Here is a 142960-nt window from a genome sequence, read left to right as displayed (position 1 = left end):
GACTGTTATTTGATCAGTAAGTGCAGTTGCAACTGGTCTTTCTCATGCCTTTTTTTGCTTGCTCTGACTAAACAATTAAAAGGCAAAAAGTTTACAGATATATGTTGCCCTTGGGTAAAAGTTTGCAGACATATATTGTCTTTAGACAAAATATGTTCATTTATGACACAAGCACACAAACAAGAAACATACATCAAGAATATATTATTGAGTAACTATAATACCTAGGCACTCCGTTCATGTCCTGTAACTTGCAAAGAAATAGCCAACAGACTTCCACTTCTCTGGAGAAGAAAATCCCCCCATCGTGACTGGTCATTCAAAACTCATATTGATAACAAGTTGATAGAGAACAGAAGTAAATGTATGTAATGAAATTGTCTGACAATCCTGATTATAATATCACTTCACTGACTTCACTGTTTTCATTACACCCAGGGAGCTGTGATGCCTGTTCAATACCCTGCATAGGCAATATTTGAAGATGGTCTTGTAATGCTTGTTGACAGGTATGTTAAAACAGTTAATATTCTCCTGAGGCAGTTTTAATGGATGTGATCGTTCCTTGGCTTTTTGTCAATTGACTTGGTCTTTCTCGAGAAGTGGAGACGAGGTTCCTGCATGCGCTGTGCCCCGATGGACTGTGCTGCCGTAGTGCACACGCTGCACCCTTTCATCCGCTTTCCTGTGTGGTATCGCTCACGGAAATCCCGGTCTGGGCCTGCAGGAGGAATCCGGAAAGTCCACCCAAACTTCACCGCAGTCCATATACCATGATTACAGGCAGTCATAAAGACCGAATACTGCTCTTAAATGAGTTCCTCGCAATAAAAGCAGGGTATAAAACCATATTCTAGTCAGACATGAGTTTTACACCTGTGTTTTGTGCTTTAACCGGCTATTTGCATAGACCTTTCTCCCGCCTGCGCCTCGCCTGGCTGTGGGTCAAGACGTTCACCACAGGCTAGATGCTGCAGCGGCGGGGGGGGGGGGGTCAGAGCCGGGCTGTACCCGCACCCCAAGCCAAGAAGGGCACAAAGCCTCGGTTCCAGCGCTGTGTGACAGTGCCTACGGAGCCCTCACGACGCGGCCAGGCCAGGCGAGGCGAGGCGAGGCCCGGTCCGCTGCCCGCCCGCCCGCCCCCTCAGGGAAAGCCGCGGCACTACAACTCCCAGCAGGCCGTGCGCACCGGAGACTAAAACTCCCAGCAGGCTCCGCGCTGGGCTCCCAGCAGGCTTCGCGGGGCGGCCCGGCCTCCCCGCCGGCGGGAAGACTACATCTCCCAGCAGGCCGCGCGGCTACCGGACTCTCCATTTCCGGGAGCGGCGCCGCGTCCCCTCGCTTGGCAGAGGCGGCGGCTGAGCCGGAGCGGGCCTGGCTCGGCGGCGCGGCGGCGGCTGCCCGGAGCGCGGCGAGCGGGGCCTCCTGGGGCCGGCGGCGGAGGAGGACGGCAGCGAGGCCGGGGAGGTCTCCAGGCGGTCGGCGCCATGCTCAATATGTGGAAAGTGCGGGAGCTGGTGGACAAGGCGTGAGTACGGCGCGGCGCGGGCGGGCGGGGCGGGGGGCCGGGGGCGGCTCGGTCGTGGCCCCTCGGCCGGGCCCGGGCTCCCCTCGCCCCCCTCACAACATGGCCGCTGCCCCTCCCCTGCTGAGGTGGCTGCCTCACACCCACTCCACGCCCAGCTGACCCCTTCCCGCTCCCCCTCCCCGCCTCCGTCCCGGCTCCCCGGGACTGCCCGCTGCGGCCCCCTGCCCCTCCTCCCGGCGCCGCTGTGGCCCCTCCGACGGGCAGGGGCTGCTTTCCAGGTAGTCCGTGGCCTTTCCATGATGGCTGGCCGCTTTCCCGCCCCTCTTGGGCTCATCTGGGCCCTTCCAGCCCGTGGCGAGCTGCGCTGCTTCTTTGGGTACCCCCCTCTCTGCCGGGGTCCCGGGGCTGCGTGCCCGTTTTGGTCCATGAGCCCTTAAAATCTGTCTCTGGTGGACTGGCTCCTGCCATGGCCCCTAGGCCCCTTAGGCAGAAACGGACAAGTCACTCAAAGAAGGAGGGGAGCGAAGAACCACCTGTACAGCAGTAAATTTTCAGAGTGCTTCCAAAGTCACCGCATGCTCTCTAAGTGTTCTCCTCCCTACGGACAGGTCCCTACTGCCATTGCCATTGACTCGCCACTCCTGGGCCTTTCCGGGCGGAGCGTGGTAGAGGAGTGAAGCGCTTTATCTCACCCCTTAACCGTTTGAATAGCTCAGATATTTGCAAGTTTATTTCCTTGACTGGAACCTCCTCCCGCTGCAAACTTGGCAGTGGTCTTGGGTATCGTGATCACCGTGTTGCAGCTTGAGAACGTGACGTTATTGTTAGTTTCTCAGCCACTCCTTTATTTTTGGCATGAGAAAAATTTGATAAGGTAGAGAATTTTACAAAGGTTATGTTTTGCCTCCTTAAATAACAAATCTTTAGGGGCGAACTTGGAGTGCTTTTCCATGAATTGTGGACTACTTAGAGGAATAACTGGCTGAAGGTCTGTAGATTAGTATATACCAAATGAGATTACATGAACTACTAGTTGTGTCTAAACTTAGAAGTCAAAGGGTGAGTCTTTCAAAACTGGGGTTCCATTTTGAACATTTTTTACTTTTGTTTATCCAAACAGTTCTTAAACTGGCCGGCTTTACATATAGGCTTAAAGGGAGCAAGCTGAAGAGAAATGGCAGCTTATTCATGATAATGAAGTGTTTTGCTTATGGTGCTGTATACCAGACTGAGACTTTTCTAGGCCAAGAAACAGATGAGATTTAAAAACCACTGTGAATAAGAGTTCTCCTGAGGAGTTTGTTTACTTTTTACAGCTCCTTGCGTGCAAAGTCAGCCCTTGCTAAAGTAGTTTTAATAATGTGATGAATGAGGTATATAGTAGGACAATCCAAATAGGCCTGTGTTGAGTTCCAGGACCTTAAAGGACACTTTCAGGGAAATCAAGTTTTTCTAAGTTTTCCTTCTGTACTTTTATTTGTGTAGGATTAATGATCGCTATAGCATTGTAACACTGTCACTGTTTTTAAAATGTTTACTTTTAAGGATATTTCCTAAGTTATTAAGCCAAACAGTACATCAAAATTTGGTTTGGAAAAGACATTCGATTTCCAAACCAGGTGCAAGAAGTGGACATTTCAAATAATCAGAAATGTTTTTTGAGTAAACTTCAGTTTCTGGGAATAATGTTATCCAAATAAAGCAGATTGTGTATTTAAAAAAAAAAAAAAGAGAGACATCAAAAATCAATAGTCTCATTGTGTGTCGTGCAGATTTGTCATAATGTCTTCTGTCTTAATGCCATGACTTACAAAATTCTCTGCAGAAGAGGCTAAGCGATATCATCTGCCTCATAAATAACCGCTGATGCTGTGGCAGGAACATACTGAACTTTAACAAGAAAGTCTCTTTCTTCCTTTAAAAGAGGAATATGGTTATATGGGGACTTTGAAAATGCGCAAATAGCTTGAAATTTTGCTGGTTCAAACTTTGATAGTTTTGTAGTGGTTAACTCTACATCTTGGTTCTATATTCAGCTGATATTTATCATCTTAGAATTTCAACTTGCTTATCTGTTTTTTTATCCTTATTTGGGCTTCAGGTGGCTGAGAGTTTGGTTACATCAGAGATATTTCAAGGTGGAGGACTTGTGTTAAACAATTTTCAGATTTTTTCAGTGTGTGAAAGTTCAGAAAGCGATGATACATAGTTAAGCTACTATTAATTATTTTTTTTCAATGTCTGCAGGCTACTTTAACAACAGAAAACCTAAGTAAAAACAGTAACCTATTAAAATTCTTCAAAGTTTTAGAACCAAAAAATAAGTTAACAACTGCAAAATAGACAGTAAAAATTCAAGTCTGTATTTAGTATTATTGAAGTATTTGGTATTTATGTTTTCTTCAGTGTGATACAAATTGAGCAATCCAGTTCATTAGGTGAATTTTGCTTTGTAGTTTTCTTCACACTAGAATTACCTATATTATTTGTATTGTAGCATTTTCTAGAAACTCAAAAGTATGGATCTGCATCCTTTTGTGTGTAAGACAGTTATTTTTGACACTGAATGGTGGTACTATTATATATGAAATTTAGGAAGACTGTGATAGAGTGTTAGATTTAGACCCTTCTAAGATGTGACAATATACTTTGTGTCTTGTTCTCCTTTTTGTTAACCTCATTGTTCTTAGTTGCTAATAAAACTGCCCCCTCTTAAATTTTAAGTGCCTTGATTAGTTATGATTGAACAGTAATACCTTGTTTCTAACTGGGCATTGTGAAAAAGTTTGGGGCTTAAACCAAACAACTAATAAAGCCTGCCTGTGCCTAGTAAAATTTGCTTGTCCTAAGCTTTGTTCTTGCAGTTTCTAAATAAATGTCAAACTTCTTTCACCCTCCAGTTTCTTCCCAGGTACTGCAATGTGTGTGTGAGTTCTTCAGATGTGTGGAATTACATTGAGTTTCTGTTGAGTTTCTGGTTAGCTTGCAGTTTAGAAGGGGTAGGTCTAAATTTTCTTATTTCTTCCGGAATAAATTCTATTTCACATTATTTTATTATGTGAATAAATTAACTTCAGAAGGCAGCTTTTCACTTTTTTTAGATGTTCACTTGTATGGGTTCTTTTACCCCAGTAGGTCAGAACTGAATTGGAAAGTAAACCATATAAACGCAGCCCTCTGTGCTCAATTTGTTTGCTCTATAACAGTAAACTCAGTTTAAATGGCAGAGGTTTCTGATGGCTCAAGTCCAGGGTGGTGCCTGATGCTAAGTTAAGTGAGTCAGGTGGCATTTCCGAGTCACTCCTTAAGTAACGTGGTAGACTTGATTCTATTTTGTCACAGACTTAGGTAAGGTCTGTGGTAGAAGTATGTAGCCTACACATTATGTGCAAGAGGTGGGCAATTTTTCTGACCTAACGAGCTGCGTACCAACATCTTAACGTGACCGACTGCAGAGGCACGCATCGTGTACTTTAGATAGCTGGTGGGAGTGTGAGCTCTAAGGACGTTTGGCAGGTGGGAAGTATGCTGGTCACCAGCCATCCCACTGCTCTGCCACGTGGTGGGTTTTGCGGCTTTGTCTCTGGATGACCTGGTGACAGCAGTCCCAGGTGTTCTGTGGCTCCCATAGCAGGGGCTTCAGGTTGCCCCGTGCCTGCTCCGAAACAGCCCTGTAGTTGTGATGAAACTTGAGGGTAAGCGTTGCCTTTGAACTGCTTGTGAGCTGCGTGAGACGAAGGATCTGCAGGCTGGCCAGTACTGTGTAGAAGCAGCTTATTTGAGAAATGTCGTATTTTTATTGGTGTAGGTGCATCTGTACATTGATAATCAAACCATCAAAGGCCCCAACCAAGTATCTCCCCACTGTGTGATAACAGAACTGGCAAAAGGTATTGTAGTCCCTGAGATACAGTTCTGGAGTCCTAGCTATGGAAATTTAGAGTATTATGCAACTTGGTAACTAACTTCCTTTTTTACTCTCATTGGACAAGTATATGTTGTGCTTTGTCTTTCCTGTGAAATTTCTGGGGGAGTTCTACAAAGAAAACCCCATGGCTTTTTCAAAAGAAAACAAGAAATATTAAGAAATCCCGTTAAAACAATTTTTAGCTTGGCAGAAGCAGGAAGGTATTAGCTTGGCCTTGTGGCCAAGTTCAAAAGCCAGGCCATCACATCTCTCTCTCTAGTTTTGTTGACTTCTCTTTTCTTGAAGCAGAATCTGCTGATTCTTATTTTCCTGAAATGTTACTCTACATTCTTAACCTAGCACAAGGTTCTTCTGCTTAAAGCAGAAGACAGCATTTATGCATATATATTTAGCAAGGCTAGTTAGGCTCCTCATGGCAATAATTCATCTCTTAATATAAGATGTCATTGTAACTTAACATTTTTGCTAACTAGTTTCTGTCACGGACATGCAGTAAGCAGGTTGGAAGACCTTTGGACCCATTGAGATTAGATTGCTGCCTGTGGCACAATGTGATGAGACTTTACAGCCACTTTCTTCAAAATTTCATTACCATTCTTAGCTTTTGTGATCTTCTACGTGCATGACCAGAATGTGAGAGAGCTCATTTTAAGCACCTTTCATACATCAAAGGGTGAGAAACAGTCTAATTAAAAATTTGGTGAAGGTGACAGATCTGCGTGTAGTAAGGACGGTATAATCCAGATGTTCATTTGAATTAGTTAAGGTGGGCGAGATAGTTGTCACTGAGTCTTTGAGCTTCTTGGATGTATACTTAAAAAGAAGAGGAGAAAGCCTGTGGATTTCTTGCCAGTATTAGGAATATGACAGCCGCCATCCTCCTGTTTTTACCATCCCCTTTCCAGTTCAGTTGTTTGTGCACCTAGCTGAGTCCTAACTGCTTTGCTAGTACTGCTCTTACCACACCTTTCTAGTGACCCAGCAGGAATGTATTTGCACCTCCTCATGTTGGAGAGTGGGATTTGAAGCATTGCAGAGCTATCCTTTCATATGCTTTGCAAGCTTGAGGAATTGTCCAAGTATGTAATATTTTAAGCTGTTTTTAAACGGACAGCAAATTGTCTTGTTTCAAACTGATTGTAGTGCTTGTACGGATGCTAAATGTTGGAAGCATTTATAACACTTGAGAATTTATTTGTAGAGTTGGGCGCTGGGGTCCTCTATTATTTCTTCTGATGTTACATCTATGCAAGGAGGAAGGATTTTTAGTGTTAGTGGAACAGGAAGGATTAAAGGAGCTGCTGTCATCAGCTCCAATGCAACTAGGTAGGGGAGAAGTTCTTTTAGTTAATAAACAGCATGTTTTCTTTAGTACTTCTAATTATATAAGCTGTAAAGAGAAGGGTAAATTATTGGTAGAGTGAATTACTGTTTCGATTGTCATTGCAGTTCCTAGCTGTTGTAGCCTAAAGCATGGCATGTAAATTAGACCTTGCACTTCAGCTGAGGAGTAGAGGTTTCTGGATTACCCCCACTTCACAGATGAGGAAAACTAAAAAGATAGTTGTGTCAAGTAAACCAAGTCACAATGAGTTGATAACAGTTAAAACTCTGGATTTGCTGACTTCTAGTCTCGTGTTGTTGTCTGCTAGCTCATGCTATGTCTGCATTATACTTTATTAATATGGTAAATGCATACCAGTAATTTGCTCTACAATTACATGGCTTACCATTAACTTTCAGTTGCTTATTGCCTGTAGTATGCTCACGTTTGACCAACATATAAGCAGGATCTTACGTATACTCAGCTGGGGGTTTTAAATCCTCTTGCCTAACTACTTTCTTTTTTTTTTAATGTGCCTGTAATTGTTCTTGTTTACAGGCAATTTTCGTATGGTTCGTGGATTTGTCCACCCAGACTATTGAGGGCTTCTGTAATGAAGTGCTGTTTGCTGGTTTAGTAATAGCAGGTATTACGGTAAATGATCCATCATATGATACATCCAGTGAAAGGGTAAATAACTGTCTAATACTAGTCCATTGCTATCTGACCTTCCCGTAAACCCCCTTGCTCCAGTTCCAGGATCATTTAGTTTTCTTTATATTTAAGATTTATTTTAGTTTGGATAAGCAAGATCTTCAGAGCAGTGAACACTTCCATCGTTTTATGTAAGGGACAGTTAACCCTCACTGCATGAGTTATCCTCCTATTGCTGCTTAAGAGATGTCCTGCTGATAACTGCTTTAAAAACAGCATTTTGTATCATTATTACAAGCAAGGTGATGATTATTATCTCCAGCCGTATAAGGACTTGTCCTCTGCCTGGTTACCAGAGTGTGAGAGTCTTGGGAATGCAAAGGAAGACTGTACTTGAAAGTATCATTTGGCTCTGCAGCTGTGTGTGGCTGTGTCTGCCAAGCACTTGTCACAGCACTTGTTTCCTAGGGCTTTCCTTTAAAAACTTCCAAAGAGTTGCTGTTTTTAATAAGGAATAGAAATGGTCATAGTCTTTGGGCCATGTAATTTAGTTTTGGCGATAAGCATCTTGGAAAGTAGTACGCTCTGTTATCTTATGTACATAGATATGTCATTCTCCTGTTTGAATATTCAACTAGCGGAGTAATGAAAAGTAGGCAAATATCACAAGCTGAAGTATATATTTAAAGTTAGCGTAAGGTGGTTGTGACCAAACACACAAGTTTCATCAGCACACACCTCCAAGCGGTGCTTTTGTTAGTGCTCTTTCAAATGTATTGTTGCCATTTTACACCCTATGGAAGCTAACAAGAGTTTGTATTATGCTGCATAAGGCTAGCTAATGTGTTGGCCTTATGTATTTTCAGGGAATCTAAATGATGTGTGTATGTATGACAACTTCTGGGTCCTTGAAGTATTTTTAAAAACATGGCTTTGCATCGCCTTGCCAGAAATAAGAGTAGGCTTCTGCTTGGGAAGTAAATGAAGCTGGTCAAAGATAAGAGCCTTACCTACATCAGTGTGTGCAACTGTGGTCAAAAGGATCAAGGTGCTTAACTCAGTTCTGTACTAATTCCTCTTGGTTGTGTTGCCAGCTAGTGTCTTATAAAATATTAGCTGGTTTGAGTAATTATTTCATATACAAGGTATAATTAATTCCAAAGCATTGTGCGAATGTGGGACACACTACTGCTTTCCCTCCTCAGGCTTGCCTATTTCAAGGTGCAACTCTATAAACATTGCAATGGTCCTAAAATGCAATCTTGAAAGTCTGATCTGATTCTTGTATCTCCTATCTGCCTCCATTCGTTTCAAGTTTTAAAAGAATTTCTGTATTTATGTGAAAATGATAAGCTTTTGTGAAAACAGAAAGATGAGACGGAGAATGAGCGAAGCATTATCTCGTAGGATGATAGATTCAGAACACAAAAATGTGTTGATCTTAAGAGTTGTATGCTTTGTCTTGGAGCTTTTGGAATTTCTCTCATTGGTTTATTCCGAAGTTTGGGATACAGCTTGTCCTCGAGTCATAACACAAGAAGTTCCATTTGAAGCTGAGAAACTCATTTCTGACATGCAGAACACGACCTATTGCTTCAAGTACGTTTCAAATACTTTGCCATGTGCTTGATGTGAAACTTCAACTTCCAAATTCCCCCTGTGTGTTCCGAACTAATATTAAGACAGTATTTTAGAAAGGGGGGGGAAATTGAGACTCCTTGGTTTTGGAAAAAGTAGGAGAGCTACTCCCTTTAATTGCTATTTTACTAAACCAAAGATGTACAATAGCATAAATTTCTGTTTAAAGTTGACTGTTTTACAGACTGCTTAAATGCTTATCTCAAATTTTTTTTAATCATAAGGTAAAACTAATATAGGGCAAGAAAACGAAAAACTAAATTAGTCGCAAATGTACCAAACGAATAAAGTATTCAGTTTTGCGATTGGTCTTTTTCCAGCTCCTTACAGTGTGCTGGATCTTATTGGCATGGGACAAATACGGGCCCGGTTCTAGATAAGGATTGACAGCTGCTCTCATCTTTCACTTTGGAGCATGAGCTTTATTTACCTGTTCCATTTGGAATAAACAGCTGTAGTATAGCTAAAACTTTTTTAAGGATGTTTGGTAGTCTCTTTAGAAAGAGCACTTGTGTAGGAGAGCGTAACTCTCTCATGACAGAAGAGTCCCACTCGTCTGCCTCTCTGAAAAATAAGATCTGATTCTAACCGGGGTGCACTTTATTTTTTGAGGTGCAAGTGTCTGTTAAGGTCATGTGAAATTGCTACAAGTAGTTCACATCTTTACAGAAAGCTGTGTAGGCTGTGGTTCTCTGAGTATTTTTTTTCAATAACAGCGTTAGAAAAAGTATTCATTACTTATTTATTCCCGTGTTGTGTGCTGTGTAAGTATGGTGGTTTGGGTTGCGGTGCAGTGAACTGGATAGAGGAACAGACCCAACTGGAAGCTTTCTCTCTTCCTTTGTCTCTCTCCCAAAAGGACTTTGTAGGTTATTTGGTTTTAAGTGAGGTTAGTTCCCTAGACTCGTTTGCCATACAACTGCACAAGCGTTTGTGTCACATCTCTGAGGCCGCAGTGTTGAGAGGGGACGGGAGGGAAGGGGAGAGGAGAGAGACAGTTAAAGCTAGCGTAAGCGGAGGACACGGGAACACATGGCTGGGTCTCCCCTTGTAGTCGCCCTGGTTTCATATGAAAACATAACCTAAGCCATGAAATCTTGGGTTGTAGTTTCACAGTCAGCGTAAGCGTAGGCTGATGGTAAAAGAGGTTTCACAGCCTTCCGTCTGCTACAGGCTGCAGACTTCTCTCTCCCTTTTGCTGGCACTAGCATACTTTCTGCTTGATGAGAGAATCTCTCTCTCAGACTGGTTGTTTTTGCCAATGTAATTCTCCACTGGATCAGTTCCCTGGTATAGTTAACTCCATGGTCACACAAATATTTGTACTGGCATAAAGAAAGGAATGGTATGTGGGGAAGAATAAGTGGCTGGGGGCAAAGGAGGGCAAGGTACGGGTTTAGTGCTTGAAGTACACCCTTCCCATGTGGTTTCACAAACAGGTTGCGGAGCTCTAAAATTATTCTTCCACTAAAAGAGAATGTCTCACTTTTATACCTGGCCATTCACTGCCTTTGCCTTCCTTATGCTGCTGCTGTGTAGTTCAGTATTTGCTTGTGCTATCTTGCTGATATAGCTAAAAAAACCCCAAACCCCCAGCTTTGAGGGTTCATAACTGTTTGGCGGCGTGCTGCATAAGCAGCTGCTTATGGCACCACAAGCACTTGAGTTGATAGGTGAAAGGACAGGAAGATGGCTGGGACCCTTTTTTGATGATGATACATTTTTGCTTAACTTTATTATTTGAAACTGCGCTGTTAGTGGCTTGTTAGCTGCAAAACTGCTCTAAAAGATCACAAATTTAAGTTCTAAGTTTAAATTTCTTAAGGTTGCTCTTCTATTTTGTATATCACTACTTCAAGCTCCTGAGCTAACCTTTCTGTGTTTGTATCACTGTTGTGTTGGGGGATATGCATTAATATTTCTGGTTCCACTTTCAGGTCCAAATTTGGGAGAAAGGATATAGATTGAAATAGATAGTTGTGTCTCTCGTATGGTGCTGCTTTGAATGATTCAGGCTGGAAGTGATCTCAGGATCCAACAGATCTTCATGAGAGATGCTTTCAATTCAATTTAAAAGTGAAGATAATTATATGAAAAAATACTGGTGGTATATATTTCAGTTATTATAGAGCGGTGAGTGTGGTATTCTCTGTAGACTGTTATTTTAAATAGATTAAATCTTTTTGGATGTGTTTGGTTTGCCACTAAAAATGAAACTAATATGACAAAATCAGCATTGTTGGTGTGTATTTGGGTGTTTTAAAGAAACTACCTCAAAGCTGTTTTACTCTTCCCTCCCCTCATCCAAATTGTGTGTCCTATCCTAACCAGTTAAATATTAACTGCATGCTTAATAGGTATGAACTGGTTCATTTGGGATACAGTTAGAACTATTAGTGTATATTCAGCTTGTTTAATGAGAGTGACCTGTGGGTTTTTTTAACCTGTTGTAATAATAATGAGACCTGTTGGGAGTCAGGGAGTATGGGGTTTTTTGTTTGCTCCATTCTGAGTCATAACACTAAATGTTTTTCTTGTTGGTTGCTCTCCCCATCCTGTCAAGCTGTTTGGAAGCATCCTAATGTACCTCACAGACTGGTCAGTGTTCCCTCGCAAGACATGACTTTATATTTAGTAAACATCCCTATGTGATTCTTGGGAGGTGTCTGTTTTGTGTTGTATGAGACTGCTCAGTGGAAGGTTTCTCTAACTCTATTTTGAATATAAAGAGAAGAAAAAGGCTTTTGATAAGCTTAGGTAATTATATTGGAGTTGCAGTGCGTGGATGCATCTTCTGAAAAATAAATTACCCTCCTGGTAACTTACTTCTGCGAATAGAGCTGATACTTTAATGATTGCTGTCACTTTTAATTATTTCTTGATTTGATGATTATTTAATTATTTTAACCATTCTTCCATATGATCATGCAAAGAGAGGTGGGGGGAAAAAACCCCCCTCTGTTCAAAGGTGTTTATTGTCTAAATGAGTTAACTTCTATTACAATGGTTTATCTCTCCTTGCTACCAAACAGTTGATTTCATTTCTTGAGACAGCTTGAAAACTTAGTGCTAATAGATGTCTAATTGGAAAGTGGAGTCTCTTAGCCTTTAAACTGCCAGTGTCGGGTTTTTGTTAATGATAAGGTAACTGTAACTTTCTTCTGTAGCTGCAGACATAACATCATAAAAATCCAGTAATCTTACCATGAGTGAGTAAATAAATAAATAGTTCCTGTATTGAACCATAGTGAAATTGCTTTGTTGTAAATACACGGTGTAACTTGAAATTATCATCTGTGTGTGGACAGGAACTAGAAACTGGGGCTCCGAGGCAAATGAAACAGCTCTTGTTACCTTTTTAGGACATAAGAGATACTTGATCTCCTGCAGGAACTGGTTTAACAAATGATACCTATGAAAGGAGAGGAAACATCATTATCCTCCACAAATAAACATGGCTTGGCATTTTGAAAGTTAATTTGTATGTAATTTGCCAGACTCGTTCCACAAAAGAACGCTTGCTTTGAGTAAAAACGCTTGTTTGTGAACTTGTGGGGTTTTTAGTTTGCCAAGCTACCCTTTTTATTTAATGTGAGATACCAATCTGAAAATCTTAATGAAATAATGAACGTTAATATCATAACACTGATATCCTAATGCTTATTCTGAATGGTGTGTTCTTACTGCTTGTGCCCATTTTTGGATACTCTGCTGTGAATAGCTGTAGAAGGACACTCTGCCTTTAGCTATTAGCCAAAGTTACTTTGTCCAACTGCTTAATACGGCAGTAGAAGGATTTCTAGGTTGTGACCTACCTTCATAGAAAATTGAATGACAAAAGAAAATAGGTATTAAGCTAATTTAGTCTATTTAGGATTATGGTGACTGCTTTTTATTCTTAGATACACTTGTAGCAGGGTAGAAATATAGTAATTCAGGGTTATTAAAGGATGAACAATCCGAAGTAGGAAAAGATTAGATTTTTTTTTAAAAAACAATTTTTTTTGGTTAATTTACTGGCTGCAGTATAATAAGCTGAAAATTAAGTAATTGTGCCGTTCCTGGGAGCTGCATTTGAGTTGATTTAAATTCTGTGCAAGTATTTTTTCCCAGTGTGTACTTGGAACAGTGATGTTTGCTTTCCTCATGCCCTTTTTTTCCTTTTCCTTGTAGTAATTATTCTGGCATGGTTTAGTGAGAAACTTCAGTTTTGTCTTTCTAAATAACCACCTGAAATCAAAGACTTGTTTATGGCAAGCAAGACTAAAACATCATATCCCAGTAATAGTTCTAGAAGATGCAGTAAATAGTAATAAAACTTGACAGGGCAAGAGGCACTGGGCACAAATTAAAACACATCAAATTGCATCTGGACAGAAGAAAACACTTTTTTACCGTGAGGGTGGTCAAACACTGGAGCAGGTTGGCCAGAAGCGCTGTGGGGGCTCCGTCCTTGGTGATCTTCAGAACCTGTCTGGACATGGACCTGGGCAACCTGCTCCTGCCGAGCCTGCTGGAGCCGGGTGGGTGGGCTAGGGGATCACAGGAGCTGCCTCCCAGCCTCCGCCGTTCCCTGGTTCTGACTCGGCTCTCTGCAACCGTAAGAGCTCTTTACAGAATACTAAAATAAAGATCAGCCAGAATACATCAAGTGGAAGTGGACTGAGAAGGTACAACAGCCCTTATATTTCCTAACACGCAGTTTTGGGGTGAAAAAGCTTTGCTCTTTCTGCCAGTGGAAGTACCATGAGTGACACAAAGTGCATTGTGCAGCACTTGTGTAGTATTTCATTATTGTTTCATGTGCCCTGAGCCTCATCCGTAATTCTTGTATCAGCTGAAATATTTTGATGTGCTTTTCATTATATATGGTGTACCTATCCCATGTAATAAGATGTGATAGAAGAAATAGCGGGGAAACATCTGATTGTCAGAACCAGTTGTCAGCATAACTTTATTATGATTGTAATAAATTAATTTGATCAGGAGATACCGACTAATTTAATGGGAGGAAGGCCTCCAGGTGGTGAAGGGAGAATAGTTCTTAAAGGTCTAATGTACGAGATGTACATCTGTTCCAAAGCATATCTGTCTCTGCTTCAGACCGATTTTTAGAAGACTGAAGAATAAGGTGGAACCTGGAATATTTTTCTTCCATAAAAGTTTGGATAAATCTGTTCTGTCAGTGTCCCATTTTAAAACAGTGTGGTTAGCAGGACTCCATTATAGGCCAAGCACAAAATAACACAGGCACGGCTGAACGGATGAGCAACACGCTGAAGAAAGCTTTTCCAGACCAGATTAACAAGAAATTGTGTCAATCAGTCAGTCCCAATGAACTGAAAATTCAGGACTGAAGGCACGAGGGCAGAGCGAGAACAGGAAGAGGACTGTATTGCTTGGTGTCCTCCCACCCCGCGTGGATGGCGGAGAGGCGATGTGGGCAGGAAACGTGATAGCGATGGGTGACTTCATGTATCCTATGTGGGTTAGATAGACATTGCGTCAGCATCTCGCACCGAGAACAGCACACGCTGAGATGATCCGTGAGTGGTTCACCGAAGAGCTAGTGGAAAAGGCAGAAGTGGGAAGCCTTGACTTGATCCTGAGCTGCGCATGGATTCTGGTTCAGGATATTACTTTCGGAGCCATTCTGTAATAGTGAACATAAAGCACTTGGATTAAAAGTCTTTGTGAGCAATAGAAGCATAAAGAAAAAAACGGGTGCATTTTTCAAAAAGGTTGCTTACATAAAAACTAGGATTTTTTTAAAAAAAATAGCTTTCAAGGGCAAGAATGGAATCCTTGGAGGTGATGTGGAGGTAATGAAAATGCTATATTGGTGGCACATAACAAAACTGTTACCACTTCTCAAAGACAGTGATGAAAAAGAAACATCATTGGTGAAGAGGAGGGTTAAGGCAATAATTCAAAGCAAAAATGTGTTTCAGAAAGCTGAAATGTCCATTTGAAGAAAATGCAGAGTTTAGAGTTGCTAGTCATTCTCATGTAAAAGCAAACAGACGAGAGCACGTTTGAAGAACAACTTGTGAAAGGCACACAACCTAGTTCAAAACAGGTTGGAAGCAAGAAGTCAGAGCGCACCTTTAGGGCCACTGGATACTGAAGGAGCGCTGGCAAAAGGTGAAGGCATAGCAGGAAATCCGCCTGAATTCTTTGCCTCTAGCCCTAAACTGCTGGATGCTCACAGCTTATTTTGCAGAATTATCACTGCATACTTGCCCTTACTTTTTTTTATATAATAGGCATCTTTTGACACAGTCAGAGATTGATACTGAACAAGTTTCCCCTTGCACAGCCCTGCTTATGCTAAAGAAGTACGAAGTACTCACTGGGAGACTGCAGAGTCTTAATTGCACTTTATAAGGTGTTGAATTTCTTATTCTTACTTGTTAGCAAGGTGAGGTGCAGGGAAAGGCTTAATTTTTGAATAGCTTCCTCCCTAGGAGAAGGGAGATGCTCTTGGAGACACCGAAACAAAAGTTTAAAGGGCCTTGATTGTGTTCCTCTTATGGCTGTGTATAGTGGAGTCAAGAAAGAAGGTTCTTGCATCCAGACATACTCCATGTAGTCTTACTTAAAGACAGCATTTTCCTTAAATTGTCTGACAGATGTAATGGTCTTTTCTGGATTTGATTTCAGTATTGGACATGAAAGGAAACGCTGCAGGCGTGTTAGAGCTATTGAGTGTAGCAGGTATTGTAGCGCTGCATAGGACAGTGGAATAGTTCTTGCTTTCAGCTTCAAATAGTAAGGAGGCAGGCTGTAAGGAATCAATTTTGAGAAGATTTCCCCTTGCATAGCCCTGCTTATGTTAAAGAAGTACAAAGTATTCACTGGGAGACTGCAGAGTCTTAATTGCACTTTGATTTATAAGATGTTGAATTTCTTGTTCTTACTTGTTAGCAGGTGAGGAGAAGCTGATCAGCTTCTCTGTAGTGACATCAGTATTCATTTTCTGATCTTATTTTAATTATTTTCAGGAAATAAAAGGCCTGAAATCTGATGTTGAGGTGGTAGGGTTTTTGCAAACAGCAGCAACTATAGAATTAATTCCAGTGTGTTTAGAAATAAGATCAGTTAATGGTAATGCGGTTCACTTCAGAAAAACAAAGATGAAGACAGTGGTCTCAAGTGCGTGTCTCTCCTATTGAGTACCTCCCGCATAGCCATGCCACTGAAAGACACTTGAATAAATGAAGGAAAACTGGTTATGAGCCTGCAATTTGCTAACTTTGCATGAACTGTTGCTTCCTCTTCCTTTCTCCTGCTCTGGGAAGCGCAGTGCAGCTTCTGCCTCAGTCTTAAGACATTTTCCAGGACACAAGGCTGGATTAAAACAGCAGTTGAAGGTTTTCTTGTTTAGTTGCTTCACCTGCTACTTGGACCATACTTCTAGATTCTGTTGTTGATGAGATACACGTCTTGGCCTTTCTTAGGTAACATGGTGTTAATACTTTGCTACGTCACAGCTGAAAGGTGAAGCTGTACAGAGTCATAGCTCTGTAGTTGAAGGTAGAAGGAAGCTGCGAGCCCTTCAAAGCTGGTCTGGTGTTAGGGAGAGAGTGCAGCTTGTGTTGTAAAAGTTGGGTGTTTGGCATGTACGGTTTACGTGCAGTTGGGATGCTGTTGCCTGACTCCTGGTGCCTTGAGCCTGAAGGGGCAGGGAGAGGAGCTGGCAAGAATTAGAGCCCTCGGACAGGCTGGAGGGAACAAGGGCAGACAGATCTGGTAACCTCGCCTGTGGATCTGGTCAGAGAAGAGCTTCTACCAGGTGCTTACTGTTGGCTTAGAGGAGTTCTTGTACTCAGGTTTATTCCTCTCAAAAGGACTGCAGAAGGTGACTGATATTGCGAAGGACAGGGCTGCATGGGATGTCACAGTGCCAGAGTGATGATATAGTAGCAGGGAATGATCAGTTTGTGTCTTAAAAGCTTCAGCGCCTGCATTGTTTAAACTTTAATCAGCCCTCCCTAGTGGAAGAGCTAGCATGTGTTTAGAGTAATGCTTAATTTGTAATAAATTTGGAATTAGAGCAATGTTTTAATGGTACTCAGCTTGCAATGAAGGGATAGCTGAAACTACAAGGATCATTAAACGTGGTCCGTTAATGTTGCGCGGGTGGGTTTGGGCAATATTAAACTCCATATTATTGCATGTGCATTCTTCTGTCCACACCAAATACTCTGTCAGTTGACAAATATTTGAAACCGTTCTTTGAGTAAGGAAGGTTTGGATTATTTAGAATTCAGTGTGATTAGTAACACTGAATAGATCTGCGCCATTCATAGGTGTAGTAACTACCGGGCAGTGTCCCTGCTTTTCAGAGTAAAATCTCTTACCTGTAACTATTCAGCTAATATACTTCAAGTATATATAGCATCAAGAGGTTTCCTTGATCAGTTGTTGCATTACTGTGAACTTAGAACTGTTACGTGCTCTTCATGTTGTCAGAAAGCCCTAGTACGAAGTTTTTTGGTGAATGCATTTCACGTGAATAGTGAGGGAGCAGAATTGCAGAGCTTTAGAGGTGAGGGGGGCTTATGAAAGGAGTGGTATCTTTTGGGGATCGCGTTGAAGCGCTAACGGCACGGCTCTTTTGACACTCTGAAAACTTGAGGTTTGTTCTGGGAGTAGGAGATGCGTTGTCTTAGGTAGAGAGGTGTGGTGGTTTAGCCCCCGTCGGTCGGCAGCCAGGCACCACACAGCCACTGGCTCACCACCCCCCTGCCCCCCCGGTGGGATGGGGGGGAGAATCAGAAGGGCAAAAGTAAGAAAACTCGTGGGTTGAGACAGTTTAATAATTGAAATATAATAATAATAAATTGTAATGAAAAGGAAAACAACGCACGCGAGAGAGGAACAAAACTCAGGAAAAACAAGTGATGCAACCACTTGCCACCTGCCAGCTGACGCCCTGCCCGTCCCAGAGCAGCGATCACTGTCCCCTGGCCAACTCCTCCCAGTTTATATACTGGGCATGACGCCATACGGTATGGAATAGCCCTTGGGCCAGTCTGGGCCAGCTGTCCTGGCTGTGCCCCCTCCCAGCTCCTTGTGCACCGGGCAGAGCATGGGAAGCTGAAAAAGCCCTTGACTGGTGTAAGCACGACTTAGCAACAACTGAAACATCTGTGTATTTTCAACATTATTCTCATGCTAAATCCAAAACACAGCACTATACCAGCTACTAGGAGGAAAATTAACTCTGTCCCAGCCGAAACCTGGACAAGAGGTCATTACGCAACTTTCTAGAGGGTTTGGAGTGCCATAGCAACCGACAGAGGATTCTTTTTACTGTGAGGTTGGTTTTTTTGGTGTGTCCCCCCCCCCCCCCCCCCCCCCCCCCCCCAATCTTCCTCCTCCATCCAAGGTCATTCTCAACATTTTTGTATGGTCAAAAATAGGAAATCTGAGGTACGCAGGTGGGTTGAAGTTACACAGCTTCAGAGCTTACTGTTGCCTCATGTTGAGTGTAACTACAACTTGCTTGTCCTCTGAAAACTTTTATCCCTTTTATTTCTTGTTTTGAAAGAAGGGTAAGACCTCATTCTTCTTGTAATTACTTCTCTTGCAAGATTAAAGTATTATGTCCCCATCCTGAAAGCTGACTGGGAGTACTTGTGAGTCTCTGCCTGTTGAAGGTTTCTGTACACACTTAAAATACGTGAGCTGTGGGCTTGAATATGGTATCTTAATACCCTGTGCATGCAAAGAAGTAAGTAGCACCAGATACCTTACTCAGAAGGCGGTTTATGCAACACATCATGAACATATGAAATGAGCTTTTTGTTTTCAGGGAAAGTTACTCTTGAAGTTATATGAATGCAACAAAGCACAGAGAAACGCAGTTGATTCGAGGGTGTGAGCTGTGGTGCAGAGTGTTTCAGTCTCTCTCTCTCAAAATAATGTATTTAAATTTTAGTTTTGTGTTATAATTGTCTAGCAGTGTTTATGGGGATTGACCTTTTTGTGCTGGTATTTTATTCATATCAGAAGCACTCTACAGAAAGTGTGTTCTTAATTAGATCTCTTGCTCTTTGTCCTACTTCTTTAAACATTTGTTTTCAGAATAAGTCATATTACCTGACTGGATCACAAATATGGAAAAATTAAAGATGCAGCCCTTGACGGAAAATATGTAGAGGCTCTTGCTGAGTCTTGAAGGAGGAAGTGCAATCTGAATGAATTCTGTAAAGACATGTAGTTAACTCTAAAAAAATATTTTTAAAATTGTTGCAGCTTTTTTGTTACGGAAGGAAAAAATCTGAGGTGTAAGGAGCAGAGTAGCAAAGTAAGTCTGAGGACTGAGCAAAAATAACTCTAGTCATGTGATTACACCATACATATGGAAATCTCTTTAGTTCTGCAGTTACAAAAGGTTATCCAAGTTTTGCAATTCCACTTCTTTTTTGACTGTATGGCTGCTGCTGTTTAAACATGGTGTGTTGAGCTTTGAAAGCAACTAAATGCACGGGAGTAGGAGCTACGAAGCAGTGCCTTCCATCTGATAAGCCAGATGTGTGCTCACATGAGTGCAAGGAGACTGCAAACTTGCAAAGGGCAGTAACAGCATCGCCTTTTTGTCTGCATCAAAAGCGGAGCTGCTCTGCTAGCATGTCACTAGCCCACCAAAGTGCCACATGTTGCCTGAAAGGCAGCTTTTTTCCACTTGTTTGTAAAATCGGTTTTCATGCTTAAGATTAATCGGATTTGTCACAAGAATGGTTTAGGTGTAATAACTCTTAATTTCAGCTAAAATTTGAACTAAAAAATGTGACCTAAAAACTAATACTGAAAAGCAATGGTAATACTATTGTGGTGTTCTTACAATGTAAGTTAAAAGGAAGTATTTTGATTCATTCTACTTGCCTGGAGTATAACATTGATTTTGGTAAGTCACCTTTTAAAGAAGGTTTTTTGAATGAAGTATAATAAGCAAAATGACAACACTTACTAAGCCTTTAAAAATGGAACTGTGGAAATGTGTATTTGAAGTGAAGATAGTCTAATCATTGAAGATTAGAGGATTCTAACTGAGGAACGTTAGGGTGGATGTTTGGAACCAAAAGATCCCATAAAGAATGGGGAAATAAAGAAATGGGCCTGGGCTTTAGAGGAAGAAATGCTTTCTCGAAAGGTGGTACAAAGCCACAATCGATAGTATTAACATGGCCAATCCTCAGTGAGTTTGAGAAGTTATTTACCACCACATATTGCCACTCTACAATTGCTCACAATTAAGATACTTAAAGCAGCCATGTATCTGTTGGTGTAAACCACAAGGGATGGTTTTATATCAGAATATGAAAGTATTAATACTGCAGGGAGTCTGCAGTAGGAGAGATGAAATCAATCTTGAAAGCAACTTGGGGGGGGACCGTTCGTTCCTTGTACAAATATGCTTTAAAACTACCATGTAATGAGTCGCCTCATGTTCCCAACATCTGTAAAAACCACTTCAGCTGCAGCATAGCAATTACAACAACGTTAAGAATACAGCAAGCTGCAATTGGGTAACTTTTGAGAGGGGGGAAACTTTGAAAGAGAAGACTTCAGCAATGTGCAGTGGTGGTTTCTATAAGTGAGAGATCTTCTGAGTTCTCTAACAGGCTTCAATGTAATTCTTGAAGTCACTCTTCTTTTTGAAAGTGTGTGTGGTGGATTTTGGGGTTATCTTGTTTATTTGGTAGTCTTTTGTGATTAGAAGTTGTAAGGCAGAGGAAATAGCTTTATAGTTCCTTCCTCCCACAAGTCGTAATTAATTTGTGACCATCAGGATGTTTTTCTTGGCTTATCTCTTTCTGTGCAGTTTGCCTTGCACATCTGCCACATAAATTATGAAACTGTTAACTTGAAAAGCTGAAAATGTATTTCAGATCCTACTGTACCGTAATGAAATGGTATCGTTGGTCGGAAAGAGCATAATTGCAACTTGCATAGAGGGTCTGCAATAATACCTGGTGTTCATGTACTAAATTGACTGGGGTCCTATTTGTAATGCTTCTGAGGAGTGACTTAAAAATAAGTAACTTCAAACGGTCAAGTGTCAGCTAATGTTGCGCTGTTACCTCTGTGTAACCTGAGGTATTTCACCAGGCATTTTGGCAGATGGGTACCCATCTGTTTCTTCGTTGACTGTGGACTGCTGGCTTCATATTTGGTATCCATATGTTTCATCTGTAAGGCTCTAAATCTAAGCGGCGTGTTTTATAACAAAAGTGACATTACTGACAGGAGCAAAATGAAAATGCATTAAGTTTGTTACATGTTTTTTAGTTAGTTTGTCTTCACCAAGCAAGGAGAGAGATGCTGGCTGAGATTGAATATACGAGTTCACTGAGGGGAAGAGCAGCACCATCTTTAGTTTGAAGGCGATTAATATATTTATCTCTGAAAAACTGTTAGTAACATTAGGTACATAAATTCCTCAGTGTCCATTTATATTGTCTGGGAAAACAGGTGGATAAATGGTGTCTTATCTTTCTTCCTTTGCCTGTGAACCAGTCTGCATGTTGAGCTTTCTGAGGTAGTGACAGACTGTCACGGGGCAGTGAAATCTGGTGCTGAAATGCATCCTTCAGTTTGACTTTGTCTTAAGTCCTTTCAGTTTCTTGAAACCCAGGTTTGGACCAGTGATCAGCTTTAATCCCTCAGAGCTTGAAGGAAGCGATGCTAACAGAAATAAGTGGAGTTAATGTATGATGCTCCTTTTCGCGAGGTGCTTCTCGCACGCTGCGCTGGCCCCAAGTGGTTTGGGAGGTGGTGCTGTGCGGATCGGGATCGTTTCTTTTTTAGCTCACCAATTCAAATGCTCTGTTGAAAGTATTTCATGCCCAGATGGATAAGTATTAAATGATTTTTTTAATTGGAAAAAATGTTTCTGGAAACTAATTAAAAATTTAATAGATGCCAAGATTCCCACACCTGGGAGTGGGGGAGACGTATCCTGTACTCAGTCGAGTTGCGTAGCTCTTTTATTTGCTGTGTACTCTCAGTAGTTGAAACTAACTTCTGCACACAGTTTAAAAATGGATCATTTAATATTAAAATAACTTTTTAGCATTCTCAGAAAGCTTTCCATCTATTTCCACTCCTGCTTTACAGGAGCCTTTTAATCTAGATACTAAAAATAGTTTAGATGTGTGGCTCATTGAAGATGAATGGTGGGGATAAGGTGGTGGGTTCCCTCCGCCCCAAAGGCTTCATCTTAAATGCATGTGTATCTGTGGGTGGGGGTCTTCTGGGTAACTGTATTGTGAAAATGTTACTGGGCTCCGCCTTGTCTCTTCTCCAGATGTTGAATGTTCACTTTGCTTATATTATTTTATAGTGCATTTGTTCATTCTTTTTTTAAAAAGCAAATATGGATGCAGTCTCAAATGTCTAAAAGCAAGCTACATGATAAATTTTTTTTTTTTTTTGCATTAAGTTGTCAACTCCTGTACTGTTTTCTGGGAAATTTGAAAATAAATCACTGCTGTTGTGTTTGGATAGTATTCCTAAAACACGCACCATGGATCAGATGAACAATAGCTAGTGGGTCCCTGTCTTGTCTTACAGTGGAAGGCTGCTAGCTTCTCAGCTGAAAGGGAGCAGACACCCCAACTGTTGGGAGGAATTAAGCTGCTGGAAGACAAAGCCAGCACTTCAGCTATAGGAGCAGAGCATTAGCTCAGCCTCCAGATGTAAGTTACTGCTGCCTTTGTTCAGAGGTTTACGTTGAAGCTACCACCATGCTGGTAACAAACCATCCGTATGAGAAAGCACTCCTGTCCTTATCCGTGTGCCTTTCCATAAAAATCATAGCGATGTTTAGATGGAGATATGCAAGATGAATAAATGAACCAGCTGGGTATGTTCTTCCTTATTCAGTTGGAGTTAAAGCAAACTTTCCTTATGCTGCAATTTAATGGTTTCTTAACTATTTATTTTTCAGATACCATTTATGGTCCTTTCTGGTTGGGCAATGCAATCTATTCGTTTTTAAATCCAAGCAGCACAGTACAGCGCTGTGCAAGTGTATTCTTACTGGGTTTTGTCCATGTGGACTTTAGAGACTGTTACTGTAAAGATCTCCTTTGCTATGTCACCAGCGAGGCGATGAGATTTTAGTCTGTGTCAGTAACATCTGTTCTGTCGTGGACCAAATTTAAAGTTTGCTTTGCTTTTATTTGCTGTGAAAGTCATAGGAAACATGGAGAAGACTTTCTGAAAATAAAGCAGCTGCTAACAAAATTACAGAAAGAACGAGATTAAAGTATTAGTATATGAGACTGCCTGTTGAAAGGATAATGCTAAACACATAATTATTTAAAAGATGAAATTATGTTGTGTCTGTTTTGGCACCTTAAATAACAAAAGGTTAAAATTTTTGTTTCTTTCTAGACTCCGGTAGCACACTACATAGTGCTGTACAGTAACAGAGCTTCTCTTGTCCTCTGTTCATCCAGATCCCTCCCCCTCTAAGAGACTAATTTTTTTCTTTAAAAAGTAGAAATTCTTTAGTGTTGCTGTTTGAATAGCATTAATGTTCAAACTAGATGTATGACAGACATACATGTGTGTAACGCTTGAATTTTTTTTTTCTTCTGCACTTAGTCTTTGAACAGATATTTGCAGAATGGTCTCTCATTGGAAACTGTTAATGGTGGTAAAATGTAGAAAGTTTCTCATCTCAGCTTTTAGTATTTTAGTGTTCCCAGTTGTAAAATTAAAAAAAGGAAAACAGAAGGTGCATAATCCAGTGATGTCCTTGGAGTAATAGTTAAAGGCATAATATTATGCACATAGGAGTCCCATGTATACATGATATTGTAATTGGTTTGAAATATACATTGAAAAAAAAAATTTAACTGTGTAACCAGGTTTCTCGTTCCTGCTGCTCAGTCCCTCCGCACAGTGGGCAGCTTCCCAGAGGTTTGCGAAGTGTTTCTAATTAGGCTTACCCTGTCCGATCCAATACCTTTATCATCGCTATAAAGAAACTGTTGTAATGTACCCTCTCTGTGACTTCTGTTTGGTTTAGTTTTCACAAGATTAGACGTGGCATTTCACAAATCTTCTGTGGATCTAATGTCCAGAATTGTACTCGTGTCCTCAGTGACACCACCCACATCAAGAGCAGCTCTAATCCTAATGGTGCTTTTAATGTAGTGGTCTGACTCTTGCCCCAGGGCGTATTCAAGGCTTTTAAGTTTGTGCAGAAACACTGACTAAGATCTGTTAGGCTTTCTGATTCCTTAATACGTTTTAAAGTAAGTTCCATTCTGGATGGATGGATGGATAGGTAGTTATTATTCTTTCATTACCTTTAATGGATGAATACCTTCTTTTCTCATGCCACTTGTTTTCTCTATTGCAGGTTTCCCGTGCACGTGCTATTTAAAGGTTTCTGCATGTTTAAGACTGCTGCTATTTGAGAATTAATATGAAATGCTAAGTTTACATGTCATTTGAAGATCTGAAACTTTGTGAGATATAGCTCTCTACTCCTTTCCTGATGAACACTTATCTTAGGACTACGTCCTTCAAAAGCACATTGCTCCCGAAATCTAGCAGTGAACTGTAGCTCCCTGTGAGTTGTGGTTTCACGCGCTTGAATGTCTTGTCAGGGTGATGAGGGCACAGGGCACCATTGATGGTGGAAAAGGTCTGGAAGTTACAAGAGATGCTGAGGAGCACGAAGTAGAAATATCTAACTGCATGGCGTTCTTTTGGGAAGACCGTGGGCATTGAACTGTTTGCTCTTACTCGTGCTATATGCTGCATCCAAGGTTCGAACCGAAGTGTCGATTCAAGTGAACAAAGTGTTGCACCTTTTTCTTTAGCAGGTTTGCTGGTAGTGTACGTAAATCATTGTTACGAAATGTTATTTGAGGGTTAACCTTAGGGTTTGGTGTTTAGAGTAGAGATTAGCTGAGAAGATAGACTCCTTCCATTTCTGTTGCAGACTATGTTCAGTCTCTTGTTTCTGCATCCATGTTTCCCAAGTGTTCTGGTTCAAGGGATACAATACAGAGATTTAGGGTTGGGTTTAGTTTTTTTTCAGCGTGGAACCAGCAGTGATTGAGGTAGGATAATTAGTTCAGGCACAACAAAACTGGTTGTGATGTTACCAATTGGAAGCTATTACTAGAAGCAGTATAGTTAAAGTTCTGTAATATTTTATAAGTGATGATAATCTCCTAACAGCTAATTGAGCTGACTTCGGTTACAGCCTATGAATCAGTGGGGAACACCTTGTGGTCCTGAAAAATGAAACATCTTCACTCTGAAACAAACATTTCAATTAACGATGTTGTGATTATTGAATTTTTTAATAGGATGTTGGGTGGAACTACAATGATTTTACTTTCCTGGCTTAAAAGTGATTTTTTTTTTTTTTTAATTTTTTTTTCTTAGTCTGAAAGAGGAAAGCTTTCTTTTTCAGTATTTGTTTTGTGGCTATTTTATGGAAAAAACACTGAAGAAGTGCTGATGCGTTAGTGAGAGCAGAGTACACCTCATCCTCGCTGACATTGTCCTTCTGGGCATTAGTAGCTTGATTCGTGTATTGCTATGTAAGGTCAGAAGCCCGAGCAGAGTAGCCAAAATGCATCTGTCAGAGCCTTGTAGTGGAGCATGTTGAAATCAAACACAAATACAAGTTTTGTGCAGACGTATTTGTTGCTCAGTAGCGTTTGTGTGTATTGATGTCCGCGTTGTGGGTTCCATTCAGTATCCACTGGTACGGGGGGAGGACGGGACCCCTCGCAGAGCGTGCCTTCAGGTGTGCAGTCCTGTGAAGGCTTCCTTCAGTCTGTAAGGCTTTATTTTCAAGCAGGCCATCCACAAGCTATCTTTCATTTCCCTGTTTCAAAGAATAGCGCTCAGAGGACGATCTCAGACCTGTACGATTTTTATCCTCTTATGCCTGAAAGCTAAAGAGCTTTGTAGACTCTTGCAACTGTGAAGGTTGAAGTGGCAGATACTTGGTAAACTTTTTGGCTGGACCTTGGTAGCTTCTCTGATCCCCTTAGCTTTGTATGGGTAGGTAGAGAACTTCTTGTCCCCTCTTGCTTGTCTGCTTGCTCTCCCGAACACCAACTAAACATGATTTTTACCTCAAATTATACATTTGAGGTATGTGCAATACTTCCTCTCACCCCTCTCCTCTCCCCCTCTTACTTATTTTCTGGGGCTTTAGCACACTATAGGATACAGCACCTGAATCCAGATGACAGCTTTATCTCAATTTACAAATCTCAAAATGTAAATTAGAACAAAATTTGAAGCTATTTACAATTAGTTGAATCCTTTGTAAGATTTTTCTTTGAAAAATGCAGCCACAATTGTGGACAAAGTAGTTTTTTGTGGGTATTTCGTCTATGGTACATCTATTCAGTTTCAAAATATGTTAAAATATAGTTTATGAAATGCATGTTAAAGTTTTAACTATATATATATATATATATATATTTTAAGAGGAAGTGTATCTCATTGGCTGCTGCATTCGGAGGTGATTAGATATTTATAGCTATTACCCGCTGGCTTTTCACTAGCAATGTCCATTTATTCACGTGGAGGAATTTAGTCTCAGACTTGAGCTGCGCATTCAGTGTTGCTATAAATTGTAGATGCAAACATTTAACGTTGAGCGTTCTCTTGCAAGAAATTAAAAGCTAGCGTTTTGCTCACCGTCACTGTGCTTATTGTTTCATAGAGATGTGACAGTGCCCTCTCTTGGCTTTTCTGAACAGTTGTGTTTTTTTTTTTTTTTTTTGAAAGAAACAACACTGAAATAATTTTTAAGGGGTACAATACAGAGTAAAAATCATCTGTTGACACTAGTCTATGATTTAATAGACTGAAAAGAAATGCAAGACAAACAGAAAAGAATGCAACAGTTTGTAATGTTAATGTCAACCCATTTTTGTATTTATTTGCTGTGCCTTTATTTTGAATGTAACTTTCAAAATGTGCTTTGGGTGTTTAATGTCTTTGTCCATGTCAGAAGTTTCTGTAAATGGGCTTGTCGCAAGATTCCAGTTGTGCAGGGTTTCAGTTAATGATTTGGGCTAAATCCAAATGCAGTCTCGCAGATAATAGGGTGTTTTAAACACTGACTGCGAAGATACTTTCTGTCAGTCTTGACTGTTGTATGTCCGTTTGTTTGCCAAGCAGGCTGCGTCCGTGCGATCCAGCACAATTCCCTGGAAGCTGCCCAGTATAAACTAATCAGAGAGCCCCCCCTGGTGTCTGAAAGTGTCCTCGGATATTAAATTTATATCAATCCCAGGAAGTCTTGGCAATCAAGCTAGTCACTTTTTCCCTTCACATCTGGACGTAAATTATTTTTTTTGTTGCAAAGGTCACAGGAATCATGGGTAGGGCATGGAATGAGGGCCATAGAAAACATGGGAAAGGAAGAATAAAACTGTATTTCCACCTTTTTAGAAATGGTTATTTTTAAGTGACCTGGAATGATGCCAAACTATACAACAGTTGTTGGTTTTTGTTTTTTTTTTTTTTTTTTCCTTGAAGTTTACATTTGTTGCTGAATTAAATGTGGCTTAAAGATACTTTGTTTTGGAATGCTTTGTGCCTATTAGATTTCATCTTGGCATTTATAAAAGAGCTTTCTCCTAGTTGCTGAGAACAATAACTTTACTGCAGGAGGGTTTTAGAAATAGAGCGTGTTTCTGTACCCAGAGGGGTTTAACTGCACCTTCTTCTTTCTTTTGGCGTTACTTAATTTCCCTTGTTTTCCTTCCATTTCCCCCTTCCAACCCCGATGCCGCTTTAGCCGTGCACTTTGAGTTCTCCCATAGGTAATGCTGGCATTTTTTTTTTTTACAGTCAGTTTGCATCTTTTCATGCATTTTTCCAATCTGAAATTCTTTGCTCTAAGAAATGAAGGAAATGCTTCATTTTATGCTTCCCCCCCAGCTCCCCATCAAGTCTCTCAAACCAGCGCTTGAGGAGGGGTTATAAAAACAAACAGAACCTTTCCATTCCGCTCCCTGCCTTTCCGTGCTCCGGACAAGGGCACCAGTGTGTGCCGAAAGCCGCAAAGTGCTGAAGCCTGTAGCTGTGGGCTTGGGGCTTGGGGTTTTTTTTAATGTCCCATGCGTATGGGACATAAAGATGGTATCAGTTTACGTTTGTATGGTAAAGAAAATGTCAGAAACAGACGCTTGAGGTGCATTTGGCATAAACAAATTTGTAAAAACCTTAATTGCTGTTGTTCCCAGCTACTGCTGTGTTCCTCCATGCTTTTTTTATATAGATAGGTTCTGTTAGCTTGCCTATTATTTATTCAGTCATGTAGCTTACGCTCTCCTTAGACACAAAGTTGAATAAAATCATACATCAGAATCTGACAGCAGGAATTCTCATGCTGAGAATCCAAGATTAAGTCCAGGAATTTTATTCTGTTTTAACAATTACCTTCTGTGTCCCCTTTCAGACTTTAGATCTCATTCTTGTTTCTGCTGTTTATAACTCCCAGTTTCGAGATCTTTGCTATTCTTATGCCAAATAAAATTGAACAGGCGTTGCTTGAACGCTGCTTTGTGCCAACTCCTGCGTGGCCAGAGGGATGACTATTAAGCATCTTGATTTTTCTTCTAGTCCTTTCGGGTTGAGAGGAGGTTTTTAAGCAGCAAACACCTTCTCTGCATTGTACTGTAAGATCGTTAGGTCTCTCCTACAGTTTAATCGATTTGGCTTTATGGCATGGTTTGTATGTTGAATGCAGTCATCTTACAGGGGTTGTTTTGGTTTCTGGAACCAGTTGTATGAGGTACTTTTAACAGTTAAGTAAATTTTCAAACTTCTGATACAATAGGTGTAAACATGTAATTTTTAAGTTGTTTCAAATACATCGCAAAGTATGTAGGGAAGGCTGAGGCCCCCAGGTTTCCATTTGCTGATGTTTCATTACTGTTGTGTGCTATATTGCTCCATAACGAGGGAGCTGCTTTCAAACATACTCTGTATGAATGATGATTTGGGCCTGCTCGCTCACCTTAAAATATAAGGAAAATCATTGTGTTATCAAATGTATCTGGATGCTTTTAGGGGCACAGAGGAGGTTGCTGGGCTTATAGTTGAACATTACCAGTTTGAGAGATTCATTTAAAAAAATAATCACATATTGACTACTTTAATATAACTGATATGGAAAAATTGCTTCCTTTTTCTCAGTTATGTTTTTCTGTGAACTCTCGTAGAGACAGCCTGAGCTCCTTACAGTATTTGCATTGCTTTAACTGTAATACAGAGTGCTCTGCAGCTTTTCTTCTTTTACTGTTTTCCCTTAATTAAATAAATTCAAGCTAGGAAACAGCCTTCCTAGTGAATCTTATCTCCCTTACTTCAGTCTTCTGTGTGATTTTTTTTTTTAAACTAAAACCTGTTTGATACAGATATTCTTGAGTTTCTCTTGTAGCACTCATCATCCAAAAAAAAAAAAAAAATCTGCTTCTGATTGAGTTATAAAGCTTCTTGCAAATAACTGCACACCGTACAAACCTGTAAGCAAACCATGTCTAGTTGGGGAAGCTATCAGCTTTGACCTTAGTGGTTTGGTTTGGATTTTAATTTGACCAAAAGCCATTTTTACTGGGCTGAATCCAGCTATAATGTAATCCCTAGTTTCTCGTCTGTATTCTTGAAGACTAATAGAATAGTAAAACCTTCTTAAAGATAACTTAAATGTGTTGTATAGTGTCCTCAGGGTAACTTCTGCACTAAAGATGTTTTCTTTCCCACCCTGTAGAGGTATCTCATTAAGTGAGATACGCAGTAGTGTCATTATTAAGTTTTCATGTGTTTCTCAGTTTTGATGCTAATCTTCATGTGTGTTAATTTTTTTTTTTTCCTTTGCAGCACCAATGTGGTTATGAATTATTCAGAAATAGAGTCTAAGGTTCGAGAAGCAACCAATGATGATCCATGGGGACCTTCGGGGCAACTCATGGGAGAGATTGCCAAGTAAGTGATAATTTGGCTCAGTGATGAAGAAAAGAAAGGTGCGTTTTATATGGGAATGTGAAATTTGCTGCTAAATCAACTCTGTGGTATGCTGACTGATGATGCTGAAAAGTTGCTGTAAATCAAGTCTTATTTTTTTAATGCATAATCTTATAACGTATTGAAAACTGTCAAAAAATGAAGTCAAGGTATTTTTGAAATTCTTGATTTTTATTTATGTAGCCTCGTAATTCTTTCAATATATCTGACTTTTTTTGAGTGTTCACTTTCAAGCTGCTTTGTTGTGACTTTTCCAAATAGAGCAAAACGTCAAATTCTTCTTTGAACTTTGTTAAAATGAGTTTGGAAGTTGCATGTTTGACTAGTGGCAGTGGTTATTAGGGTATTCATGTTACACATTATCTTCTTTATAAATTAGTGAAGGTTCTTTTACTGCCTCAGATTTTTAGAATTACTTTTTTTCTTTTGTAGTACTGGTATGTAAATGACTTCTAGATGAGGAAGGAACAGGGATAGCTTTTTCCCTTGTAATGTTATCAAATGTGAATGGGCTTAGATCAATCCTGCCATCTACTGTCAGCCCTCAGTCTTAACAAGCTACTGTGGCAAACCACAGAGAATAAAACTTCTTTACTCCTTTTGTCTAATTCTTTAGGGCTACATTTATGTATGAACAGTTTCCAGAACTTATGAACATGCTTTGGACTCGAATGCTGAAAGACAATAAAAAGAACTGGAGGAGAGTTTATAAGGTGTGTATGTACATGAACTGGAAGGATTCCAGACTCTGCGTTCGTCTACGAAGGACTTAATGCTTGTTGCTAGTGTGGTGTTCTGATGTAGTGTCTTGTTTAGATACTGCTATATCGCTTATTCCACTAGCAAACTATAATTTCTTTCCTAACTATAGTCTTTATAATTCTGTTGCTGAAGTCAAAGATGTCTTTCAAATGCTGTATATGAAAAAAAACAAAATTTCTGGTTTTAGAAGTGTGTCGAAGATGCTACTTAACGAACATAACAGAGCAATTACATTTTGCTGATTTTTTTCAAGTATTGGAGTAGCATTCACATTTTGAATCTACCCAAAGGAGCTGTTACAGTGCTCCATGAGAAGTAGATCGTAAGTTATTGTGCTATCAAGAAAATGTTTTTGAAGGAATTCAAGAACACCTGAAGTAAAATGGGAACTAATCTTAATTTTCTGCCAATTCATAATTCTCTAAAAATTTTAGTTTAGCTTTGAGAGGACCAAATTTTCTTGCAGATCTTATCATATGAGGCTTTTATGTCCTACTTGCGTTTTGGAAAAAGAACTGAATCATTTGCATTTTTCTTGTCTCTGGCTAATTAGCATGGTACAGAAACTTTTTGCTTAAGATTATATCATGCTGCACTTAAAGTGGTGTTCAATGTTCACTGAATTATGCAAATATAACCTCATTTTTTAGAATTGATGAATTAGACTAGCTTATATTTTGTTTTTCTTGATGCCAGGGTTGTAACAAGACAGAATTAATTCTAAGGCATGGTTTGTGCTTTTCACAGGTGCTTGATGTTTTGTATTCATAGTAATTGTTTTCCCTGAAGTACAATATAAATTAATATTTAATGCTATCACACATAACTACTTAATGTTATAAAGACTGCTTGGAATTGCTTATCAGGTTTGGATAGGTTGAAATAGAATGATAGTTTTAGCTGACAAAGGCACTACTTTGGAGAAAGTGCATTAATTTTTTTTTTCTAGATAGAAATCATCAAGATAAAAAATTGCAATAAAAGTACTATTTAAACTTCATTTGTTTTGTTGCTTACTTAAAATTGTCTTGAAATGCAGTTTTGTATATCCATTGCATCCTGCGGAAGGCGGCTTAAATTTCTGTAGGAGTTGCTTTTCAGTGAAAACCATTGGAAAATTGTGAACAAAAGAGGCAAAAGAAAATGCTTCATTTAGCAGAGTTAACTTTTTCTCTTAAATTGCTAGTGCTATCATTAAAATAAACAGTAGCTGATGAAGGTAACTACTTGTGATGTAGTAATAATAAATTAGAGTTTCACAAATACAGTTTTGATATTCTAAAGACTAAAAGGTGCATGTGGGGAAAACGTGCTTTTTCTATGTGAACCCATATACTAAGCATTTATTTAAAAGGGGAAAGTCTTACTACTTACTAATTTGGGGAGGGGGATAGGTTTGGTTTTCTATTGCCTTCTTTAAAAAAAAGAAAAAAAAAAAAGATAGAGCTTTTGTTCATGCAATCATAAGGTGCTTTGTATTTTTATAGTCTTTGCTGCTCCTAGCTTACCTCATAAGGAATGGATCAGAGCGTGTTGTTACAAGTGCCAGAGAACACATTTATGATTTGCGATCCCTGGAAAATTACCACTTTGTAGGTGAGCAATAGAAAAATCTTATAAGCAAATTAAAACAGTAGTTGGAGTTGTCAGTCACCTGAACCAGCTTAGAAGCTTCCCCAGTCTAATTAGAATGTGACTGTTGCCAGTTGTGTGAAGAGTGCAGAATCCAAGACGTGGGACCCTAGAGTATTAATTAGTGAAGACAAGAACTTGCAGAAAAGACTGGCTAATAACAACAGAACCAACACAACATGAGTGTTCGGGTTTATATTAAAATATGCACTAGAGACTGGTCCCCTGTGGTGTCCGTAAAGGAATAGCTTTAATCATATGGGAAGAAAAGGTTAGAGCTCCAAAACACACACATCTGTTTGAAGCTGAGGTTTTTTCCTCCCACCAAATAATATTTACAGTGCAAAGGCAGCAAGGCCAGTGTGTGTTTTGAATGTGAAAAAGGCTGGGAAAGGAGCACATTTAGCTTGTAGTACATCCCAACTGAAAGCAATTTTTCAAAATTTCAGTTTTGCAATAAGACTGAGTTATTGCAATTAAACTTGCAAAAACTATACTAAAAAGACTGAGGAAGAGGGGTTCTATTTTGAAGGGTTAAAGTTGTCCAAATGGAGAACATAATAATGTCTGTCTCAGTCTTTGTTAATCTTTTCAATGTTTCAGCAGCAGTTAGATGTTTCTAAATACACCATTCAGTGAAAACTGTCATTTTCCTAAGGATGAAGATTTATGTTGAAACAAAATATCTGGTCCCTTTTAAACAAATGCAGTGGACCTTAGTAGTCATAATATCTTTCTCTGACTGCTGTGTTCATAATTCAAATTTTCTTATCAGTTTGATGTTCAGTATTGCTGCCTTTGATTTATTTTTTTTCTTCCCTTTTTCCCCTTCTTCCATCCATCGTCTCTATCCTGCATTACTTGTACAGATGAAAATGGCAAAGACCAAGGTATAAACATACGCCAGAAGGTAAAAGAAATGGTTGAATTTGCTCAAGATGATGATCGGCTTCGGGAAGAGAGGAAGAAAGCAAAGAAGAACAAAGACAAATACATTGGGGTTTCTTCGGACAGTGTTGGAGGGTTCAGATACAGTGAGTACTAGGCTTTCTTGGTCAAGGATTGACAATCTCGACTTTTAACTTGGCTTAGATAACACAGATAATTTAAGGAATTTCTAAGATGCTCCTTTAGATGCTTTTTCTTTGTATTTCTTTAACTACCAGTGTTACTAATTTAAAAGAAATCTTGCACATTTTCCCCCACATACAAACTTAAATTACTTACTTCAAGAATCTTTAAGTTAATCTTTTTTTAGCTAGTAAACTAACTAGAAACTTATACGAATGACATTAATGCATTGGCTTAGCCAAAACTTACCTGTCTTGTTTTTATCCATGGGCAGAGTCTCATTGTGAAATGAATGCTGCTGTAGCAGAAGTAGATAAATAAATACCCTTGAAAGTCAGAATTTCTTAGCCTTTAATAAAAAAAAAAAAGTGATGATACTTTCCACCCACCACAGCACAAGAATTGCTTCACCTACTCCTGCCAACCTCCGTTAGAACCAGTGGTTAATTTGGGTTAGGGCTTTTAGGGCAGTAATACTGTTTGGGTGAAACCATGTAGATATTACATGCCATTAAACTTCTTTGTTTCCCGAGTAATATCGTTTGGACACTTGAAAGATATCCCTGGATTATCTGTATGGATTCTGATGTCTGTCAGATCTGACTTTGAATGTACGCACTAAGTACCTTGTAAGTGATGGAGTTTGTATGTCAGGAGCTTACCAATACAGTTGTTACTGCCTCAGTTTGTGTGTGTTTTAAAATCTTGTTTGATTAGTACTCTAGGTCCCGTGTGCCTTTTGAAGGAGGGCTCCCAGGGGTCATACCAGATTTACTTTGTGTAGACATGCTAAGCTTGCAGCTGGATGTTGGTTGCATGGCACAGCAGACCCATATGCAGGCTGGAAATTTGGTGTACCAGTGCTCGTCCCTAAATCCTAGGGAATTGCAGTTGCCAGTGAAGATGTCATAGTTAACACCAGAAAGGAAATTCTAAGCTTATCTTTAAAAAAAAAAAAATATAGAGAGTATTTAAAATGTGTATATATTTTAAAAAGATGTGTGTGAAAGTTCACTTAGTCATCTACTCCCTCATAAAAAAATCAGAAAACCTGCCATCACATTTTCAAAAATGAAAATTCTGAAAATTAAAGCATCCAGCCATCACAAATCTCAGCCATCATTGCACAAGCTGCCAGTCCTATATCCACCTTGGTCTGGTACTTGCACTAGGACCTTCATTACTAAGGTCCTTTATTTAAAAACATATACACACAAAACAAATAAACAAAAAAACACAGTAAAAAACTCGTCTGAATGCTGTTGCCAGGTAGTCTGATGGACCCTTGCTTCTGGAAAAAAATTCACCCGTTTTGCTGAGGTGACCGATGTTCTTCATGTGTGCAATGAGTTCTGTCGGACTATTTGCATCTTCAGCACAGTGTGTAAGATCTTGGCCTTAGAGGATGTCATGCCATCGGCTTGTCTTTGTTGAGGGAGGACGCAGTTTTCTCTGACAGCCTTGGTTAGAGAAAGGCACACACCCAGTAGGATGTTTTCCTTCCTCCTTGCTCCCCAGTCCCTGCCATAATGTGTAGCAGGGATCTGAGGTATCCCAGCGTGCCGGCCATGATCCAGCTGTCAGTCTCGAGATGTTTATCTGTGTTTTCTTTGGCCTGAGTAAATCCTTGGCTGCTTTTATTAGGGGATGAGTCCCCAGGTCACAGTGGCACAAGGCTCTGGTTTGCTGGAGTCAGTGACTTCTTTGAGAGAAGGTTTGGTGTAAGATCTGAGTAGTAACTGTGCAGGACTTAAACTTCACCTGTCCCTCTCTGGTGCTATGTATGTGTTTTATGCTTCACTGTGAGCCTTAAACTTAGATTTGCTCTCTTTTGGTTTTGACACGTTACTCCTCTGTGTTCCTCTGTTCTCCCTTTCCCTCATATGCAGTGTAGTTGAAAAATCTCTATCTCCATGGCAGGATAGGTCTTGGTTTATTATATTCTTTTAGGCTTTTGCTACCTGCTTGGAATTCTGGTGATTCTCTACTTAGGAAATACTTATGAGTCACTGCATTTGTGCCTTAAGTACCTGTCCCTCGGTTCTTTCACCGAGCTTATCTTTTGACTTGCTCTGTACAGAGTCGTGATCTATCCCTGTATGCTGGGTAGAAGTCTTTCTCCATATGCTCTTCAGTTATCATTCAAGTTTTTTAATTTAAAGGACTATTTCCTTTGTCTTCTGTTTAATTTTTAAGGTGCAGAATTTTTAGTTATCCCTTCATTTGCTGAGTAAAGTTAAAAAAAAAAAAAAAAAAAAAAATCTTTCTAGCAGCACCAAACAAACTTTATCCCAGGTCAGACTCCTAGCCTAAAAGATTCTAGTTATTTAAATATAAAATGCATTTTCAGAGTTTTCCTTAGTTCTTTTTGTCCTGAAAATACCAAGCTCCTGGGGGGGTGGGGTGGGGTGTTATTTATTTTAAAATTCCTGTTGCACAAGGAAACCTTCTAATGGAATCGACGTTAACATGCTTGAGAGTCTGACATAAACTGAAATAAGGCCATTTCATTCTCCTGCAAAATTTAACAGTAGGATGTTTCTTAGCAATTTCTCCTTTTTCGGTGATAAAGATCTCACTATCTTGCTGATTTATGACAGGTTCTCTATTTTGAAAAACTTTGTCTATCCTTTATGGATCTAAACAAGTATCATTGGAGACTTGCACTTATCTCTTCAATAAGAAAACACATCCTCTGGTATATGATATTATTGGACAGATATAACTCAAATTTTGCACCTTGTAGTGCTGGAATCCCTCGTTTTCTTTTTATTAAAAATGGCTTAATTGAATACATCTTGAACATTACCTGAGCTACAGTATAATTTGTATGTAACTGGAAGTAATGAATTTTTCACCATTCTTCCTTTCTGCTACTCAATTTTGCTCTGCTTAAGTAAAAAAAATTAACTAGTGTTTCACATTTTTCAACAGTAGCAAAAAATGCCATGTTTCATGTGTGTGATGTCCCAAAATATGAAATGTTTGTGTAAAAGTGTTGTCTAGAAACTGAGCTATATTAGGTTGTTTTATATACCTATATTTTCAGCAGAAGGTCTGATACAAGATCACAAGTTAGTAAGGTGTGCTGTGCTTCTGACAGTTAAGTCTTTATTAAAATGTAAGTGTCGTTTTTTCTTTTAAATTAAACTCATGTTGGCTGGGTGTGTATAAATAAACCCAGACTTAAGTTTTTTAAACTTTCTTAATGAGACTGTACAGCAAACGTACTTACTTCAAGTAAAACTGTCAGCTGTTTGTAAGCTAAGATACCAGTATGGAGGTCTTGAGTACTTGACTGGGGGGGGGGGGAGTTTTGATTTCTTGATAATAGTAGTTAGTAAAGATGTTCAGGTATCAGTGGCTGCTGAAAAGGTGAGTTGCTTTACTGCCTCTTCTTTTTTCATCTCTTTAAAAGGTTTTTTAATCACTGAGTGTGGAAAAGAAGGAACAGAAAGTTATCATGCATTGCACCCTTGTGTCTTTCAGTATTTTGGTACTACACTTTTATGTGTTCATGAACGTCAATGTATAAAAAAAAAACATTGATTTACCTCTGAGCACACAGCTTGGCCAAGGATGGAATATCATGCTGGAGCGCGGCCAGAGAAGGGCAACGAAGTTGGTGAAGGGTCTGGAGCACAAGTCTTAGGAGGAGCAGCTGAGGGAGCTGGGGTTGTTTAGTCTGGAGAAGAGGAGGCTGAGGGGAGACCTTATTGCTCTCTACAACTACCTGAAAGGAGGTTGTAGCGGGGTGGGGGTCGGTCTCTTCTCCCTAGTAACGAGTGATAGGATGAGAGGAAACGGCCTCAAGCTGCGCCAGGGGAGGTTTAGGTTAGATATTAGGAAAAACTTCTTCACCGAAAGGGTGGTCAGGCATTGGAACAGGCTGCCCAGGGAAGTGGTTGAGTCTCCATCCCTGGAGGTATTTAAGAGACGGGTAGATGTGGTGCTCGAGGACATGGTATAGATGGACTTGGCAGTGATTAACGGTTGGACTCTATGATCTTAAGGGTCTCTTCTTTTTGACAATTCTATGATTTTATGATTCTAAGTGACTTACAAAACTGGCACATCCCGTTTCTGATAAGCTGCTTATGCAGCCAGGACTGATTGTGCCTCTTGCATTTCTCCAGCGGAGTCCAGCAGTGTCCTGATGTGCTGTGCTGTGCAGCGCATTAAGATTTTGTCGTTGTCATAAACAAAAGTCTTTGAATCTGCAGTCCTGCCACTTAATGATTGGCATTACGTGCTGTGCCTTGCTGTAATAGTGTTGATTCAGCACTGTGGGAGCTTTCAGTTTGCTTTGAAAACTTCTAAGGTTTATGTATGCAGGGCAGGGGGGCTTGAGAGTGACTCCAAAAAGACCACAGGCATTTTTTTTTTTTCTGTTATCTTTAGTATTTCTTATCTTAATGCCTTACACAGGTGAAAGATACGATCCTGAGCCCAAGTCAAAATGGGATGAAGAATGGGATAAAAAACCAGCTTTTCCATTCAGCGATAAGTTAGGTGAGCTAAGCGACAAAATTGGAAGCACGATTGATGATACCATCAGCAAGTTCCGAAGGAAAGATAGAGAAGACTCTCCAGAAAGGTGCAGGTACTAAAGTTATTGTAACACAAATTTATTCTGTGAAATTGCTATTATAAAGCTCTTTGACATTGCTGATTATTAGTTACGATACTCTGCCATTTTTTTGTCTGTATGGAGGCACGTTTGGGTTCAATACCTGCTTGCTGGACTTCTTACACAGCTCTTACTGGCCTTGGGGAATAATCTAGCTCTGTCAATGGTTAACTGCTCTTGGCTGCCTTCCGTTGCTTCCCCTAGCTTAGATAGCTGCTAGCAAAGCAGGGAATTTGGCTGAGGTTTCCTAAGCTTTTCCTTGTCTCAGCAATTCAGTTGGTCTTCCTTGCGCCGGTGTACTGGAGGCTGCCGTTTAATGCTAGTTACTCTGAATGCTGAAGTACCAAAGAAGAGGGAGATGTAAAATTGCTTAGACCTGCCTTGACGCAGTGCTTCTTCCTTGAGCTGATGTCAGGAAGAACAGACTGCGGGTGACTTATTTCACTATTTTTAAAAAAACAAACAAACAAACAAAATCTATTTCAGTTGAACCTTCTCAAGAAACTTGTTGTATTTTACATCTGGCCATTAAATTTTTCCAATAAGAAAAAAAATCCTACCCTGCTTCTTGCCTGCAGAAAGAACTTTAAATACATCACGCTTTAACAGGGGCATTGAATTTTATTATCTGGAGATCAAATTCGTACTTAACAGAATCTGAAATTGCTGTGGAGAAAGTGCTCAAGTATATTGAATTAATTCCCTATTGGGAAACAACTTAAAATTCAAATTTGCACTGAGATTTGATTAATATTTTTACAGGAATATCTTCAGATACATTCACGCACATTTTTAATACGTGTGTATAAAAATACACATGCACACGCACACACTTGTATATAGTACAAAATTCAAGCAATTTTGCACAGAAACAAATAATTATAATGGTAGCATTTCTGAGAAAAAGGCAGTATGGTCCTCTTGCTAAGGCATTAATAAATCATAAAACTGGTATTCTTTGCACACATCAAGGTTCCCTCTTAGACCTTACTATCAATAGACTACAAAGAGAAGGGATCACAAGAAAAGTAAACAATTTCAAATTTAGCAATGGTATATTGCTGTCTGCTTTTCTGTACTTACCTTTCAAAAGCAACTTGTCACATGATGTCTGTAAAGCTCGCTATCCACATTTAACGTAGAGGATGTACACTAAACTTCTTTTTTAAATCTTATTTTCTCTGCTTTATTTCTGAATGGCCCCTGGTCTCTTGCTTGCGTTGATACAAAGTCTTGCACCTTCCAGTGTTTTAGACAGTCCTTTCTGCAGTCTAATCTTTATAAGAAGCAGCTTATTTTGAGGACTTTTCCACTGTACATCTCTACCCCAAGTTACACTGATCTTTTTCTCGGGCTAGTACTGCATTTTTCATTTTTGTTTTGGTCTTGTAACCCTTGTCCCTGTCTTATTTTTCTTCCATTTTTTGGTAAATATCAGGTGTGGTATTTGTCTTGAAATTTATGAAAGTAATAAACTTGGGACTCAAAATAAAAGGAGGATTTTTGGGGGGGTGATGTACATGAGCAAAACCAATTTGGTAGTTGCTGGTTATCCTGCCATAAGAAGGAATCCGGGTTGCAGCAGTATGGCTTCTAGAACATTGCTTCGGCTCCCAGCCTGAAATTTCCTTTCGGAAGGTATTTTATCAGAGTGTTGATATGAAGGTATTTTTTTCTACAGAAGGCATCAAAGGGTCTAAGAAGATTGAACTCAAGGTTGTAGAATGTCTGTCTATTTATACTTAAAGATACTGTAAATACAAACCTTATGTTATATTAACAGAATGGTATATTCTGCAGGAAGTTAAATACTGAAACTCAATAGAAACATGAATTTTAATTATCATGTGACTTGAGCTCACAACAACATAACATTCTTTTGTAAATGCTGCATGAAATCCATGCATTGCTGTGTTTTCACACTTCAGCAAATGTTTTTCTAAAACCAAAAAAGAAGCCTCCAAAAATTCGCTAGCTTATTTGTAGCCTCCTGCTATATAACAACATTGAATTAAATTGCCATTTCCCTTGGAAAAGTGACTAAATGGTGATACTCGCTCAGCTGGCAAATCTGCTGTTGTATGTTCTATTGTTTCTATCTTAATAGCTTTATAAATCATTATTACTTCAGTACTGTAAAGCCAATAAAGGTCTTAAAGCACAAAGAATACACGACTTACACGTCTTCAGTGGTTAATGGAATTTGGATGACACGATCTTTACTGCCAATATACGCACCAGAAGAACTTGGCCACACTTCTGGCTTTCTGACTCTACTTGCAAAGCTTGTAGTTTGCACAGAAGAAAAAAAAAAAATGCTTGAAGTAACTAAGAACTTAAGCTGTGACATAGCTGGCTTGAGTTTACAGTGGATTTTGGCGAAACTGCAGTTCACACAGCGAACTCGGGAGAAGCCTAGTCTGCTTTTTTTTCTTTAGAAGAAAAATGTTAGTACTGCTGTGGGGGAATTGGATTCTTTTTTCCAGTAATATATCCCCTTGGAAGTAGAGAAGACCAGAAACAATACCCCATGGGGTGGGAAAACCTCTGGTTTTCTTTCAAAGTGCTTGTTAGTTCTTAAGGGAATAAACCAGTTGCTGCCCTGAGGCTAGCGTTGTATGCTGAAGTTTGATTTTCTAAATTACCTGCTGAAATACAGATGATCTTCTGAAGTATGACACTTCTTCCATAAGAATTCTTAAACTCTGTCAATCCTTGTTTCTCCAGTATTCAGAAAGGTCGATGCAGGTAACAGTGCAAGGAAGCAAAACTTTGAGTACTCCTATAAAAGGATGCAACCGTCACGTTTAAAGGCAACTTCCATGTAAAGGATTAGTTTTGTAGTAGGGTATCATTCAGATAGTCTCAAACTATCAGTAAACTTTTATTGTGTTAAAGAATGTTGTTCAAAAAACCCCATACCACAAAGACCTCAAGGCAAAGAAAAAGAGTGCGTATCCATAGTTTGGTTTCTGGAAGTTGCAACCATGTCCTTCCTTTGCAGAAGCTGTTTTGTTTTTTTTTTTAATTATTTCGTACAATGCTAGCTACAGTTTTTATTTTTAAGTTCATTCTGAATTCTCAGATGAAGCACTGCAATTTTACTATTCTGAGCACAGTAAACACACTTAAAGGGAACATTAATCTGTAATGTTTTTTTCTTTTTTTTTTTTTTGTTAATGTGGCCATTAAAGAAAGATAAAAAACAAATCTCCTGAGACAGTTTGGAAGCAGTACAGGTTGTCATAGAAAATTGAGTATTGTAATATTTGTCCTGCTTTCTGGCATATATGTTTAATTTATTTTCTCAAAAGCTTTTAGACATTTCTTTTGCTGTAGATCACCAAAGACTCACTTTTTTTCATTCTTAAATCAGTGAGATTAATCTCTACCAGTTCTGTAGCAATAGCTCCATTGACCAGACTTTGATGGTTGTCAGTCACTTGCTCAGCCCACAGAACGTGCACGTGGACTAGGCGGACCCTGTCGTGATGACAAGAAGCACCCTGCAGCAGGTTTTAAGAGACTGAGCCTTAGTTGTGATCGTCCTGGTCTGAAATACTTTCAACATGCCTCTAAAAGGCAACATCACCCACGCTCCTCCAAGGCTTTTCGGATGGATGTACCACGTGCACCATGCTAATGTGCAGATCGGCCTTCTCTGGGGGCTTGTATTAAAGTCCTGAGGTCACAAATGAAAATGTGGTCAGTGGTCCCCTCTGACGTGTTTGCGCATGTAGGCAGGCTGGCTGCAGCAATCCGGAACGGGAGCAGCAGGCCTGCCGTTGCAGGGCAGGGCGGCAGTGCCTCGGAAGGATACGGTTAGGTGATGCAATTTGAGCTCTTGTCTGTGTACGGCCGGCTCAAGCAAATGCCGGTAGCCGCTAGGTTGGCCAGCAGCTATAATATTTTTGTTTTAAAAATAAAAAAATTAAAAAAAAGGGACGTGAGCATTTATAGTCACTGATGTTAACGAATCGAGCCATCCCCAGTGGTGAGCAGGTAATACGCAGCGAGGAAATGACATGTGCAATGTATTCCAAAAAGCCCACTATTGTTAACAGAAAACAAAGGCTACCCTCCAGAGTATAGTGCAGTTACTGTCATGTTCCCACTGACAAAGGGGCAGCCTTTCTTAAATTTTGCAGTTTTAGTATTCTAACACATTATTAAAATACGAAAACCTTCCACTTTCAACTATGTTGACAAGGGAATTATTATTTCAAAATATGTTTCAATATATTTAAGCTTTCTCTATGGCAGTTTTCACTGTTATGTACAAATCGTACCTCGATGATAACAGGCAACGTGACCGTTGGCGGGGGGCAATTGATTTGTTTGTGAGAGACTTAAAATATAAAAATAGAAAATGTTAACAGATGAAACAAATATTAGGCAGTGACATCTAAACTTTTTGCCTAAAATGGTGACACCTTTGTTATTTTACATTTTAAGAATAAATGTGTGTTCTCTGATAGAAAACAAATAGTATCGTTGCATTGCATATTTCTGTAAACATTCTTTTTCCACACACATTTTCAGGAATATAAAAGCCTGTTTCTCTGGAAAGGGAAATGAGTTGAAATAGGAATGGAATTCTTGAAATCTGAAAGATAGTACCTGTATTTGGTTCACTGCTTTCTGTCTCTTGGTGTAAGTACTGAGCAGACCTGCCAGCTTAACTTTTTGTTGCTTGAAGTGTTACATAATGTGTGGGGGAGTTCCTGTCAGAAGGTAATTAAATGTACTGGATTTAAATGCTGATTTCCTATTATCCTCTGCCGTGGACTTGCAGTTAACGTTTAACAAAATAACTTGCTTTTCTTCATCACTTTTGTACAATAGGTGCAATGCTGTGTTGCATTATGTAAGGGTAAAACATTTCCTTTCTCAAATCTGGGAAGAAGTGGTGTTTTGGTTACGAACCATCACTACAAGGAACTACAGTAACCCAAACTCTTGTGGCTGAAGCCAAATGTCCACTTAAGTAACCGAGAAGTCCGTCACGAATGGTATTTTATTGCTTTTGTGTTTCTAGTGACAGTGATGAGGAAAAATCAAGAAGAGGTAAATCTCCCAAAGCTGAATTTAAAGATGAAGAGGAGACTGTGACAATGAAACACATTCATATTACAGAAGCTACAGCAACTACCACCACCAGACACAAACGCACAGCAAATCCTTCAAAAACCATTGACTTGGGAGCAGCAGCACATTATACAGGGGAGAAAGCAAGTCCAGAACAGAGTGTTGCTGCTCATAGTGCACAGCCAACAGCAAAGGTGAGACAGCAGAACACGATAATACGTGACTTTGGAAACAGTTTTCTTCTAACCTCTGAGACAATTTCTAGCTTAGGGTAGAATTTTTGTTATGCAGCCTTCAAGGGAACTACTTTATCAAAAATGTTTAACAGGGGTTTTCAAAGGCAATGGAAGAGTTTGATTACAGACTGCCTTTTTGAGTAATTGCTTTAAGATGTAGAATTGTTTTAAATGTAGTCGTTACCATGTTTTACTCTCTTCAGGAAACCAAAGATAAAATCTTGGCCTGAAGTGTGAAGGATTCTCTGAAACTGCACACTTATTGACAAGTTATCAAGTTCTTCAGTTATCAGAAAAAAAACCTGAGCCACTAGCTGTTCACTATTTGATTTGAAATTTAGCCAGGTTCCAGTGATTGGTGGCTTCAAAGACAAATCTACCATCTCTCCAAAACAAAACAAAGCACCCAGAAAACCCAGAGAACTTCTCAGTGTCATTTAAGATGAGTGATGACATCATGAGATGAGATCTATTGTGTGATTTCTTCTTCAGGCTTCTGTACCCTCTGGCAGCAAGTCGTCTAATGACCTGGTTGATCTGTTGTTTGATGGAGCTAGCCAGCCAGTCTCAACAGGTAGGCACGTTTTGGTTTTATTAATGCATATTTTGAACCGTATCTGAAGATGAGCTTGTTTGTTGTTATATAGATAGAGTAGTAGATAAATTGAAAAATGAATACTCAAAAAATTTAGAGCTGCTTAGAACCTTTTGCAGCAAGGTACTGTGTGTGCTATTGCATGGGACTAATAAATGTTAGCAGCGCAAACATTAACTGCCAGATCAGTCTGTCAGAAACTGTGTTTGTAATGCGGTTATTTATAATTAACTCTAAAAGCAAGTGCAATCCATTCACATTCAAGCATTTCTCATAGTGCAATTCAAAGGCTAGGCAGCTGGAGATGGATGATCTTCATTTAAGCTTTCATCTAAAGTATATGGCAAACTTGTTTCTTATTTTGTCTTGGCACTTGGTTGATCCCGACCCTAACACCAAAAAGAAATGGCTGCCTAAAAGTAAAATTATTCATTGTAAAACACGTCCCTTCAGTCTCTAAATGTGCAGTTGAATTTTAACTCCATTAACCTTCATATGGACTTACCCTTCCGCTCTCAAAACGCAGCTTCTTTTTAGGAGTGTGTAAATTTCAGGATTGATAGAGGAGCTCAGGGGTTTGGTAGTTTGCTTTTCAAAATCTAAAACTTTAAAGACTTGTTATGGTGCCTACAGATTCTTAATATCAACAGTTTTGATTATGGCTAGCATGGAATAGAAAAAGGATTTCCATGCATTTGTGGTCTAATGGCAGAATTGGGAGAGTTAACTGTGGGCAGAATTTTTGTTTAAAGATCACTTTGAATAGCAAATAAAATATGAGCGTGTGCCTTTTCGTAGATAGAAACCTTTCATGTAACTAATCTCCATTACAGATAAGCATCTTCCCTTATTATATATGGGATCATATTGACGTTGTTTGTAGAAGTGTATGTGTGTATCCCGGGGATGACAGATACGCAGCTCCAGTCTGTTTTAAAGACAGTGTAAAATCACATGAAACTACCCAAAAATGGCAGCCCAGAGTGGCTGGAGGCCCACGCGTGGGACAAGGTGGCTGCATTCCTGCACGTGCGACGACTGCTCTTACTCACGTCTATCTGAAGTTAGGCTGCTTCTGGGCGTATCGTAGCGGGAACCCCTGTAATATGGCACGCTAGGTATTTCTATTATAATATATGAGCAAAGCCAGTATTATGAACACTCTGTGTGGCACAGTTCCTTTCATCACTGGGCTACCAAAATACCAAAATGCTACCTCTGTAAGTATTTAATAGAATATAAAATACATCAAAACTCTATTGGAGGAGAGGGAAATTGTCATGGTTATTTAGTATCAGAGATCTGTCTCAATCTTTTCTTATTTCTGGTAGGTCTTTGAAACTTTGCGCACTTTTATTTTTGGGAAAGTAGATGATAAAGTTTATATGTATGTTCTGAAATGTGTTAATTCCCAATGGTTAAGAAATAAAATTCATTTCATGCATCTGGTCCTTTATGCACAAATGCCCCCAAATTTAAGGAACAACTTATTTTGTGTTATTTTCTGGTTTATCAACTTCATATACAAAGGTGTTCATTGTGCATTGGAGTCACCACAGTTCCATGGAGTTTTAAGATCCTGGATCAGAATGAATACCCCAAATCAATACTGAAACTTCTCCTATTCAGTTCTTATGGGAAAAGAGACTAGAGCCTTTTTTGGTTTAATTTATGTACATATGTGTATGTTTTTATTTTTATGTATAAACGTAAAATCACATTGAGACTAGATGTTTGCACTTCTAATTGAGCCTTCCCGTATTGCAAACAGAACTATGGCAGCTTCCATATTAAGGTGTGTTTGAATCTTTCATCAGTTCGGTTCTTTGCTGTAGTAAGCCTTTTTCCTTTTTGCCTTTTTTCTTCTTTTTCCAAAGCAGCATTTAGAAACGGTGTTGAGAAGAGGCGTATTACCAGCTGGTCCTGCTAAATAACCTCTTTGCTGACCTGGGAAGGCAGATGGAAAAGGTTCATTTGTAGTGACAGATCTCACATGGGAATCTTTGAGGATAGCTCATGTTGAGAAGATTAGCACTGTCCTTCACGTGCAGGTCACTTGTTATGACCACTGTTCCTTGCAGCACAGGGTGTGGGAACATTCCCAGTGTCAGGCAAGACACAGGGAAAGGGTCAAATGCAGCCTTTGATCTGTCCTGTGAAGGAACTGGCAGGGAAGTCATGTGAATTCAGGGAACTCGGCATTTGCTTATCTATGTATTTTCAGGTGCAGAGATGTGGAAGAAGGTTGGTGAGGCTTGGGGGGTTACGCATTGCTAAAGCAACACAATTTGTATGTGAGGAGGGTGGTTGGTTGCCATAAAGGAGCAATGTGTTTGAGAAGACGTAGAATCTGTGGTTAGACCTGCTGGAAGTAATTTTTTGGTGTTACTGGAGATGAGGTTCTTTAATCTTAGCTGGTGGTACCTTTCTTTAGAGAGTTACTGCATTCAGCTTAAGCTCTGCCACCTCCCTGGAACTGTTTCATTTGAAAACAGGCAATAGAGGTGGAGAAAAAGTTGACTGAAAATGTTAAGGGGTTATTTTGGGTTTGAACCTAGTTCTGTTGTTACAATTAAATTAATCCCTAGGTGTGTTGTCAAACAGCCCAGGGATAATAGGTGTAGCATGAGAGCATTGATTTTTTTTGAGGAGGTGGTCAAGAGTACGTCATCTGTGTTGCTCATACTGATATAAACCCTCAAACCATTAACCTGTTCTGAACTCTGTAAGGACACGTGATGAAAACAATGATTTGAAAACGTTCATTGCAGTAGGCAGAGTAAACATGCTCGGAACAGGTTTTTGGCTTGATATTTCACTGGGTCATCTTACCCTTTTTCGTTCTCAGGTTGCAGTCAGTATACAACTTGTACATAAACATATGCAAGATGCTTATTAGATCACTTCAGAATTTGCGTTGAAGAAATTTCTTCACTGTATGTAAAATCTTCTCCCTCTTGAAAAGGTGGCAAAAGGATTTCAGTAGTGCTGTATTTCTGAAAATTCAGAGAGGCCATCCTTGCATTCCCTTCTCGTGCTTTGTATCATATGCTACACACTTGGCAAGAAAAGACATTTCCCCCTGGAAGAACAGTCGCCTTCCTGGCAATGTCTACAGTAAAATAACATTAAAAAGAAATACAAGTACACATGTATTAGAAAGTGAATGGTTCCTTTTATTACTGCTAGCCATTTATTAAAAAGGAGATGGTTCTAGTTTAATTAACCCAGTTGAGAGCAGCAGATGGGGCAGAATGTCTTGCAGCGATAAGACAATTCAGAAATGGCACCAGATGTTGGAAGCTGTCCCTGGTGGTGTTTGAGTGCAGCACAGATGTTCCAGTCCCACCTGGCTACTTTCTAAGCACTGCAGGCTAAGCAGCTGTGATGTAACCTATATAATGTACGCATAACACTAAAAGCAAAATAATGGAACCGCTGCAGCTTCTTCTAAGGGTGGGACTGCTTGGAGGTGAAATCTTTGAGGACAAACAAATAAGGTCAACTTCTTAGCTTTCTCAGGTCAGTGGAATACCTACTTAAAAGCAATAGCAAGGATAATTTGATGATTTTTTTTATAAACTGTTTTTTTTGTTTATTAAAAAAAAAGGCAGCTTTCCAGTATGGTCTTAAATCTTCTGGTTTTATATCTTGGCTATATTTTTTTTTTTTTTAGTGAAAAATTGTTACTGTGCTGTATTCAGAAGTTAATAATTTATGTGCTGTATACAAATGTCTGGTTGGGAAACTTAATGTTCCTGCGGTAGAAAGGAAGCAAACTTATAAAAAAATGAACACAAATGCAAGCTCTGTCCTTGAAACCCCAATTCAAGATCATTGCAGAATCATTCAGGCTTTAAGTAACACAAAAACTAAATATAAGGCAACGTGTAATTTTTCATAGTAAGAATAATAAATTAACTTTTTTACAATAAGAATGTTTGGCTTTTACATATTATACTTCCAAAGTTTTAACTGTACAAACCGCCAAACTAGTAGCATCCCTCACTAGTTAAAACCTTGTTAACCTTTTAAATCTCTCTAAATTTATTTTTAGAGATAGTGAAAACTTGTGTCTTTTAGGTCTTCCCTAGGAAAACAAAACTGCAAGCTCTGCAAGGCAGTTGGAAATAATCCAGTTTATTGTTGCTCAGGCTTGTATAAATATAGTATGGTGATGAACAGCAAAACCGGTGCCAACTTAGGGAGCAGAATCAATAAATCCATCTTGCCACATACAGAACAGCTTTTCTTCATAAATCCTGCGTGCAGTTGTTGCAATGGATCTTTGCACAATCCTGTAACGGCAGTTGGCTTCCTTCTGTTTCTAGGTGGATCAACCGACCCGTTCGGAGGATTTGCTGATTTTAGTTCAGCTGCTGCTTCAGCAAGTTTCCCATCATCGCAAGGTAGGATTAATTTACAGATTAAAATGCTGTTTAAGGGCAGAAAGAGGGGAAGAGGGGCCACATGGCATTACTGAAAGTCACTTGCCTTTCCAGGGCAAACTGTTTATTTAACTGGACCACGAGTGCTATACTGAGTGAGGAAGAAGATAGCGACTGCTGGCACAGCACGTGTCTCATTGGACCTGAAACTTTTCATGAACTTTATTTCAGAAAAATGGTAGTAGGAGTTACAAATATATCCCTGTTCATCTAATAATAGAATATAAGCATATAGTAAGACTTAAAACATAGCTCTAATTTTGAAATGCACTGAAATAAGATGTGACTTCTGGAGTGGAAAAGTAAAACCTGAAATAACCAAGTGTTGGGTCTGAATGCTGGCTGAAGAGTGCTCACTTAACAATTTTTTAAAAAAGAGCCCAGCACATCCCACTTCTGCAGTTGTGAGCAAGGAGCTATTTTAATTGGAGTTCTACAATGATGAATGCTTCAAGATGACGGGGTTTGTTTCCAAAATCATTGGAAGATTGGCTGTAGTGATAGGACCATTCAGACTATTGATCATCATGGTCTTCCCAGTGGCTTATGTAAGGTTATTCAACTATTTTCTTTGCAATAAAAAGCAGTCATTTTTCTAACATTTCAACTAACAGTTTGCAAGTTTTTCAGATACAGGTAGGTATTAATTATAATAAAAAAAAAAAACAAAACCCTTAGCTGCTCTGGTAGGATAAAAAGACTTGCATGACGTGCTCGAGAGTCTAGTTTGCTTGCTTGTGATAATGCTGTGAACTGAAAAGTTGTTAGAAGGGTTTTAGGCTGCTCTTTATAGTTTCCGGACATGTGCAGAGGGTTCAGATCGGTCTTAAGAACTTTAATAATATGGGCAGAACAGTAAATTAAATGGGTAAGTTGAACAAAACCAAAAGATTGGACCATGCTCAATGGAAAATAGCAGCCCACTTGTGCTAGAAAAATGAGTCCCTAAAGATGTCCTCAGCTCTCACCTGTCTCCTAAGATTTTTTTTTTTTTTTTTTGGGGGGGGGGGGGGGGGGGGGGGGGAAGTTTGTAATTGTTTAGAGAGACACAATTATGTTGGCCTTGTCAGATGGCGTAACGAGGGGAGCCTGAGACAGGCTATTTCCAAAGCTTCCAGTGATGTCTGGGTTACTATTGGGAGGCCTTGTACGTTGGAGGGGAATTTAGTCAAGTTATGTCTTCCATACAGAGTTACAACCTCGCTGATGGCTTTTGAAGTTGCATATATGCATTTGTGGGATGAAGCTGACCAACGCTTTATTTTAGCTTGGCTAAATAACAATTTGTTACAGTCTTTTTCCCTTTTAGGAGAAGCCTATTAAATAAAAGATATCCAGATCTTACTGAAGTCAGGCCTGAACAAGTCCCTGCCAATCACAGGAGCAAGATTTGAGTAATGCTTGTTGGGACAGCGCTCGGTTTTGCCGCTGCCTGGTTGCGTGGCATGCCATTAGCGCTGCTGTGTGCCCATAGGGTTGGCCCAGTGCACGTGCGGTCATTTTGCATGCAAACGTACTAGCTATTCCGTAGGCACGGCCACTGCCTGAAAAATGTTTCCCTTAAAATTGGACTGGAAAAAAAAAATATGCTGGGAAGCCACCTAAAGCAATCAAATTCCTTCTGGTAGAGTGCTTTTGGGAGCCTGCAGTGGTACCCAGACAGGACAGTGCTGCAAACAAACATGGAGTGGAGGGAGCTGGCTGGCCATCTCTTGCCAATTAATTAGCAGTTAATTTGGGCAGTAGCGGTGTTTGTGACGAGGGGTTCTCACAAGGGTCTAGGATTAAGTCCCGAATGAGAAAACAATAGCAAAGAGGTTGATCAGCAAACCAACCTGCGAGCCAGCTTTTAGTCAGCGTGTTTTTATCTCTTCCTTTATTTTGCTGTGTTGGGAAAACTGTGCCGGGCATGGATTAGTTAATACACCTTTAATTTGCTTGGCAGGAAAGAACTGCTCTAATTTTTTTACAGGCTTTCTTAGTCAAAACCAAGTTGTTTTGCAAACACAAAGCCGCCTACTATGCAAATAATTTGTGTGTTAATACAGTCTAAATTGATACAATCCTTTATCTGCATTAACATGATTAATCTATTCCAATCACCATTATGCAAGGGACAAGGAGTCCTGTGAAATGATTAATCATTCCTGAACAGCGTAAGCCCCTCTAGAAATCTTTTCCTTCTTGATTAATCATCTTTGAAGTTCTACTGAAGGAGCAAAACCTTATCCCTTTTACCCCCACTTCCATTATTGGTGCTCAGTGCACAGGTCTGAACATAGAAGCAGCACACTCAGCATTTACTTATCTATCAGGAATATTTAAAGTAGGTTTTAATTTTTAATATGTAATGCTAATTGAAACATTCTAATATAGCCCCTCTTTGTGAGGGAGATCAAAGCAAGTGTTCTAGTAAGGCCCTAAGCTAATGAATATTTGTCCACTTTGTGCACTGAAGTTGTTGGCAATACTTGGATTTTGCGAACAGATTTACTCTCCTACTATTCTTCAATTCTAATGTATTGGTGAAGATGAGGATGACCAAAGGCTGAAGGTGCATGTTGGTAAATATTTACACGGAGTGTTAAAGACTACTGCAGTTACCTTTTGAGAACTAGCCATGGTAAAAGTTAGCAATTGGAAACTGGCACTAGATTCATCTTCCCCAGCTTTACATGTTTGAGTCTTCATTTGCTCATCTTAAGAAATTTAAGGGATGATTTAACTGTTCATGAGAACTGAAAGTTCATTTCATATGGCAATGACGTTGCTTGGGACTTAGCTGAAGTACTGAAAGTACATCAGTGCCGTAACCAAAAAGCTGACCTGGACGGTGGCCCAGACTTGGACCAAGAGTCGCTCTGTAACAGTGAGAGCTGTTTAAATGGCGTTGCTTTATTTTTAGCGTCTCCTGTAGATGTTTTTGTAAGCTTTTCTTCCCCTATCACTCCTGTGAAGTAACCCTTTTCTTGTTAATAGAAAAACATGTGTTTTTAAGGGAGATAACATCTCCCATTTGACTCAAAGGTTATGACATGTTCTCAGTTCACTGGTTTGTGTCCCTGGACATCTGTGCTCCCGAAATAGGTACCCTTGCAGTTGGCTACAAACAGCTTATACTGTTAGGCTCTTCACGGTAAGATACAGAGCGAGCTGTAAGTTGCTGTGTTTTGATTTAAAGGCTTGTCTACAAAAACCCTGGTATATTGAAATGAAAGAAAGTTTAAGTGATGAACTAAGAGTTCAGCAAAGCTTCTGCTGAGCGAATTGTTAGATCCAAGATTGAATTTCTGCTTCAAGCCAAGGCATTTAGTTCAGGAATCAAATTTAGAAAACTTAATGTGTTTTATGTGAGCACTTCATGGAATGGGAAGAAATTATTCCTTATCACCTCAAATAAGAATTCCTTGGCAACCTGCTTTCAGAGTTCTGGTTTTTATTCTCCTCAGCATTGTTTTATACAAAGAGCTACTAATTGTATATAAATGACTTTTTAAGTAGTTGTCTTTGTTTATCATGATGGAATTTGCTTTGTCAAGTGGCTCATTCTTGACAACTGTTGTCTCAGCAAATACCAGAGCACTGAGATATAAAGTTGATAAATGTTATCAAAGTTCGAGGTGTTGTTTTGACTAGAGCCTCCAATCTACTCCTAAGTTATCTTTCGGTCATATTTCAACTAAAGAAAACCTGTCCCTACTTGTCTCACATCCACAGGTGACATTCTCAAACATCCTTCTTTCTGTGCACGGGTGTTTCATATTTCCTTTGCTACCTTGTTAAAATTGTTGGAATATTCATGAGAGGGAATGATGTCCAGATGGAGGTTCTACCTGCAGATGTTAATCTGGACGGACACAGATCAGCTCTCATTTGTTTCAGTTCATGGAATATGGCATTTGCTCAGTGCCTTTCTCCAAGTCTTCTGCCTTTCTTGTCTCTGTCTTCCTTCCTCACGCACTGTTGCCTTTCCTTCAGGTACCGCAACAAGTGGAAATGGAGACTTTGGTGACTGGAGTGCCTTCAACCAAGCTTCTCCTCCTTGTCCCAGCGCTTCACCTGGAGACCTCTTCAGCAGCACGGCACAGCAGCCAGCTATAGAGCTCTTCAGTAGCTCACAGCCAGCTTCTGGCCAGCCTCCAACTGCTTCAAATTCTACTGATCTTTTTGATTTGATGGGCCCTTCTCAGGCAACCATGACCTCTTCACAAAGTATGAATTTCTCTATGATGAGCTCCAATGCCGTGGGCATCAGTTTACCCATGTCAAGGTCACAGGTATGCTGCTATTTGTACAGTTTGCTAATGACCTTCCTCAATTAATCTTTTGCCTTCTCCTTAATCGCAACTTTGAAAATTAATCCATTCCACTCCTGGAGCCCATAGCTAGTCACTCTGATGCTGCGTTCAGCATTTTGTGGGAAAGTTTTGTACAAAAATGTTTTGCGTAGCCTCCTAAAAAGAAAAGGTGTCAAATTTTCTTGAAAAGCCTCCTTTTATAAGCTAGTCTTCTCTGAGATGATCTCCATTGCTCTATGAAGTGTTGCTGCTTTGTTGGGGAAGACGAGGTTGATGATATTTTAAACCTTAAAGCCATCCTCCACAGAATTTTATAGGTTTCCAGCCTCAAGTAGATAGAGGGTGAGGACTGGTCTGTTCTCCAAAACACAGAAGTGCCTGCTTCAGTGGAGAGTGTTTTTGGAAACCTTAACAGGTTAACTTGGAGTTAGGAGGAAAAAATCGGTATTTTTAAGTTCAAAACTTGACTGCAGATGATCACTGTCATTCCACATATTGATATGGGAGCTTGATGCTAGCTTACAAAATACTCTTTTAACCCATAATGGCGCATGGCAATGCTGCTTTGGAAGTGCACGGCTAAAAATCTCATTGCCTTTTCGTTGCATTCTGTCGAAAAATTAACACTTCTTGTTTACTCTTGGTAAATTGTTTCAAGTGAATCCCAACAAACTTTTCTTTTTTAGCCTCTGCAAAGCTTGAACACTATGATGCCGAAGCCTAACCCTCTTTATAATGCAAGCACAGAGATGGCCCAGAAGAGCGCAAGCAAAACTCTACCCTCAACTTGGTCAGATCCCAGTGTAAATATCAGTTTGGACAATTTAGTACCTGGGATGCAGCCTTCCAAACCCCAGCAGCCATCACTTAATACTATGATGCAGCAACAAAGTAAGTGATTATTGCGCTGTTTTGCACGCACGCGGAGCCCTGTGCATGTTTGTAGGTTGTCCTTGAGATGGAGTATTCTGCCAGTTACTGTTTTCCTACGTTTAGTCGTAATTGTCTCTTGAACTACTGCAATGTTTCTGCCACAAGTGGTAGAAGGCTGGTATCTGTGCATGGTTTTACTGTAGAGTTTGCACCATTGCTGTGTCTTGATTTCAGGCTTCCTGATCTCTAGAACGTCTCTAGAATGTGCATAGTAGCATGTATTGGTATAAAATGCTATTTAAAACTTACACAAGTTTTTGAGGCTTCACATAGAAAATAGGAAAACGAGCGAAATAGTTGGTTTTGGCCATCATCTCTTTGTTCACAGCAGTTACCACATAAGTTTCTTAAAATACATGAGCACCTTCAGCATCAGATTCTGATTAATGATTTTTGCATCCTGGTCTCTTTTTTGCAGATATGCAACAACCTATGAATGTCATGACTCAAAACTTTGCAGCCGTGAACCTCAATCCTCAGCCGAACATGATGCCTGTTCGACCCCAGACAAGCCCGCTGATGGGAGGGCCCATTCCTGTGGGGATGGGAATGCCCAGTGTGATGTCAGGTACGATGGGAATGACCTCCATGGGACCCACGCCTATGATGAACCAGGGAATGATGGGAATGAACATGAACATGGGAGTGCCAGCTACAGGAATGGGTTTGACGGGCACAATAGGAATGGGGGTACCCAATATCGCTATGACCTCTCTGACTCCTGGGACTGTACAACCCAAGCAAGATGCCTTTGCAAATTTTGCCAATTTTAGCAAATAAAGATTGTAAAATAAATAAATAAAAAGAAATAAAAATTAAATAAATGGGCAGACTGAATGAAGGATTTTTAGCTGCACAAATATAGCTGGGGAAGGGATGGAAAACACTGATCAATACTTTTTTTTTTTTTTTTCTTTATCAGTTAAAGTGTCTACATAAAGAACCAAAAGCTATTTTCTAAATGTTGAAATAACTAGTGTTCAAATTCTGGAGAGGTGAAAGGTTCTTCTAAGGAATGCGTTAGATGATTTTGCAAAATAATTTGTATTGAGACCATCAAAAAACCTTTCCTACGTAGAAGAATCAATTTTAACTTTGAGACTTGATGGAAGACTGGAATGGGGGTTGGGTAAAAATGTTTGAATCTAATTTTATACTTTTCTTTTTTTCTTGAAGAGCTTGACTTTCTTTTCCCCCCTCTCCCTGATCGCTTTGTCATAATTGGATCATTCCTTTTACTACCACTGAGTCCACAATTGAAGTCACTCAAGTACTATGATCAGTTTTTTATAAGAATATATATTTTTGTCCAAAAATGGCTTACATATGTGATTATGGCTAATTCAAAGGGACCTGGAATGTATATATACTTTTGCTAATGTTCCAGCCACGCTGCTATATTGCTCAAATTTTTATGGTAAAAATCCTCTCTCAGCAATTTGGTGATCAACAGATTTTTGGGGTCTTTCCATGCTTCTGTTGTTACAACCGATAGCCAGTGCAAGTCTGGGAGAAGCTTTATCCAAGACTGCTGGAAGGTTTCCTTTCAGAAAACTCCAGAAAATGCACTTTCCTGCAGTTCTTTTACAGTGGCAGTTAGCGTCCTTTGTACCACCAGGATCCCTACGGAGCCACTGGTTTATGGCATCGGCAGCAGTCAAAAGGCAAAAATACTTATTTTTTGCATCTTTACAAAAAATAACAAGGTGGATTACACTTAAATTATGTAAATCTATAACTCTGCCTAATCCAACAGCATTGGATCTTAGCTTTTATACAACATTTGGTGATTCTTTTGTGTAAATATGGCATTAGCAGCTGTGGAATCCAATAGAGGAGTAAAAAATATATATATATTAATAAAGGAAACCTGTAGCAGTCAAAGATTTTACTGATTTACTGAAAACAAAAGAACAAATTAAGGTTTTGGGGTTTTTTTTGTTTTTCCTTCTGTAATTCTGCATTTAAGTTCACATGAATCATGATTCTAGAATCTGGAATACAAAGACATTGTTCTATTCACAAGCTGGGAATATTGTTAAGAATAAGCACTATACTATAGGTATGAAATTTATTGCCTCCCTTTTCTTATGTTGGATTTCTTTTTTATTATTAAATTGATAAAACTTTGTTTCCATTGTATTCATAATGTTCTGTTATACATAACATTAAACTGTTCATTAAAATCAATGTTGGGCTGCTTTTCCTTTCATTCCATTTGACGTTTATGAGAGCATTTGGGAAAAAAAATAATTATAATTTGGGCAAAGTAATTTTTATAAATAATTTAAAATTGTTTAATGACTTCTTATCTGAAGCCTTTCCTATCTGGCTCTACTGTTAGGAATTAAAAATGAAGCAGGCAAGATATCCTGACCCGCTCCAGCCTTGCTAATGCTCCATCTACAACATTTCTAATTAGGCAGAAATTCATGTACTTCAGCTAAGTGGTAATGAAAAGTGATTCATTTGCTGAATAAGAGATGAGAGTGAGTGTAATTAGCTGACTGCGGTTTTTAATCTTTCAACAATTCAATGTGTTTAAATTAGTTTCAAAGAATAGGAGCTTTCAAGTGTTGTTACATCAAAGTAATCAAGGCAGGCTTTAACGGCTGAGTAGGAGAGAGCGCTCTGGTTCCCGTTCTGAAAGCTTTAAACTTATTTGGAGTAATCAGCTCCAAAAGCTCTAGTTCTAACAGATGGGAGGATTCAAACTGGCTCAATAGATGCAAAACGGTGGTGGGAAGAAAGCTGGTTCCTGGGGCGGTAGATGGGTGGCGAGGAAAACTAAACCTGGAGTCAGTGCTGCTATCTTAGTCGTGCCGAAGGGGCGCAGAGCTGCTCGCTAGTCCTCAAAGGTTTTCGGGTGAGCAGGATGAGTCTATTTGTAATGCTGTCCTTGGAAGGAGTTTAGCTGGTTGAATAGTTGGCTTGGAGTTGAAAGATCATGTCCTTGTTCAGGTTGCTCGCATCTCTTCAGAGGACCCATTCATTTAGCTTCTCGTCAAGAGATTAATTGTAATGAAGCACGTGTCAGGGGTTAGAATAACTCCAGCGGAAAACATCTGGTCAGCCTAGAGTGGATCTTTGCGTCCGTTATGTCTTAGTCAAGGGTACGCGGGCTTACGGAGCAGTTGTAGTACTGAACCGATTCACTGCCCCCACCATGCGTTGGTCATCTTCTGGATCAGTATCCTGATCATGAAGAAGGTTGTATGGAGCGGGAAAAGAAGTTTTTTCAGCTGGCCAGATTGTCTGCAGGTGGATGAGAAGGAAGTCCTCTGAACCAAAGTAAAGATCAGACAAGAACCCAGCCCGATTCCTTCAGAGCGTGGGCCAGGTGCGTCCCCAGGCAGCTGCAGGCGGCGGGGCTGAGCGCCTGGCGCAGGGAGGTTGCAGCCCCTTCTCTCCCCGAGTTCGGAGGCGGATCAGCGCAGCGGTGCTTAGCAGAACAGGGTTTACATCTTCAGATAAAGACTGACTATAAAATGGGTTGTGTTTGCTTAAAACAGTATTGAACTTGTTGAAGATGGATATCATAAAATGTTTCCGTCTCTGATATTTCAGGTACGAGCAAAATAATGTATTAAAAATAGAAATTATCTTTCCAGGTGAAAATACAAATGAGCGACTGTGAGAATGATGACGGATCTGCCATTTGTCAGCTGCTGCCTAATATACCCCAAGTCATGCTCCTAGTTAGTCTGACTCCTCTCTTCACGTTTAAAGCCAGGTCCAGCGGTAACTGCGGACTGTCCAGCAGCCCGGGTTTGGCTGGCTGTGTCCTGCCTGCCGTGCTGCCATACTGGTGTCTGTTGGCGTCCTTGCTCTTACTCTACATCCCTTAAAAAAAACCAAAACTGTGCTTACGTTATCATGGTAGCACCCAAAGCGCGGAGGCTGGCAGCCCCAGGCCGTGGCCTTGTCGCCGCTGCCAGCGCAGCCCCGTGCTCTGCTCGCACCAAGCTGAAAAGCAGCAGCTGGTGGGAGTTTGGAGCCTGCAGGGAGCAAACGGAGGGAATAACGGTTTGTCTGGTCGTAAGAGGTAAACTTCTACCACCACTGGATTCTGTGGCTTCTAAACGTCTTCAGAGTTCCGTTAAAATTGGCGAAATCCTTTGGAAAGGATGCCTGGACGTACGAGGAGACGGGGCATCAGAAGCCATCCCTGTGCCTGTACTGGGGGAAGCGCTCAGCGTGTGCGTCTCTGCGCGCAGCGGTGCCGAATGCCAGCGCAGGTGCGAGCTCAGCGGTGACTACAGCATCCACCGTCTTCTGCGGAAGAAATGATATTCAAAACCGCTAAACAAGGGTATTTATAGCAGCATCTGTTTCAGCTGTATCTGTCAGCTAGGAGCGGTCTGGCACCGCTCGGGGGGGTCATCAGCGCCGTGTTTACATAATGCAGGCAGGCGGTGGGTACCCAAGGTGATGGCAAGGGAGAGGGTAACAAATATCTAAAGACACTTTTTATTCTCAGAGGCCTTTGCTCCAGGAGTCACTCTACAAAATTGCCTCCGTGTTCCTCTGGGCACGACTGTAAACGCTTTTATAGCGTATGACACTTCATAGTACCGTCACTTCGTTCTGATGAAAGCTTTTAATGAAGATGTGATTTTTTTTTTTTTTTTTTAATTTTCTTTTCTTCCCCCCAATTTTTATTCCAAGCCATCACTGACTAAAATTCAGCTTTGTTTCAAGCAAAGCCACTGGGTTTGCACACGCATTGAAACTCTTCGTTTTAAGCTAAATACTTAGTTTGACTGCAAAGGAAACTTTTTTTTGGTTAGCACTCAGAACTGCCAGCGCAGTAAGAAATCACTTACCGTACAGCTCCAGGTACTTGCGGACAGCTTAGACTGGCAAAAACTAAAAGTATGAATGAGAGAATTGGAAACTAGATACTGAACACCTAAATACTGAATAAATACCTAAATACTGACTAAATACCTAAATACTGAATAAATATTCTGCCCACAGCACAGGACCAGTGGTTGCCCTCTTCTCCCCATACCGGTGACTGAAGCGCGGCTCCATCGTGGGGAGGCCGGGTCCTGCCCGCTCCTCCCAGGCTGCTGCGGGGGGATGAGATGGAGCCAACGGCCACGTTCCCATCGGCCGGAGGCGAAGAACCAGCCTGAGCCTTCTTCCCCAAACCACCTGGATTTGGAGCTGTCTTAATTTCAACCACCCCGGTGGCTCCCTGGGGGCGGCTGTGCTAGCCGAGGCCTGCCCTGCGGCAGCCGCTCTTAGCGCTTTGAGGAGAGAAGAAAGGCAAAACCAGTAATTTGCAAAGACAACGAGGTGAGCCTGGTTAATGTTGCGAGAGCGGGCAGGCTGGCCTGTGGAACGGGTAAGTCAAGCTGTACAGCGTGTTCAGCGATCTGGTTACAGTTTTATCTGGCTGGGGTGCTGTGGAAGTTCGCTTCTCCATGTGAAATGTCCTTTAAAAACTGAGATGTGGCTCGTTTTCATTTTTTTATGTGCTTCTGCATCCGCTATTCAGCTAAGGAAAGATGAGAGGTAAGAGAAATTCTACCGAACGTGGAAAATGAAGGAAGGTGCCGCTGCAAACTTCGTGTTTCCCTGGAGGGCTGCAGCTGGGGGTTCTTCACGCGGCGAAATCCAGGTCTCCGCACCGATGCAAGGGCTGCGTGCGGCCAGCGCGGCCAAGGCTCGGCTCCGCTTTCAACAATGTCTTTACTCCTCCCAAATTTGACTTTTTTTTTTTTTTTTTTTAATCATGCCATAAGGTACTGGTTCAGTAATTAACGGGTTCTTTAATAGAGCTACAATTACTTTGTTTCATGATAAGGGGAAAAAAAAGAACGCATTCCAAGACACAGAGCTACTTTCGACATCTGGGAACCTCCTAACAGCTGGCTATCTAATGAATATGCATCTGCTTAAGAGGCTGTAGGCCATTAATAAACCATAGATATAAACCAGAAACAATCTTTGTCAGCGTCAAACGAGATGGGGTGCAATGTGCTGTGAAGTGTCACCGTCACATTGAATCGCGGCGGGGAGGTTAACTCGCCGTCGCTCCGTACCAGCGGCTCCGTGCCGGAGCTGGGCCGGGCTGGCCAAGCTTTGCGGGTGCTTTCTGCCGCATTTTGCCTCCTTATTTCTCCTGGTACCAGTTGTGTTTGAGGCACTGGTGACCTTTTATTTGCAGCTCCAGCTAGTCTGGCTTTTTTGGCTTGACAGAGGAGGGCGCGGTTTTCCCCGCAGAAATGATCGGAGCGACACCGGACTCGATCGCGTGAATAAATGATGGGGAGAAGGCACAGGGATGCGATAAAACCGCACCTATTTGACTGAGACCTGGGGCTTTGCAAGGAGACGGAGCAGCCCCTGAGCCGTGTAGTACAGCAGGATTGTTGTAGGGTGAAATAAAAACTCTTAAACCCAGTGACTCTCACCTCATTTGACTGCACAAACCTCTCTGACCCGCGAAGAGCCGCACCTGCCCGTGGTCCGAGGCGCGCAGCATCCTGCAGCGAGGTTTGGCACCTTCGGTTCCTCTCAGGGGTTCCTTTCCTCTTGAAGCGCTGCTCAGTATTTTGATGAGAAACGTTAACTAGGGGGAATTGTCCAAAGAGAATAACTAGGATTGCAGCTGAAGTGATGGTACAAGTTGTATCAGCTGCTGAAGAAGGGGGCTGCAGGCTCCCCCGGGACAGAGGCAGGGGCAGCTTTTAGTTTTGGTTCGGAGCAGCGGCCCTGTACCGCGCCTGGGCTCTGCTTTAGGGCCAGACTTAAACCAGGTATCTATTTTAGTTCCCAGGAAACTCTCTGTAGATTGAGGTTTGGAATTGTTTCCTTTGCAACTCAGCTGTAAAGGGCGGCCTTACGTTTAGCAGAAAGATCGCTGTGGCATGAAGCTTTTTGCCCCCTGATTTACAGGTTTTAGTTACGAGAAAATGGAAGCAAGAGAAGTTAAAAAGGGAAGATGAGTGCTCTGTAATCACTGCAGATCTTTTCTAGCAACTTCTCAAGAGAGAAAACTATTGCACTCTGTATCATCACATTGATATGATTTAAGCCAAAATCCGTTAAAAAGATTGACTTAATTCCTAGAATAGTATTTTTCTTACCCTTAATTACTAAGTCTTAAAACAGAAGATTGTTCAAAGTCTGTTGCAGCCACACTGGTGACAAAGTTCACGTCTCAGCCTTCAGGTTTTACATCCAGGCTCGGTGTACACCCGAGGTGTAACCCCCGCCCTGCGGACGAGCACCTCCGTGGGTTTTGCAGGGCTACGCTTTGCCATCCTTGCTCCAGGCGCGAGTGCTGCTGCTCTGCCAGCGCCGCCGCCTCGGCCGGGGCCAGCGCTCCCCCGGCCACCGAGCAGCACCTTCCCTGCATCCCGCGCTCTGCCGCTCGCCCCAGCGTTAGCAGGGCTCCGACGTCACCGTTTTATCTTTTTTGAGACAGACAAAAGAGCAAGCTGTAAAGGAGGGCTGTCCTTTTAAATACTTTAACTTATCAAGGTCGTTTGTGGAGCTTTTCTCAATCGGAAAGCTAAATTCATACAAAAAGCATCTATAATGAACCAAGCGTATCTTGAACCTTATCCCTTCCGCTGAATACGAATTATCTCGGAAGGTGCTTCAGCGGCCGCGCTCGCCGACTTCAGCATCCCCGGGAACATCTATGAAGGGAGCAGAGGGGCCGCTCCTATTGTGCTTTGGCATCTATCAATTTCTTGTCTTTTTCCTGTAATTGATTTATTAATTATAACGTCTTAATGATCTATTTAAAATAAATAAACCATTTACACCATTCCAAAGGTATTTTGTGATGTTCAGCTGATATTAAAATAGCACCAGCCTTATGTGCTTTTTCAGCAAGTGACCTAATTAGTTAATAAAGTAATTGAATATTAAAAAGGATGTTGCAAGTGATTAAAATTTAAGAGCCTTCAGAACATTATTAAAGCTATAAATCATACATCACTGTTTTAATTTGCATAGCTACAGAATTACTAATGGTCCCACATGCACAAGCTACTTGGCAATTAGTCTTTTAACAAACTGTTGGTGATACTATGAGGTTACCAAAATCTTTCCCCATTTTTGATTTGCAAACAAAAAGCCAGGATGAGAGAACACCAAGGGTTAAATTCCTAAAAGCCAGGAAATTCGGTTCTTCCAGGTGTCTCTGCCCTCGCCTCTGCTCGCCCCTTCTCCTCGCCGTCGGGCCAGGGCACCGCATCCACCCGGGTGTAAAAAGGAGAGGAGGCAGCGTCTGCCGCCACCTTGAGCTTCCTAAACCTGGCCTCCAGAGGGTTTTCCAGCCCAGTTCGATGTGCACGAACCTCCCTACCTGGTGCTGGGACGTTCTCCGTGTTTGTCTCCCACGTACAACGGTCACCGCGCCGCTTCCCGTCCCCGCCGCCTGGACTCCAGGCCCGGAACAGCGCTGGGGGACGGAGCGAAGAGCGGGCCGCTGACGGTAGGCGGTCGTACTTGATCTCCATCCCATGGACGTTGTCTTCAGGCTGAGGGAAGGAACCAAACCAGGCGCCTTCCACTCCCTACGCTGGGGATTGCAGCTCAGGGGAAACCTTAAGTATCTGCAAACAAAAAAAAGGTTGGAAAAACGTCCCGGATGGGAGCTGCCCGCTCTGCCCGCGCCTCTGGGTACGGCCCCACGGCCGGCGCAGCTGCGGCAGCGAGGGTCGGCGCCCCACGGCCTGCGAGAGAGGAGGATGGTTTTCAACTTAATTAGAGACAAACGGCTTTGGCCAGATTTGCTGCCCCGGTCTTTGCTCTCGCCAGCAGCCAGTGGCTCTGGAGCGATGCTTCCCGGCCTCGGGAATGCCGCCCAGCGCACAGGCAGAGGGTGGGTCTGTCACCGACTTGCAGCCTGACAAGAGAAGCAACGGTGCTGCGGGAAAGCGAATGACCTGGCGTGCGACGGAGCGCGGCCGCGACACCGGCAGCTGAACGGCTGGCGCAGCCGAAAGCTGGCGAGGGGGGAAGCGGCCAAAGCTGCGGCCGAGCGACCAGCGCGACCCCGCGCGGGCTCGGCAGCCTCTTCCCACGCCACACATCGCATCGCATCGCATCGCATCGCATCGCATCGCATCGCTGCCTCCCCCTGTGCTGCACGGCCCCTGGCCTCCCTCGGCCCCCCGACGTGTCTGTCCGCTCGCACTCCGCGGCCAGACAGACTCACAGCAAAGCAGGGTGCCTGAGCAGCTGCTGCTTTCCCCACCTTTTTCTTTCAGAGAGGCAGGGAATTCTCATCGCAGCAACGCCGGACCGGCACCTGCGCGGCTCTTGCTCCCCAGCTCCTCCTGCCCTCGCGCCCTGCCCAGCTCGGTCGCCGCGAGTGGGCTGCCTGCGTAAGCTGGTACCTTCATCTTGTAAGCCTCAAGTCCTTTTTTTTAATGGAGCAAAAAAAAAAGACATTACAGAACAGCATTTATACACAAAACAAAGATGTCATTTCCACCCAGTCAGCAGAAGCCTTGACGTAGTTTTAGCTATTAAAGTGCGCTGGCTGCTACGTTACCAGGAGAATTTATTTTTTGTGCTGCAAAAAACTTCTCAGAAGCTTCCTTTGAAGCCTTTATTGAGGTCAGGGGCTGCAGCCCCTTGCAATCCCTCCACGTCAGCCCGCAGCACTGTTGGAGAGCCCTTACCCTGGATGCGGTGACAAACGCCGGCTCCTTGTTCATTAGTTTACACTTGGTAACAGACGCGAGGCCAGGCAGAGGATGGCTCTCGGCAAGCGATTCACACTCTGCTGCACTAACGTTTGCCGTGTCTTGAATAGTGGGAGACAGTACGATCCTCTTTTAAGGGTCTGTGTTTTTAATTAAAGCAGCAAGCTGAGGAATGGGGGACTTCAGAGCATTTTGACCCAACAAGGAATGACAAGCACATGGCTGCTTTTAAAATAAATTAACGAATACCCACGATCTTACCGGTATAAAACTGTCAGCACGTGAGGAGGGTGGGCAAACCCCGTCGCAAGGCAGTTTTGTAAACCAGGCTACGTACACGCAAAGGTGACCGCGATAGGAGCAACACCCCGAGTGCCAAAGGCGAGCTGGAGGAGACCGGAGCGGACGCCAGTTCACAGCATTGGGCTGACTTTAGGGCAGGTTACATCAGCGACCTGCTGCAGCACCTCGACGCCACCACCCCGCTTCACTTCAACGTTGCAGCAGCCCCCGCCGGTGCTCGCAGCGTCGGCGGGAGCAGGGGCCGGGAGCCCGCGCCGGGTGACACGCAGCTCGGTGACACGCAGCTTGGTGACGCGCAGCTCGGTGACGCGCAGCTCGGTGGCGCCTGCAGGCGCACGTTTGCACAAGCATCTTCTAGAAATTAAATATCTGTAATTGTGCAAAGATCTGGTTTACAAAACACTGCAAACACACGCAATTTGAGAAGCAAACAGCTGGTGCTTCTCACCAAATAGCCCTTTCCCGACCCGCGGTCGGTAATTGCCTCATTTACCACATGCAACCCTAGCAGCTTGTTATGAAAAGACCCTGTTCCGTACGGGACCCCTTCCCTGTGAGACACCCCTCCAAGAGCACCAATAAAAGACATTTCCTTGCTCGCAGATGTAAACACTCCCATTTTTATGGTGGTCGTAGAGGGCACGTTGAGGACTCGTCCCACACACCTACTTCTGCAGCAACAGCCAACGGGGGTGAAAACCCGCAGGAGCAGCCGGGCTGCGAGGGCTGCCCGCCTGGCCTTCAAATTCGCTAGGAGGTTTTACACCATGAAGCTCAAACCCCTGACCGAGATCTAACTGCAGGCCAGGAAGCATTGTCATCTCGCACACAAACAGGTTCTCAAGGCTGCCCAAACACTGGTTCACCCCAGAGACAACTACAAGTGAGGCTGGAGGAGTTACTGTCGGAGCATCTTCCTACTCCGTGGCCTGCACCAAAACCTTAACTTCCAAAGAACGGCAAGCCAGCCACGCTCCCAGGGTGTCGGAGCAGCGAGCAGGAGGGGTGCACACCGAGATGGTGGGGAGCCCCCCCAGGGCAGCCCCCCCCAGGGCCCCTGCCGCCGGGCGGGCTCCCAGGGCGGCGTTTGCTCGCTCGCCCCGCCGCTCGCCCCGGGGTTTCCCTTCAACCTACTGCCACCTGGTGGGGAGCAGAGCAGCGAGCAAGGGGGATGGCGGCCCGGCGGCGGCAGCCTGGCGAGCTCCCCCCCCCCCCCCCGGCCCCGTTAGGGACAGGGAAGGGGCGAGCCCGCAGGTTATTTGGCAACTGCAATCGTGCCCGGTCCCCCAGCCCCCCCAGCCGCACAGCTGAAGTCGCCCCCAGTTCACTTTAATCGCCCCATCGGCAGATTTTCTGCTCGTCAGCGCGGTCACGGGGCTGGGCAGGGCCCGCCACCGCCATCGCTGCGCCGCCCCAGTTTGGAGGGCCAAGAGGCTCCCAGGTGAAGGAAGAGCAGCCCGAAGGGCTCTAACACCTGGGGGATGCCTTGAACAATCTTTCTGGAGCATTTAGTGCCCATGGAAGAGAGAAATCCGCGTCCCTGAGAATCCCTGCGGTGCTTTCCCAGCCAACGGCCCCTGCGCGGAGCAGGAGCGCGGCCGGAGGCCGGCGGTGCGGGTGCCCTCCACCCCCTCCGCGGGGTGGGTGTCCCCAGAGGGGCCCGGGGCTGGGTCCTCCCTCTGCTTTGGCCCATTCAGAGCGGCAGTGGCAGGACCAGGGGCGGTGGGTTTGGAGCTACGTCCCAGCGGAGTCCAGACCACCAAAATAAAACAGATTACGCCATAAAAGCCTCTGGGCAATCGGTACAGATCACTCTTTACACCTACAGTCTGGATTTAAAATATAAGCAGGATCTGAACTATTCGCCCTCCCACACTACCCTTTAAAAAGGATCTGCGTAAGTAGCAGTGTCCCAGAGCAATTCCTTCACAGCTAAAGCTGCGCGCTTCTTGCGGGGCTGTTGCGGGAGCCGGACCCGGGCCCAGCCTTACCTCCGCATCCACGTCGCCCCGGCGAGAGGCAGCGAGGCCGCGGAGCTGCGCGGAGCGGGGACCCGGCGGGCAGAGCAGCCGCAGCTCGCACGGGCACAACCGGCAGCTGGAGGGGAAGCAACAGCAGAGCTGGGTAACAGCGAAACCGAGGCGAGCAAATTAAACGTGATCCCCACCTCAAACGTTGCAGCCGATCGGAGAGCAGCGGAGATGACTGGCACACTCGAGAGATTTGAGGGTGATGCGGGTGGCTAGAACAAAAACACCTGGTTTAAAATTTGTCAAATACTGCAAAATGTGAAAGGAGAAGCGAGGAGGCGAAGTGCTGAGGTGCTAGCAGGGGCAGGTGGGGCAAGATCCTCAAAGCAGCCATCAGGACCCAAATAATTACCTTCTCCTGGGGAAAGCTGCACCCACGGCCCGGAGGCAGCAAAGAAAACGAACCTTGCGAGATGCAGTTATCTTGCCAGAGCTTCACAAAAACCGCGCCTCCGTTCAGCAGAACGGAGGCAGGCTGCCGTTAGCGGACCATCCGCCCCAGCGGGCGCTGTTACCTACGCTTCAGTTTATACCCACTGTCCATTAACTGAGAAACCGAACGATACCTGTTTTAAATCTTCAAATACTTGCTGGGATTTCAAGCAGGCTATGAGCATCACCAGACTGACCCGTAACCTGAACACCTGAATCCGCAATGTACTCGTCTGTATGATTAAAACTTCATTTTTGACATACCCTTCGTCACTCAGATCATTTAAGGAGTTGAGGACTGCAAGGAAACCAAATAATCAAACCTAAGAAATTGTCCGTGTTATGAAAGATGACTGGACAGACTCATAAATGCCAAGATGAGAGAGATCTCCAAGGCTTATAAGAAACTGTGGGGAATAAGCTAGTTGTTCGGGATAATAAATCATTCACAGCAAGAAGATACAGCTTGAAGTTGAGAAGAACTGTTCAGAGAAATCAGGTAGCATTTGATCAGGAGAAAAAATGCCTCAGTATTGCCAGAGAAGAGCTAACTTCTCGGAGCTAGCAGGGATGTCTCCTTCCCCCAATTTTTCCTTTTAAAAATGTCAACTCTCTTCTCAAAACAGGAACAAAGCAACACGAGAAAAAGGAGGTAAATGCTTTATAGGACTCCAGGAGAGCAGCTAAAATCAGAGCTGGAATTTGTGACTCTTCCTTACCCCTCCAGCTATCATTTTTCCTTAATTTGAGCAACACTCCATTGCATATGAGAACGTCTGCTTAAATACTCTCAGACGTAGGTCACCTGCATGCAACCCCCCCCCCCCAAGAATAGCACGAAGCTAAGAGGTGTTTGCTTTACCAGCAGCTGGAGCAAGGTCAGACACCATTGCACAGGAACATCAGGAGCGGGTGGAGGGGCTGGGTGAGCTCCTGGGGCCCGCCGGCAGCGAACCTGGCCCTCAGCACCGCCAGGGCTCAGGCGCTCCATCTGCCGCGCCAGCATGGGAATCTGAAGTTTCTAGTTGAGGTGGTGCTGTGCTCCAACAGGCCTTCCCACACTAGAAAAGTTACAAAGTGTATTATTTTTTAATATTTATGAGCAATAAAACACCACGAGAAAAGCTCAGGTAAGGTTTTTTGTGGCAGTGCAGAACTTGTTTCCCCTTCTTGGGAGTCCAGCTGCTGCAGCTTCCTCAGCTGTTCTGACTCCAGTTTAGGAAGGTATCTGAGCACAGGCTTACCCCAAAGTGACCGCATGAATATCAACGAACAACTCATGGCCTTTGCACTTGAAAATTAAATGGCCAGAACTGCAATCTAAAAGAGCAAGAGCCTGCTGTCACATTGACTGTAAATCATCCTGGAAGACCCCAGGGAGACATCAGACACGGGGAAGACGGGGCAGACGCCCAGTGTAAAGCAACACTTCAAAATGCAAATCAAAGTCCATGGGTCGCAGACCTCTTCTGTGAATTCCCTCTCTGATCCCTCTCATTACATGCATCCCCATCTTGCCACTCCTGGCTTTAAACTGCAGATTTTGTTCTCTTTAGACAGTTCCCAGGCTGCAATGGGAATTACGCCTTTTAGCAAATATCTGAATTCCAGAGCACAGGAACGTTACCATCTCCAGCAAGCTGCATCCATATAGTCAGCATCTCTGATCCAAATACATCAGCATCATTTGCCATGGCAATAAACAGGTTCTAATTTTGTAGATTAATACACTTTTGAACACAGGGGTGACTGGTTTGCCCCCACATCCCGTGACGAGAGCATTCAAAGCCTGCTGGTCTCCACATCCAGGCGTCTGTCCTAACCGCTGCCGGAGCGGCTCCATCACTGACACAAGCATATCGACAGGGCACAAAAGACCATGCTTTCAAGCAAACTGTTATAGGGATATATTTATTGCATTGCAGTCGTAGCACTTTTAAATATAAACATTTATATCTGGAAAGCAGAATATTGCAAATTCAGTATTATTCAATATGTTCATAGCAGCATCAGCTTCCTAAGAAACAAAATATTTAGGAAGACAGAGAAAGAATTACAAAGGAGTTACACTCTCATTTATCACCGTTTGACCAAAACATGGTATTGCAGCTGTGAAACGGATATTGAAGTCACCAAATCTGACCTTGAAGACGTGATTTCAAGACTGAAGTGTGTCATTGTACCTGATATCCCGCACATTTTTAGTGCGCCGAGACATAAGGCTAACAGTCAAGTGCCTGAAGAGGGCAGATGATCTACGTATCTGCGTTACCTGACATATTATGGTTGTAGTAACGATACTTAGCACTTGTGTAGCGCTCACCGCTTCCCCAAATCCTTGCGAGACGGGCAAGGATTGCTCTCAGATGTATTACAGCTGTGGAGTGTAGGGGGGAGGGAGGGAAGTGACTTGCCAAGGCCATTCAGTGAGCAAGTGGCAGTAGAGAGATCAGAATGTGTCAGCACCCGGCTTCCAACCCCACGTCAGTCTGGTAGGTCACGCTGCTCCTCTGCGGTTCGTTAAGGAAGTTTTATAGATGACTAATTGGTTAACAAGTCCCAATCCACGCGACTACTCTGGATGCACGCACCGTTTGAGAAGAGGTCAACCCAACTGCTCCCCTCGTAATGCCCATTTTAGTTTTAAAGAAACCGAACGCTTCTCTCATTTTCTCATCTCAGAATGATCTGTCACACCGAAGACACAATGACACAGCCGCACTTTGCTCTGAAGCAGTGGAAATCAGAAGCAATTGCTATAGGAGCAGGGGAAGCTTTCATTTCTTTCCTGAGGGAGAATGCTGATCTTTTGAGAGGAAAAAAGGATGGATATGTTTTTACACAACCTGATCAAACTACTTTTCATTCTAAACGAATACAAGACTGACTGAAAGTCTCAGGTGTACTAATTTTCTTCAGCTAAGTCATCCAAGTGTACGCTACGAAGCTAGCAGCTAATAAAATAGTTATCCAGGAACATCAGAAGGCATTTTCCTTCCCTGACAGGCCTTCACTTCCACCAGCGAAGAGCAAGAGCACTTACAGTGACATCTAAAAGGACTGGCACACTGAGACAAGCCATCTCTGATGTTCCTCCACTAAAGTAGTCCTTTCTCCCGCACCCCCAGGAAGCTAACAAGGATAATCAAGCCTCCTACCATCCCTGCCTCAAACGGGGAAATTTGCTTACTTGTTTTTTCTTCCGCTGGTTTTCCTCTGCAACATTTTAGAGGCAGGATCAAATGGGTCAGTTATTAGGGCTGGCGGCTGGCAGAGGCTCCTGGGGCACAGCCCACGCGCCGTGAAATGCTCACAACGCAAGGGAGGCTGCACTCGAGGACTGTCTCTGCGTCCTCCCCCCTTCACCTACACAGCACAACTGCCCAGGGCTGGCCAAATCACGCCAAAGCATACAGGCTAGAAAGCGAGCCCCCATTTTGAGGAGCTATCACCAAGTAACTCCTCTCTCCTCCTTTTTCTAGGCTTCCTTTCCCACTTTCAGCATGCCATGAAAGCCTACAGTCGGGAAAATGTACAGAGGGGTACATGTTATACTTACAGTAGATTACACACACTTTTTTTTCCATCAAGAAAAGTCTTCACCGAGCGCATTCATCCCGCAGCGCCCACCTGGAGCAGGACCGCTGGACTGCCTTGCCTGTCTCTTCCCCAGTGGCCTCACGTTTTTTTCTGCCCAGGCTGCTAATGGGTAAAAAAGATGGCAGTGAAGAATGCTCTTCAATAGTAAGGTTTTTCTCCACAATGTTTCTACCGTGTAATAATTGATACTTTTTCCTCCTGATACGCTGGCAACACCAGACAGAAAAAGCTGTGATTTTTTAAATTTTTTTTTTTCTTTCCACACAAATTTTAACTGCTCTACTTGCATCCAGCTGTTCCCAAATTCATCTTAGGTTATAGAGTCAGGATGGAAGAAAAGACATGCAACCTCCTGAAAATGGGTGTTTGCTTCTAATGACAGTGGCTCTTACGAGCACTTTTAGATATGAAATGCACATTACTGGCTACATGAACAGTGAAGTACTCTTAAAAAAACCTTGTAATAATGTTTATCTGAAGGTGAGACACAGGCACTGCTAGGAAGAAATCTGACCAAGTTAAAGTTTCTAAATGAAAACTTGAGTGCATTCTTATCTTTTGGTCCAAGTATACCCTACCAGGGTATTAATATTTTTGGTAAATTAAAAAACAAAGCTCAGCTTGGACTCCCTCCTCCTTTGCTAGACTTCTAGCTCATTAGCTAGAAGGATATTATTAAGATTTTAGGTCTCTCTCCTTGAGTTCCTGTTGCAACTGGACACCCCCGTCTTCCTCCATCCACCCAGTCAGATCTCACCACTAACTACACAGCAGCTTCTTGAACAAGACAATACAGGACAGCACATCACGAACCCTTTATTTGTCATCTTCTTACGGGTGAGGATAACAATGCCAAGAAAACTTCCCATGGAGCGAATGCTTTAGACACCCGAGGACTGTACACTGGAGTCACTTCTCTAGAAGCTCTCACTGTGAAGTTAGACTTTTTACTTGATACTCAAGTCTGCAAACAGCCACATCTCCGAGCTCTGGTTTTTGTGCGTGCCTAATTCAATTGGAGTTTCGGACCGTTTAGGCCCACCTACCATCAAGCCTGGAAACTGGGAGAATTAGCTTTGAAATTACTATCGCACTCGAGGAAGATCATCTTCCTTCACTAGAAGGAAGGAGGTATTTCTTCATCCTTTCTTCTTCCAGTCGTGGCTTCATACATTTCCATTTGTGCATCTTGATCATATCCTTGAGAATAGAGATTTTTGGTTTGCAATACCTTAATTACAGCAAGAATTCCAGAAATTCTGCAATCCCGTAGTTTTTCAATATCACTTCTAGTAAGCGTTAGCCTTTCACAACATTTAGCAAAGACAGTCTTGGGATTGCTATAGTACAATCTTCAAATTTTTAAGCCGATGTCAAGAAGCGAAAGCATGAACTGAAATAGCTCTGGGCTGCAGAAGATGCATACTCCAGCATTTATGTTTTATACTTTGCAATGCAGGCAGGAGTGAAAACACCTGCCTATTAATTCACAGTGTTTTACAGTTATGCTTTGAGGCAGACACCAACATGTAACTCAACGGCTTCTCAGGAAAGAGCTTGCCTGGCTGAAGGAATCACTGCTACTGCTGCTGCATTGCCTCCGAAAGGGTGTAGTACTGTGCCTTCCAATTTTATCCAGTCGCAGAGCTTGCAGTTTAAGATGGTGGTTGTAATTCTGATCTGTTTAATCAAAGACAGGAAGTTTACCTGGAGATATACATCTTCAGAAACTCAGAGTGTTTTCACAGTTTGCCGTCCCTACTGCCTTTCCATTTTCTTTCAAGACTCTGGATGAAATCATCGTTTCCACCTGTCTCATTTAGGTCAGTGCCAGTAAGCAGTAGAAAGGGTAAGTGTGGGCGGCATGTTGGACAGAATGTCCAATTCAACAAAAGTTAGACATCTTTTTTCTCTGCTTCTTTTTTCCTGGACACTTCTTCACCCACAGTGATTCATAGGTGCAAGTAGGTGACTGCAACTGCAAACCAGGAAACCCTAGCACTATGGGAAGGAAAAGAAGTTAAAAAAAACCACCAAACAAATTAAAAAAAAAATCAGTTTACTCCAATCAGTCCAAGATAAATAATTCTTCTGACCAAATAATTCCAAAAGTCTGCAGAGAATAGTATGAAAATCAAGAATAGCCAAAGGCTATCTGGATGCAAAACTAGACGGGGTAACATTCCTTAGGAAGTGGGAAAAAACAGTGGGCAGTCAAGCCTACTCCTGCTGAGAGACCTTGCCCTGCTTCCAAATGATCCAGAAGGGAAAGCTGCGTCAGAAACAATGAATCCACAAACTGAAGGACAAGAAGCAGATGGAAAACAGTACTCACCAACTACTTCAGTAATCACCTGGTGAGGACATGCTAAGAACCTGTCTCTAGGTCAGGAAAAACCCCCAAACTTTCACACAGTTAACAAGCTGGACCAGTCAGTTGAGAAAGGAACTAAACCCACACTTCTTACAAGCTCCTTTTTTTCCTTTGGCCTTATCTATTCTACTGCCACAGCCCTGTTTAAGAAGTGTTCAATAAAAATGAAGCACCTGTGTAAAAGAGTTTCCCAAGAAATAATCCCAGCCATGACACCCGTAACTGTAGGGTAACACTGCAGCGCTCGGCTCTCCCCACCAATTTGCCCACAGCATAGCAAGGTTTTACGCTGTGGTTCCATGAAAACCCCACTCAGACTATCTGCAGAGGTCCCTAGAATTGTATCACCATACAAATAAAATCACCACACTTAAAGTAATGAGATGTGGCTCCCTACTGAACTGTGTCGGCAATGAAAAGATATATTATGACACCGTGAGATATATCTGTGACATCACATTCCAAGACTATCGCATTACATGCAGCTGGCATCATAACATTTCATGTTTCATATTTGCCTGCTATTTTAGAAATGACTCTAAAAAATTCTCAAATCATCACAACACTTCTTCAAAGGTAGTTCAGAAAACTTTGCTCCTTGCAGTAATTTGGTACCTCACCATAAACACGCTTTAGGAATCCCTGCTGAGCACCAGGCTGAGAAATGTCCTGGAAATACTGGACAGGTTGCAACCACTATGTGGATCCTTTCCAGAGAGTTCTTCATATTTGGCCCAAAGCTCTTTCACTCTCACACAGCTCTCTGTTTCTTAAGACTGCCTCCTGCTCCTACCCTTCATTCGTTAGCATAACAACTTCAGGTGTCTATGCTCACACCATCTTTGTGACACCGCAGCAATAGAGCAATGGCTAGGAGCAGACAGCTTTTGGAACGAAGAGCATGGATTTTATGCTGAGTTTGGAAAAGGGAAAACATGGAAAGAAATAACCGGAAACAATAAAAAAACCAAAGCTGATGTGTTTCCAAGGGTTGTTTTCTTTTTTTTTTTAAACAGATTTACATGAATACTTAAGTGAGGTAGAACATTTCAGAACATCACATTCAATTTTATTTAAAGAGCAACTTTATCTGAAGTATTAAACATGCAAGTGACAACAGACATACAGGATCACTTGCTTTAGTCACAATCATGATGCTTGAAAGAGACAAAAATCGCAAATGCTATGCTGGAAAGAGACAAAATTCATAAAAGAGCATTTTGATAATGGGCTTTAAAAAGATATATTGTCAGAAAAAGTAGGGAAAAGGAAGACACTTTGGAAGATCTGAAGTTGTAGAAGAGGCTGTATTTAGGAAGTAGCTTGGAAATAATGAGAGGTGGATAAGGAAGTAGGAAACAAAGGAAGAACCACCAAATAAGCCATTAAATCTAAATTGGAAGAGAGAATTTTAACCAACTCCACAGATGAGGCAACAATGCAAATAGAGGAGGGACAGGTTAATAATGAGGTAGAGCAAAAAAATTAGACAAACTGTATAGTCTTAACCAGGTTTGTTGACTGAGATGATGATTTTGGAAGAACAGGTCAGTGATGATATTAAAAAAAAAAAAAAATCAAGGCACAAACGCAAGTCGAAGCACCAGCATTTTTCATAAAATCTAAAAAAAGAAACTTGTAGATGTGAAGCAACAAACACCCGCAAGGCTTCAGAGGAAAACTTCTGATGAAAGAAAACACTGAGACTTCCAGTAGCAACTGAGAACTTAGCGAAGTGTCAACTGGCAAGGAAAGAGGGCAGTACAGCCACAAGAACATTCACGGTAGGTGTATCTTGTTTAATGCACAAGGCAGTATAAACTAGAGAATTAAGAATATGAGGTACAGCAAAGCAAGAATTCAATTAGATACCATAGTACATAGGCCTGAGTGGAGATTTGACACCCTTTGGTCAAGTATGAAGGAAAGAGGAGAGGAGAGGTGTCAAAACCAGTAGCCTTTGGCATGAATGGAAGAGGCAGAGAGAGTCATCCCAAGCAACCGAAATAAAAACAAACCAGTCAGAAAGCAGAAGGGACAAAACAACCCACAACCAAAAATATAATGAAGAAAAATATTCATTTGCAATAAAAGCTGCTGAGAAGTCAGGAGCAGAAATAAGCCCCTTGTTTCTAGCTTCACACGTTTCTAATAATTTGTGAGGGTTCCGGTCAGTTGGCAACAACATAGAAAGCCAACCGGGAAAGGTTCAGAAAGCCGGGACAACTAGGGGTGAATGCAAGAACAGTCTTCCTAAAAAAAAAAAAAGGGAAGAACTGCAGACCGCATGAACACAAACAAGAACGGCACAAAAGGAGAGGAAACAAGAACCTCCAAGAGAAGAATTTTTTCAGTGCCTAGTCTCAGTTCATAGTAGGAAAGGATTACAGCAACAAAGCTACGTATAATAAGAAACTGTAGATATTCTTTCCTTTTTTTTTTTCCTTTGTTTGTTCACTCTTGATGAAACTGATTTGCGTCAACAGTACTTTTTACTCTGAGGCACTTCTGTCCCAGGCTGAACTTGGGTTTGCAGCTCAGTGGCTGAGCTGATCAGCCACCCAAGCCCCCTGTCATCTGAAACGTTGACATAAAAGTTTTGGGCTCCCCCAGAGGCATACAGCTGCTTGGTGTGTCCAGGAACTCCTGCTAAATGCTTTCTGTAATTCACCCAAGCACCAGACATGCCCCTCATGACAAGCAAGCAGTGTGCTGCATTTACAGCACCAGAAAGACACGGCACTGAGAGTACAGTCACTCCGTTTGAGAACTTATGATGACCTCTACATGCAATACAAGACCTGCTATAAAGCACTAAAAAGTTGTTCTACCCATTGTCAGATCTAACCATTCCACTGGCAATTTCCCAGCTTCATCTTAAACACACGGAGCTGCTGCAAAGCATAAGGTAGTTGAGATGAATACAGGAATAGCAGTGTGAAATCTCGCGTCCTCTGACAACTACGGGAACAGACTAGATAATATTACAGTTTCATTTACCCTCAAAATTCTGCATGTAGCTGTTGGAAAGCGGTTTATACCTACAGAAGCCTTGCCTGATCTACAGTAGCTTAAGAACCTTGCTAAAATAAAAACACTGATGAGCTGAGTTTGACTTTTATACTTCAAAACATTTTTAGGCACACCTCCAAAGCTCAGTTCAACTGGAATTAGATGATGCATCATTCATATGGATAGGAAAGACCCATGAAGATTTCTGCTCCATGAGAACTGCTGGAGACACAGCACCTCTAGTTTCAGCAGAGGGAACTTGAAAGGCGCTTAGATACAGTACAATTGTGCTCAGCACAAACACATAAATCCGAGAAGAAAAATCTGCATCTTTGCAACCTTCACTATTACACTAAGTAGCGAATGGGTGAAATAGAAAAGTACAATTTTCCATCTCATCCACAACATTCACAGATAAACTCCAAATACGGAGGTCCCTGGATCAGCTACATTAGCTGCTTGCTGGTGACACAGGGCTAAAGCATAGCATTACAAGTAGAAGCCTAAGCTTTGATATTGAAAACAAATTACAGTCCTGCCATCATTCACAGAAAAAGAGCAGTTTTCAGTTAAGAGGTTTTCTATCACACAGGGCATTACAGAGCTAACTATGAAGAAGAGGCTAATAGCCATCAGTAGTATGTCACTCCACCTTTTTATAGACCATCTCAAAATGACTGTCAGAATTATGTCTGGAAAAGAAGACATAATCCATGTAACAACAGCAGACAAACTGTTGGTTTCATTAGCAATCTTCTCTTGAGATTACTCATGCAAAATAGCATTTGGGATTCATTTCAGGTGGAGATCTAATCTTAAGCTCCTTAATGTGTGCCACAATTAGCTCCTACAACTGAGCGCACCAAAATTCTCTTTCAACCCTCTCCATTTAGCTTCTTTTTAAGGAGCAGCGGGATCTGTGCTTACCTCCCTCATCTCACAGAAACAACTGCGTTGCTGACCTTGTCCTGAGACCCCCAAAGAGATCTAAGGAAGCTGCTTTGGCATCAAGCTCAGGATGCTCCAGTTAGAATTATTTTCCCCTACCTTGTTATGGCAATGGGAAACCAGCCACAGTACCATCATACTTAATGAGAACGCTAAATAGCAATGAGAGCTGCAGCCGCAATTCATGCTATCAAATAAATACACTGACGAAGGCTCAGCCAAGTCAATGTGCTAAATGGACAAGCAAGACATTCTCTCCTCGAATAAAAATCTGGTTTATGTGACGTGTGAACACCTGTTGATAATCCACTTTGGGCCGCCTTTTTCTCCGTGATTGGCTTCTTGCACGGGTACCCCCAGCACTGGCACCCTCCGTGTGGGCAGTCCCGCTGCCCACGTCAGCTTCACCTCTGGCAGCCAGATGCAAACTGTCACCTGGCATCTTCTTTTCTCCAGCTCTGCCCAAGCGTTTCTGTTTCTCACGTTCATCTTCTGCTCTCCCTCGTCCCGATCCAACTTTCCATCCGAGCGTCTGAGAGTCATTTGACAGGGCTAGCTCCTCTGAGACAGTCTTTGAGTCCGCTCCCTTCTTTACTGAGGACTCCTGCAGTTTGAGTCTGTCAAACAGCTGTAAAAGAACATTTGTGTATATGACCACATTCATAAAACAAGAGGCCGCTCGTTTGGCATTTCTACGTGGTATTTGCGTATACGATCCCAAATCGAAGCTCACAATACCCAATTAGTGAAGAATCTTTACCAGCAATAAATACTATGTTTTCTTGCCAAAGTCAAACCGTGACATAAGGTCAATGAATCTCTTGCATGCGCACGAGTGTCTTTATGTGAGCACCGAGGAATTTAATTTGGGGAGCAATACTGATGTGTGGTCAGGAACAACAGAAAGCTACCAAGTTCCTCCATTAGCTCACTTTCCCCAATGCCGTTGTAATGTTGTCAGATAGTATGAGAGAGATTTCCATCCTTGTGTCCTCAGGCAGGACATGAATCCCTAAGATAAGGGGCCTTGATCAGCAAAGGGTGTACACTGAAAAAATGATGGACCTTTTGTGTTCCCCAAAACAAACCAGAAGAGGCTGTGCGGGTATTCTGGGAGGTGAGCAGACCAAAACCAACAGAAAAATAATAAAAGCTAGAGCAGGAGATCCAAAGCACTGTATAAACTCATTAATCTAAGAATACATGGTGCTGAAACTGGAGAAGAAACTGCTTTTATTCTGGCAGCAGGCAAGCTTTTATGAAACACTGACAAATGAAAAGGCTTCTCAGTCAGCCTGTCTCTTCCCAGCAAAAGAATGGAAAGCCAATCCCTCTGAGAGTGGGCTAAAGGAACAATGACAACTTGATTACTTTTAACTAATCTTTAAAAAAGGAAGGGTGGGATCTATCAGAAAACAGAGTTAAATGGCAGGAATTTGAAAGCAAATTCCTCACAATGAAACTGTTCGTAAGTTTTTGTGATGCTCCTCTGATGTTCAAAAGGCCCAGAGCTATGCCATTAAACAGGAACAGCCCTGGCACATTTTTTTTTCCTTCATTGTTCAGAAGTTCATCTATCATCTCTTTAGTTCTCCATTTTGTAAACATCTTTTTTTTGCAGCTGGATCCTAGGGAGCGTCTTGCTTTGGAGCAACATGCAGAATCTTGGGCTTCAGGGTCCCTAGGCTGGAAGTGACCAAACAGGCGTACTGTTTCGTTGGCTGGAGACAAAAACTGTTGCTCCACGAACGTTAGTATCAGCGTTATGCACTGCCAAATCACCCGGCAGAACAAATGTGGACCGGATCAGTCACGGGTGCAAAAAAATGCAGAGAACAAATAAATCAAAAACCACAGAGTGAGCTTATAGAAGGTCAGCAGATTGCACTAAGCAGTAGCAGCAACTGTGATCTGATATTAAGAGCTCTAAAGTGGAACTTCTCTAACGCTGAACTATGGCCAAAGTACTTTGTGCTGGTTTTGGCTGGGCCAGAGTTAATTTTCTTCACAGTAGCTGGTATGGGGCTGTGTTTTGGATTTGTGCTGAGAACAGTGTTGATAACCCAGGGATGGTTTTGTTACTGCTGAGCAGTGCTGACACAGAGTCAAGGCCTTTGCTGCCTCTCACCTCACCCCACCAGCAAGCAGGCTGGGGGGCACAAGGAGCTGGGAGGGGACACGGCTGGGACAGCTGCCCCCAGCTGCCCCAAAGGCTATCCCACACCGTACGGCATTGTGCTCTGCATAGAAAGCTGGGGGAAGAAGGAGGAAGGGGAGGATGTTCGGAGCGATGGCGTTTGTCTTCCCAAGTAACCGTTACGCATGATGGAGCCCTGCTTTCCTGGGGATGGCTGAACACCTGCCTGCCCATGGGAAGCAGGGAATGAATTCCTTGCTTTGCTTTGCTTGCGTGCACGGCTTTTGCTTTGCCTATTAAACTGTATTTACCTCAACCCACGAGTTTCCTCACTTTTACCCTTCTGATTCTCTCCCCCATCCCACAAGAGGGTAGCGAGCGAGCCGCTGGGTGGTGCTTAGTTGCCATGTGGGGTTAAACCACGACAACTTTCAAAAAGGTCAGAAAACTGTTTCCCTCCCACCCCCATTCAAGTCATTTTAGAGCAATCTGTAACAAAAGGAGGTAAAATATTTCAAATGTAAATATAGTTTTCCAATCAATGCTCCCCTTTTACTACTTTGAAAAAAAGGAGATACTGAAAAAAAAAAAAAAAGAAAACTGGAGATGGTCACCTACCCGGGTTAGTGTGAGCTGAGGTTCTGCATAGAAAGCTTTGCCCGTTACTGGTTTCCTGTATGTCTCATCCACATCTGTCAGGGCCTAGAAGAAGATAAAAAGAAACGGAAAGGTCAAAATTAAAAGAAAGCATGAAGAAGCTTTGGGCCAGCTTTGTGTCATAGCATTATGAAATTATGTTCTCTCTGAAAGAAAATCCATCCTAGGAACAAGCTGTGCTTTGGAGCTGGCCTCTTAATCATCTAAGTTGTACTGAGGTATAAAAGCAACAGCAAAGCCTAGCATCCATTCTGTATTACTTGCAAAATCTTTCTGAGCCTTGCCTGCAAAATCCTTTCCCCCCCCGCCACCTATTTCCAAACTTTTCACAGCCCCAGGCTCACAAATATTTCATATCTGCTTTTCCATCCACTGTCTTTAAGATCTGCATGAGGTAGAACAGAGGGAAAAGCTTTTGCCACTGACATCCCAGCGACGTGGTAGTGAAAGAAAACAGAGAAGTGGCTACCACTATAAGACGATTGGGTTTTGCAGAGAAAGCTTTGGAAGCTTCTGATATTCCTCATATTCCACCTTCCTGGGTTCTTATACAAAACCTTTGAAGCTGCTGGAAACGCCTCAAAGCTGCGCTCTCACTTAAAACCTCTCCATGATGGCTAGGCACCTCTCAGACCTACCAATCCAACACCAAGCACCACTTGAGTCTGAAACCCAGCACTCAGTGCCAGAGCAAATGAGCTTTATGAACCACAATACGACATTAATCTTCTCAAAATGTAGTTTGCTTAAACCTGTTGCAAATTTCAAGTTTTCAATATAAATTGTTAAAGTTATAAATCCAGGTCTGGAACAATAATTACCATATTCCAGAACTTGTCAAATGCAACCAAAAACCCTGTGCAGACTCCACGAAGCCCTTTGAAAGTGCGGATATGGACATTGATTTTTACACCATCTCGGACACAGCGATGAAGTTCCCCCAGTGGGCTGCCTTCATGGACTGAAACAGAAAGAGAGCATCACTGGTCTTCAAAAAAATACAGATATATATATATAGAGATATAGATAGATAGATACATATATATAAAAAATATGTAGAAATCTACTCTATGTAGAAGTATGGCAGATCTTGGTACAACACTTGTCTTCACAGCAAAAGAAATGAGAAGCCCCAGAGCACTGGAACGCACTGCAGTTGTAACTACTAGACCACCAAAACTCTCCTTACAGTGGGGACAGTAAAGACTTCAGAAAATATGAAGGTTTTGCTTGACATAACCCATAGCCAAATCAGCCTTACCTGAAAATCTTTTTGCCCAATTTCAAAAACATACTAAGTAATGCTAATCATAAATAAAAGTGGTTCAGAGGGAACAGAGAGCTCATGGAAGCAGAGAGAGTTTCGCAGAAAAGACAAATGCATAGTTAAGGCTACCTCAGATTAGTTACAATCTGTTAATAACGTATCGTATCAGATGTGTTCCTTTTCTTTACAAGATTTCTGAAGCATCAGATGACTCAAAGTTCTTCAACTAACTAAATGGATCAGTTTAAGCTGATAAAAATGTATTGTTTCAGTTAAAACTTTCAGCAGCCAGCTGAACATCCTTCAAAGATGTACAAGTCTTCATCCTTCAATGATGCACAAGTCTTTGGCAAAGAAATAAAATTACTATAAGCAGCAGCCACCAATGAAACCATGCTAAACTGCAGAACTATAATGCTTTTAGTCAGGCAAAACCAGAGGAATTCAGTAAAACATACAACTCACCTGGCAAACACAAGCCTTATCTGCACACTAGAAATCTTTGCAAGTGTAAATTATCTAGAGGGGTAGATATTATTTACTTTACAACTTCCACCCACGCCATGGCGAAGCCATTCCAGTGATAAATGACAGCTACCTGTTTGCTTGGGCAAACACAGCCACAGGATTGCTGTGCAACTCCTACTGAGAGTCAGGGAAAGGTATTGGTCTGAAATCATAGAATCACAGAATCGGCAAGGTTGGAAAAGACCCTTAAGATCATCGAGTCCAACCATTAACCTATCACTGCCAAGTCCATCTATACCATGTCTTCAAGCACCGTATCTATCTGTTCTTTAAATACCTCCAGGGATGGAGACTCAACCACTTCCCTGGGTAGCCTGTTCCAATGCCTGACCACCCTCTCGGTGAAGAAGTTTTTCCTAATATCTAACCTAAACCTCCCCTGGCGCAGCTTGAGGTCATTTCCTCTCATCCTATCACTCGTTACTAGGGAGAAGAGACCGACCCCCACCTCGCTACAGCCTCCTTTCAGGCAGTTGTAGAGAGCAATAAGGGCTCCCCTCAGCCTCCTCTTCTCCAGGCTAAACAACCCCAGCTCCCTCAGCTGCTCCTCACCAGCCTCGTGCTCCAGACCCTTCACCAGCTTCATTGCCCTCCTCTGGCCACGCTCCAGCACCTCCATGTCCTTCTTGTAGTGAGGGGCCCAACACTGAACACAGCACTCGAGGTGCGGCCTCACCAGTGCCGAGTACAGGGGCACCATCACCTCCCTGGTCCTGCTGGCCACACTATTCTTGATACAGGCCAGGGTGCCATTGGCCCTCTTGGCCACCTGGGCACACTGCTGGCTCATGTTCAGCCGCCTGTCAACCAACACCCTGTCAATCTCACACAGTTCTTCATATCAATAAAAATATCTGAGTCAGCGATGACCTCTCACCTCGTGCTTCAGTGACTACGTACTCAAGGTTTGATTTACACACTAGAAAACGCATCCTGTGAGTGTAAAACGTTACCGTATGACAGCTGACCTGCAGTATTTGGCTGCATGGTAATTCCTGGGCACAGCAGGGAAATCTAAAGCTGTTTCCTCTGAATTAACCTAACCACATTTATTTTTTGAGATCCATTGTCTTCTTGCCAGCCCTCTCCAGCTGGATAGCTGGAGAAAATTGCTTTCACATAGAGCATAAGCTGTCTCAGTACCTCGCAGCTTTGCTTATGGGGGTCTTTTCATGAGTCTCTGTGCTCCCCTCAGCCTAACTGACGGCAAACTTACGTTCTGAACTCACAGGTCCATCATGGGAACCACAGATGACACCATCACTACATCAGATTAATGCTTTTAATCAGGTAACAGTATTTTTAGTAACCAACCCTGAGAACTTACAGGATCATTTTAGATTTATTTTTTAGATTTTAGATTCCTATGTTCCTTTTACACAGGAACTTTATCTACAACTTCTTATAAAAATCCAAGTACAATCTTTATTTCCAACTATGCCTTTGCTGTCGGCACCCTGTTAGGCCTGGTGGAAAACAGTACTTCACAGCTCTACCAAACCTAGACAATACACGCTCTTCCCACTTTTCCTCGCCGCGTAAGGTTCCAGCATCACCAAGGCAAACCTCCAACTCCACCTGATCAAAAGGGCAGAACTCATCATCCAAAAACCTTTCAACAATCTGACATCCACTTCTCAGAAAAAATAAAACCAGCAATGCAAGGAATTTATTTTTGCAACATAGCTCTTCTGCAGGCATCAAAGCCAGTAATGACCAGGCTCTGCATGCAGCTACATTTGCCTGTGGCTTTTGGTGCTGTAACTACCAGTATTAATTTTTCGATCCATGAGGAAAAGAGTTACCTAGTTGGTTTTGTACTCAAAATCCAATCCCTATTTGTATAAAATAAGTACATGCTTAATACCAGGATTCTGAAGATGACTAGAAAACTACTGTAAGCCAGAGGGCAAGTACCCCAGGAAGGAGAAAATAAAGATCCAAACTCTGGTTAAGTTCAAGTCCCTGTCCTCAGGGTAGACTTTATTAAGAGTCAAGATTAAAAACAAACAAACAAACAAACAAACTAAACAAAACAAAAAAAGAGCAAAGCAAGTCAGAACAGTTGAAATAACTCAGAACACTATCAAACGCCTTTCTAACCGCTCTGCAGTAACCGCTTGCACACAAGCTGTCTGCCGCCTGGTAAATGCAAAGTAACTAGAAATAGCTTCTCCTGAACTGATCCAAAACAGGCACTGCTAAAGCAGCTTCCTTTTTACTTTTACGGCTACTGAAATCACCCCACATGACAAGCAAAATTTGGTCTCCATTTTACATTTCTGACACACTAAATTTAAGGAACATGTCATACCTTGTCGCAGCTACCTGGGAGCACAGCATCACGACTGTGGGACGCAGTAAAACACGTATCACACTTGCTTTCAGAGGCAGCTACTGCTCTAGAATCCAAGCTTCAAACAGTGGCCCACTTGCTGTGCAGACAGGCCCCCTACTTATAGGGAAAGCACACAATTTTGGCTATAAATTATTCTTAAAACTCTGCAGACTGCTGAATAGCACTTTGTATGTCAGTTGTGCCAGTCGTCTTCAAAGCCCACACTGTCCAGCCTTAGATGTGTGGATATTAAATACGTGCTCTTAATGGAAGCATGTGATTTATTTGCTAGGCCACCAGTAAAGTTAATTTTTACAGAGTTTTTTTCAGTTTCCATCATAGTAATCCAAATGCAGATTCTCTGTATTAAGACCCTAAGTAAATATTTATGGTTAATTTTTTTTTAAATCCTACACCAACAGAACCTCTGCATTTGTGCAGAACGCTAAGTTGACATAATATCTAGGATCACGCAGCACCTATGGCAATGAATATACTATGTTTTGGTGTCTCAGCAAGAAAAAAGTTCTGCTTTGGCCATTCAGAACTTAAGATTTTGGGCTTTGCCTTTTTATAAAAAGAACAGCAAGGTGATGCTGGTGATTAGAAAAGATACTTTGATTCCAATAAACACCCGGTATTTTTAATTAAGTACACTAAAGTTACATCTCATTTGATAGCAATGCCATCTGGTTCTCGGTGTAGGTGCACAAGTTGCACCCTTTAATGTTTAGGGGCTATTACCCTGACTTCACACATAAATTTGGACAAGAAACTTGTATCACCATCCCAGATGATGAATTTAGCAACATCACAGCTGCCTCCCACCTCAATCCACTGTTCTGTCATCGTGTCACTAGAAACGCCAGCGCTGTGTTTACGCCCCCAGGATGCGCAGTTAGTAACCAAGACATAGCAGTGCGTTACAGGCTCATGCTGTGGTTATTATTTAATTACGAGCTGCGCGGACTCAAATCCGATTCCTGGTTTAAAAAGAGTAGTTTGGAAAGCACAGCAGTTTCTCATCCTTTTTTCCTCAAAATCAAGAGGATGAATGTAATCAACCAAACAACACAGGAGGGCATCACCATAACAAAACCGGTGTCACCTCTGAGTAAGCAGTTCTGCGAAACGCACCGTTCCTCATTTCTGCACACAATCTTCCCAGCCCTTCACTAGCACGCAAGTCTGGTTTTCCACCCAAACTCCGCCATTTCCCCCTCCCGACCCACCCACACCCCGCTGTCACCCAACCGCTTCCTTCTGTTCAAACCCCCCACCTCCCCCAGGCTCCATCGCAGCCCCACACCGCGGCCAGCCCGCCTCCCCCGACCCCACCTCAGCCTTCGCTCCCTCAGCCCGCGCCCTCACACCCTCCGCCAGCCCTCCGCCCCAGCCCCCCGCCCCAGCCCCTCACCTCGCTCCCCTTCCCCGCCCGGCACCCCCCAGCCTCCCGCCTCACCCCACCACCAGCCCCGGCCTCCCCTCAGCCTCCCTCAGGCCGCCCGCCCTTACGGGGCATCCTGGTGAGGACGTTGCGGGGTGCCCGCCGGCGCCGGGCCGCCGCGCCGCCTTCGGCCGCCTCCTGCTCGGGTCCCGCGTTGACCATGAGGCTGCGGAGGCGCTGGATGCGCTCGGGGTCGGCGGCGGGCGGGCCGCGGCGGGCGGAGCGGGCGGAGGACGGGCCGCGGCGGGAAGGAGCGGAGCGGCGGCCGCGCGGGCGGAGCAGGCCGCGCTGGAAGCTCTCGTACTCGGCGAGGTTGTTGAAGCAGGGCGCGGCGGGGAAGGGCAGCGGCGTGCTGGCGGAGTAGAGCGCCAGCAGCGGGTCGAAGCGGCTGGAGCTCACGTCCAGGCGGCTGGGGCTGGGGGAGCGCTCGGCCCCGGGCCGGCGGCGGGGGCGCCGCTGCTCCGCGCCGCCCGCAGCCCCCTCGTCCTCCTCCATGCCGGGCTGCGGGCCGCGGCCCCGCCCGCCGCCGCCGCTAGGGGTCGCTGCCGCGCCGCCGGGCGAGCCCGCCGCGGGCGCAGAAGCTAAGCAGGATCCGGGCGGCGCGGCGCGGGGAGGGGAGACCGGAGGGGCGGAGCTGGCTCGGCCCGGGGCGCGGGGCGCCGGTGCTGCGGGAGGCGCGGGAGCTCCCGCCGTACCGCGGGTTCCGTCCTCGCTGCGCCTTCGGTTGACTCCCTGGTGCGACTCCAGCGCTGGTCTGTGTGCTGGGGCCTCCCTCCCGGGCCCCCCCGGGTGCTCCGGGGGTGCTCCCCCGAGCAGGGGCCCCGCTCCACCCGCCCCGGGCAACGCGACGGCACCGGGGCAAAAGGCGGCTGCAACAGCATTTGCGTTTTAATCCGTAAAAGGGTAAACGGTGCAGGAACTTTTCTCCAAAGAAAAGCGAAGCAACGCGTGTTAGTGCTGCAGAGGGCTTTAAGGGACTCCACCACCTCCCATTAACCTTTCATAACTGGTTCCTGGACGTTCAGTGCCTCCCGTTAGGGCGATGCAGCACCGGGCAGAGGCTGCTGGCCAGCGCCAGAGGAAACACCGGTTTCTTCACCGGGGACGGGACTCCTGCGGCCACAGAAACGCCTGTCACTCGCGCCAGCCTGCCGCTTGAGCCTCGGGAAGGTTTATTTTCCCCTACGGCTACAAAGTCACTTTAGGCATGAGGACACCACAGGGAGTTTCTTTCTCTAGCACTGATGTTAATACAAATTAAAGGCTGCGGCTGTACAGACAATCCGCATCTTGGTTCCAAAGTCTGCATCCCTGTGTAAACAGGTATGTTTACTTATTACGTATTATTGTAAGGATGATTTAATTAGAAAACTCCCTGAGGATAAGATCTAATACAGACCCATTTTTTACACACACACACATTCTTATCTATTTATGTATCAGGTAGTCATAATATATATGATAAAATACCCCACATAATACTTTCCAAGCATGAATCGCCAAAATTTTTTTTCATTTTTACTCAGACTGCAAAATCCAAATGTTACCACCTCTGGAACAGTTGTTCTATACGTAATGTCCGAAGCCGGGCACCAGACAGTAACATATGGCATGCCAAAGTCAAGTAAATTACATTTGTGCTACGAGACACAAAAAAGCGGACAGACAGACAGACAGACAGGAAGTTCTTAGTGGTAAATGACTGGTGCGTTGATTCATTCAGAGTCATCGCCTCACGATCTCATATCCTCTTCCTGGGAATTATACAGCCCGTTCTACAAACGAAAAATGATCTGCGTTCTCCGATTGCACGTACTTAACCACTCAGTATTAGCACACAGCAGTAGAGGGGAAGCCCTGTGCTATTATAAACCCATAGACTCATTTAATCTCAGGAAGAAACTGCAAAGGAGTCGTTTACATCTGTTTAGTATTTCTTAAAAAAAAAAACAAAACCAAAATGCACATTGCCTTAAACGTATAAGTTCTTTCTGTGGGAAGAAAAGGGGAAACAGAGACTAGCTGCTACAGAAATTCATGGGAAACCAACGCAGTACTGACCGTCTTCAGTCACATTTGATTCTTTCTTTCCTTTTTTTATGGCCAGTCCCAACTGCTGACTATCTCTCCCTTAGCAACAGCGTGCCAGATGACTGTTCTAGCACCATGTTTTTGAAACCAGCATGGTTAAAAGCAGTAACAATATCCTTATAAATACCTATTATATCATTATAGTTGTATTTCTATACTGAAATAGGTTATTTCCCTCAAATTGCAGTTACACTGGGACAAGCCCCTTTACATTAGCAGAAAAATTTCTGCTCTGAGAAGTCGTATGATTTAACTGTTTTGACAAAGGGTCTTCACTGATCGTTACACCAGAACAAAACTGTGCATAGACCAGGCAACACACACTCCCCCCTTCCCTCTAACTAACGTGTGTTGTCAGGACCGCTGTGTGTCATCCCCAGGAAAATCAGAGAACAGCAACACAAGCTCTTGTTAAGACCCTCTTGGCAGGCACCGGGAACGTTCCCTCGTGTTGCTGCCTTTCACTCTCCTGCGCAGTGGGAGGCAGATGACTTCCCAGGCTACGTGTGCTGGTTTTGGCTGGGCCAGAGTTAATTTTCTTCACAGTAGCTGGTATGGGGCTGTGTTTTGGATTTGTGCTGAGAACAGTGTTGATAACCCAGGGATGGTTTTGTTACTGCTGAGCAGTGCTGACACAGAGTCAAGGCCTTTGCTGCCTCTCACCTCACCCCACCAGCGACCAGGCTGGGGGGCACAAGGAGCTGGGAGGGGACACGGCTGGGACAGCTGCCCCCAGCTGCCCAAAGGGCTATCCCGCACCGTATGGCATTGTGCTCTGCATAGAAAGCTGGGGGAAGAAGAAGGAAGGGGAGGATGTTCGGAGCGATGGCGTTTGTCTCCCCAAGTAACCGTTACGCATGATGGAGCCCTGCTTTCCTGGGGATGGCTGAACACCTGCCTGCCCATGGGAAGTAGGAAATGAATTCCTTGCTTTGCTTTGCTTGCGTGCACGGCTTTTGCTTTGCCTATTAAACTGTCTTTATCTCAGCCCACGAGTTTCCTCACTTTCACCCTTCCAATTCTCTCCCCCATCCCACGAGAGGGTAGCGAGCAAGGGGCTGGGTGGTGCTTAGTTGCCAGCTGGGGGTCAAACCACAACACCACAGAAGATGAGAGCACAATGTCTACCCCTGTCCTAACAGAATTCAAGTCTGTACAGTGTCTTTATTATTAACTTCACTGTTTGGAACTTCCGCCAATTATCAGTAAAGTCCCAGGAATGAGAAAGACCAAGTAATAAACACAGCAGAGAAGATTTTTTTTTTTTAAAGTATAAAAATCCTGTACATTTGACAAAAGCTTTTAAAATCAGTCATAGGAAACTGCTGTAAGAACCAGAGACATCAGGCAGTTGAACAGTTTGTCGCTGATCTGACTAAACACACTGGCCTTGAAAATTAATACTAAGTGCCAACTGAAGTATTCTGGTCCATCTCAGTTGAAAAAAAAAGTAAAAAGAATTATTTTCTCCTCTGCTTTTAACTATTCAAATACGCAAGCTTTTTTTATAGTTCGTCGGTTCAGTAAAATACCTCATGGTTTAAATGCTATAGAAATGCGTGACATTTCTATACGGTTTTTCTACAAATACGCATGTACAAGGAGCAGTCTTAATTTATGACGAGTTCTTAATATTCAAAATATAATGATTTCAGGTTTTCCATATGGGCATATCCTTGTATGTCAGACAACACACCAGCGTCTTTTTTTCAGGCAACAACAGTGCTAAAACCAATGTAGTTGTTGAAGAGGGTTACAGGTTAAACTCTGCCAGCCACCATTCATACTCCTCACTTGCCAACAATCCAAGCAGAGCAAAACGTGAACTACCAGTTATACTCATCAGAGATATCAACTATCCTCAGCCAGAATCTCAGGATATTCCTCCCAGAACTGGTCCCCAATAATGTCACAGTGCAGGGGAACAACTTTAGTCCTAGTCCGAGTTACTTCAACTTCCTTTTCTTCCGTCTCCTTTGGCAGTTTTATTTTCTTAGTCATGACTTCATTAATCTGAAAATAGAGTTGACACGTTAGCAGACATATAAGACTCCAGAGGGGATTCACAAATGGACAAGAAACAAAGCTGCAACAAGAGCAACTACCAACCCTATAGCATACTACAGAATTTGAACACTGAATCTTTTGAAAGAGAGTCTGTTCTCAGTTCAAAGAGAGACACACGATAACACGTGAGCACTGGAAACTGCATGCCATCATCACATGGCTTGAAGAAATGATCTGCAAATTCGCATAACCAATTGCAAGTATTCTTGAATAAAGTACAATACCTAATTTGGAGCTATATAAAACAAATGGGAGACCTTGCAAATGTCTACAATGACCGAGGGGGAAAAAAAAAAGTATGTATATGGAACAAGCGGAATATATTTCCAGGTTGAAGCCTCTATCTGTTCTAAGTAGTTCAAATGAAATAATAGAAGTCACTGGCCAAAATTAAATTGGGGGGAGGGAAGGATTATCAGTTTTTTACATATAGAAGTTCAAAGGCTGAGCAAGTTGCAGATAACTCTCAGCATAGACTAATCAGGTCCTGATCACAGGAAACATACATATTTCTAATAAAGATCTCCTACTACAGAAGGACACTAAGGCCATAAACATTTATGATTTTCTGGGGTCTCACCTCATACAAGACACAGGACAGGAATCTCTTAAACTAGTTCTGCAACAATGATGTAATCCGAGAATGATGAAAATTTCCAAGTTATCGTTAAAAGGAATTCCCCATTAACAGCTGCACTCCTTACTAGGCTGCTTTACAGAAGTAGAAAGGGCCTAAGCATACTATGAGCTGAGCTGCCTTACTGAACAAAAGTTCGTAATTCCTTTGCAGTGGAACTACTTGGGATCTAATCCGTGAAGGGCCTGGCACAGGCCCCAGTGATTACCATATCAAACTGACAACAGTCATTAAAATGTAATTTTTCAGGAAGCAGAATGCTTCCTCAATTTTCAAAGCTGGCAACGCTAAGAAACCGACTGTATGATTGGGAGATTTATCTAACAAATACATCAGTCTTGTGAAATTCTACATATACATCCTCATCTGTTGATACACGTTTTATCGCAACAGTCGTAGTTTGATCTAAGCCAGACTTCAGAGACTAGTTTTTATACTACGCTCATAGACAAAGATATTTCAAAAACACCTCCAAAGACTAATTAGTCTTCTTACACATCATTATATGTCAAATATGGTTAGTTTTAAAATATATTTATACATAGACATACATTTGGGATACATCTGGTGATCTACAGTGTAGCTTGTCTGCCATAGTGCAGCTATTTAAAACATGAGCACGAAGCAAGTGGTAATAGAGTTTTTTTACCTTCTGCCATATTAAGACAGTTCCTTTTCTATACATCAAAGGTTCATTGTTGTAGTTGATGTTGAATTCAGAAAACAAGATTTCATTCTTATCTCCAGCCAAGGTTCCCTGAGAGGAAATGAAAAGAAAAAGTACTCTTATAGAAAACAAACAAACAAACAGAATCTCTATGGTAGAAGATGGGTGAATATTGGAAGTAAGACTAACATTTATACAGGTTTTTCACCTTTAAATTACAGTGTTTAATTACCTCTCCCAACAGAGGAATTATTTCCAACTGCCAAATGAGGATATTAAAACAGAGATTTTTTTTTTTTTTTTATTACATTTTCAAGACAAACAGAAGAAAGTCAACAGACTCCAGGAGAAAAGAGAACTAATCTGCTGAAGTCTGCACAATGAGACAAAATACTACAGAAGGGACGGGGAATCCATAGCAGCTGAATCCTGCCATTGTACTTCGTGCTTATGGATACTGGATATTTATAAGACATTTTTAAGATTTCTAAACTTGCTAATTAAGAAATCAAAGTCCTGCTAATATTTGACCAAAACCACATTATTTGCTAATCATATTAACATCCGTACAAATCAAGAAGTTGTTGAATCTACACCCGCAAAATTATTACAGTAAGAGCAGACAAGCCAGCCGGGGCTGCTGGGGAGGGAAGATACAGCTCAGCAAATCTTACAATTTTCTTTGTAGCCGGGGGGGGGGGGGGGGGGAAGACACCTCAAGAGAGTCTTAAGAGAGTCTTACCTGGAGTCTATCCTGCGCTTGCACTGGTGTCAAACCACTTCGCTGTACAAGCATCCAAAACACTGTATTATAAAGATTATTAATATGGCCTAAAGAGAAAAGAGTGAGAGGAAAGAGTATTTACCAAATCTGAGTGATTACTCAGAAAAAACAACTTTATTTCCAGAGTCATATCCAAGAAACAGCCAAGAATAAAGGGGAATTAATAATATCAGTTGCTAGAGAAGATACAATCTTTCTGATTAATTTTTAAGGTACTGCATATCATAAGAATGACAAGAAGAGAGATTTCGTTACAAAATTCTGAAAAGAGAGAGCAGAGGGGGAAGGGTGTTTATGTGTAATTAAATTATCTTCATTTGAGCAACAGGGACTAGGTACTAATGAAAACCACCCAATGGTCTGTTCTAGCATGGAATAAACAGCACTTTTGATTGCTACAATTTTGCTACATGGTGTGACTTTCAACATTCACATCTCTTCATTAAAGAAGATTACCTTGGCTAAACAAACCCAGAACGTAAAAAATAATAAATTAATTCTATTATTAATTCTAACATTTCCTGGGCTGAACTCACTCCCAGCATGCAACAAATATAGTTGTAGCCTGAAGACTCAGAATTTCAGCCGGTATTTCTACATCCGTACAAAGCCCAAAACAATTTTGTTTATTTAAAACTACCACCCTACCTGCTGTTCTTTCACTGATATGTATATGTACAAATACACTGGCAATAAAGACATTTCTATTCAGAGAGGAAGAGAACTCAACTGCACGAATCTCCGTTTTCTAGAAACGCTTACAGTCTGCTTGTCTCCAGCTGAGGTAGTCCTTTAAATTTTGGTTGCTGGGATACAACACAATTCGCCCATCAAATCCTGGTGGGTACAGAAGTTGCTGGTCCTTAAAGTAATCCTTCCAATAGAATACGTAACTTGAGGCAAACTGGGAGACCACATGAGTCATGAACTTACTTGCAAACACAAAGCAAAAGGAAAAAAGAAAGAAATATGTCAATACGGTTATATATCTGTGATTATCTGAGATATCAGTGGCAATAATTCTAGCACCATTTCTTAAATAATGGCCCAACGTATCAGTTATGGCACAGATTCTTCTGCAGAAGAGGAAGTACTGAGAATCAAGTAAGCGTTTGTAAAAGGAAACATCAAAACTTTTTTTAAAACTCTGTATCACTGAATGTGTTTTCCTGAAAGATCACATGCAAAGAGTTCACATGAAGAACCTGAACTAACTGTAGCGTAGACACCCAAACACAGCCCTACTCCTAACCTCTGCCTGCAGATAAAGGCAAATCTAAAGAATTACAGATTTAGAGAGAGCTGTTAAAAACAAGTTCACTTCAGTATCAAAGCAGCTGTTACCTTGCTCTTCTTTTAAACCATCTACTGTTCTTTTTGAAAACAAAACTATATTCATCACTCTGTCCATACGCAATAGCAATATCCTCCAATTCTTGCATCACTGTCTGGGCACACTTGGTCATCAGATGAAGAGCACGGTCATCATTTGGCTTTTTGAACTCATGCTGCTCAGAAAACCTTCAAAGCAAAAATGGTTAAATAAGAATCCTTAAAAAGCTAATAATAATGCTAATCCGTTCTTTTTCCTCATATTTGCTTTCTATGAATATTGATTTCCAGTATCCTGTCAATACTGACAGAGAATTCCCTCTAGGTATGAAAAGCAATAACAAAAACCCCTCTTTTTATATATTCTGGATAACCCATTCTCCTTCCCATCAGTATCTCACCCTAACCAGTTCTTCAAAATGACCGGGTTCTGTACTTTATTTGGAAAAGGATGACAAATGCTACTTTCTGTAAACTCACTTTCTCCTAGGGTGCCTTTTATACTCAGTCCAACAAGGGCAACATGAACTTGCCAAGACTTGAGAGCTTTACCAGAACCTGTGGTGACCAAACCAGAGATCAAACCCCCAGCAAGAACACTTCACAACAGAACTGTGCTCCATTTATCGTGAAGAAAGGCGAATGCCACACAGGCACCGGCTCCAAACACAAATAAATATCCCTGTATACCAGTTGATGTCCCTCCCCCAGCACACCCCAGGCACTGGTGCACCGTTTCCCTACCACCCTGCCCGAAGGCACCGTCCCGAAGCTGCCCCTGAAGACAAACACCCGCAGTAACTCCGTGCCCCGGAGAGGACGAGCGAAGGGTTCACGGGGATTCGGGGGGAAAAGCGGGTTTGTAACCCCTACACCTGCAGAATTCACATAGGTCCAGCAGGGAACGGCCAAGGCACCAGCCAGGATCCCTCTTCTCGGCACATCACTCGGAGCCCGCAGCCCCGGCGCCTTTAGGCCGAGGAAACTGCGAGCGCCCCGGCCACGGGCTGCCCGCCCGGCCTTCACCTGTGGAAGTTGCGGCCGTCCAGCCGGACCACTATCCAGCAGTTGGGCAGACAGGTGTCGTCCGCCTCAAAGTCCCGCACGTACTCGAACTTGCTCTTCGCCATGGAGAGGCGGCGGCCGCGCACGCAGCCCGCCCACCGCCCGCTGCCCGCAGCGACGGCCGAGGCAGCCCGCCGGCACCCCAGCATGGCCGGAGCGGAAGCGGAAACGCCGGCGGTAGGGCGGCGAGCCCTTCTGGGCGTCCAGGCGGACCTCTCGATGGTTTGAGGTCTCCATGGCGACCGCGTCGCGCGGCGGGGGCCGGGGGAGCGACCGGTGCGCGCCCATTGGCGGGCGGAGGCGGCGCGAGGGCGCGGCGGCCGTTGGCGCAACGATCGCGGGCGGCGAACGGCAACGGCGGCGGCGGGGGGATGGAGCGGGGGAGCAGGGAGCGGCCGCTCCGCCCCGGGGCTCCCCCGGAGCCGCCCCCGGGCCCCCGCTGCCGCCTCCCGGCGGCCCCTCGGCAGGGGGAGGCCAAGGTCCCCCTCAGGGTGCTGCACATCAAAGTGGAGGAGCCCGAGCCGGAGGGGGGAGATCCCCCGGGCTGCCGCGGGAACGAGTTCAGGGGCTCCCCAGCTCTGTGGGGGGGTAAAGAGGAGGCCCGCGGCGCCATCAAGAGAGAAAGGGACCATGACAAGGGCAGCGGGGAAAGCCAGAGCGAGGTGAAGGTGCTGGAGAAGCGGGGGAATGGGAAGGAGCCCTGGAGAGGAGGCGCTGTCAAAGCGGAGCCGCCTGACCCGGCCTTTGAGGCCTGCAGGGTGAAGATGGAAAAGGGCGATGCCCCGGCTGGCCCCCTGTGTGGGCCTGCTCACGCCAGCACCGATGACCGCAAGGCGCAGCGGTGCGAGGGGTTGGGGATCCTCCCTGAAGATCTGAAGATCCCCGTTGTGTTTCACCCCTTACCTCCTGGGACCCGCATACAGATCCAAGGCCCTCTGCCGTCAGAGCTGATCCATGTGGCTAAAGTGCCGGCGAAACAAGTGCCGCTTAAAATGCAGTCTTTACTGGAGCCTTCAGTAAAGATTGAAACCAAAAATGTTCCCCTCACAGTACTGCCCTCCGATTCAGGTATTACGTTAAGAGAGCTCGGAAGGGTTCAGTAAGTGGCACACAGCCGACAGGTTATCAGATAGGAGAACACCCCTGGAAAGGTCGTGTTAGCGAACCATCCCTCTGGATGGACGGGAGGTTGTACAACTCTCTTCTTCAGCGTAAGACGTAAAAATACGGGAGCAGAGAGTTCTCCAGTGGTTTGTTAAAATCAACGCAGTTTTGTCCACTTCCTCCCTGACTACCTTAAACCCCTTACAACAGTGTTCGGAATTGCATCGCGTTGTGATTGCAAGTTTAAGGTCAGGAATCAGCTTGATTTTTAAAGCTATGAAGCATTCATACACCTCTCAGAAAATCTGGACATCTTAAATGAGGAACATTTTGAAACATCTAGATTAGAAGCTTACTTTTTTTGAGAGATATCTAGGCTTTCAAAATTTATGGCATGAAGTGGGGTCTTAAAGACTAGAAGGCTTTTGCCCTTTATTGATAATGTGAAAGAGTTCATTTCTAAGCCTTTTTCAGGGGGGAAATTGCTAGCTCGGGGATCAGTTGTGAGGGGTCTGGGGGTTCTTATCATGTCACCGCCTCAATTTAAATGCAGTCTGTGTTTACAAAGAGCCAAAGCTGGGTGTCATGTAACAGTCATTTGGTAACACACGTTCCTCCAGCAAAATCTGAGAAAAGAGTGAGGAAAAAAAAAACCCCAACCAGAAACCCAGAACAGCAACAACCTCAGCTGAGAAGCCAGGGACTGCACAGGTGTGGGACTAAGCTGCCACACCGTCGTTAGATCAGGTCCCTGCATCGTTAGGGCTTTGGATACTCAGTTCTGGTGGTGATGACAAATTTGCAGTAATATGGTCTATGCTATACAATGTTTAGTTTATAAATTCCTAAGAAAACAATCTAGCCAAATGAAATCCAAACCAGTGTGTTAGCAGTCCCATATGTTTCTTTTTTTTTTTTTTTTTTAAATAATATGTAACAAAAGCCAGGTAAATGATTCCTTATGCAGTGGCTCGGTGAAGGTTAGGGGAGGATACTCCCTTGGCCTTAGTTATTTTTCTAGGAACTGCTCTCCAAATGTGTTTCATGTGTTCCAAAGCTCGAGTGATTCTTTTGACTGTTGCCAAATATCCTCTTGATATACTATTGAATGTAACCTGTATTGCATATATTGCCTGGAAGATGATCATCTTTCCTCATTTTGTTGCATAGGTATGCCAGATACTCCATTTAGCAAGGACAAAAGTGGCCATGTAAAGCGTCCAATGAACGCATTTATGGTGTGGGCCAGGATCCATCGGCCTGCCCTAGCAAAAGCTAACCCAGCTGCCAATAATGCAGAAATCAGTGTTCAGCTTGGATTGGAGTGGAGCAAACTGACTGAAGAGCAGAAGCAGCCCTATTACGATGAAGCTCAGAAAATAAAACAAAGGCACCGAGAGGAATTTCCCGGTAAACATATTTATTTACCTGAATGCTGTAGAACTGCAAGATTTTTTGAAAAATGGACCTCCTTCATTAAAGCAAGTAATACAGTTACAAAAAAATTACAAAAATTTCAAGCACGCAGTCCTTCTGTCAGCTTTCTAGTGCCTGAAAGCATATGAATTTTTTAAAGCATCCAAAATTATGTTTCACCCTTCATAGCCTCTAATGTGTCTTATGGTCTTAGACCACCGCAGCTACAGCAGCTCGTCTGAATGCTTTAGTAGTCTAATGGCCAGCTAGTGAGTTTATTGTGAGCATGGCCTGCTGCATTATTATATATGTAACAGAATATATATATATAAAATATATATTATATATATAACTGAAAGAGCTGTTCAGGTGGCCTGTGGTGCCACATGCATCCATTCCTTAAAAGCAGGAAAGGGCAATGCCACAGGAAGCACAAACGGCACTGTATTCTGGCATGTTCTCCTTAACGTGCTTCCCTCAGCTGTGCCACGTCACTCCCCACTGTTCTGTATTTCTTTGTCTCACAGTTACTATTTAGTAACGAAACAACAATGCCCAAACATGTCCATTTTATTTCCACCTCTGATAAAACGCCCCATTTACCAGCTCACTGAAACAAATGGAGTATTGCCATTGACTAGAGGAGCAGGTTTTGGACTCTTTTTTTTAGACACTTCAGAATTACAGATATCATAGCTTTCCGTAAAGAATGAGACCATCCCCAAAATCGTCTGTCTGCATCTTTTCTCATCTCTGACAGGTTGGGTTTATCAACCACGACCAGGCAAAAGGAAGCGTTTTCCACTGCCTGTCTCTGCTGTATTTTCCGGCACTTCTCAGAGTATCATCGCTACAAATCCAGCTGGCGTTTGTCCCTTCCAGTCACCTGCTTACTCTGTTGTCATCCCCAATGTTAAGAACAGTATTGGACATCCAGTCTGTGAGTTTTCAGTAGTGAATGATTTTAAAAATTCAGGATTTACCTATTGTAGTAAGAGTTATACATATGGTAGTGTAGATATAGTTAAAACAATTTCTCAGTCTTTCTTGACACCACTGTTTCTATCAGTCCTCCTCTGCACCGCGCCCCTGCCTTCTAGTCTCTACCTACTGTTTCCTCAGCCTCTTAAATTCTTCTGGCTTCTTCATTGCCCACAGATCCCTGCTATTGTCTTTGTAGCTCCTCGTTACCGCCTGCTACCTCTTGGTCTTTTTGGATCTTCACTTGCTTCCTGTAAAGCTATGGCTGTTTCTTGTTCTATCTCCGCCTCACATATACCTTACCTCACCAGCTCTAACGCACTAGTGCTCAACCCTGCCCTGCTAAGCCTGAAAAAGCTCGTGAGCGGAGTCCGTGGCACCTCCACCCCGATGTTAGTGTTCCTTGGCAGTGAGGGCACCACTGCTCTAGAGCAAAGGCTCAGCAACTTGGACTGCCTCCAAGAGACAGCAGACAGAATTGTCAACAAGGTCATCAAAAAAGAAGTTAGTGGGGTGTTAGTAAGGTGTGTGCTGCAAGATTAACGCAGTCACTTAATCTGAAAAAGAAATTTTTCATTTGCACGTTTTCCATGAACAGGTACTTAGGTATCTATGCACACTCGGAATAGTTCCATCTGTAGTCGTTATGAACTTGCAGATGCCCACAGTTTGAGCGTAAGTAGCTCAGCTTTTATACAAACAAAAATATAGTTACAGAAGGAATGCATTAAAAAGTTGCACCTAACCTGGAAGGATCCTCCTCTTTATAAGGAGCCAATATGGGCAGTGAAATAGGGTGTAGTATGAGAGCCCGCAGTCAAGTATAATAGCTGACCCGCATATTTTGCAGTGAAAGAGCTCTGGCTCTTTCAACAACAAATAGCTTAGATCCAGGCAATGGCATTTTTCTCTTGAAGTGTACTGACAAGGGCTGCTCTCTTTGTGGTGAGACAAGAAAATGAACTGGCTGTTTATGCTGTGTGGTAATATTCGGAGATGTAGAAGAGAACACTCAGCTTTGTTCTGGTGAAGTTCTGAGTTAGCAATGTGATCCTTTCTCAAATCCTTCTGTAAATTTGACCGAATGAAGTATTATTTGTTTTCTTACCCTAGTATATTTTATAATGTTATGTTATCCTCAGATGCTACTATGTTTCATTCCGGAGTTTACTATCCTCTTGTGGTTGAAATGATTCTTAAATACAAACTGTGAAAATCTAGATGCATTTAAGTCCTGTTGACTCGGAATGTAGACTCTTAGACGGGGTAGTGAGGTTTGAAAATACTTAGGCAATGTGTTTTGAAATCTTTCTGTGTAAAGGCAGCCCTGTTGACACGACAGCAAAAGATTTCAAAGTGAAATTGGCTAGCGGGTACCTTCATTGGCGGAACAAATAAGAAAACATCAGAGAGTAGGGTATTTTAACTGTTGCTTCTGCTCCTCACTGCTGCTTTGGCACCACAGAGATTTGTCAAGAATTTGGCTCACTCCAACTCCGTAGATTTGGGAGGTCTTCTGCGCTTCAGGCGCTAAATGCATGCTCCAACCCCATTCTGTGGCCATATCAGGACACGACACAGCCCTCACCAGCCTCACAGCCTCCACACTCACTAGCCAGTTCCTTCTTCTTTCACCCTTGCGTTTTTGTAGAAGGGAGCTTGAATGTGTGGGCTCCAAACCCATCTGTCAGAACACATTGGCCAAGTGGTGTATGACTGTGAGTTGCAGGGAAGTAATGCTAGCAAGTGTTTTTGGGGAAATGGTTCTGGCTCTGGCTGTGGTTTGCTACGCTGCTGTTTATGAAATCTCTTCTTCTATTCATGTCTGATAAATAACTGTTCTGTTTCCTAAAGGTGAGGCTCCTGCCATCCGTCTGCCGGCTTCTTCCATTCAACATGCTGGTCCAATCACTCTTTTCCAGACTACTAGTGCAAGCACCGCGTCAGTGGCTGTTCCAGCTCCAACCCTGCCCCTGCGCCCTGTAATTTCACCACAGCCCTTTGCTGAACCTGCTCAGACAGAAGCTCTTGATGTATCATCTGGGCTCAGTTGCTCTCTGAAGAGACCTACACCAGTTTTCATTGAGAGCTTCAGCAGAAACCCAAGTAACATACCCACCACTAATGGCAGATTTTCTGTCTCTAATAGTGAGCCGCCGAAGGAGTACCCAGGGGTTTCTATTTTTCCTAGAGGTGTACCTCTTCCCCAAGCTACCCCTTTTCTTCACTCACATCTCTATGAGTCTCCTCCCGTTGGTCAGCCAGCCAGTCTGTTTGGAGTACCTCCTCGGTTTTCATTTCACCACCCTTACTTTGTACCTGGACCTCACTATTTCCCCTCAAGGTAATGAAACCCTTCATTTCAATACCAGTAAGAACAAATGCTAAAAGGCAGAGAGTCTTTTCATTTACAGAAAGAAGCATTCAGAAGGAAAGGTGCTCTTACCTTCCCATAGCTCCCGTGTGGTGGGACCTGCTGGCCTGAGGCTGCTCGTAATATATGCCCAGTTATTGAAGGCTCCATAGTACTATCGCAGTAATTGGCACTCCCAAGCCCACAGTAAACAGAATTATCTTCTCTCCGCTTTATGCATCTAAGTGCAGTTGATTTCTACAGAAAACCGTTAGGTAGAGATAGTGTAAATATATTTTGAAAATGATCAGATAGAATTAAAGTAGGCGTGTGAGATGTCTCCCGGGTACTATGATTGCAGCTGTCATCACTACCAATATTTCTGAAATCCAGCCTGGTGGGAAATGTCTTCAGAATTCTTATTTAAGTAGTAATTCCTAGTTTTTCCTTTGCAGTCTCTGGGCAGTCAATCAGAGATCAGCTAATTAAAGAATTTACAAGCTAACACACGTAATATCCCGTGGGTATTTCCTAAGCTAAGCATGCACAGAAAGCACCAGCGCCCTCCCAGCAGCAGGTGTGCTGCTCAAACGCAAGAAGTCTGATGGCTTATTCTTTGTAAGGCATCATTTTTCTTTCATGACTGTGCAATATCAAACACAACAAATCATTATGACTATTAGACTTAAATTCTGCCCGTTTATATACTGCTCGTTCCTACTAATAGCAACAACCGATGTGTTCCTACGGCACTAAGACTACCTGGTCATAGATTAGGGCTGATGATGACCCATCAAACTCAAAAGAACTTAAGGAGTTGATAAACGCAATATAAGATAGTTCTAATTTTGAGGTCCTTTAAAGAAACACAGAGCACATACTCCCAAAATTGCTAAAGATTAACTTTGCTTAGCCCTTGGTCTCTGAAATTCGACAGTTTTGTGGGGCCTCTGAGGGAGAGGAGTGTTCTTGTACCATAACAGACTGTTCTGAGTTCACACGTTCATGGACTTCTGAAGGCTGCCAGCTTCACTAATGCTAGGATCTTTCTAATATAACAACTTATGAGTTCACATTCCTATAAACTCATTTCTTGCATACAAGAATCATAATTTCTGCATAACACTCAGTATGTATGCAGATTTATGCGCTAAAAATTTAAATGTTAGATTGGAAAGAGGAATAGTCTCCTCGAAACCTCAACAGACATTGTATCAATGTCTTTATAGTGTCTGCACTGTAGAGCTCTGTTACTTCTTCCCATACTTTGTTTTCTTAACAACGTGGTGAATTTCTGTAACACTGTGTAAATTGCAATACCTGTGTCCTTCTGCATCAGAATAAAAATTCAAACTTCTGACACCAGAGGAATACAGTTACATTTGACGTAGTAACTTCCTGACATCTACTATGCGGTTGTTTTTAAAAATTTATCAGTGTACATTCTTTAGATAGTAACATTGACCACCAGGTATTGGGCACAAGGACTCTCTGTCAGTCCTCCTGTTTAATAACAATGTGACAGATGGAAGAGTTCACTCAAAGAATAAATAAGAGCGTTTTATCCCAGCTCTGTCACAAATTTTGGCATACAGAAATAACACAAACTGACTTTTGATGCTTTGTTTTACTACTCTGAGTATGTCGGTTAACATACTGCAGGCTTATCAGATGCTGGTTTATCCATGATATTATTTCATTGATAAACACAAGGGGCTTTGTGTTTGTTTTCAGAGCAACGTCACGGATGTATCTAGCATGAAGAGGTGCATATGCACAGAGATGGAATCTGTGCACGTCTCTTGTTATGGCCTCAGTGTTTAAATTAGGCATGGGTTTAGAGTATGTGTGTTTTGAATATTTCAACGGGATAAGCTGACTAGCGTAGAGCATCGGTGTCATTCTCTTTTTTCTTAGCTGAATGGAAGTCCAGGCAATCTGCGTTTCTGACAGCCAGCTTTCAATCTCTCTCGTTGCAGCACATGCCCATTCAGCCGACCTCCATTTGGCTGTGGGAATTTCTCCAGCTCAGTGCCTGAATGCCTCGGCTTTTACGAAGACAGGTACCAAAGACAGGAGGTGATGTTTTCAGCTCTGGACGGAGACTATCCTTTCAAGGAATACCCAGAAGAAAGCATACGTGAGAACCACCGCAGCTGTGAGAGCCTGGAAGTAATGTCCTGTCACAACGGCTGCAACGAGGAGCGGTATTTAAGCCCTCTGCCACAGCTGGACGTTGGAGCACTGGAGGAGGTTTTGTCAGCCACCTCATCCACTCCCTCCAGCATCCACCTAATCAATGTAACTGACAGCGACGAGGAAGAAGAAGTAAAGTTGTTGAGAGAATTGTAATTTTTAACACAAATTATACTCCAGAGAAATATTACAGAATGGGAAATAAATGTTTTCCTCGACACTGTCTTTTCAGTCAGTGTGTTCAGTGGAAAATCCATGTAGCTTGAGGGGGCTGTGCAGGTCATTTTGAAGAGTCTGAGGGTCTGTTTGTATTTTGGGAGATCACATACAGACCTGGGGAGGTCAAAAGCCTCTGGAGTTTCACCTGCTTCATCGGGGCGTTGTTTGGGCTCTGGCTCAGGAAAGCACTCACGCAGGAATTCAGCTCTACACATGTGATAATGTGCTTTCCTGAGCAGAGGTGTGTTTAAGCACATCCTTTTAATGCCAAAATAGGCATTTTGATGGTATTTGCCATAATTTTGTAGGTATTACTTTAGGAGTTTTAACAAGTGAAATAATTCTGGTTTATGACCGTAATATAATTCTTGCTGCAGTAAAATACTATAAGGCCTGGAGAGTGAAGTCAAGAATGATTCTGCAATGCGTTATATTTATCCTTTGATGAGTGTTTTAAGCTTAATTTGGTTAATTTTCAACTGTAGTCTGTATTTGTGGTACAACTGCTATATAACGCACTAAAAATTTACATCAGCTTCAGTAATACCGTGGTCTGCAACCAGTTCCATTAATAAAAACGGGATTGTCCAGAAGTATGGTGAGGCATGGTAGCACCCAGAGAGAGGAAAATGGATGGGATCTGGCCCTGTGAGTTACACTGGTGGGCTGTGAGTTGATCCCTGAGCGTAGTTAGTACCGTAAAGAATTCGCCAGAGAATACCAAATTCTCTGAAGAATAGCGAAGGCTGTTAATAGAGAGAGTAGCTGTGCTGAACTCGGAGAGTAATGAAATTCAAAATTTTTTGGCCAAAATTTTTAATTTATCTTACTAACTTCCTTTTTTCCTCCCCTGGTTTGTAGAATAGAGGGTCATTTTCTTCTGGGAATCCTGTTATTTTGCTGTTGTTGTTTTTGAATAAACTCACCTGAAGAACGTATCCCTAGTGCTTCATTTTAAGCCCTGGACATTGAACTGAGTGGGGACAGGTAAATCATAATTCATGTAATTCACAGACTTCCTGGGCAGCTAAGCTGCACATGCCTAGAGTTTTCAGACAGTTTGGGCTACTACTACTGGTGTATACATGTGTGTGTGTATTTGTATTTATAATTATGTAAATCCAGCTACCACAGAAGTATGGGAAGAGCCGAAAGCCATGGATGGAGAAGTCCATCCATGCTGGGCTGCCAGAGGATGCTAAGGAATGGTTCAGAGGAAGCTCGGTTGACCACCTCCTACAGGACATCCTGTATTTTATGGGCTATCACACTGGATCTGTTGGACCCTGAGCATCCCGTCGAACCTGAGGCTTAGGCCCCCGCTATCCATGGAGACTGCGTTATTGATAAAGGCAGGTACAAATGAAATTGCCATATGCCTCAAAAGCTAGTCCTAAGTCCAGGTAGAGCAGATAATCCTCTGGGTTCTTTGCATTTTAAGTTTTCGGTTTTATATCAACATTTTTATACTTTTCTGCTTCTGAGGGCTCGTAACTCCATTTTCCAAGTCCAAGATTTGAGAACTACTGCATTTTGTAGTTAAAGAACACAAAAGCACGAGTAAATCCTGTCTACCCCACACATTGCAACTGTGTTGTAAACAGCCCCCTGCTCCCACTGCATCTGCAATGCAGATGAATCATTAAGAGGAAAGTCTTATAAATAGTAGAAAATGCCTGTTCGTTTCTAAATTATCTTCTCACTGAAAGCTGATCTGGCCTGCAGGAATGCATGTGGGCAAATGTACTAATTCCTACAGAAGTATGTTTCGGGGTATAAAACAGCTGTTTGTGGGATTATTCTCCAGATCTAACTTTCCTCTTCTCCCATTTTGCTTTTTATACATTGTGGCGTAGGAGATGAGACATATTGCAGTGCACCAGAACCTAGAACAGTTGCTTGCCATGGATAATACAATTTAATTCTTCCTATATGGGGGCGTCCAGCAGTGTTTGCGGGGAGGTGCCTCAGAGCTGCTCGGTTGCACCCTGTGCTTGTTGTGAAGCCGGTGCCGAGAGCTCAGAGCCAGCTTCTGCGGGTTGAGGGATTTGGCATTTGCTGTGCAGCATGTGGCGGCTAACGGGACCTTTGCTGTTCAGTTAGGAAAGCAGTATTATACCCTCAGTGGAAACCCGCCCTGTTTAATACCACAAAGGCCAGGAGAAGAGAAGACTGAGGGTTAACACATCCTGGATATATGAATGTGAAACAAAATGCAGGGCTGATCCCTCCCTCCCTTCCAGCCAGAGCTTAAGTCCTGAATCAGTCGTGCAGGATCTGTGTCTGCAGGTCCACGGCATCGGACCCAGCCCTCAGCTGAGCTCTCTTGAAGACTATCGTGTCTTGTCTACAACAGAAGTGAAAATTATACGAACGACCCATCCAAACCTAGCTTCCTCTGAGTCATTCCTTAGCATGCTCTGGCAGCCCCGCATGGGGGAATTCTCTTGTGATAGAAGGGGTTTTTAGCTCCCATTTCTAGGTCATTTTCAGCCCACTTTCGAACTCGTCTCCTAAGTGCAGATTCCTGAAGTGCCAAGTACCTGTGCTGCTATTTCTCCTCTTGCAACGTGTGCAGTGGGTCACAGGCAGGGCCAGCCCCACGGCGAGCGGCTGCCCTCCTGCAGGCCTGCTTCACGGCAGGGCAGAGGGTGCTGGAGACGTGACAGACATATCCTACTCTCTCATACGACTTTCTTCCCTTCTTTCTCTGCTGTTTACCTTAATCGAAACTAAAAATCACCTTGCATGCTTCTCAGCTTGGAAAACAAATCAGATGCAGATTTTCCAAAAAAAGTTTCTTTTCCTCCTGCCGCTGTAAAAGTCTAAAGACCTTTAGTAGTGCTTCCCACTGCGTCGCTGCTGGATAGCCACAGCTATCCATTTGCAGAGACTAGTTTCTTCTCCAAAGTTACTGGACAGTTTTATGGATTAGATGTTATTAAAAGCCCTTGTGCCGTTATACCTGTTCCCCTTCTGTTACGAGAATAAACTACTTCAGGAGAATGACTATTGTGTCGGAGAAGTTTGCAGGCAGCGCGGAGAGGACTAGAGTGCTTTACATGTACAAATACAGTTAAAAAGCTGCAATGTGTCTGCATATACAACCTTCTACCACTAAGTTCACTTGCCTGTGGGAATGAAGCAGAAGTAGCAGCAGAGACCCAGCCTTTAAAAAAAGCGTAAGGAGTGCTTTGATATTATTTCGGTGACAGCCCATCGGGACCAGCCCTTGCCTGGTACCTGATCAGCTTACAGCACTTCTCCCTCTTTGGCAGGACAGCTGCTCCAGGGCTCGGCCAAGTATTCCCTCTGTCCTACATGGGTGGTGGAAAACCAAAGCTAAACAGAAGATGCTGGGTCAGCCGAAGCTGTTCTCAACTGTTAAGACTCAGAATAATGAAGCTGGGTGTTAAATTGCCAGTTCCCTTCATGGATTCACAGCTTTCCTCCTTTGATCATTTCAAGTGATCTGAAGGAGAAAAATGTTCTGAAAAATGGAAGATTTCACATTCACCGGAGTGGTGATTTCTTTCATCAATGCGAGCGTCTGAAATGCAGAGGTTAGGTAGGACGAAACGTCTTCTACCTTCTCCTTCTAAGCCTTTGATTCCTGGTAACATTTTCTCCAGTGTCAGCAGGAGCCTTTTCAGAGCAGTTCGTTCAACAACCTTTCCCATTTCTGAAGAGCGAGTTCCAATGAAATATTACTGAGCTTTTAGTCTGATACATGGCCAAGTCATTCTCCGCGTAGGCTGTTTCTCTAACAGGCGTTCTCCTCTGTAGGTCTATCTATTTCCTTCTAGGTGGCTAACTCCTAATTTACTATGAACATAATGGCAGAATCGTCATCTTTTGCTTTCCAGGTAACAACAATAGTGTTAAGCCATCTTGCAAGCTGTCGAGTAAATGCAGAAACCCCACTGCGAAAGCGTTCTCATCAGCTTTGCCCTGGGGAAAGTGAAACACCTAATTTTCAAGCTTTCTGAAGGACCACGTGCAGCGCCCCTTGCTCTGGGTGCTGCATGGAGGCTGCTGCTAAGAGGTACGTCCCTCCCTCGAGCACAGGGCATGCAAGAGATAAGGGAACAGAGCGCAGACTTCCAAATTCCCAGCTGATACTTTTAATCAGGCAGTTGGGATCCTGGAGGAAATGAGTCTGAGTCTGTCTAATTTGTAGATAACCAAAAGCCTGGCCTTGCTCCGTGAATCAGGCAAATGTCCCATTGGCTTGGGTAAGAGCTTTTTGAAGAGATGGGCCCAGGCAGGATCTGACTCATCCTGTGCCAGAGGCAGGTAGCGTTACAGCATCCGGGCACTGTTAATAAGGCTAGAATATCCTGAGTCTTTCCATGCAACAATGTCTCAGTAATGTCAGTGATATATCAGATAGATAGATAGATAGATTACACTATATATAACAACTGCACAGTCTGTGGCTATATTTTTATAGAGGGAGTTTCTGGCGATTATAAATTAAGATCTCAATTCTCATATTACCAAGATCCAAAGATAAAAATATCACTATATAACAAATGCAAATATTGCATGTATTTTATTTTTATGATACTTGAATACTGACAACAATCACAAGCAGATAGTTGTTGGCCTAAGTATTTTAACAATCTTAAAATAAGGCTCCTTTTATTCAAGTTTATGCTTTTTTTGAGCTGATCTTCTTTTAGAGAAATATATGGAGCAGTCCCTGGGAAGATTTGTTGTACTGGGGAGATTTGTGACAATCTTTCAGTGCAATATACATGTTCATCATCAAAGTATTTCTTTTTTCCTTTGAGTAGACAGAAATTTTATGCAGGGATGAAAGCAGAATAGCTAAATTTGTGTCTAAATTTGGCTTGCATTTTTACTTACTTATAAGAAAAGCATCAACAATAGTGCCATTGTTTTCTTCTATATTACAGGCAGCTATAAATATATGGGAGAGCTCACAAAAAATTCAAGGTTTCCTTTCAAGATACTCCCCATGATTAGAAAAGAGCTGAAATCTGGTCCCTGGATTTTCGCTCTGGGAAATAGCGTGATTTAGTTGCGTGCCGAAAATTTGTGACCTGTCTGTGGGTCAGCAAAAATGTCACTTACAGCCTGCTCACCCTGATGATTCCCTCTAGGTGTCCCCAAGGTGTCCTGGCTTTATTCTGCCAGAGTGATATCAGGAACAAACTGACCTTCACAAGATCACAAAGGTCCAGCATGTGAAGTGCTGGGGGAGAGAGGGGACTTACATGAAAGTCATAAACCAAAATGGCATCTGCAAATGGAAATGGTCACATTTCCTTTGGGCACGGTGGCAGGAGTCAGCAAAGACCTTCAGTAAAAGAGAGCTCAGTGGTTTCAATAGCAGAAATAAACCTCTGGACAAGAGACAAAATCATTACTATTATCTAGCAAACCTTTATTCTAAATGGAGTATTAATTTCCTATCGGCCTGATTTACTGATAAACTCTGACATGTAGCCAGGTGCAAATCCTCCCCATTTCTTAAGTTGGTTTCCTGGTGGTTCACCTACACGGGCACTTCAAGTATAGAGATGAATGGAAAGGGTTGTGTGGATAATGCGGATCGATGGCTGTCTGAAGAGTATGACTAAGAGGTAATGCCTTGCCTTGCCACTCTGAGCCAGCCCCGTAAAAATGCACGTCAGTCCAGCCTCGCAGCCTTGCTAGCGTGGCTGCAGCTGAGCTGGCCGGGAGTCGCAGCAGGAATACACTGCCATAAGGGAAGGCGGTTGCTTTTCACGGGCTCAGCATGTGCAAGGAGCATCTACAGCACCACGGAGCTCAGGTGTTTGCCGCTGGTAACCTCGGCACGGCCCCACTAACTTGTGCTCTCCTCTCCTGGTGCGACCCCGAGCCGCGCTGGCTAACCCAGCCGCAGGGCACCCGGCTGCCCTCGGGGTGCTCGTTCCCCTGGAGGGCAGAGGACTAGCACGGAGACGACGCAGGGACCCCAACCCATAGCCCTGAAGGATGCGGGAAAAGACAGGGATGCTCCTTTGGGAGCCTCATGGGACCGAGTGGATATTCCTGAAGGGCAGCATAGGGAATGTGAGCTGTGAATGCTTCCAAGCCCTTCCCCAGTCCCAGCTGCCCCATCCGCCTTAAGGGGAGAGAGGCAGCGAGCATCCTTTCGCTTCTGCCCTTTTATATGGGCACAATGAATCTCAGCCTATATCCCTTCAGCCATCGACGGGCAATGCATTTCCCAGGAGCAGAGGGATTTAGGATGCCTCTGGAAACATGGGTGCAGCCATGAAGGGTTTGATAGAATTAGATATAAATATAATAAATAAATAAACAAACAACTGAAGCCATAGCACTGCTCCTAGAGGAGCCTCTTGACAATGATTTGGCTGCTTCCCTCCACCAGGTCTCCCCTCTTTGCTAGCTTTTGAGGCAAAATGGATCTCTGTGCTGGCAAAAGAGCTGGAGGGACGGACGGACGGACAGACCAGGTTTTGCAGGGGGAGCCCCAGAGAGGAGCTCAGGCCTCCCCCTGCCCCGGGGTGCCGGGGGACAGCCCAGCCCAGCCCCGCACCGCCGAGCCGCTACCGCACCCGGGTGGAGGAAGAAGAGGAGGAGGAGGAGACACCCCCACGCCCCCAGGCAAGGGGCTGCAGGGACGGATTTCGGGCCGGTGGTGGGAGGAGAAAGCCGGGCCCGGGAGGTTTTATACGGCGGGGCGGCGGCGGCGGAGCAGCGCTGCCTCCTGCCCGGAGCCATGCGGGGCCGGGGGCTGCTCTGCGGCATCGCCCTCTCCCTGCTGCTGCGGCCGCCGCCCCGGCAGTGCGGGCTGCCCCCCGCCCTGCCCCAGCCCCTCTGGCTGCATGAGCCCCCGGGGAGGGAGGACGGGTGGGTGCTTTGGCGGGGGGATCCTCCTGCTCCTGCAGCCGGCGCAGGGCTCCCCGCTCCCGGCCCGGCCCCGCCGCCTGCCGGGGGCGCGGGGGGGCCCGGGGCGCCCGGCGGCTCCGCTCCCGTCCCCCCGGCCGCGGGGGCCGGCGCCGAGCTGCAGCCCGAGGTGGTGGAGCCGCGCTGGGCAGCGCTGGGGAGCCCCAGCAGCGAGAAGGTAGGGCGCGCCCGGCGCTTCACTTCTCTTTTATTTTCAAACCGTTTTCTCGTTTCCAGGGGGAGGAACGATGTCGCGATTAGCACAGGACCTCGCGATGCGCGTTTTGTTTTAAGATGAGCTCTGCTAAGCCGCAGCGATGAGCCAGAAAGCCCGTCTGCGGCACCGGGAGCTGCTGCGGCTCCGCCGGATCCCAGGGAAGGCTGGGCGAGCCGGCTGGCACATCCCGGGCACCGAGCGGGAGGCTGCTCCCGGTGACTTGCATTCACCCTGGGCAATCGTTTGCCCTCTGTCATGCCTTAAAGCCTGGGTCAAGTCTACCCGATCTATATGTCTGTAAGAGGGGAGTGAGGCAATGCAATCAGTGGCATTTAGGGAGCAGCTGAATAGAGGCATCTGCTTTAGGAGAAGATGAATCCCAGCTGTGAGGGTGCTTAGCTAAGAAAAGCCAGCCAGCAGCTCAGGTGTCTCTAGCTGTGCCTTAGACACCACCTGTACCGGTGCAGATCTCAGCCCTGCTTCTCTTGCGCGGCTGGATGCGGTGGTGTGTCAGTCTGCCGCCGCCCTGGGAGCCGCTGGGGTGCCAGACTTAGCATCAGCCACAAACCGGAGTTCAGCTTCGCGCTGTTTGCAATTGCCACAATCAAGAAGTCATCAGTTGCATAATCAAATGAAAGAAGGAAATCCAGACGGTGTTATTTACGTTGTGAACCAGTGGGAAGCTTTTTATTGTATCGTGTTTAAAAAAAAAAGCTACAATGACTCTATCGTGATCTTAATTCTCTTTAAAATGTCCTCGCAGTGCTGCCTGGACGTTTTGGTTCTCCCTGTTATTGATAGGGATGGAAATACATCTGGACAGCATTTCCCCTCACACAAAGTTGCTGGGTCTCGGGGGTCGTACTCGGTTTGTTTCAGACAAGTTCCTGTTGGCTCTAAAACCAGCGTGAGCAAAGCTTACGTACAGCTGGGGTATTTCAGTTACACGGGAATTGATGGACTCTGAAGTACTGGGATTACCAAAGGAGAAGGGAGAGCGTTGTTAGTAATAATGATGTTTGCACAACCTGTGCGAAGAGGCTTTTATGATGATGGAGACCCTCAGACCCCCCTGTTAAGGGCAAGGCAACCTCCATCGCTTACATGTTAGTTAGCAAAGCAGCAGACCTACCCTGAGATGTACTGAGCGCTGTGATTCAGTAATCAGTAAGGGAAGATGAACAAAACCCAGAATACGAGCAGGGAGCTGATGAAAGGAGAAGTTCGTAACTGAGCTTGGAATTGAAGTGGCAAGCGGGCGTATCTCTGGGCTGACAGATCTTTCATCAGAAAACCCTCTTCAGTCAGCCTTGCTTTGTTTTGCTTTCAGCTGATCTGTTCTGCAAAATCCCCTCCAACACTGAATTAGGAAATACTACGAGTTAATAATCTCACCAGTTTTTACGATTTTTTTTTTTTTCTTTCAGCTGAATAGAGAAGTCTCTTCTTATGAAATGGTCTGTTTCTCTTCTGGAGAGTTTATTCATCCATTTCTGTTAGGAGAAAGCACTCAGACTCAGAAATCCCCAGCTGACCTTAGCGAGTGGTCCTGCTTTGAGGGAGGGAGAACTGGAGACCTCCAGAGGCCCTTCTAGTTGGTCCTCTAGAAAGCATGTTCTATACTTTCAGTCTCTTAAATGATTTTTTTTTTTTTTTAATGTTGGTTTTAGTGTATGCATTTGCCATTGCACTAAGAAGCTAGGGTCCTTTCTGTTAACAGCAGTAGGCCTTGGGGAGCCGGCTGTCCTGTGGCCTCATTCGGAGCTGTAGGCAGGTTGCACACCAGGGCTGTGCCCGTGTGCTTGAACACACTAGCAGGTTGCTGTCATGGTTTCCAGTCCCTTGGCAGCCTGGGACTAATACAAGAGCAGCTGTGAAATACTGTCTGAGCAACAGCTAGGGCCTAAAGACATCTAAGGGACCCTGTTGCATGCCTTTTATTAGCATTTTCTGTGAGTAAAGGAACTATGTGAAAATCTCTGGAAGAGGCGTGATTCCTCCTGACCTGAAATAGCCTCCTAAATGTGTCTTTTTCTGCTGTGACAACAAAGAAAGCTTTGGTTAACTAGCTCCTATATTTGACTTGTAAACCCCTGGGGCAAGTTGGGATGTCCTGTGATGTGGTCCTGAGCGTAACGTCCAGGAGAAGGGGGTGCAGCGCACCCCTCCCACCCAGCTGCACCTCCAGGCGCTCCAGCACCGGGCCTTGTTGCCTGGTCTGAGCCCATTCTTCCTCCTGAGATACCAGGGTCACTAGCTCGGATACAGCATCCCGCCAGCATGCCCGTACTGCTTCCCAGCGCTGCGTGGCTGTGCCGTGGGGATGCAGTAGCGTGCCTGGAGCTGGGAGCCACCCTGACCCATCCCTTCCCTTCCCCGGCACTCCAGGTCTGAAGGTAGCAGGAAGGCAAGAGGTGTTTTAAGGTCAGCTGCAATTTCCAGGGGAACAATTTATGTTTCTGGATGTGTTCATCATTATGATGATGTACGAGTAACACGCACCGTCTCTTTTGCACGCAGCATCCATTCAGAGCTGAAGTTAAGGTAAAGGCAGAAGGCCAGGAGCTCATCTTGGAACTGGAGAAAAATGGGTAAGTCTGCTTGTGCCCTGCATTGCGGTCTCACTGAAATAATGAATAAGGATTACAGTGAAGTCAACAGGAAAGCCTCCGCTGACTTCAACAGGGTTTTGATAAAGACAGGATGAGGAAATCCTTTTCTGGATTTCAAGGTTATTCCAGGTCTGAGTCCCCACTGATGTTAATCAGCCGAGCAGTGCTGACTGTAAAAGAGCTTTGTCAGCAAAAAGCAGTGACCTGGCCCTCAATGTGTAAACTTATTTTTGCATCATAATTCTTACTACATTAACTAGAAAATGTTGCTGATATGAAGTGTGCTATTTACCAAATGACTCGATGCTTTAGAGTCAGCGTGACTCTAATGAGGATTTCATTTGCTGTGATCCGAAGAGGTCCTGCTCCGTTTCCTAGCAGAAACGATCTGACAGTTTCAGTTCCATTAGCGCCCTTCAGGCTAAAGTAGACTGAAAAAATGCTTTTGCATTAACTGAAATGCAACCTCCTCTCAGGCGTGATACAGCAGTGCTGTGTGATATCGTAGGGCGTGATGTGTATTGAATTCAGCTGAAGCGGCAGGAGATTAAGGCAGGTGGAAGGATTCGGGTCTGGAGGCTGCTGCAGAGGCTCTCTGCCCTGTGAGTGCATTAGTTTCCAGTGGTGGAACAGCAGCTGGAAATTTAGCTGCCAGAAGCTTGTCTTTGCTAAGCAGCCCACTTGCACTGTTGGCGTTTTATTTATTTTTAAATGGCTCTGAAGATTTATCTATGGAAACGCAACCAAATGTTTGTCTGCTAGAATCAGTAGGAGTAATAACCTTGGAATAATGACCCTGGTTATATTTTAAATGTATTGTATGGACATCCCAACCACAGAGCTTGGGGGCTCAGCTTTCCTCCTGAAAGACTGAAGTGTCAGAAGATCTTATTAGTTCTGATGGCAGTGCATAAACGTAAATGATATTCGAAGCGTTTTGGAGGAAAACCAGATTTTTCTTGGCGCTGTCTGCAGTAAAGACTGAAATCTGATGGCTGATGAAAGGCGAGCACATCCTATGAGGTGTTGTCTGTAAGAGGCCACATAAGCTACTGGGAGTTTAAGTGCTGCAGAAGCTGGACAGGTTTCCTAGGCAGTCATGCACCTGTGTAGCACTAAACAGAAACAGCTATAAATTGTGTGTGTTTTGGCATCTCTCAGCTGGGAAAATAAAGAAGTGGTAGAAGAGACCAGGCACCATAAGCACTGCTCACTCAGTCCTGCCTAACGCAGGAAAAATAGGTGTTGCTGACGGCGGTGGTCAGCAATGCCGGTCTCTGAACTGAACCTGGAAGCAACGTAACTGCTAATGCTGCTGGGGCTCCCCTTCTTGCTGGAAGGACTGTCAGGTCTTGCATATTCTGCAATCGCTATGCAAAGATGAATTTATTTTGGGCACAGGAGAAGCTGGCAAGAGCAAGGAGCCTTGCTGAATTAATCCGTCTGTGCTCCGAGCATGATGAGGTAACCTCCAGGTGCCTTGCGGGAGCGGTGCTGTGCTATTTCCAGTGCAGGCAAACTCATTGCTGGTGTTAGTAAACAGAATTACAATAATAGAAGGTTTCTATTGTGTTTATTTCCTGAAATGCTTTTTCATTCGGTGAGATCTATACACACAGGCTTAAGCGCGCACACACGCTTCACTGTGGGATGAATCGCCTTGCTAGGGCTGATGACATACAGCAAGGGGTTTGGAGTTTTTTATTTTTATTTTCTGTGGAAAATGCAAGTGATTGATAGATAGCAGTGCTTCACATGGGAGCCTTGCCAGGCCACAAGCCCTTCTTTGAGAAAGGTGATGGCATGATCCCAAAACGCAAGTCTGACCCTGATTAGATGAAAGGCTCTGGAGAGCCACCACTTTTCAGAGACTTGTGAAGGTGCAGAAGTAGTTTAGAGACACTCCAAAAGAGAAATGACGAAGCAAATGAAAACATGAAGTCCCTGGGAGCCTGTAGAGCACTTCTAAGTCAATGAAAACCGCTTCTCCTTGTCGAAGCATGCAGGGAGGCAGAGTCCAGCCCTGCTCCTCGGGTTCCTGCTCCCCAGCACCCAGGAGCTCACCGCTGCTATCGCTTAGCTTCCAGGGTAGCCTGAGGTTCTAGCTGAGCTTTGGGGTACTGAGTAGTTGCAGACTTCTCTGAAGGGTTTGTTGGGCACCCAGCCAGCGGGAGAGAAGTTGAAATCCCCCAAGTGGGAAGTGTCCCTTCAAAGCTGTCTGAAACCTGGCTGCTCCTGGTTTCGAGTTCACGTGAAAGTAGGTATAACAGAACCGCAGCTTTTAGGAAGGTATTTTGGGCTTTTTAAATAAAAATGAGCTCCAGAGTTCTGGGTCATTTAATTGATCCAGTTTAGAGGAGCCTCTGGAAAGCAGCTTTGCTGCTGAGGTTGGTGCTCTGCTCCCCCTGTCCCCAGGCTCAGCACAGGGCTGCGAATGCCCCCGCCCGGCTCCTGTTGTCCTCTCATAACCATGTCCCAGCCTCCTGTCGCTCAAAGAAAGCGTGAAGTGGTTGGCATCAGCAGGGTCTGGTTGGGATCTGATTTACCCAATGGTTCCCAAACCTAGAAAGGAGAGATGCCAAGCTAGTGAAATTTGGATTAGGCAGCCTTGTTACACATTCACCGCTCTCCTTATGGAGAGACAAAGCTGATGAGAATATGAACTTATGTCAAAGGAGGGGGGGAAGTCATAAGCTGTACAGCTTTAGTAGGGATGCACTAGCTTTGAAAGGAACGTGCTGTTTTCAGTATGTGGAAGAAATGTTTACACCCAGCCTGTGATTTCACATTCTGTGTGAAAAGGACCTTGTGTTCCTCTACAGAGGTAAAACACAGAAATTATTGCATATCTTTCTTCAGAACTGTGTACAACTCTCTATTTTGTAATAAGGTCAGCACACATCGGAGTTCAGGCTTCATATATCTATGAATACAATTATTGCATTAGCAGTTAACATAATATTGCATTATTTCCTGTTCAGGCATTTGATAAGAAGGCGGAACCACGCTGTAGTTCCAGGCAGAGTTCACAACACTATTTAACATTTCTGAATAATGACAAAAATATATCCCCCAAACGACTCGGGCTTGTTTTAAATGACTCAAAACCATGTCCTGCAGCTGCAGGATTGGAAAGCTCAAAGCTGCACAAACAACAAATATATGGAGAGATGCCTATAAAGCAGCTTTAAATTTGGCTGGGGCTTAGGAACGGAAGAATCTGAGTTGCAAACCTTGGATGAAAAGTGACTTTTAAAAGGCATTTGCATTTGTTAATAAAAAGCAGCTTTGAGCCAAGCAGGGAGGGGATGCTGAGATGCTCTGAATGTGTGTGGCAGCACTGCCTGGTGTGAGCCTTTTCTTTCTAGTGAAGAGGAGAGCTCTTATTTGCACAGCAGAAACCTGCATGGAGTTTGTCTTCTCACCTGAGTGCAGGAAAAGTATCAACAAGACTTTCCTCCCTCTTCTCTTCCTCTTTGTGTCTCTCATGGGGAGAGCAGACTTGGGAAAGGCCCTCTCAGCTGCAAAGGGTAGTGGAGGCTTCTCCAGGGGATGTCCCTGCCTGTGGGTGACTCCCGTGGGCAGCGTGGGGCACAGCTGCCCGTTTTAGCTGTGTATTTTGGCTGCTGCCTGCCCACAGCAGCCATGGGGCACTTGGTGGCAGAGCCCCAGTGGAGATGTGCAGCACCCGGCTGAGGACAAGCAAAGAAAATCCAAAGCTCATCTGGTCTGACCTCGGGAGCAATCCAGACAGTTATTTTTAGGCAACTGGATCTGATAGAGAGCAGTATCATTTCCAATCTCTTCTGGCCCCACCTGGGTAGGCGATGAGCACTCCGGCCCCGCTCGATGCTCTCAGCGGTGCGATAAGAGATCTGGATGTCACTTGTATTTTACTGTTTCCTGCTTTTGCTCATTTCGAGGGCCTCTTCTACTGACTGAGTGAGGAAGAGGGGAGGTTGCTGCCCACCTCCGAGCAGGAAGGATACATAAGATTATTCCACTGATGGGCTACGCATCATCAGTGTCTAATGGGCTTCCTGCATGGGGAGGGGGTAAGGGTTACGTAAAGGAGGGAAACTGAGTTTATCCTGCTCTACTGTCTCTTGGAATCATCAGAAAAACAGGGTTGGGACTTGGAAAGCCATAGCTGCTGTTCAGCCTCCTGATTCCCTTGGGATATTCAGTGATTTCTCTGTGTGGGGCAGGGAGGAAGAGATGAGGAAATGGAGCCCTTTAAATCTTTTGCTCCCTGACTCATTATCAGCCAGTTTCCCATTTATTTTATTTCCTTTTTCCTCTCCAGGCAACTTTTATGGTTCCCATTAATAAGCCAAGGGGCTATGTGACAGGTTTTGCTTGGGTCCTGTAACATGATTTATACAGCGAATGTCACAGGTGATGTGGATGGCAAAAGGGGGTGGAGAGTCTTTAGCCTGTGATATTTTCCCAGGCGTTACAAATAGCTAGTTTAGTTCAACCTCAATAGCTGGGAAGCTGCTTTTTCCTTCCAAACTGCTGCTGTTCACACAATAAACATGTTCTCAGATACATCAGCAAAGGCTCTTGAACAAGGGAGCTTAAGAGCTCCAAGCTTCGTCTGGATGAAACTCGCCAAGAAAAAAAATTTTGGATTTCATTGAATTTATGAAGTGCCAGGTTTTGGTTGGAGGATTCCAGAGAGGTGAAATCTCCAATTTCCCGCTAGTGGTGGATATGGAAAGCAGGCCTGCCTGCTCGTGTTGTCATGGGTCATGTGTTGGTGGTGCTCAAGATGAGGTCACCTCAGGTTTTGATAATAAATTCTGACTTTAGGGAACATTTAAGTGACGGGGAGGTAAGGGGTCAAATTCCCCTTCTTACTCTACTTGGATCCTGTTGAGAGGCAATGGAGTGGGACCACAAATTGTAGATGGAAATCTGACATCTAAACTTTCTTGGGAGAGTCAATCCCCTCCATCCCCAGATGCTGGCAGCCTGACTGGACAGATTTATTGTGATTTGAGGAAAGGGACGGGAAAGAGATGTAAGAGATTGCAGGCTTCACTTTTCTTGGTCCCACGACTGAAAAATTAAGAGTCGATGTTTCTCACGAGAGCTTCGTGGATCATTTAGCTTTTGTTTTTTTGGGAGGAAATAGAAAATGTCTGTCTCCTAGATACTCATGGGTGTTTTTAAATTGGCAGCTGTTCATGCAGACTAGCCCCTCTGTAAAATGAACCCAAACAAAGTTGCTCATGGGACCAAATTATAAAAAATCCTTCTTGCTCCAATTAGCAGGAGCACCAGTATGCTGCTGGGGCCCTCCCAGTGCCCACAGGTGATCTCTGGCTGGTGGAGCCGAGCACGTTCACAGTGGTCCCCTGGGATGGAGGGCTCTCAGCCCCTCTGAGATTTGTGCTAACAAGTGATGTTTCATAGGCGAGAGAAAACTGCTCCCATTTATCAGGAAAATAGGGGTGAGGTTCTCCAGAGCAGCTGGGAAATGTGCACTCCCTCAAATGAATATGGTCATGCAAGAAAGGCCCCAGCTTTCCTTCTGCTGTTTTTGGGAGCGTTTGGGTGTGCCGTGCAGCCCCTCTCCCCCCAGCTGCTTCTCTGCTCCTCTGCGGTGGCCGGATGAGCTGGAGGTCACGCTCTTGCACTGTCCCCAGGTGCCACAGGGGCAGCTGCCCACCGAGAAAGCTGGGTTTTGCCCCACACCCTCAGCCTCCCTCTCCCATTGAATACCATCGGCTCATGTGCAAAGTATGTGACCTCCTTGGCACGACGTCTCGATGTGGCAAAACAGAGCCGCGCTGCCCTGTAATGTCAGCTCTGCACGGCAGGGCCCTTCCAGGGAGCAGCACGGAGGCATGGGGAGGAGGGTTTTGTTTCAAACAATGATATCATTGACAGGCTGGAGCGGGACCAAGATCACTCCATGTCGGTCATCAGCAGAAACAGTCTCAAGCCATCTGTACATTATGGCACTGAGCCACTCTTCCTTCGTTTGGCTTCCTCACTTGTATTTAACCCGGCTCCCAAGGCTTTCTGGGGAACAAAGCCTGCCAAGAGCAGGCTATTCCGCCCTGAGCTGGACGCTGAGCTGGATCTTGGGGAACGACTGATCTTGCCGAAAGCTGGTCGCCGTTGGAAAGGTGTGAGTGCTTCTCTAGAACATCTTGAGTGCTCTTGTGTAGCTTACCCTGGCCTCAAACAGCCCCACATGGCTGCAGTTGTGATCAAGGTTTAGCGAAGGAGAGTGCCCCCGTCCGAAAACAGCTTCTCCTCTGACTTCATCAGTTCTTCATGCTGATAACTCCTCTAATGAGGGACTCCATGCTGCCGTTTAGGAAGATGATGTGTGCTAGCAATCTGCCAGCTGCCTGACTGGATCTCAGAAGCCCTTAAATGATGTTATTTTGCGTCCAAACTTTTGCAGCTTCATCTTGAGCTCCTGGAGAGGTAGTCACCGAGACATAAAATGTAACAGAGAAGAAAGGATCAAATAGTGCTGTTTCTTCCAGGCTTTCCTTCTCCAGCAAGGAGGTGAGCTCTGTGCTCCTCTGGAAATGCTTTGCAGGGCTGAGCTGCCCTGGAATCAGCCGTTCAGCCTGGTGGCGATGCTGTCCTGAGATGATGGCAGATAAAGGCCACTGCTAAGGTTTCGGGATATGTGTCACTAATCTCCCCTGTGTATCCAACAACTGGTGCACGTGGAGAAGAGGGTCAAGACTGGCTGATAGCTTTGGTGTACTCTGAGATGGAAAGGCGGCTTCTTTTCTATTTATTACAGTTTGGTGGGAAGCTTGATGGTAGCTGAGGAAGTAAGCTGGGCTGGGAATGAGCTTTCACGGGCTCTGAAGAGAGATAGCACCCCAAGGGTGTTGCAAGATGTCCTGTTGTTTTTCCTCTTTCCTCACTGCCCTCCCCACCGCACACCACGCAATGCACTGTGATAGCCCATCTCAGCAGTGCTGCAAGAGCCCCAAGGCTCCCCTGCGTTAAGGCAGGGAAGGGTCTTCAAAAAAGGAGTGTTTCAGCTCCGAATAAGAAGCTGGATGATTCGTAGGGAGCCTACAATGAAGGATAGGAGTCAACTGGTGGAGGGAGGGTAGAAAGTACTAACATGGCACCACTCGGCCAGATGATGGATGCTTTGAGCTCAGCAGCTGCATAAGTATCCCTAAAAATTCAGGCAGACCTCTCAGCTCCTTAATCCACACTAGAAGGGGCTAGAGCCTGACCCTGCAGGTAGGAAGAGATGTGGACACGCCATGTGTTGTGTGGCATCGTCCTGTGCCCTGCAACATGGTGTGCCAGGCTCTGGTGCTCAGCACGGCCTGGCTCGGCACCGGGGCTGGGCAGCAGCGCCGTGGGGCTGGGCAGGAGTCAAAGCACTGAGGAGTCTTATGGTAGATGCTGGAGGAAAGATAAAATAGCTATTCATAGTGAATGCTTTCCAAGAATAAAGGAGCAGGAAGAAAACATAAGCGTGCTTGTTTGGGAATGAAACAAGTGGGCTGTGCAAGCCTCAGCTACTGGAATCCATGGGCTGGTGTCTAATTCTGGCTTTAGTAGCACTGGGCAGATGCACACGGGTTTAGCGTCTGCTCTCGAGATGACAGTCTCTAACACAGACCAGATACCTGCCAGAGCACATTGCTCAAGGCAATTTCCTGCGAGTTAATGCAATCTCTTGATTAAACATTTGTTTCTTGCAGCCTCATGCTGAGCAAGCTACTGCAGTCAGGGAGACGGAGGGAGTTATGTTCCATGGGATGGTGCTCCTGGGCTTATCTTCAGTTTACAGACCCGAGATAGCTGAACGCAGCAATCTCGCCTTCTGATCACTGGCAGGATCTAGTGATGAGAATTAACACATCAGAAAGAAACAAAATGAGCTTTCCTGGGCTACAAAGAACTTTGAAAGTGGAGATAAAAGCTGTTGTATTCCCGACATCAAATGCTGTCAAATACAACAGTGGCACACAGTTTTGTCTGACACTAAGCCATCGGTACTTGTTCAGGTGTCTGAGCCTTTGGGTGGCGGATGGGGGAAGCACTTTCAAACATGCTGATAAAAGGTTGTCTTTCGTGTTGCTCTGGCCTAATTTAATTAGATATCACAAGCACCCAATCCCTTATTCAAACAGAGGCTTTCAAGGTGGATTAGACCTGAGTGCCACATACCAAAAACCAAGACAGATGGAAAAATCTTTGGTTTTGCTTTTGATATAGGTTTCTTTATCCAGCCTAAAGAAATCAAGCAAAGAAAAGAAGAAAACTTTTTCTTTCTTGCCGGTCATAGTTCAAAAATCTGGTGCATGCAATGCATTAAACAGGGATGCAGGACTGAAGCGCAGCTGCAGCGTTGCTGGCACCGCGCTGCCCAGGATGCACGTGGCACCCTCGTGGCGTGGCAAGCGTGGCGCGTCGGTGGCCCGGCAGCGCCGCGGGGTTGCTGCAGAAGCCTGTTTCATAGATGGGGCATATTCTGTGATCCTCCTCCAAGTTTTTGGAAGAGAGGCCGTTGTTTTAAACCTACATTTTACCGCTGGACACAGGAAAAACCTACATTTTACACTGACACAGGATATGACCTTCTTGGTTTGGCCCCGATTTTGACTTGCTGTACTATTTTACATCACTGTTTAGCAAATGCAGATGTTTAAAAAGAAGGGGAAGGCTGTTTCCTCTGGAACCAAATCAAAACGCTTACTATTCAGTGCACAGGAGTGCCTTTTATAGACTTCTGGTCTGATCCTGGGCTGAAGACAGGGAGAATATTGTCTATATGAGGATGACACAAACAAATTCAAATTGGGGAATCAGCATTTTCCTAGGACAAAGATGTGAACTGGCTTCTGGGCAGATGTTGAAATGCAGATGGAGATTGGTTTATAATTGTGCTCAGATTGGGACACTGGAGAGAGTCTGGATTTGAGCTGAGAACTCACTCCAGTGCCCAGATGTGTCCTGAACTGGCCTGTGGTGTGCTTGGTACACTGGACTTGGTGCGCTGAATCTCATCCCCGCATATCTGGGGCATGACTTTGCAGCAGTAAAGGAAACTCTGCTCAGAGACTTGCACCCGTTAAGGGAGGACGATGATGTTGAGTTTCCAGGGTTTTTTTTAAGTCCTCGCATAAAAATTGAATTGTTCACTTGGAAGGGGATCTCGGCGCCTGATCGAACTCAGGGATACGCTCTCCTTTATTATTTTAACTTAATAAATGGCTTGAAAGAGCACTTAGGAAGATGGCTCTCTGCGCCCTTTCAGAAATGGGCGTGCTCCGCGAGAAGTGCTCAGCTCCTGCCAGGGCAGCAGATAGATGGATGTGGCAAGGTCAACTATACGTCCACCTTCTGACCCTCTGCCACCCCAGCGCGCTCTGCACAGGGAAGCACAGCCTGCGGCACTGGTCCTGCAGCGGCCGGGATGGCTCCTGTGCCACCAGAAAGCCATTAGCCGCTGCCTCCCCGGGGCCAGCATGTTAACAAGTGCCTCGCAGGCAAAAAGTGCTGATCCTAGCACGCCTAGGAAACAGAAATCCAGGTCTAAAGAAAGGTCTTATCGTCTTTTTTTTTTTTTTTTTTAATTTTTTTAATTTTCTTTCCCTCTCCCTGTATCTGCAGAAACCTCTTTGCACCAAGCTACACTGAGACTCATTACAGCCAGACTGGACAACCCCAGACCACCTCGCTGCCCCACACGGTGAGTGCAGAGAGCGCTTTCCCTCCCGCGGCGTGGAGGGGAGACCAGGGAGGGGGCCTGGAGAAGTGGGTGACCTTCTTTCTCCAGAGCCTGTCTTCGAGGCCGTGGGTCTGCTTTAAGCTGAAGTCTGACTTTCTGACCTGGGGGGTTCCAGAAAGAAAGTGTCTCCATCCCCCAGCAATGGTAAAAACGTCTTACTGTTTTGCCTGAGCTCTGATATGAGAGCCCAGGTCAGCCTCCAGCATCGCTTCCCTCTCTCTGGGTGCTGGGGAATCATTTATTCCTCCCGCTGCTCATCCTCTTGCTTTTAGTTTTGCCACCGGGTACTCCATGCTGGGGATGTTCCAGCCTTTGGGAAAACCAGCCCGGGTAAGCTGGCTCCCGTTCAGTAAAAATCCCACGAATTCCTGATCTCACGCAGGCCTTGGCTGACTCTGTGCTGCAGTGGCACAAAGATGTGCATTGGTTGCGATGCAAAAATAAGAGATAAAAACTCCATGAGATCATCTTTACTGATAGTGCTCCGGGGCGAGGGGAAGGGACGTGATGAATATGTTGGCGTTTCTGCCCCAAAGCCTCCTTGTCCCTGCCAGAGGCTGCCTTTGTCTTGCCAGCAGCCCCCAGACGGGGACTTCCCCACTGCCCGTGGCATCACCCTCTCTGGGGCTGAAGGCGCGTCCCTTGGGGCCTGACCCAGGGCCAGCTGCCATCGAGAGGCAGCTCCCGTTACAGGCAGAAAGCTTGGGATCGGCCTTAATGCTGCAGCCATCTGAGTTGCTTCCTTGGGGATTCAAAGCTCTTAATTTTTACTGGCAACAGGGAGCCGTTTGATGCATTTGCACAGGCCAGGCATGGCAGCTGAAAGGCCACGTTTCGATGCAGAATCACAGAGATTTAGTTATGATAGTCAACTGCCAAATGCAGTGGAAAGAGAACAATTATCGGAGTATCAGCAGAACTCACATGGGACTCAGTGATGCCTAAATATAGCATACGTCCATCCCCAAACTGCATTGCCAAGCCTGCTCTCCTCTGCTTTCCAGGACCACTGCTTTTACCATGGGGTCGTGAGGGGCTGGGAGCACTCCAGCGTCACGCTCAGCACATGCAGAGGGCTGCGGTAAGTGCCTGGTGATGCCGGAGCTGCGGGAACGCCTCTGCGCAGCTCCTCAAGCTCGGCTCCCCAGCAGCCGGGTTGCCTTATTTCTTTCTGGGCAGATAGACCTGTTCTCAAATGCCGCCCAGCCAAGGGTCCTGGGCATAAAAGGGAGCATGTCGGGGGAAATGCAGAAATGTGGGTATCATTATATTTTATTTATATATATATATATATAAAATATTTTTTATATATATGTATAAAACACATATTAAAAGACATGTAGATGTGGTGCTTAGGGACATGGTTTAGTAGTGGACTTGGCAATGCTGGGTTAATGGTTGACCTTGATGATCTTAAAGGTCTTTTCCAACCTAAATGATTCTATGATTCTTAGTAACCATGGCCTCCTAGCCAGCTCCTAGACTCCTTCCCGCTTTGTGCTGGCAACATGGACTCATGCAATGAGTGAGTTTAACTCAAGTCCACCGGAGCAAAAGACTCTTGTTAGTGACTCAGGGCTGCATCCCTTGCAGAGACAGGGACAGGACTGGCTACGTCCCAGCCCAATACTCTACACTAATGCAGAAACCAGCTCCTTCTCCCAGTGTTCTACAACTGGCAAGTTTTTGTGTGTGTTTTGGGGCAAAGTCTTCAAGTCTGAACTTCCTCCTGGGTTGTCAGCCCCGCTCTCTGCTTTCTCCCTGGGTGGTGCTGGGGTTGTGTGTGTTATGCATTTAAAACCTTTGCTTTGGTAGTAATGGAGTCTTTGGCAGGAAAGGACGGTCTGTATCCTCAGCAGGAGTAAAAGAAACGGCTTGTTGTGACCAAGGAGCTGCATTCATTTACACCAGCTCAGAGTTTTGTTTCCCAAACACCACATGGGCTTTATTGATATTAGTGGTCATCTGCTCTCGAGCGCGGATTGGAAGCTGTGCTGATGGGACCGGCTCCAGCCGGGAAACAGCCCCTGCCAAAGCAAACCTGAGACGTCTTAAGTGAATGTAGCACAGGCCAAAGAGCCCAGTGAGATAAACAGGACAGTGCAGCCACCTGTGGTTTACAATAAATAATCCAAAAGCAAAAGTAGTCACCGGTTTGCCTTGCTTCTGCCAGCCTGCCTTTTCCTAGGCTCTGCCTTCCTAGCTGCAGAGGAGGCAGAGATGTCTCCTTGGCGTGCACACAGGGTAGCGTTCCTGCACCCCGGAGCTGTCAGCGGTGCGCTGGCAACTCCTTGATGTCATATTCTGATTGCCAGGAAGGCACGGGAGCTGTTTTCACTCTGAGCCTTCGCAGGGAGGCATTCTGCCCATCGAGCCACACATCTTCTAGTGGGCATCAAACACGGGAGATTTCCAGCTCTCCTGGCTGTCACATACTCATTGAGAAAACCAGAACCATGTGGCTATGCGCAAGTCCCAGAGAGAACTGTGTTTTTTTCTGTTGACAAACAAAGTCTTCATGTTTTCTGGGTCAGTTCTGTTCAAGAGAAATTTCCTGAATTGGTTGAAAAGTTTCCACTGCCCCTAGAGAAAAAGCTGTACTTTAAAAAAAAATAAGTACTTCTCAGGTTAGCATCATTGCAGCACATGCTCCAATAGCCCCTTAATTGAATGTCTGAGGCCTGCTGAATAGATTTTAATATAGGCAAGCTCAGCGATTCCCCGCTCTGAACTCAAAATATTCCCATCCTTTTTATTAATGAACTGAATGGCCTGGTAAGGATAAGTGCCTTGCCAGGGTCAGACGGGAACTCAGCAGCAGAAGAAGCATTTGTCTCCGGTTGCTGTGATAGTAATTAACTTTCCCTCTTATTGCTTCCCGTTTCACCAGAGGACTTATCGTATTGAGCAGCAATTCCAGCTATATCTTAGAGCCGGTTCCCGACAGCCCAAACCAGCACTTGATCTACAGGTTGGATGACCTGAGGTTGCAGAGAGGAGCCTGTGGCTACCAGGGCACCGGGGACGCAGCCCAAGACTGGCTCAGGGACTTCACAACTGGGATGAAACCACCTCGCCAGAGGGTGAGCAGGGCTCAAACCGGGTCCATGGTTGCTGGTTGCCAAATAGTGGCTCCAGCAAGGAAATAAATGAGTGTTGGGGACCATTATGTAGCGTGAGGAATCTGGGAGGTAGCTGTTCCTGCACGGATTTGTGCATCCGATACATGAACAAATGGGTGGGCTGAGGACAGGCACATGGGCACTTGCTGTAGCTAAACTGACTGGTGACACTTCGTTGCTGTAAGTCAATCGCATCTGGAGGTCCCTGTGGTGTGATGGGGTGGGGTGAATGGCCAGTGAAAAACAAACTGGGAAAAATGGCCTGTACGTATGTTTTGCAAAGAGTTTCTTGGGGGATATTGGGGAAATAACCTGTGTTGCTGCTGCCACAGGTGAAACGGGAGACTCTGCAGGCTACAAAATACGTGGAGCTTCTGCTCGTGGCTGATTATGCAGAGGTAAGAAAAGGGATGATGTTTATACCAACTGAGCACCGTGCCCAGAGTGAGCATCCCACCTGCAGCATCTCCTGGGGCAGGGAGGGCAGCTGGGGGTGTTTCCTCTTGCCATCCCGATGGTCCTACCCCGGCTAGCAGACAGGGAGAGCTGGGTCTTGGTTACTTTTGTCCTAGCAGCCATGACTCCTCTGCTGCCACCGTCAGTCACTGTTGGCCGGGGGAGAGATGCAGGTTGCGATTTGGTTGAAGGACTGAGGTTGGGGGTCAGTTCTTGCCTCCCAAGGTACCGGTGGTGGGCCCTGGTTATCGATGGGAGAGACTGCCTTCAGGCCAGGGTGACTTGGGGGTTTCCAGGAACAATGTGCTTGTAACTCTGCAATACACTTAATCTCTAGAGAAGATAACCGTGATTATCCTCTGCTCTGAGCTGGTAGCAGATATATAAACAGACATTTTCAAGGCTCTAAATCATAGAATAGGGCTGGAAGAGACCCAGTGAAGTCAGCAATCCCTCCCCTGTCCCCAGCATGGACAGCACGCCAGACGTACTTACTGACAGTGCAAACTGCGCAGTGTTTTGCTGATCATCTAATCTCCAGCACAGACGGGAGTCAGGCTGGTCCTATTCATTATTTACAACTTGAAACTCCAATAGTGAAAGCCATGTAGTGCTCCGGGCTATAATTTATTCTGAACAAAACTAAAGAGGCAGAACCTATTTCAGCCGTCTCTGTTAGGCAGCAGGATACCAGAGAAACTATGAGAAAACACATTATACCCAGGAACTGCCATATGTTGTTCACCATTTCATTAGTCAAGCTGGGGTAGACACCCTTGCGGTGTCGTCGTTAACTGCCCTTACTGCATTTACTGTCTCCCTCGCTAGAAGAAAAGTCCCGGGTTTTGTTGTCTGTTAAACAAAAATCTAAAGATTATGCAACTTTAGTTCCTCGAATCAAACAGTTTGCTAATATTAGCTCGTTAATTGCCAGGTGGTTTAAATAGGCAGATTCGTTGGATGAGTGAGATGTATCCTCCATTTGTTGGGTGTGTGAGATGGGATGAGTGCTACAGTAGGCTTCACCTGACAGTTACCTTCTTATTCCCAGAGTAATGCGACTTGTTTTAACACATTTCAGCTCTTCCGAGTTGCCTTTGTGCTGCCTGACATGTTCATGTTGTTCAGTTTCAGAAGCATCACTTCAACGTTGAAGCAACAAGGCTTAAATTAGTGGAGGCTGCTAATTACGTAGATAAGGTGAGATCAGGTGTGCGTGAGCTAAGGAAAGCAAAGTCCAAATCATGAATTATGAGAATTAATTGTGAAAGAGGAAGACTGCCTTCTTGGGAGAGGGAATAATGTTTCAACAGTTCTCCCCAGTGACTTGGGGAGTGGAGAGCATCTGGCAGACAATTTTGTTGTTGGATGTCGGGGCAGGCTGGGGGAATCTCCATTCCTTACCTTGGAGCGCGTGTGAGCATCTCTCTGTTTTAATACATCTCCGTATTAACTGTGTTACCTAAATACTGCTTTTTGACAAAGTATTTTCTTCAAATAATAGAACTCTTGACAAGTAGAGGTGGAAGAAGCCTTCAGACATCATCCTTGCAGTGGTACCCACTGCTGCTGAAGTAAATGTCACAACTTTTCAGACCTACTCCCTTCCTTCTCCCCTTAAACTCCTTCCACCGTTCCCTTCATCCCCCTGTCCATGAAGACTTGTGCTGTTTGTACTTGACGTGGGCAGCCGATTATTTCCTTCCTCTTTTCAGGAATTTTGATGTATATAAACATGATTTCAGTTTCCAGTCTTTTTTTTTCTAGATTATCTCTCTGTCATTCATTTAAAAATGAAAGTTCAGCATCTCTATTTCAATTGAGTGTAGGTTTGTGCATGGTGCACATTTCTCTCTGCAGATCTGCGGCGCTAAGTTGCAATGCATTTCCAGAGAGAACGTCTTCTCTGGACACGTGTATCCATAGTAGCATTTAGCAGGGTTTATATACAAGATTTAAAAGACAGTAAAATAAATTAGTGGTGCTCATTTTGTCGTCTGTTTTCCTTCCTGTGTCTTAGTTTTACAGATCCCTGAATATCCGGATTGCCTTGGTGGGGCTGGAGATCTGGAGTAACTGGAATAAATGCGATGTAACCGAGAACCCCTACTCCACCCTGAAGTCCTTTCTGGCCTGGAGTAGCAAGGAGCGAGTGCACAGAAAACATGATAATGCCCAACTAATCACGTAGGTTTATTTTTCCTGAAATAACCCGTTTCTGACAAGTGGTTTGGGTGGATGAGAAATCAGTATGTGAGATTATATCGTTCTAAGATTCAGCAGATTTATGTAGTGGCCTCTCAGCCAGCGTTCAGCTCTGGCACCTGGAGCACAGTCACCTGAGGAAAAGTGGAGGTCCCAGGCTACGCGGCAGTCTCAGTACACAAGCACCAAAGTGCATCAGCTTTATTGTGTGCGCATATCACAGGCGGCTGCACGTGATCTGTCACAGCTACGTGTAGAATTTCAAGAAAATCTGAACCATAAGCAAGACCTGTCAGGGGGAGCTAAGCCCTTTGCAGAAGGCATTTGTTCCTAACTCATCCCTTTGAGACACAGGGAGCTAGCTGATGATCTGTGACTCATCCTACTGATCTCATTAGGGCCAGCAGCTATGGCCAGCAATGCAGATGTCATTGGAAGAAAAATTTGCAGTACCTCTTAGACCTCCTTACCTCTCCCATGGTAATTCATCCACCAGTAAACAGTGGTGAGTCAGAGGAGAAACCTGTAGGACTGAAATGCAGAGATGCAATGCCTTTTCCCTTGTTTTGTCTGTTTGTTTGTTTCTGTTTAACATTACTGTATTTCACCTTCAGCTAGTCATGTCCTGAGCACAATTTCCAAGGCTCCCATTTCAGACATGCTGGCAGGGACGGTGCAGAATTCCAGCTCGCCAGGCAGGAGCCAGGCGCGGCTGCACCTCAAAGGCATTATCTAGTACTCTGTCAGGTCCCTGGATCCCAAGCCGGCAAATAGTAGCCTTAAGTTAAATTAAAAAATTCAAAACAGTACCCAACTAAGGATCCAGAAATAGTCTTTTCTGTGCTTATTGCAAAGCTCTGGGAGAGTACTTTTTGTCACCAGACCATTATAAAAAATAGGATTGGGTGGTTGGCCCATAAAACAAAGCAGTAGTCCAAGAAAAATAGGTCTTAAGGCTTTGTAGCTCTGCTATAATGTCCTGTACTTGAAGGTATTACTAAAGAAAATGTATTCATGTGACACTGTGTATGTGTATAAAGCTGTGGACTGCAGGATGCATTTCTCTGCCTTGCCTTCTCAAGTGCCTCGGTGCCATTTCATGGTCTTTCTGGGTTGGTTTTAGGGGTGTGCCCTTCCAAGGTACCACGGTAGGCTTGGCTCCAGTGATGGCCATGTGCTCCGATTTCCAGTCAGGAGGAGTAAACATGGTAAGTAATTGCTAATACCTAATATGATGTTTCTTGCCAGCAGTGAATATATAGGATAGATGCCTCCTAAAGTCCAGGAAGAAAATATTTCCCGTGGAGGCCTCTAGCTCACCTGCTCAGAGGCAGGAATACCTTCAGTAGATGTTTTCTGCATGTAGTAATGAGAAGTGCTGCTTACCCCATTGACTCAGAGGTGCACAGGACAGGCACAGGTAAAATGCTGATGTGCCTTTTTAACCTTGCACAGGATCACTCTGATAATGCCATTGGTGTTGCTGCTACCATTGCCCATGAGATGGGACACAATTTTGGCATGAATCATGATTCAGCTGGCTGCTGTACTACCCCTGCAGAAGATGGAGGCTGCATCATGGCTTCTGCAACTGGGTGAGTTCGTCTTACGGGGTCTCATGGAGAAATGCAAAGGGCTTCGTTACAAGAGTCTTGGTGGAGTAAGAGGTAGAAATGCAGACTGAAGGTGGTCTGTTGCTGCCCATTGGAGCCAGTGTGTTTATGGAGAAAATACTGCTGGGCAAACCTTGGCTCACGTATCAGTAGCAATTTGCTGAATTCCCAATGAACTTTTTCCTGCCTGAGATTGGCCTTAGGTAATGTAGGGACCTGGCAGCATTTAGAAGTGGAGCTCTAAACTGTCTGGTAAAAAGGAAAATTTTCCTGTCTTCTGTCCTGAGAGACTGTCTCAGGACGCCTCTAACCCCTCATCTCTGAGTTTGTGCTTCCCACTGTGCCCTACCAAATGATCCATCGCCCCAAAGCAAGTTCAACGCATATACACACACCGCTCTGCAAAACCTGGACTGCCTATTGCCAGCAAGTACAGAGGAACAAGGGGTGACCAGAACACGTGTGACCTTGGCATGTAGAGGTTTACGTGGGTTTCTTTTCTGTATTACACACAAGATGCGTAGATAGATAGTTGATAGGGTTTCTAAAGCATCTCATGCAAAAGATAATGTGCATTACAATGTGGTAAAGAGAGGAAAAAGGATTGTTTCAGGAAAGAACTGATTTTATTAAAAGTCAGAGCAGCAGAATTATATTTCTAAGTCAGAAGATATAAAACCAGATCGACTGCTTGTTGTCTTAGGAATATGTTTTGGTTTCAGTGAGCCACAGAAAGCCTGTGTTTAAATGGGAAGAAATAGCTGGCTTTGAGAGAAAGGGGAAGCAAGAGTGACTGTGGAAACCCACAGGAATTCCAGAGCTCGTTTTGGATGAGGAACCACAACAGCTTCCATATTTCAGTCATGTGAAAATGTCAGCTCAACCCGTTCACTTAAAGCCACATTCCCTGTTTCCTCAAGCCTTCTTCCTTGGGGTTTAGCAGTTTTTAACAAAATTGTCTCCATTAGATACCTTCTTTTATGTGAATGATTTCCTCCAAATAAGGAAGAACATTTAGGTGAGAAGTGGAAACATATTGGCATGCAGGTAGAGCGTGCAATACACAACATACACTCACGCATGCATGGTCATGAATAGAGTGCATAGGTTCAAGCATTGTAGCAACAAAATTAATAATTCATGTAACAGAAAATATCCATTTCCATTGCAACAAGGCAGTAGATAGGAAAAAGGAAACGTTATTTTTATCAGTTAAATTCACAAGCAGTTTTTCACAGTCCGAGGGCTGGATTCTTAGGCTTGTTCAGGTAGAGTTAGGAATAAGCCACAGATTCAGTATTGAGCAGGTAAGGACAGCGACACTTGTCAGCTGACAAAGTGAAGTCTAATGCAACGTATTTTGTTCCAATAAAGTTTGTTTTTTAAGGCCATTATATTTGTAGACAGTCTTGCAGTGCAATCATCTTATTTTCCAATGTAATCCAGATGGGTCTGATTTTGAACACGCACACACACAAACTCACAATCCACTTTTGCACAATTTCAGAGACTTCAGAGAAGAACTTGTGTCCTTTGGCACTTGTCAGGATTTGTGTGTGCTTATTTTTGGTTCTCTAAACCATTGCCCAGATCTGTCATGATGTTTTTCTACACTGTCCGTATTCAGGCACCCATTCCCCAAGGTGTTCAACCAGTGCAATAGAAAAGAGCTGGAGAAGTATCTGCAGTCTGGTGGAGGGATGTGTCTCTCCAATATGCCGGATACCAAAAACATGTATGGTGGGAAGAAATGTGGAAATGGCTACTTGGAAGAGGGGGAGGAGTGTGACTGTGGAGAGGTGGAGGTAACCATTGTTCAGATCCAACCCTTTGGGGTTTAGTGGGACACAACGATTTCATTATGTATTTTGCAAATACAGTTATATGATATGTAAACAGCTTTTGTTTGTGCAGAAAAAAATGCATACCTTCCCTGTATGTAAGTGTATATGGAATGTAAATCAAGGTTGTAAAGTATTACGTCTTACTAAATTCACAGTATGTAGTACAATGCATCCCAGAACTCGAGGATGGTGTAATCCATGGTTGAACAGAGGTGATGAAAACTTAATTTAAAAAAGAAACGAAAAAGTGATCTTAGATGTTGTAGTTTCATATATAAGTTCACTTTACCTACAGCTCCATTCTCGATAAGGATGGGACTTCTCTTAGCACTGCATCTCACATCTCCAAATCCATACTTGGACTAATAAGACAAACGGGAGCTGGAACCAGCAGCCCAGACTCACTAGATGTAATGAGCACAACCTATAGTATCCAGTCAGTCCGACATAGGATACAATTATGCAGTACTGTAATTCAGCACATGCTGGGTACCATGAACATATTGTGGAAGGAAGGCTGCTACTTTGTTCGCCTGTAATTCGTCATGTATGAGAACAGATTAGTGCCAGCCTCACACTTCGATGCTCTGGCACTTTCTTGTCTTGAGCATCTGTCTTCTAAACTCTGCTGCATCTCGCTGTCTTCCAGGAATGCAATAACCCCTGCTGCGACGCCAGCACCTGCTCCCTGAAGGTGGGTGCCGAATGTGCCCACGGCAGCTGCTGTCATCAGTGCAAGGTGGGATCTCTGGGTTTTCCTAAGAGAGGAGAGGGAATAATGGTGGTGGAAGTGCGAGGCTGAAAAATGGAGGGGAAAGGGGAGCAAACACAGCCAAACGTGGAGTTCAGCTCCTCACCTGCAAGCAGCATGGTCTGATTTTTAGGTACAACAGCTATGAGTGCAATCAGACTAGTGGGGTCCTTTCTTCTGGCTGACTAATTGAATTGACTCCTGTGATAACTTGAGATGAGCTGTGAATGCTGCTGGAATGAAGTCACACTGCCTCTCTTAAACACTTAGGGATGGGATGAATCAGAATAAATATTTCTCTCCTTTGGCTCTAGAAGAAATCTAGACAGGGCTCTTAGAGCAAACGCTTCCTCCAGGATTAGGCTGGATGCTATCTTTGCTCCGAACCCTCCTTTCTGGGATGCAGTTGAATACCTTTAGCCCAGGTGCTTGCTGAAGAAACGCTAGCCAAGAGGACTGTATGCGTGTGACCGCTATCATGTTAAATCTCAGCTTTCCTTATGGAGGCTGGTTAAAATGTGTTTTTGATTTTGAAGCCAAAGATCTCAAGCTTTGACAACAAATGAACTCAAAAATGAACATAGGCAAACATTTCTCTTAAGCTCATTTTTGCGTTTGCACATTGACTGTGTGCTCTTACTGACCTATCCTGAGCATGTGGAAAATAATTTTCCGGCAACCCACCTGAACTCGCTCCTTTCACAAGAGACTTGGAAAAACCTCCTAGATGTAACTGTGTATGCCCTTCCGTTCTCCATGTCCATGGTGGACAGGACAAGAATGAACTGGGTAAACTCGTAAGCAAGGGAGACATAAGTTACGCATTAGCAAAATGTCTCCAGCAGAAATGACAGGCAAACAGTGAAACAAACTTCCCAAACAGCAAGGGTTTTAAGAATGGATTACACGAACATCTGATGGAAATGGTTTAGGTAAATCAGATCGTACCCTAGGGTAGAGGGAGATGGATCAGTGTCCCCTTGAGATCTGGCAGCCTTATTTTCTGTGCATGACCTCATCGCTGCCTAGGGAAGGGATCCAGTCATTAATTTGATTCTACACAGCTCACCCACTTAATGAAGTTACAGAGTCATTTGGATCACTGCTGACCTCAAAAAACCTAAGACAAGATGGGTGAAGAGATGCATGCGAGATTTTTTTCTTATCTACAAGGAGACATTGTGCAGACATGAAACCACAAAGGAGGCAAGCAATAATTCCATTTTTTTCCCTTTGTCTCTTTTTAGCTGATGTCTCCGGGAGCTCTCTGCAGGGAAAGATCAGGACTCTGCGACCTCCCAGAATACTGCACTGGCGAGTCACCGTTTTGCCCCGCCAACTCTTACCAAATCGATGGGGCTTCCTGCGACGGAGGAAAGGCCTATTGCTACAGCGGCATGTGTCTCACGTATAAAGACCAGTGCTTGCAGCTGTGGGGGCCTGGTAAGGACACTACTTGCAGAAAAATACGTTGTCCTTTGAACAGGCAATATTATGTGGCATCCTGCTATTATTTACCCTGTGTAAGGCAGTAGTACCTTCCATACCTGTTATCAGTGGCAAAGTCTGAGGAGCCTTTTCTCCTGCCTTGCTCGCTTGGAGGAGGCAGCAAAAATTTCCCATGCTCAAACCATCCCAGAAAAAGAACAACCGAGTGGTTGGCGTGGGGTGAGATGGGCTGCCAGGCTCCACAGGAATCAGCCACGTGAGTCTCTTCCATGCAGGAGCAAGGCCAGCACCAGACGCCTGTTTCGAGAAGGTTAATGCTGCTGGAGACATCTACGGGAACTGTGGGAAGGACATCTACGGCAACTACAGGAAGTGTGAGATGAGGTAGAAAGCAGAGTGGCAGCCAAGAGTTGCTCATTGGAGAAGATGCTTTTATATATTATAAAATTATGGGCCACTAGATAAAACTGATCCATGCTTTGGTTTTATTCCCTCCCTCTGCCTCCTGGGAAACCAGCTGCATCCTTGTTGGACTTAGACCCCTTACGACTGAAGCTTTAAGTTTACCATTTTCCCTGCCTTTTGCTTTTTAAAACATCTAGTTGATATTTTTTCAAAGCAACGGAAGAGAGGATTTTCAAATCTGTAAGCTAAAATGTAGCTTTCTGAGGCAAAAACTTCTTAGTCTTATCTGTGATTTTGTTGAGGCTGGCCTACCCATGGGGACAGTGAAATGGTACCATCAGTACCCATCAGACACTGTTGCTTGGGCTAGCTCTTGGGTGGTGCTTGCTCTTTTGCCGTTGAACAATGACTCAACACTGCTGCTTTAACTTACATATAGAGCTGATGCCTTCAAAACATTCAGCAAGCCAGAAATAATCACTTTAGCCTTTCCTTTGAAATCAGAGATGCTAAATGTGGGAAGATTCAGTGCCAGAGCTCTGCTTCCAAACCCCTGCAGTCCAATGCGGTGGCCATAGACACAACTATCCGCATGCAGAGGACACAGCTGAGGTGCCGAGGGACCCATGTGTACAGATCTGAGAGCGAAGAAAAGGAGATGCTGGATCCTGGATTGGTGTTGACGGGAACAAAATGTGGGAGCCATCATGTAGGTACAGTCCTGCCTGTAATGGCTTGGGGGAGGTTCAGGGTATCACTTTTCCATCTGGTAGAAAGCTCTCTGTGGTTATCAAGCCATTAATTTCTTATATCTAATGCTTTTCCAGGGGATTTTTATATTTGTTAGAAAAATAATTTCTTGGAGGCTTCTGAGAAGCAGTGGAAGAATACACACCAAAGGCCATACCTTAAGTCTTTGCCAGATGAAGTCCAGGGCCAGTGCTAAATTTGGGATTCACTAACTGGTTGAGGTTGTCTTGCTTAGAGGTGAGACACGCAATTAGAAATCAAGACACCTGAGAGCTCCTCCCCAGACTTTCCACATGGGCATGGCCAAGTTATTGACTTCTGAGCTCGCTGATGTGCATTAGCTGGGATTTAGGGTAGTGATTAAATATTTACTTGGGAACCAGGTTAACTTCATGGCCTGTTGTTCTGCCCATGGTATTTCTCGTATTGCCAAGGTGTCTGGGACCTTGCAAGTCACAAAATAACACAAGGCAGTAATATGGTACATAGCCCAAAGAGCTAACGCTGAGTTTTTGGATCCTTTCTCTGCAGGTTTGCTTTGAGGGACGCTGCCAGAACACATCCATCATCTTTGATTCTGAAAGCTGTAACAAGAAGTGCCATGGGCATGGAGTAGGTGTCTTCCTTTTCATCTCCATTTCAGATTGAAGCAGGATGGGCTGCCATTCATCTGTGGATGGTTGTTCAGCTCAGTTCTGATACCATGCTTAGGTTCGCTCTGGATTTCTGCTTCTTGATTATTAATTCTCACGTTGCTTTCATGTTTGATGCATTTTCTGGTCCGTGAGTGTCCCTTTGACATAGGATTTAAGGAGGTCTACAGGAGGGATATGAATTGCAATGAATGAAAAGCAAGAAGGGGTAATCTTACAGAAAAATCTTCTGGGCCCAGTTTAGATGATTGAATAAAACAAAAAAAAAAATCAGACTTACTGAGGGAAAACCATAGCAAAAAGTCCTGTTTAGAACAGTTTATCCCAAACTGTGCTCTGCTGTGCCCCCAGGGGATGGCAAGAAAGGGCTGGTGAGAATTTTTTATACCTTTTGCTGATGTTTCTGGCACAAAACATCTGCATCTCTCCATCCGTATGTTCCAGTTAGGCAATGGAGAGGAGTGGTAAATACAGCAGCATGCAGCAGTGTGTGCCTCCCTGAGCAGCTTGGGAGGCTCCATGATGTACCCGGCAAGGAAAGGAGCTCACCCTGCTCTTTCATTCCCAGTCTGCTTCATTTCTTATGATCCATGAAGCTGTAGGAAGTGATTGTCAGCTATTGCACAGAATCAAATTAAACGCTACAATTAGCACAGGACATCCCTAATCAGAGGGATCAGCCCCCGCTCCAGGGCCTGCCTAGATGATACAACAAATAGCAATGGGCCAAGCAATAAACCTAAACAACAAGAAATCTTCACTGGATGGAAGGGAAGACTCAGTGTCCTTCGGTTTAGAGATAAGAACAAGGGAAAGGCATTTCTAAATGCTGCTTTTCTCCTGAATCCAGGTTAGTGACACTTCAGCTGAAGAACCCTTGTCTTTTGGAGAAAGGGAGAATTTTTGAGGAAATAAAAGGCACTTTCACTCCCTGAAAAGAAAATGTTTCCAGGCACTTAACTCCCTATTTATGCCAATAAGAGTTTCTTTAGTGTTTTATCCAGCAAGGGCTTAATTTTTTTTAGCTTGCAGGTCCTTTAGGAGCTGGCACTAAAGTCTCTGAGTCTTTCCACCCCAGGTCTGCAATAACAACAAGAACTGCCACTGCAACCAGGGGTGGGCCCCCCCGTTTTGCAACAAGCAGGGGAGGGGAGGAAGCTTGGACAGTGGTCCCCCCATGCCCGAAGGTGAGTGGGACCAACTCTGCTATGGTGGCACTTCAGAAGGCCTTGAGTTAGGTTGGGAGCAGAGAGTTTTCTATTTAACTAACTCTGCTTTCTTGCCCTCAGGCCCTTCAGCGGTCGTGATAACTCTCGCAATCCTGGCTCCCGTTCTCCTTCTCATTGGAATCATGTTTTTATTCTATTATCTGAAATGCTGGAATAAATTTGCCATCTGTTCTCTAAAGAAGACCCCGCAGTTCAGGTAAATTGTCAGTGCTGTGCCTTGTCTGCTTGCATCCACCCCCTTTCAGTGCCAGGACAGAAGAGAAATTGCAAAGGCTGTGAGGAATATAACTAAATCGGTTTGTTGGCATAGTCAGTATTTGCTTCTCATTTTTTGACTTCAGTTAAAATATAACGGAAAATACAGCGAAGAAAAAGGAGAAAAATGTATAAAGGAAATAACACCTTTTTCTTTCTCTCATTGTCAGTGACGCCTCTGGAACTGGGCACGCAAACCCTGCCTTCAAGTTGAAAACCCCCCAGGAGCAGAGGAAGGTAGGGGCAAGGTCACCTTCCACCTCCCCGGGGAGAGATGCAGCCGCCCTGGGATGTGGGATGTGGTTCCCTCTCACACTGCAGTTATGGAGTGGATTTATCAAAGCGTGGGAAAAAACAGACAGACATCCCCCATTGCTGAAAGTCAGTGGGAGCTGAATGTAGCATCTATTTCTAGCCATTTCCTTAGAGGTAGGAGCTGGGATTTGACCAGGCCTTTGTGGCTGCTTGTGTCTCCTGATAGATCATCTTCTGTCACATCCCCCTCTCAAAATGGCAGAAATCACAAACACTGGGTTTATTTGCAAGCATCACTTATAATGATAATGCCTGCATTACTCTGTTCTCTTGATTCCCATTTCTGCCTCATGATCCCAAATTGTCCCAGTCTGTCTAATCAATGCCTGCTAGACATATACAACACATACCGGTGTTGCAGGCAGTATTTTCAAGGACATGGTTTAGTGATGGACTTGGCAGTGATAGGTTAACGGTTGGACTCGATGATCTTAAGGGTCTTTTCCAACCTTAACGATTCTATGATTCTGTGATTTTCTACTGTGTGGTTCAAAGACCTCATGCAGATCCTCAAAAGCATAGCAGAGAGTAAAAAGGTGGTTTGAAGTGGAAGTGCCTAACTCCTGGGATTTGTGGGTCTTCTGCACAGGCGATTGGCTTCCCTGAAATCCCATCGAAACCTCCTCCCCAGCAAGCCCCAGGGCTCCGAACAAACACGCAGCAGCCATCTGCCTTCTCCACTGGCTACAGCCGCGGCGTGGGGCAGCCCACCGGGCCAGCGCAGCCGGCACCTGCAAAGGACGTTGCCCGGCGGACACCCCCGAGCAGGCCAGCGCCTCCTGCTCCCAAACCCCCCGTCTCTCAGGTACGGAGTCGTGCCGCTGTCCTGCAGATGTGGTTTGATGGGGAGGTTTGTTCTCAGTGAGGCTGGTGAAGCCTCTCTAACCCTGGAGGGGGTGTCGGAGTTACCCTGCTCGCTGGTGCGTGCTCCATCTCGCCACAGGACAATTCCCGGTGGTCCTCCTTGCTTTGTACTGTAGCTGACCGTGACCATGCTGGACACTAGCACGCACAATTACTCTTAATTCAGGTCCTCTGATACCTCTGACCTGGACCTGAAGTCAGGTAGCTTGGATCACAAAGCAGCATTCACTTTACCAAGATAATCTAAACATTTTTTAGCTGCAAATCAAATAGATAATTTGCCAGGAATGAAAGGACTGTACAGATTTTTCCCTAAGCAAGCCCAGCGTAGCTCCTCTTACTATTTGTGTGTATTTTATCTCCTGGAAACAAGCCCTTCTGAGATTACCAGTCAGTGATAAGTCTGAGGTTCAGTACTGAGTACAGGGTCTCCATTCCTTGGGGATCATCCCAAATGGATCCAAATGGAATGGAATCTCGCTTTTGGCCATTCCTGGAGTAAAGCCTCAGCAGCCACAGCCAAATTTTGATGTAGAGCAGAAATGGGACCTTTAGCATGTTGCATAGGGAACATTAGGCTTAACCCAGACTGACCCTATCTTACATGAGCATCCTAGCCATGAGGTTATTTCGAGGGTTATAAGGAAAGGGTATTGATTTACTTCTTTTGCTGGCAGTTTTGTTCTAAGCTTAGTACAGACCCCACATTCTTACGGAAAAGATGGCAAGTCACTCAGACTGATTTAAACCCATTTTACCAAAATATTTCCCTACTAGCTTTATTAGGTTAGGGCCAGCAAAGACGCAAAAAGGGCTCAGCTACAGGGGATAGCAGGAGGCTGGCTCCCAGGCAGTCTCTCTCTGAAGGATATATAGAAGAAAACAAACCCAAAATATTTTAGTGAATGGGATTTTTTTCTAGCTCCATTGTTCCTGTCAACAGCCGGCACTTCAGCAGGAAAGAAAACTAAAAGAAAAGCAGGAAGCTGCCTGTAGTCAATAAGGAATAGGTATCCTTCCCAGCTGGTTGTTGACAAGTTCCCCACAGCCTCCGTTGTGTCCCCCCCAACGCATCCAGTCTCTTTATCTCGGTCAGACCCACTAGCTGGAACACTTTTCCTAGGATTTCCAAAAGAAACCTTGCCGTTTCTGGGTTGGAGGAGAGCCACAAGACGTAGAAGGTACAGGGGAAATAATTAATTTCACCGTTTGCTAGTGTCAGTGTCCTTCCTAGACATTTACAGCATCTGCCAGATTTGCTCTCTTGCTATTCCTATAGGAACTCTTTGGACCCGGCGGTCGGTGGGATTTAGTCTGCCTCGTCCTTCCTGCAGTCACAGGGCAAGGTCCTTGGAGAGCGATAGATCCCCAAGCATCAGCTGATGCAGCTGTCGAGCATCGCGTTTATGCATAGTCTGAGGAGACTGCAGGGTTTTTGGGTGCCCTCCAAGTTGTGAGTGCAGCTGTGTTTATTAAATCAACACCTGTAAGCCAGCGACTTAGCACAGAGACTAAGCAACAACAGGCAATTAGTTCTTGTGTGGGTAACTTCTCCCCAGGGGCATGCTTTACACTGAAATTCGTTAGGCGAATGGAAAAGATAATGCTCTGAGTATCCTATTAGGGACAGCTGTGCGCACAAACAAAGTAATAACTGATTGTAGGTGGGTGCAGGGCTGTGTGTGTTTGTATGGGCACACGTATATACACGTATATAGGTTTACAGGCATTGTATGGGCAATCGTATAGTGAGTGTATGCGTGTGAAACTTGCTTCCAACCATAAGTGCATCAATAATGTGCCTAATTAAAAGGCTCTGGAACATAGCTTCCCTATTACTTGCAAAATTCACAGCTTAAAACTTCTGAATCCTCTAGCAGCCAGAATATGCCGTGCTTTCAGCCTGCAGCTCCATTTAGGAGGCAGAGCAAGGTAACCCTGTTACCCTGTTTGGTTGTCCTTGGTTTGGAGCCAGCTGCCCAGCAGCCTAAGGCCATCTGGTCTTCATGAAACCTGGGAAGTGAAGAAGTCTACGTGTTGACAACCACTGATCACCTGCGTAACACGATAAGCCGTAGCGGCAGCCACCTGCGCTTCCTCCTTGCTTCGGAGAGGGAGAGGTCTTTGCAAGCATGGTTTTACCTGTGTCCCTTCAGTCCTTTGTCTCAGGCAGGGATGCTACAGGCTGAGTTGTGATGGGGACTCCTGTCCAGTCTCTAAGGTTTCTCCTGTTTTTCATCGTGCAGCCATTAGATTGTAATATCCCTGGGACTAACTCCAAATCAGAGACCTTGAGGTGTGCAGCCACATACCCAATCTGCTGTCTCAGACTTACAAAAAATTAAAAGTATTATCTCTGTTTTCAGTCTGGGCATCTCTCCAGGCTGAGAATTCAACACTGTTTCATTTTTGTGTAGGATATTTCTAGGCCCCGGCCACCCCAAAGAGCTCTGCCAGCTAATCCTGTCCCAGCCAGACCCAGAGCCTGGCCGGGGAACAGCCCTGCCGTCTCGCTGCCTCCTGCGCACACCAGAAACCCAGGACAACTCCAGCCTGCGGCAGAGGTAGGCACTGAGCGTGGTGATGGGAAGCACAGCACCGTCATCTTATTACCGGGGAATAAAACTACTCTGAAGGGAGTAGCCTTGCTATCATACTGCAAACACCTTCAGGCACAGCCTGGGTGGGTGGAAACGAAAACGCTGTTGGGTTGGTTGCCTTTATTGGAGGGGCCCCTGTTTTTACCTGGTCCTTATTAAGCATTTACTGGGTTAAGCAAAACAGTTAATTCAGTCCTCCACATGCCTGAGCGCTTCCCCAGATAAAACATTTGTGTGAGTGGGCTGAGCAGTGAAGATGTGCGTGACCCAGAATGGTAAGTGAAGAGCAGCAAAACAAAAGAAGGTCCACACGAGACATGAGGACCCCAGTAAGGGACAGAAACCCCCTCTAGCCACGGCTAAGCAGATGCTTTATCTGCAGGGATCGTTTCCCAAAATTGTCCTTAAGGACCATTAGTCTTTGGACCATTAGGACTTTGAGTTGCTGAGCTCAGCTCCCTGCAAGCTGGACCCCTTAACACAAAACACCTCCACTCCACACACCACAGGTGGTGTCTCCAGCCAACAACATACTTGAGGCCAGCTGCGAAAAATGGAAAAAACTGCATGAACTTCATTGGGATCCTGGTGGGAGAGTTTCCTATGTGACACATTAGGGTGTGAATGCATGAGAATGGAGACAGGCTTCCCCTAGCCCACTGTAACATCAGCTCCAGGGGAGGGAGCGGGCAGAGTTTGCTCTTTCATCAGTGCTCACCCCTCTTTTCTCCATTTTCCATCTCGCCCAGAATGGTGTCAGGACAGCTGGAGCAGCAAACGGCTTGAAAGTGGGACAGCTGGGCGCCCGTGGGCACTCATGAAGCAGCCTGTTCCTGGCTGGCTCTGACCTTCACAGGGGACTGGATGGTCTTCATCACCCAAAAACCCATTCACAGCCCCAGCCAGTGTCTCGGTTCCTCTCCTCTAGCCTCACCTGTTTTGTATCTGACTCAATAAGCTGCAGTCAGGCTTGGCAGGAGAGCCCCCAGGAACTGCACCGGTACATGCCAAGCTGAACTCAACCCTCTACTGATAGCCTTTTCCATATAGGGATGACTTGTTTGTATGGTATTTAAATGTTATTGTGCAATATCCAGTGCAGGGATGGGGTGATGGGGGCTTCACGTGTTTTTAATCAGTTATTTAATTGTTACCAGGGAGAACAAGCTGTGAGTGCAGGTGCTGGCCCTGATGGGCTTTCATGTAAGACCCAGCCCTGTTGGCTTCCTCAGCCCATCCACGCAGCTGCAGGAGCATACGTTGGTGCTATACAGGAACCGCTGCCTCCTGGGAGATCAGAAGGCAACCACTGATAACTTCCTTCAGCTTATTCTCGGTTTACAGTGGGTGGCAAGTGGGGCCACAACAGGGAGCAAACCATGGAAATATTCCTGGTTAAAATAATTTGTGGGTCGCCATGGATTTTGATTAGCTTTAATAGAGCAGATGAATTCTTTTCCCCATACAACCATCTTCAGCAAGAGCACTGCAACCTGTCTGTCCTCCAGCACTCCCTCGTCTTGCCTCAGTGCTGGGAGACCTGACAGCATCCCCAGCGTGGCCCGTGCGCTCTCCTCCGCGTCATTGGGACACAGTCAAGGTACGACAGGGAAACTCTCTGGCCAAGATAACAGAGCAAATGGCCAGAAGGAAGCTCAGCAAACGCCAGTGCTGAAGCCTCCTCTCCAGCATACGGTACCGTGGATAATCAGTAGACGCTTTTGCACGTGTCTCCTCAGGCTTCAGTCTGTGCTGAGCAGTAGTTCAGCATGGGCTGTCTGCTCCCCATACCAGTGAGAAACCTACCTTAAAATTGCCCAGGTGGTAAAACAACAGAAATATTAATATAACACATGGTGCTTTTGTAGGGCAGCTCATTTACTCCAGGTTTTTTCTCCAGGATGTGGATGGAGAGAGCTGTCTGTGTGCACTTTAAGCAGCTGATGGTTCTGACCCTGAGGACCCTCCCTTATGAATTTGGTTTTATTTTTGTCTTAATAGTTTGGGCTTTTGTATGTTTTTCTCAGGATTTTAAATTAAGACCTTTTGTTATGCCAAATTTTTTTCCTTCAAATGATTTCCTAGGAGAACACAGGGAATTCTGGAGCTATGGTTACAACAGTTCTGTTGTCTGATTTATTATGGACAAATCCTCAAACAGTGTGATTGCTGCTGCACATGTGAGAAACTGTATTATTGGCATAAAGAAAAAAAGTCTTGTCTGATGGTTCTCTTTCCCTAAGCTCTACTGGTTGAAAAAAACAGATAAACCCTGAACACTCATTAAATCTGTAGTTATATGTAGAGTATATCTGTAGGATGACTTAAACCACACTCGTTTTTGCAACTTTACTACCTCTTTCTCCACAAGGGAACAGTACACACGGTGTGTCTTGAATTTCTGGTTGATTATTCCTTATCTTGATCATTTTGGACCTTTTCTTACCTTCTGTGTGCCTGGAAAACACACCAACCTAAAATACTTCTCTCTGAAATAAGGGATGGCAAATGAAAGACATCAGCTTTCTAATCTTTATATGTCTTTTTCTATAGCTGGATTATATTACATATAAACAACCTATATTCAAACAACGCCCAAATCTGTTCTTTCTTGGGGTGCAGCTAATGCGCCTATATAATGGCATGTTTTACTGCTCGCAGGTGGAGCAGTGAGCTGGGCACGTACTGTAAATACACTGTAGTAGCACAGATTCAACCACAAGAATTTGATCCGACATCTGAGCCCTCCCTGAAGAGAGCAGCATACTTCTGCTACAACCCCTGGTCTTCATCAAATGGCCATCAAAAAGCACTAAGAATATTTTCATTGCATTTCATGTTAGCATGGGATCAAGCTTTTAAAAAATGCCCCCCAGACACACAAAACTCAGAACAACTGGATGTGCCCAAACCCTAATGGAAAACTTGATTGCTGGGATATCATAAAGACTCCAAAAGGTAGTTTTAAGTAAGTCCTTTTAAATTTTCGTATGTGTGCAAGTTGAGTGAATGAGAATAGGGAAACTGCAGGAGGAGTAAAAGATGGTAAAACCTGATTTTTTGGAAAGATAATGTTACTTGGGAGAACATATACCAAAATACATCTCACCTTCTCCTGTGCCCACATATTAATGGTTTACAATAATGCTCTTGGTGCATCTATGCAAATACTTGAAGAATGCAATTCATTGTGCCTTTTGCCTCGTTTTAATAAATTTGTCAATTGTCATTAACAAATATTCTGTCACTGTGTGCTATTTCGTTACCTTGGTTCAAATCTTTATGTGTGGCGTTTGTCCAGAGATGGCAGGATAACTGGAGGAATGGCTTTTATGAAATGCAGTTCTAGGCAGTGAGAAGGATGAGTCCCATTTACAATCTATTTATAAAATAAAATGCATAAAGCGTTACACCAGTCAGGACGCCAAAAACAAAGCTAGAGTGAATTACTTGGATTATTTTCTGCTACCAAAGGAGGTCGCTGCTGTTTTACTCTCTTCCCCAGA

General features: G+C 44.0%; 5 protein-coding genes across 12 annotated transcripts; 3 read left to right on the top strand and 2 right to left on the bottom strand.

Moving 5' to 3' along the window:
* Window positions 1-1369: 1369 nt before the first annotated feature.
* CLINT1 (clathrin interactor 1) lies at window positions 1370-59420 on the top strand. 7 transcript variants are annotated; one of them, XR_014229444.1, is made up of 15 exons: window positions 1370-1528; window positions 29968-30072; window positions 30728-30824; window positions 32361-32469; window positions 33375-33539; window positions 38005-38179; window positions 43245-43488; window positions 44023-44104; window positions 48457-48534; window positions 52552-52850; window positions 53558-53762; window positions 54223-54372; window positions 57416-58116; window positions 58785-59157; window positions 59311-59342. XR_014229444.1 is itself a non-coding variant. In XM_082323841.1 (13 exons), exons 1-13 carry the CDS (start codon window positions 1488-1490, stop codon window positions 55181-55183), a joined length of 1953 nt encoding a protein of 650 aa, XP_082179967.1. In that variant the 5' UTR covers window positions 1370-1487; the 3' UTR covers window positions 55184-55935. The 7 variants fall into 7 exon arrangements, 4 of the variants coding, with proteins under 4 accessions (XP_082179967.1, XP_082179966.1, XP_082179965.1 ...); XR_014229442.1 differs by having other exon boundaries at window positions 58785-59420; XR_014229443.1 differs by having other exon boundaries at window positions 57416-58042; window positions 58785-59419.
* A 15192-nt stretch (window positions 59421-74612) lies between these two features.
* LSM11 (LSM11, U7 small nuclear RNA associated) lies at window positions 74613-85052 on the bottom strand (the record flags this gene model as incomplete). Its single annotated transcript, XM_082323717.1, has 4 exons — window positions 74613-76811; window positions 78939-79022; window positions 79799-79938; window positions 84626-85052. The coding sequence occupies 4 exons, from the start codon at window positions 85050-85052 to the stop codon at window positions 76407-76409; spliced, it is 1056 nt and encodes a 351-aa protein (XP_082179843.1). The 3' UTR covers window positions 74613-76406.
* Window positions 85053-87882: 2830 nt separating this feature from the next.
* THG1L (tRNA-histidine guanylyltransferase 1 like) lies at window positions 87883-93349 on the bottom strand (the record flags this gene model as incomplete). 2 transcript variants are annotated; one of them, XM_082323688.1, is made up of 6 exons in its annotated part: window positions 87883-88661; window positions 90002-90109; window positions 90762-90850; window positions 91566-91735; window positions 92148-92324; window positions 93162-93349. In XM_082323688.1, the coding sequence occupies 6 exons, from the start codon at window positions 93347-93349 to the stop codon at window positions 88500-88502; spliced, it is 894 nt and encodes a 297-aa protein (XP_082179814.1). In that variant the 3' UTR covers window positions 87883-88499. The 2 variants fall into 2 exon arrangements, with proteins under 2 accessions (XP_082179814.1, XP_082179815.1); XM_082323689.1 differs by lacking the exon at window positions 93162-93349 and having other exon boundaries at window positions 91566-91731; window positions 92148-92202.
* Window positions 93348-101406, top strand: SOX30 (SRY-box transcription factor 30; the record flags this gene model as incomplete). The annotated part of the gene is made up of 6 exons (XM_082324084.1): window positions 93348-93422; window positions 93668-94268; window positions 95475-95714; window positions 96481-96660; window positions 98556-99045; window positions 101034-101406. The coding sequence occupies 6 exons, from the start codon at window positions 93348-93350 to the stop codon at window positions 101404-101406; spliced, it is 1959 nt and encodes a 652-aa protein (XP_082180210.1).
* Window positions 101407-105305: 3899 nt separating this feature from the next.
* On the top strand, window positions 105306-142452 carry ADAM19 (ADAM metallopeptidase domain 19; the record flags this gene model as incomplete). Its single annotated transcript, XM_082324083.1, has 23 exons — window positions 105306-105335; window positions 108275-108553; window positions 111113-111183; window positions 120826-120904; window positions 121948-122024; window positions 123834-124026; window positions 124398-124463; window positions 125650-125721; window positions 126542-126708; window positions 127850-127934; window positions 128182-128321; window positions 129967-130144; window positions 130833-130922; window positions 132182-132377; window positions 132659-132767; window positions 133293-133497; window positions 134070-134150; window positions 135270-135378; window positions 135481-135616; window positions 135846-135912; window positions 136580-136795; window positions 139272-139418; window positions 140204-142452. The coding sequence occupies 23 exons, from the start codon at window positions 105306-105308 to the stop codon at window positions 140273-140275; spliced, it is 2865 nt and encodes a 954-aa protein (XP_082180209.1). The 3' UTR covers window positions 140276-142452.
* Window positions 142453-142960: the final 508 nt, after the last annotated feature.

The sequence above is a fragment of the Platalea leucorodia genome (assembly GCF_965183815.1).
Source record: "Platalea leucorodia genome assembly, chromosome: 11".
NCBI classification, from domain to species: Eukaryota; Metazoa; Chordata; class Aves; order Pelecaniformes; family Threskiornithidae; genus Platalea; species Platalea leucorodia.
Note: the sequence above shows the minus strand (reverse complement) of the source record. Positions and strands in the feature narration are given on the sequence as shown.

Bases quoted from the DNA above. Each gene is read 5' to 3' on its own strand.
- CLINT1 (XM_082323839.1), top strand. From the start codon at position 1,488: ATGCTCAATATGTGGAAAGTGCGGGAGCTGGTGGACAAGGC. The intron at 33,540-38,004 runs GTGAGTACTAGG...TGCCTTACACAG, and splicing joins TGTTGGAGGGTTCAGATACA to GTGAAAGATACGATCCTGAG. The intron at 44,105-48,456 runs GTAGGCACGTTT...TTCTGTTTCTAG, and splicing joins TAGCCAGCCAGTCTCAACAG to GTGGATCAACCGACCCGTTC.